At 39.6% G+C, this 103,013-nt stretch overlaps 6 protein-coding genes and 1 long non-coding RNA gene across 7 annotated transcripts; 4 read left to right on the top strand and 3 right to left on the bottom strand.

Annotated features, from left to right (window-relative positions):
* The first annotated feature begins 32,019 nt into the window (after positions 1-32,019).
* On the top strand, positions 32,020-32,471 carry LOC121989941 (calcium-dependent protein kinase 20-like). The gene is made up of 2 exons (XM_042544243.1): positions 32,020-32,157; positions 32,274-32,471. Exons 1-2 carry the CDS (start codon positions 32,026-32,028, stop codon positions 32,454-32,456), a joined length of 315 nt encoding a protein of 104 aa, XP_042400177.1. The 5' UTR covers positions 32,020-32,025; the 3' UTR covers positions 32,457-32,471.
* Positions 32,472-38,330: 5,859 nt separating this feature from the next.
* On the top strand, positions 38,331-39,438 carry LOC121989940 (probable BOI-related E3 ubiquitin-protein ligase 3). Its single transcript, XM_042544242.1, has 3 exons — positions 38,331-38,538; positions 38,625-38,760; positions 38,831-39,438. Exons 1-3 carry the CDS (start codon positions 38,477-38,479, stop codon positions 39,323-39,325), a joined length of 693 nt encoding a protein of 230 aa, XP_042400176.1. The 5' UTR covers positions 38,331-38,476; the 3' UTR covers positions 39,326-39,438.
* A 13,192-nt stretch (positions 39,439-52,630) lies between these two features.
* Positions 52,631-56,108, top strand: LOC121991999 (pentatricopeptide repeat-containing protein At4g02750-like). The gene has a single exon (XM_042546097.1). The coding sequence runs from the start codon at positions 52,783-52,785 to the stop codon at positions 55,021-55,023; it is 2,241 nt and encodes a 746-aa protein (XP_042402031.1). The 5' UTR covers positions 52,631-52,782; the 3' UTR covers positions 55,024-56,108.
* A 436-nt stretch (positions 56,109-56,544) lies between these two features.
* On the top strand, positions 56,545-57,416 carry LOC121992001. Its single transcript, XR_006114787.1, has 2 exons — positions 56,545-57,054; positions 57,202-57,416. It is a non-coding gene; the product is annotated as an uncharacterized LOC121992001 (long non-coding RNA).
* Positions 57,417-61,251: 3,835 nt separating this feature from the next.
* Positions 61,252-63,214, bottom strand: LOC121992000 (patatin-like protein 3). Its single transcript, XM_042546098.1, has 3 exons — positions 62,117-63,214; positions 61,860-61,922; positions 61,252-61,766 (listed from the first exon to the last, which is right to left on the bottom strand). The coding sequence occupies exons 1-3, from the start codon at positions 63,035-63,037 to the stop codon at positions 61,473-61,475; spliced, it is 1,278 nt and encodes a 425-aa protein (XP_042402032.1). The 5' UTR covers positions 63,038-63,214; the 3' UTR covers positions 61,252-61,472.
* Positions 63,215-64,412: 1,198 nt separating this feature from the next.
* Positions 64,413-69,914, bottom strand: LOC121990763 (single myb histone 6-like). The gene is made up of 5 exons (XM_042544837.1): positions 69,718-69,914; positions 69,054-69,138; positions 67,805-67,888; positions 65,494-65,826; positions 64,413-64,579 (listed from the first exon to the last, which is right to left on the bottom strand). Exons 1-5 carry the CDS (start codon positions 69,912-69,914, stop codon positions 64,565-64,567), a joined length of 714 nt encoding a protein of 237 aa, XP_042400771.1. The 3' UTR covers positions 64,413-64,564.
* Positions 69,915-77,069: 7,155 nt separating this feature from the next.
* On the bottom strand, positions 77,070-91,066 carry LOC121991998 (translation initiation factor eIF-2B subunit delta-like). The gene is made up of 7 exons (XM_042546096.1): positions 90,383-91,066; positions 89,319-89,456; positions 88,245-88,585; positions 78,609-79,353; positions 78,419-78,515; positions 78,278-78,332; positions 77,070-77,311 (listed from the first exon to the last, which is right to left on the bottom strand). The coding sequence occupies exons 1-7, from the start codon at positions 90,957-90,959 to the stop codon at positions 77,249-77,251; spliced, it is 2,016 nt and encodes a 671-aa protein (XP_042402030.1). The 5' UTR covers positions 90,960-91,066; the 3' UTR covers positions 77,070-77,248.
* Between the last annotated feature and the right edge of the window lie 11,947 nt (positions 91,067-103,013).

Here is a 103,013-nt window from a genome sequence, read left to right as displayed (position 1 = left end):
GAAGGTGATCGGAACAATGTCAAAGGAACGTGAGCACCGCTGGGAGGCAGGGAAAAGTGTGAGAGAGCGAAAAAGAGATTGGCAGAGAGTCCTTACAGAAAAGGAGGGTCGGAGGAGGAGGCGAATGACCAGAACGCAGAGGAGCGACTCGCCGGAGCACTAAACGCAGACGAGAGGCTTCGAAAACACGAGCAGCAGAATGCAGTGATGGAGGAGGAGGAAGGTTTTATACAGGTTGGGCTCGATCCCTCCAAGCCGTCGGATCCAGGTCGCCCAGTTCAAGGATCAGATCTCACCATCAAAATTCAAAAAAGCCTGAGGTCACATCAATCGTATGGGTTGATTGCGCGGTTAAGGCGGCGTCACCACGCGTCGTTCACTCATAGGAGCGTATTTAATAAGCCTCATTACGCTGTCGTGGCCGCGTGCTCGGCATTAATGGCGAGGATTTGCATGAATCCCGAGAAGATCCTGAGGACGTCAACATTAACCACCGTTGGGTCGGACAAACAAATCACCGGTGAGCAAAATTTTTCTAAGTTCTAGCAGGCAGGTCGCCGAGCGACTTCATGCTACCAGTATGAGTGCCTGGGCATAGAAGCCCTTACGTCCGTGGCAGAATGGCGGCGGGGCCGCCGAACCCATAGTCCAGTCAGTCGAACTTATCGCCTCCTTCGACTAGACTTGAAGGGAAGGCATGTGATCCGGTGATAAGGATGGGGGGCCCACTCGTGTAGGGGCCAACGACACGTGGAGGTCAAAGTCAAGAGGGTCAACCGTAGTACCTGGCCGATCGGGGGAGGTCGCCTGGTCGACCGGCCGGGGTAGTGCCCAGATCGGCGCGGAAATAGCTCGCCTGCGGGTCGGGTTTCCGACGTTCCTGAGTTGGCATATGATGGCTGATATGCCGAGCGTCCGGCTCGCTCGGCTGGACCGTAGAGCAGCGAAGGTCACATTCGTCCGAGTATATGGCCGAGCGGCTCACCTGCCCGGCACGGTAACAGACAAAAGGCACAGAAGGAGACAAAGGGGACAACTGAAGATATCCTTCTCGAGACACGTGCCGCCGACAGACATCATGGTCGGCGGCTGGACCAGACAGAGAATCATACGGTGGAAGTTTCCACTGTCACGTCAGAGATATGCTCGGACGGTTGCGGCATGGCGTCAGACATACTTTTCTGACACATCCATTTTGAGGTACGCTTTGGGAATCGTGCATACCTCGAGAAGCGTGCACGCGCCTCCCAGGGGTTCTATATAAGGACCCCCAAACTTCAACGGAGGTATGCGTCACTCATCTACTGTAGCCACAGTTTCGTTGCTCTGTTTCTGCTTCTCCTCGTTGCCTGACTTGAGCGTCGGAGGGTCGTCGCCGGGAACCCCTTCTCCCGGCTCGGCTTTATTGGAGGTTCACCTGAAGTCCACGTCATCACGAAGACCATACGAAGGCAACAGAGAGCGCCACCTCCCCGACCTCCGTCAACTTAGCTCTCGGACAAGATCAATGTTATTATCCATTGTTTTCAAAAGATAGAAGATTTAAATAGTAGTAGATAAAATATAATGATAAAAAAACTAGAGTTGAATAATCAACATATTATTAATGAAGTTTTTGTATATGTTAAGAAAATCAGTCCAGTCTAAATAACTAATTAGAAAGCTAAAGTTTGGGCATCAAAATAAGAGATCAAAGTGACAATAAAAGGTTCAAAAACCCAAGTGTTATATAAAAAATGTTAAGTTAACTTAAAACTATATTTTGGATCAAATCAGTTAGTCAATCTTAAGAAAATCATAAAAGAAATATGGAAGTTATCTGTCCTTAAGAAATTTTTGTAAATTCTAAATTGATTCTATCAAAGCTATAGGTCATACATAGTACATCATTTTAGTTCAAACAAGCAAATATTGCAAATCACGATAATTTCATCGGGTAATACGATACAAAGTAACATAAAAATAAGCTAGTTGAAGATATGAATTGCAATAGTTAAAAGTAGTCATCAACCAATCTTAAGTAATCAAAACTGTGATATCAGATAATACCATGTTGGATATATGTGAATGGAGAAGAGGTGGAAGAGGAAAAGTTTTTTATTGTGAATGGAACATTATTATGAATGGAGAAGAGGTGGAAGAAGAAAGAAATTTATTTTGGGTCCCAAAATCTTACTTAGTAAAAATAATGATTACGCATATTTTATGTTGGAAATATTAATTTTATTTGCAAAATTAAGTTCATATGCTTACTGTTAACATTTATTGTTGATTTTTTTTCGTTAATAATCTCTTAGCATTAAATTTTTTTCAATTATTTTTTTAAAAAATTGATTGACAAAATATAATTTAAAAATTTTCCGATATGTATTTTGAAAAATATGATTTTTTTAAGAATTAATGTTATATTTTTTATAAATAAAAAAATTAGCCTGATTTTTAGATTAATAAAATTTTTCTTTTCAAAAAGAACCATGCTGTTTAAAACATTCTCTGTATAATATTTTTATTTGAAATTCTTATCTAAATTTTTTTTAGTGATAGAACCAATGAAATTATGTTTGAAATATTTTTTAAAATTTTTATGATAAATAATAAATTTTATATAGATTATTTACCGATAAAATTATTTTTAAAACTAAAAAATCTCAAAAAGTCATTTTTGAAAAAATTAATTTTTCATTAGTGATGCATTCTGTTCTCACTACTTAGAAAAATTTGGAAGATTTGTTTGAATAAAAATCTATTTTTAAATTTTATCTTGTAAAAACTATGTTTTTGTATAAAATAATTTATTTATGCTAAAATATTTAACATTATTTTATAAAAAAATTTATACATATTCATTTACTACTATTGAACCTTAAGAAAAATTTTCAAAATTTTTTAAAGTATCAAACTTATTTCTAAATTAAATTTGATATGTGTGATTATTAAATCTTGAAAATTCAGATTTTTGGAAAAATATTTTACAATTTTATTTTACATTGCATTCTATTTCCTAAACCTTTAGAACAAGTTTTAAATTTCTTTTATGTAACTGTATTTTTTCCCCTAACTTGATTTTGATGTGATCAAAGGAGGAGAATAAGAGATGAGAGCTTAAGTCTAAGGAGAGGTTATATTTGTAATTTTATATTTTACAAAATTCTAATTTTAAATTGTCATCAAAAAGGGAGAGATTGTGAGTACCCCGAAATAGTTTTGATGTGGTTAACCGAGTTAGATTAGGTCCTGTGTGGGTTTGATGCCTTGTGTCTAAATGTGTAGGAACTTAAGAGCACAGAAAGTCTAGCGAAAGACGTAGCTAGTGAGAATGACGACACGGAAGAGAGGTGACGGGCTCAGTGCGTTCGAGGGACATGGTGTTGGTACAAACTACCTCCAAGGTTTTAACGTCTGACAAATGTGTTTAAGTGTGTTTAATGGAGCTTAGTCTTGGAAAGTCCTAGTTGTAGGCTAGATAAGGGAAATCTCGGTAGATCTTGGAAGCCGGGTGGATTCGATAGTTCTGGAGGACCTGATCCCTGGGTAGCTAAATACTGAGTCCTAGTTGTAGACTAGGGAAGAGAAATCTCGATAGATCGTGGAAGTCAGGTGGATAGGTCTGAAGGACCTGATACTTGGGTAGCCGAATATTGAGTCTTGGTGAGTGAAGTCAGGTGAAGAAAATCCTAGGAGGTGGTAACCTTAGGTTCTGGTGAGTGAAGCAGATGGAGAAAACCCTAGGGGGAGATAACCTTAGGTAACGAGAAGTCTTGAATGAGTGAACTCGAAGCAAGGTTGATCAGATGGACCAGCGGATCTTGGTGATTCTAAGTTTTAGTTTTACCATAACATTCTATATTTCTATTATTGTTGTTGACTAATGTAGTATTACAGGAATGTCATTAATAGATCAGGTGATCAGATACTGAGCAGAGAAAGTCTAAACAAGTCTGGAGGACCAATGTTTGATAGGTAAGTTGAGGTAAGAAACTGGAGGAGTGACAATGAGGTCATGTTCCTGAAAGGAACAACCTAAGGTCGCTGATCCAACTGAAGAAACCAGAAAGGTTTTCAAGTTAAAAACAAGATAGTTGAACTGTCTATTATTTTTACTCATGTATTTTATATATTACTGTGCTAATCTCTATTTTGCAGGAATATACTATTTAACACTATTTTGCAGGTTTGGCTTGATCGGTCGATCGAACAGGAAGATTGGTATCAGAGCTCGGACTGCCAAAAGGTTTAATCGCCGACTGTGCACAAGAGTTATGGTCTGATTGAGCCATGTAAGTACAATATTAACCTCAAACAAAGAAAGTGGGGGCTCCTATGTTCGGATCAAGAGGACCAGACACCAGGCAGGAAGTCCTAGTTATGGCTAGGCAAGGAAGTCCTAGTAGGTCGGGTGGACCGAGGGGCATAAAGACCTGATGGGTGAGGGGGGATTGTTGGGGTTGCAAGGTTGTAAACATAGTCCCACATTGAAAACGCATGAGAAAGATCATGAGTTTGTAAGAGAAAGATATCTCCATTAGCATGAGGCCTTTTAGGTAGAGCCCAAGAGCAAAATCATGAGGGTTTAAACCCAAAGTGGACAATATCATACCATTATAGAGATATCTAAATTCTTTTCGATCCTACATAAGTCTCCATTACCAATATGACTTGTATACCTCAAGTCGAAGGAAACTTACACTCGTGTTGTAGTAAGAACTTCACAGACATATCTATCTATATGTAGAGAACCATATGAAGTCTTACAGTGAGTCACTTCAATGAACTAGTTACCATAACCAACATCCATGTTTAACTCTCGATATCCCAATGTCTCCAGCCAGTGAGAAAACAGTTGCTTGGCCTAACCAAGGAGTATAACTCGTGCTAGTCTTACAGAGTTGATGATGTTCGAATGTATCAATTCAACGACTAGGAAAATTTTAATATATTCATAATTACACATGTAGAGATAATCACTAGTTGCGATTCAATCACAAATTCTCTCATGCTATAAATTATATTACAGACATTCAGTAAATGAGTTTAACACAGTCAAATATATAATATGCACTCAAATAGTGAATCTATACTTATCAAATAAATAGAAAAAATCGTAAGATGATTTCCTTAGGGCATCCCTCAAATTCTAATAATACAAGTATCCCCATCAAGGCGTGCTAGAATAGTTTTCCTTAGAGATAACAGAGGGGGGAGTGTGACAACGGGTATTGGGTTAGACGCGACATCTATAGTGGTCTCCATCCTGGTCAGATTAATAATTTCTACACCCCAAGTCTCTAATTCAGCATCAGTCATTCTGAGAACATTCTCGAAGGCAGCTTTCAACATAGTGGCAGTGTACGATCGAAAGCACTAGAGGGAGGGATGAATAGCACTCGTGACTTTTTCATGTTTTTGGAAAATATAGAATAAGGGCAGCGGAAATAAAAGAACAATACTAACACTGTTGGTTTTACTTAGTTCGGAGCCTGTGACGACTCCTACTCCAAGGTCCACACTCGTTGAATATTTGCTTTGGGCAATTCACTATCAATTTGTAGAATTACCAAGACAAGTACAAGTACAAATGGAATTATAAATTAAGTGCTTTAAATGAAACCTATACCAACAACTTAGAGAGTTGGAGATGCGATCTTTCAATCGTCGAAATAGCGTTACGGCTTCGTGGACATGTCTTTAGAGCTGTGTGCAAGAGCGAAAATTTGTTCTGAATGATTTTAATGACTATTTTTGAAGCTGCTGGTCAAACTTTTATAGCCAAGTTGAACCTGATCCAGATCCACTGATCTCGGGATCACTGTTTGACTAGACGTTGATCGGTCAATTGATCTAGCCGTTCGATCAACCGAATCTTCTGAATTTGCCCAGCTTTCCATCCAGATGTTGTCGCTTGGATAAGAGGCTTCTTTCGATCAACCGATCCCATCGTTTGGTCAACCGATCCATCGATGATCCTCGACTTATCTAGTTCGATCAACTTGGCCGGATCAAGTCGTTGTTGGATCGTAAGCGTTCGATAGAGGGGGGATGAATATCGATTAAAACTTTCGTCGAGTAAGCGCAGCGGAAAAGTAAAGACAAAGTAAGAAGGCAAGGCTAACACAGTTCGGTTTTATTTGGTTCGGAGTCTGTGTCGACTCCTACTCCAAGGCCCACACTCGTCGAGTGCTTTCGTTGGGCAATCACTATCAATTCGAAAGATATTACAAACAAAATACAGAAATTAATAGAATGAAAATACCGACAAACTGAAAAGAAGTAAACTGAAGACAGAGCTTTGTCGGAGTAGCCTCAAGGTGTCGCAGGAGCACAGTAGAGCAGAGAGTTCTGAGTTGTGTTTGAAGCTCCACCCCTGCCCCTTCTTTTATATGAAGCTCGGGGTGCCCCGGATCCCTTCCAGGCGCCCTGGTGAGACGTGGCAGGTCCAACCAGCGAGCTCCACGTGGCGACGCGCGATCGGGATAAAACTTGCCTCCCGGGCGCCCGGATCCCCTCTGGGCGTCCGAACCAACTTTCTCCAGAAACCAGCTTTCCTGCAAGACAAGGTTAGTCCGAGGCAAATAAATAATATATATATATATCCTGCAAACACAGAGTGTTAGCACAGTTCATAAGTTTGACATAAGAAGTATGACTTAGATTCCCTCTTTCCGAGACCGGAATCTAGTCACGATCTCGACTTAGATATCCGAAATGGATCTAAGCCGGATCGACGCCTAATGTTCCCTTCCCGGGAACGCGTGCTCACAGTCACTCCCTTCCAGTGACTTACCTTCATTTATCTGCCAGATGTCCGGTCAGCCCTTCGACCCGTCTGGACTTCTCGCCAAGCGTTCGGTCAGCCCGTCGACCCGCTTGGACTTCTCACTAGCTATCCGGTCAGCTCGTCGACCTAGCTGGACTTCTTGCCAGATATCAGGTCAGCCCGTCGACCTGTCTGGACTTCGTCTGCACACTCAGTTAGAGTGTTAGATCACAACAAACATAACTTGACCTGATTTGTCATTCATCAAAACCCAAGTTAAACCGTTAGTGCTAATCGCACCAACAATCGCTACTTATCCACCATTCGGTCGACTGAACCCAAGGTTCGACCGACCTATCCCTTGGTCAAACCTGATCAAGTCGCTGAAAACTTGATCTTTTTGCTTAGGGGTTTGGTCGACCGATCCGGACATTCAATCAACCAAACAAAGCAAAACTGTAACCTGTAAAATGTTAGTCTTCCTGCAAAATAGAGTTAGAATAATAGGAAAATAGTATATAAAAAATAACTTTGACAGTGACTTTGAGTTTTGCTAAAACTCTAGGTCGAACCGACGCCTGCTATTCTCTGTTAGGGGAACGCATCCTCACCTACTCCTCTTAGGAGAAATTACCTTTTATCAGACTGTCTAAACTTACTCGGGTCCGAGACTTTAGGACTTCATACTGAGAGTCCAATCCACGGCCTGTCCAATCTTTCACCTGGTGTTCGCGACTCCCCAGGATTTTCACCTAGAGTCCTCGACTCTAGGATTTCACCCAAAGTCCTTGACTTGCCAAGACTAGGATTTTGTTGCCTAACCGCAGCTAGGACTTTCCACTTGCCTAATCGCAACTAGGACTTTCTGTTGGTGCAATCAACCTAGGTTTTGATCGGTACGATCATAGTTTTGATGTGTGTGTCAAAGAGTTTAAGTTAGGTTCACCCTTGTATCTGATATGTGTATTTGAGTTGTGCAGGTTCGCAGGATACACATGCGACTCAGGTTGATGGCTTCGGGTCCGGTGAAGGATGAAGCATCCGAGGGGACCGTGGACAAGGCAGCGAGGACAAGGGCCGAGGGAAGCAATTTCGAGGCATACGCGAAAGATGGCATTGGGGACGAGCCGCAGGCTTGAATGCATCCGAGGGACGAGAGCCAAAGAAAGTATGCTTGAAGGTTCTGTTAAAGCTGCAAAGGAAGCGTCAAAAGAGTCGTAAGGGTGAGGGTACGAGCGCACGAGAGATTGTACTCGGAGCAAAAGCATAAGTTTTAGGGTTTACTGTAGCAGTACTGTAGCAGTCGACTGCATATTTTAGCAGTCGACTGGTGCAGTCGACTGCGCAGTCGACTGGGCGCGAACAAAATGGTTCTGTTCGTTAGGTCGGTGTGGATCAGTCGACTGCACCAGTCGACTGCTAGTTTTACCAGTCGACTGGTAAATGACCGTTGGTGCTGGAAAATAGTCGTTGGCTACCTCTAACGGTAACACCAGTCGACTGATGGTTTTGCCAGTCGACAGGTGCCGAGATGAGTTGATATGATGATCAACTCTCTCCTCTTATTTAAGGGAAGCTTTGGGGCTTGAAGGAGGTTACTGATTATTGTTGAATCACTCCTTGTCATTGCCCAAAGCTTCCAAGCCTACTCTCTTCCTCCTAAACCTAAGTTCATCTTGTAAGAGGAAGAGAACCTTGTGAGAGGTTGTACTCCACCGAGAAGGAGTAAGAGCTAGCCGGAGATTGCCGGGGACTGATCCACCGAAGGATCAAGGGCTCGTCCACCTTAAGGACACGCCGTGGAGTAGGAGCAAGCAATCTCCGAACCACATAAAAGAATCGTGTTAGCGTTTGTGTTCTTACTCATTGTTTTCTTGTTTTAGTTTCATTTCCGCTTCCGCAAATTAACCGTGTAGAGAAGAAATCAAACTTGGGGGTGACCTAGCTATCCAACCCCCTTCTAGCCGGCCACCGATCCCCTACAAGTGGTATCAGAGTGAGGACACCCTTCAACGGACTAATCGCCGAGAAGAGCATTTCATCAAAATGGTCGGCTCAAACATTCATCCACCCAAATTCGAAGGCGACTTCTCTTGGTGGAAGAAGAGAATGGAGGTATTTTTTAATACCGATTTTGACATTATGCTAATCATGAGAAGTGGTTTTGAAGAGCCCAAGGATGAACACAAAGTGACAATCGATATAACAAGATGGACCAAAAGGCAAAAAGAAGAGCATCTAGCAAATGCCAAGGCAATCCATCATCTACACAAAGTTCTTCCCCAACAAGAAATAACAAGGGTTGGAACCTACTCAAGTGCCAAGGAGTTATGGGAAAAGCTAGTGGAGCTTCATGAAGGGACATCGGAAGCAAAATTGGCAAGAAGAGACCTCTTTCGAACTCAACTCAACAATATCAAGCTTGAGAAAGGAGAAAAGGTATCAATTTTACATTCTAGAATTAAGGAAATTATTAATGGACTAACAAGTGTAGGTGAGACACTCTCAAATCGAGACATGATGATGAAAGCCCTAAATGCTTTCCCAAGAACCACAACTTGGAGCTCCATTGTAGATTCATACTACATATCAAAGGACCTAGAGAAATCCTCTCTAGATGAACTCTTCTCAAGAATGGAGCTCCACGAAACAAGAGTTGAAGGATTAGATGAAGAAGCACATAGATCAAGAGGAGTAGCCCTTGTGGCAAACAAGGGAAAGGGTAAGAAGAAGAAGTCTTCATCCCCACCATCCTCCGACTCCGAAGAATCAAGCGCCTCAATGGATAGTGATCAAGAGGCGTATATGGTGAGAAAAATGAGAAGGGCATTTAAAAGGTTTTCTACTAACAAATCTCATGCTAGGAAAAGCTCAAGAAGCAAAAGTAGAACAAGGAGGGTAATTTGCTACAATTGCCAAGGAGAGGGACACATAAGAGATGATTGCCCTCTCTTGAAGAAGAAGGAAGGGAAGAAGAGGGAGGAGAAGAAGACAAAGGAAAAGAGGAAGAAGGCTCAAAACCTAAAGGCAACATGGGATGATCCTTCATCATCATCGGAGGAAGAAGAGCACCATGTAGTCAATTTTGCTCTAATGGGAATTGATGATGTAGCCTCCACCTCATCCGAAAATGAAGAAGGAAAGAGCTCAAGTGAAGACAAAGAAGGGAGCTCAAGTGAAGGGGGAGGTCAAACATCGAATTCGGACGTCTCGGTAAGTGAGGTACATAATCTTCCTCCTCATATTTTAATTAAAATTATTTCAAGCACAAATGATGACTTGTTCAAGGCAAAAAGGAAAAACAAGTCTTTGAAACATGATATTAGCATGCTTGAAGAAAAATTAGAATCCATGTCTTCTAAGGACAATGATATGCATGCTTCTTCTTCTTCAAGTTCAAATGAATCATGCTTAGAAGAAGAAAATAGGAAGTTAAGGGAAAAGGTAGAATACCTTACCAATGCCCTTAGGAAATTTGAAATTGGCTCTAAAATCCTAAATATGATCATTGGGAGTCAAAGGGCAAGTTTTAAGAAAAATGGGATAGGATACAATGAACCAAATAATGACAAGACCTACCATTGTTTATTTGCTAGGAGGCAATCAAAAACCAAGACCATAGAACGAAAATGGATCCCCAAGGAATATTTAGTTAACCCAATTAGAAAGAATTTCTATTGGGTGCCAAAATCAATCCTCAAGGGTTAGAGGATTTTGGGTTTAGTCAACCAATGAAATCATAGTTCAAATCCTTGAAAAATGGTTGACTTGAGACCTTAAGGGGGAGCACTTAGCCTTGATAGAAATTCATGATCAAGGGGGCTAAGTAGAGGTTACCATTATATTTTATCTCACAATGACTCGTATGATTTTCCAACCATAAATGTGAGATAATGGGATGATACTAATAAGTCACTTATGCTTATGACATTTTGATGAGTTATGTGATGTATCAATTTTTAGTGATCATAGGCCAACTATGAGGAAATCAAATGTTTAATTAATGGACATCTTGCCCATAGATCATAGTTGGACATTTCAAATGTTTTAAAAAACAATTCTATGTTTTATTTACAGTGGATAGTTATTTTGAAACATATGAATTCAAAACTAGGGTTTAAGTTGATACAAACTTGAGTATTTTTCAAGGTGTTTGAGTTTTTATTAAAACATCAAAAATATGATGAATTTTCATGGAAACATATTTTTCCTTGTTAAATAACATTATAATAAATATGTGTTCAAAATTTCATGATTTTTAGAATTTTCTATGCATTTCTGAAGTTGGTTGTAAAATGCTGAAATTCGGGTTGGTTTGTGCCAGTCGACTGCGACAGATAGCAGTCGACTGGTAGCTGTTTTCCAGCACCTTCAAGATCTGGTTTTGGGTATTTTTAAGTCCATATTGATACCATAGTATGTGTACATGTTTGGTACAATTTTTGATGATGTCAAAGGGGGAGAAATGCAAAGGCTTAAGTTAAAAAACCTAACTATGTGCAAAACTTGAAAATTATGGTTGAGAGCATATGTTAAGGGGGAGCTTGGGTATTATGCTTCATGTTTACATATTGCTTCTAATTTTCATGTTGATATTTATGCCTAACTTAAACATATTGCCACACATCAAAAAGGGGGAAATTGTTGGTGCAATCAACCTAGGTTTTGATCGGTACGATCATAGTTTTGATGTGTGTGTTAAAGAGTTTAAGTTAGGTTCACCCTTGTATCTGATATGTGTATTTGAGTTGTGCAGGTTCGCAGGATACACATGCGACTCAGGTTGATGGCTTCGGGTCCGGTGAAGGATGAAGCATCCGAGGGGACCGTGGACAAGGCAGCGAGGACAAGGGCCGAGGGAAGCAATTTCGAGGCATACGCGAAAGATGGCATTGGGGACGAGCCGCAGGCTTGAATGCATCCGAGGGACGAGAGCCAAAGAAAGTATGCTTGAAGGTTCTGTTAAAGCTGCAAAGGAAGCGTCAAAAGAGTCGTAAGGGTGAGGGTACGAGTGCACGAGAGATTGTACTCGGAGCAAAAGCATAAGTTTTAGGGTTTACTGTAGCAATACTGTAGCATCACTGTAGCAGTACTGTAGCAGTCGACTGCATAGTCGACTGGGCGAAAACAGAATGGTTCTGTTCGTTCGGTCGGTGTGGATCAGTCGACTGCAAGTTTTATCAGTCGACTACACCAGTCGACTGCTAGTTTTACCAGTCGTCTGGTAAATGACCGTTGGTGCTGGAAAGTAGCCGTTGGCTACCTCTAACTGTAACACCAGTCGACTGATGGTTTTGCCAGTCGACAGGTGCCGAGATGAGTTGATATGATGATCAACTCTCTCCTCTTATTTAAGGGAAACTTTGGGGCTTGAAGGAGGTTACTGATTATTGTTGAATCACTCCTTGTCATTGCCCAAAGCTTCCAAGCCTACTCTCTTCCTCCTAAACCTAAGTTCATCTTGTAAGAGGAAGAGAACCTTGTGAGAGGTTGTACTCCACCGAGAAGGAGTAAGAGCTAGCCGGAGATTGCCGGGGACTGATCCACCGAAGGATCAAGGGGTCGTCCTGTTAGAGTGTATACTAAAAGCCTAGCTTTTGGTATAAACATTTATCTAGAAATAAGAATCACATTGGTCAAATGTCTACATTTATGATAAATGTAGTTGTTCAATTAATTTATATTGTAGATAACATGGTGTGTGGTGTCACACACAGAGGATCATGTTATCAGTACCTTATAAATTATAAACAGTAACTCACGACCATAATGGAAAGGAACAAACCATTGGAAGGTCGTAGTGTAATTAGGTATTAGTTTATCTTAACTATATAATTACACTAGTACACTTAGAGTGTATTGAGTAGGACCATTAGAGGTCGTTTCTTTTATACTGACTTTATAAAGAAACAAATACCTCAGTTATTATGGAAGTGTGTGCTCTTAATCCTAATATAATAACAAGCACATATATTTGATATTTATTTCTTTAATTTATCAATGGGTGAGATTTAGTTCGATGAATCAATAAGCCCGATAAGTTGGGAAATGATATCACTTATAGTGTGTATTGTTGATTATAGAAGGAAATTGTGTCCTAGTGATCTAGGTTGAGAATGTCCTCAAGAGGAGCTCATAAGGATTGTCATGTTAAACCCTGCAGGTGGACTTAGTCCGACATGACGATAAGGTTGAGTGGTACTATTCTTGGACTAAGATATTAATTAAAAGAGTTGTCAGTAACTCACTTAATTAGTGGACATTTGACATCTTAAACACAGGGAGACTAACACACTCATAATAAGAAGGAGCCCAAAATGTAATTTGGGATTGGTGCGGTAGTTCAATAATAGTTCTTTAGTGGAATGAATTATTATTGATGGAATTAAGTTGTGTGTTCGGGGCGAACACGGGAAGCTTAATTTCATCGGGAGACCAAAACCAATTCCTCCTCTCGGTCCCTATCGTAGCCTCTTGTATATAGAGATTTATACCCACCACATACCCACCTTCTTACCCAACCAATAGGGGCCGGCCAAGCTAAGCTTGAAGCTCGGCCAAGCCTAAAGGTTGAGCCTTAAGGTGGCCGACCAATAGCTTGGAGCCCAAGCTTAGGTGGTCGGCCACATCATATTAAAAGGGATTTTTATTAAAATTATTTCTTATGTGGATATCATGATTTTAAAAGAGAGTTTGAAATTTAAATCTTTCCTTTTATAGTTTTCTACAAAAGATTAAGAAAAGATTTGAAATCTTTCCTTATTTGTAGATTGAAAGGAGATTTTATTTTAAGAAAAACTTTCCTTTTTGACCATGATAATAATTTAAAGAGAAGTTTAAAATTAAATATTCTCTTTTATTAGTTTCTACAAAAGATTAAGAAAAGATTTGATATCTTTCCTTATTTGTAGATTGAAAAGAGATTTTAATTTTTAGAGATAACTTTCCTTTTGGAAATTATCCACATGTTTAGAAGAAGAATTTTAATTTATAAAATTTCCTTTTTATTAACCAATCATGAAGGGATAAAAATTATTGGAGAAATTTTTATAAATTTCTAGAAACAAATTAGGAAGTTTTAATTCTTGTGTGAATTAAATTTTCCTTGTTTTGGGGAATTAGAAGTGGCCGGCCATTATTATTAAAAGAAGAAAATGTTTTTTAATTAAAATAATTTTTCTTTTTTATGACAAAAGAATTAAGGAATTTTTTATTAAAATTTCCATATTTGTCAAGACTAAGGATTATAAAAGAGGGGGTAGAGGTGCCTTCACGGGTGATCAACTATATTATTCTTCTCCTCTCTTTTCCTCCTTGGTGGCCGGCCCTAGCTTCTTCCTCTTCTCTTCTTCTTATGGCCGGTGGCAACTGTTGGTGCGGGAAGCATCCGACGATCGAACCTAAGTTTTGATAATGGCAAAGGATTCAAAGTTAAGGTGCTTTGTTATCTGACAGCTTTTGCTGAGTGTTTCAGGAAAGTCATAACTGCGGTTAGGCAAGGTAAAACCCTAGGGGGTGGTAACCCTAGGTCATAGGGGGTGGTAACCCTATGCGGAAAGTCTTGGCAGGTCGATGGCTTCAGGCAAAAGTCCTAGGGGGTGGTAACCCTAGGTGGAAAGTCCTGGTGTCGCGAACGGTGAAAGTCCGAATCGGCCGGATGTTCACAGAAAGTCCGGAGCATCGAGTGCCGAGTAAAAGTCCAACGATCCGGAGGATCGTCGGCAACAGTAAAATATCCTGAGAGGAGTAGGAGGACGCCCCGTAGAGGAATAAGAGGCGTCGACCTAGGGTTTCGATTGGAAACCCGAAGTCAGACTCCCGGAGACTGCCATAATTTCATATTCATACTATTATGTTGTGTTAACTTTGTGTTGCGGTATCTTTGGATTAACATACTTGCAGGTACCAAAAACACAAAGAAGGACTCGGATGAGCGATGTCCGAGGCGCCCATGGAGCTTGAGGCGCCCGGGTGCAAGCTGAGAAAAGGCCAAGAAGATCGAGGCGCCTGAACGGAGATCAAGGCGCTTGAACCGAGGTGAAGGCGCCTGGATAGGTCAAGGCGCCTTAAACCAGATAGAGTTCGACCAGGTCCGTGCTGATCCACGCGGGTGACTCGGCTCGTTCAAGGCGCCTTGGTGAACAGTGTAGGCGCCTTGAACCCCTTTATAAGGGGTCTCGACCAGCCTTCAAGACACAACTTCCAAGCAATCCTTGTGCTGCGTGCTCAATCAACCCAGAAGTGCTGTTACGAGTCCACGACGACCAGGAGCTTCGAGATTACGATTCTGTCGTCGGTAAACTTGTTTTTAATTACTGTACTGATTGTAAATCTTGTACTCTTTTCGTACTTATAAGTGTTGCCAAAGCGATCAAGGATCGCGGGCCTCGAGTAGGAGTCGACCTAGGCTCCGAACAGTAAAACTATCTGTGTCCTTCTGTGATTGCATTCGTTACTTTCGCTGCGTATATTTACTTTGGTAGTTTTACGTTTCCGATACGATAAAATTAATGCGCGCTATTCACCCCCTCTAGCGCGATCTCGATCCAACAATTGGTATCGAGGCGGGTCGTTTTGAATTGGTGCAACCACCTTTCAAAACAAATTTTCGTAGTTTTTTTTCTGAGTCGAATTAGAATTTAGCCTTATAGCTATATTCTAATTTTGTTTCCCTCGAACTTTGCTCGAAGTAGGTGCAACACCACTCGAGTTCATTTTATTATCCTTTATTCAAGATTACTAATCCAAGACTCGGTCTTGGAATAGATTTTGTTGCTTTTGTTCTTTTAGATCTAAAATGGCCTAACAAGAAGGATATAGCACCGTCGTCCCCACTATTTTCCGGAGAAGACTTGGTATTGGAAGGGCGAATGGAGATATATCCAAGATCGATTCGATACCGGATGATCATCAAAACAGATCGAATCGCCAACTGGTACCGACAGAAGCCTACACCGTGAAAATTGGGAGCCAAGATTTATCAAAAGGTGGAAGCCGACGCAAAGCCACCGCACCATCCAATGTGGTCTTACCAAAGAAGAGCTCAACAGTCGGTCCATTCTCCTCCGCAAAAGAACTCGGGAAAAGCTCATTGAACTCCACGAAGGGACATCCGACAACAAGGTAAGTAAAAGAGATCTTTTACTTAATAAATTATATAATCTAAAAATGCAGGAAGGCGACGAGTTCTCTTCACGCAAGAATACAAGACATCCTTAACTCTCTTCACGGAATTGGCGAAGATAGAATCGGGACGTAATAAGGTATGCCCTAAACTCGTTTCCAAGGAATACATTGTGGGCATCAATGGTAGATGCCTACAAAGTTTCCAAGGATTTATCTTCTTTAAAACTAGATGAACTTTTTAGTGAATTTGAACTTCATGAGCAGACTAATGCACAGCCTACCGAGAAAGGTATTGCGTTGGTTGCAGGTACAAGCCGAACCCGGGAACCGAGACCTCGACGGAGAACCGAACCAGCATCGGAAGCTGAACCAGACTCTGATGATGAAGAAGGTGACATTACAACCGAGCTGGTAAATCTCGTGAAGAAGCTCTACAAGACGAAAGGATTCGACAAAAGAGATCTAAAGAAGGCAGTGAAATCAAAGGAAGGCCCACAAAATACAAAGATGAAGTTTGAAGTTACATGCTACGGGTGTAACCAAAAGGGCACATCAAAACCAACTGCCCTAACCTTGAGGAGATCAAAAGCAAAGAAGGAAAAGGTCCTTAAGGCAACATGGGACGAATCTTCATCGAGGACGACGACGACGAGCTCGAACAAACGAGTCTACTCGCATTAATGGCCCGGGACCCCGTATATAACCGAGAGCGAGTCCGAGGCGTAGTCCGAGCAAAGCCACGGATCCGTATCCGCTTCCGAAGGACCGAACAAGTATCTCCCGGTTGAACACTTTAGTTAGCTATTTATTGCGCAAATTAGCTAAGTCAAACCTGAAGGTTAAGTCACTTCTAAAGGAAGTAAGTGTCCTTAAAGAAGTGGCTAACACCAAACCCTTACCTGACCAGAGTCAGACTGAATTTCCAACTCAAGTTCAAAAACTTGAGGAAGAAAATTCAAGTCTAACAAATCGGGTTAAAGATTTAGAAAATACCTTAGAACGGTTTACTTTGGGCTCCAAGAATTTGGACTTGATTCTTGGGACACAAAGAGCCGTCTACAACAGAACTGGGCTGGGATACAAAAGTAAATATAGATCTTATTTATCATTAATAAACAAACAAAGTGTTAAATCAGTCCAAGCATGGGTCTCCAAGTCTAACTTGGTCAATCAAGTTAGACCTGACCAATACTGGGTTCCAAAGGATCAAATATACTACCTCGATAGACCATATCGAGGCCATGATCCAGGGGGAGCAAAACGAAAAACAATCCTAAAAATTTAAAATTCAAAATTCAAAATTCAAAATTAAATTCAAAATTCGAAATTTAAAACTAAAATTAAATTTAAAATTCAAAATTCAAAATTAAAAATTAAATTCAAAATTCGAAATTTAAAATTAAAAATGAAATTCAAAATTCGAAATTTAAAACTAAAATTAAACTCAAAATTCGAAATTTAAAATTAAAATTAAATTCAAAATTCAAAATTAAATTATCAATTCAAAACTCAAAATTAAAATCAAGTTAAGATATTCAAGAGTCGAAATTAAGTTAACACTGAAAATAAAAATGGAGGATCCAGACTCGCTGGCACCCCCAACTAAACTACCCGGCAGGGTAACTAAACCTAATCTACCCGAAATGGGTAAAACAAGAGTAGATTACCCGGCAGGGTAATTAAGGTTAGATTAAAACGGGCTAGGTTTAACTTGACCCACAGTACTGGTGAAATTTTTGGATGATAGTACGTTAGGGAAGCTTGGGCATCGCATGTCTAGGAAGATATGGCTTCGACCTGGTGCATTTGGCCAAGTGGAACTGACCGAAGCTACCCTTAAATGAATCCTGACTAGTTAGACCAAGGATTGGTATTAAGTTCAATGGGTAGGACTATTTGGAAAACCTCGAAGGCATGGTTACTTTAATGAGCTCCTTGTGACTCACCATAGCCCAGAAGTTTATCCAAAGAATGCTTACTTGTTGAACCCAAAGCCAAACCTGAATCTAACACAAGTTAAACCAAAATCCTGAATTCAACAATAAATCATCTCACATCAATCATAGGATTCCCTGATTGAAAATTTAGATCGGGTGAGATGACTAAGTTTTAAAACTCAAATCTCAAAATTAATATGAAACTCAATTTCAAAATTATTCTTAAAACACAATTTCAAAATTATTCTTAAAAACTCAATTTCAAAATTATTTTCAAGAATTATTTTAAAACTCAATTTCTCAATTTCAAAATTATTTTTAAACTCAATGTAAGAATTATTTTAAAACTCAAATTCAAAATTATTTTTAAACTCAATTTCAAAATTATTTTAAAACTCAATTTCAAAATTATTTTAAAACTCAAATTCAAAATTATTTTTAAACTCAATTTCAAAATTATTTTAAAACTCAATTTCAAAATTATTTTAAAACTTAATTTCAAAATTATTTTTAAAACTCAATTTCAAAATTATTTTTAAACTCAATTTCAAAATTATTTTAAAACTCAATTTCAAAATAATTTTTAAAACTCAATTTCAAAATTATTTTTAAAACTCAATTTCAAAATTATTTATAAAATTCATTTGAAAATTATTTAAAAAAAAAAAAAATCCTTTCAAAACTCAATTTCAAAATTATTTTAAAACTCAACTTCAAAATTATTTTAAAACTTAAATTTCAAAATTATTTTTAAACTTAAATTTCAAAATTATTTTAAAAATTCAATTTCAAAACTCCTTCAAAATTTATCTCTAACAAGTTTACTTCAATTTAACTATCGTGAAATCCATTAAAACAATTCAACCACTTTCTATGTAGGAATTGGATCAATGGATGTTGGATAGTGGCTGCTCCAGACACATGACTGGAGATAAATTGAAGTTTACTAAACTCACATACAAAAACTTAGGATCAGTTGCATTCGGTAACGAAGGTCAACTTAAGGTAATCGGAAGAGGTAATATCGAACTCAACTCCGATTTTATTATTCGAAAAGTCCTTTTAGTTGAAAATTTCAAGTTTAATTTACTAAGTATAAGTCAATTGTGTGATAGCGGATACTTAGTAACTTTTGACAAAACCAGGTGTTTAGTTAAAAACATTGAAAATCCTGAAATCTTACTTAAGGGACTTAGGATAAATAATATGTATTCAATTAATCTACCAACATCCTCAACAAAGTGTTTTCTAACACAAGAAGAGGAAACTGCTTTGTGGCACAGAAGATTGTGTCACACTCACACTAGACTCATTTCAAAAATGAGTCATAATGGTCTAGTTAAAGGTTTACCAAACCTAAAATTCATTGAAAATTCTATCTGTAATGCTTGTCAACAAGGAAAACAAACTAAGTCAACACACAAATCAACAAATCTTGAAAGAACCAGCTCCTTACTTGAGCTCCTTCACCTTGACTTATTTGATTCACATGGAGCTAAGTCACTAAGTAAGAACCAGTATTGCTTAGTAATAATTGATGACTACTCTAGATTTTCATGGGTAAAATTTCTAAAAACTAAAGATGAAACCTATGAAATATTTAGTAACTTTTGTAAATTAATAGAAAATGAAAAAGATACTAAAATTAAAAGAATAAGAAGTGATCACGGAGGAATTTGAAAATCATAAATTTACCCAATTTTGTAAAATAAATGGATATCAACATGAATTTTCATGTCCTAGAACCCCCCAACAAAATGGTCTGGTGGAACGTAAAAATAGAACTCTACAAGAAGCCGCTAGAACCATGTTAAATGAATATAATTTAAATCACCAATTCTGGGCAGAAGCAATAAATACTGCAAATCATATTCAAAACCGAATTTTGATCAACAAATTTCACAAGAAAACCCCTTATGAACTATATTATCATAAAATTCCTAACTTAAATTATTTAAAAGTATTTGGATGTAAAGTTCACATTTTAAACACTAAAGATTATTTAAGAAAATTCACACCCAAATCTAACAAAGGAATATTTTTAGGATACTCCTCAAACAGTCGAGCCTATAGAGTCTACAATCAAAACACCCTAAAAGTTGAAGAAACAACTACTATAATATTTGATGAAGAAAATAATCTACCAAATATAAATGAGAATGTTGATATTGATCCAAGAAAAATAGAAGATGATGAAATTCAACCAAATCTTAATAAACCAGAGGAACCAGCCACTGACCCACTTATCAGACCAACTAGGGTCAGTACCTCTCACCCATCTGATCAAATTTTGGGTGATCCAAATCTAGGGGTAAGAACTAGATCCTCCTACAGAATTCACAGTCAGATTGCCCTAATTTCTAAAATCGAACCAAAAACAATAGAAGAAGCACTACCTGACCCGGACTGGATCATAGCTATGCAGGAAGAGTTAGCCCAATTTGAGAGAAATCAAGTGTGGGAACTTGTATCTAAACCCTCAAATAAATCAATAATCGATACAAAATGGGTATTTAGAAACAAGCTAGATGATCAAGGCGAAATAATTAGAAATAAGGCTAGGCTTGTAGCTAAAGGATTCAGCCAAGTTGAAGGTTTGGACTATGATGAAACCTATGCCCCAGTAGCTAGACTAGAATCCATTAGAATGTTGTTAGCCTATGCAGCAAACAAAGGATTTAAACTATACCAAATGGATGTCAAGTCAGCATTCTTAAATGGATTTATTAAGGAGGAAGTATATGTAAGTCAACCCCCAGGATTTGAGGACTTAGGGTATCCTAATCATGTATTTAGGTTAAAAAAGGCCTTGTACGGACTTAAACAAGCCCCTAGGGCATGGTATGAACGATTGTCAAATCACTTAATATCCAAAGGTTTCAACCAAGGTCAAATAGATCCAACTCTATTTGTAAAACCGTAGACAAAGACATCTTCATAGCTCAAATCTATGTGGATGATATAATTTTGGGTCAAATAACTCTAAATTTTTAAAAGAATTCACTAAATTAATGGAAAATGAATTCGAAATGAGCATGGTTGGTGAACTTAATTTTTTCTTAGGCTTACAAATAAAACAAACTAAAGATGGAATATATATTTATCAAACTAAATATGCAAAGGAATTAATTAAAAAATTCTGCATGGAAAATTCAAAAATAATAAATACACCCATGGCAACCAACATTAACATAGACTCTGACCCTGAAGGCAAACTAGTAGACCCAAAGTACTATAAGAGTGCCATAGGAAGCCTGCTTTACCTAACTGCAAGCCGACCCGACATATTATTTGCAGTTGGTATGTGCGCAAGATACCAGTCTTGTGCAAAAGAGTCACATTTAACCTATGTTAAAAGAATACTTAGGTACATTAAAGGTACTCTAAATATAGGACTCTGGTACCCTAGAACTTGCACCTTTGACCTTCTTGGCTATTCTGACTCGGATTACGCCGGATGCAAGTTAGACAGAAAAAGCACAAGTGGTAGTTGTCAATTTCTAGGACAATGCCTAGTAAGTTGGTCAAGTAGAAAGCAACATTGTGTGGCTTTGTCTACCACTGAAGCTGAATATATAGCCTTAGGTGAATGCACATCTCAATTGCTTTGGATGATGCACACTCTTAAAGACTATCAACTGAACTATCATAACACAAAAATCTCAATTGATAATATAAGTTCCATAAATTTAACAAAAAACCCAATTCATCACTTAAGGACTAAACATATAGAAGTGAAGCACCATTTTGTAAGGGATCATGTAGCTAAGGGTGATATTATACTCAACTATGTTGAGTCAAAATCAAATCTAGCTGACATCTTCACAAAACCCTTACCTGAACTTGAGTTCAGCTCACTTAGAAGACAAATAGGAATGTGTTGGGTAGAATAGACAATGTTTGGTTATCATTTGCTTTTAAATTTCTAGGAAAATACTTATTTCAAAATTCCAATTTCTTAGAATTTTCAACATTTGGAACTAGCCTAAGTTTTCCCCTAGAAATCATGTTCCCCTAGATTAAAGCCAGAGCATCTCACAAACACCTAGGTCTACCTTGCTTGTGTTTGAAAAACTTAGAATGGCGTGAGATGCATAGGGTACAGCCTGGACTCAGGAATGCTTATGTTTGTGCATCAATATGAGTCTGGGCGTTAAACACATCATAAATATTAATCAAGTCAAGTCTTCCAGCTCTAGACAAATCTAACTGGACCAAATGGACTTAATTTGACTAACCATGTGAAAGCTACTGCCCTCTAGGCAATCAGCAAGTAGCTAAAGGTTAGACAGTTGGGAAAAGTGTGTTTCAATTTAAGCATGATTATACTTTACGGTTCTAATCAAATTACTTTACCTGATTATTTTAGGGCTCTGATACTTAATCAAATTAAACTTAATAATTTAATTTGACTCATGCTTGGACTGAAAACAAACTCCTACTACTCCCTCTGTCCTAAAAATAAATATTTTGTTAATTTTCTTCAAAACGAGTATTCAAAACTCATTTGCAGTTTTTTTTCAAAAACTTGACCATGTAATTGAATATTCAACTCTTTTCAAATCTAGTAAACTAATTATAACATTTTAAAGTAACCTCAAATTTTATAACTTCTAAGCAAAACTTTTTATTGAAAACATTTTATTGAAAATTCAAATACTCATATCTTCAAACTTAGTTAATTTTAAGAATATGTTTACTAGACTTAGTTAGATTTTACTCTAAACTTAGCTATTTGACAAAATACTTTCTCAATACAAATCATTTCAAAGAAGAATATATAGCTAACTATTTTCAAATTTGGCAAAATCCAAAATTCAAAAAGCTAAGTAGTTTTGCTAAGAAGAAAACTTATCTTTTTCCCTCTCTGAAAATTTTTCCTTCAGAAAAATACAAATCTACTTTCAAACTGATTTATTTTTTGATATATGGCAAAGGGGGAGAGTAGATTTAAAGTTAATGGAAAAATCAAAGAGAGTAGGTAAATTAAAGTTAAATTCAAAGTATTTGATAAAAGGAGGGCTTTTATTAAGGGGGAGTCTAATATGTCAAAGTTCAAAGTTTCCAGCTTAACCTCTATTGCATTTGAAGTTCATTTTAAGCTTGGTTAACTTAATGCAGTTATTACATATGTTGTTTTTCTTAACTTTGAATTACGTATTGCCATAATCAAAAAGGGGGAGATTGTTGGTGCGGGAAGCATCCGACGATCGAACCTAAGTTTTGATAATGGCAAAGGATTCAAAGTTAAGGTGCTTTGTTATCTGACAGCTTTTGCTGAGTGTTTCAGGAAAGTCCTAACTGCGGTTAGGCAAGGTAAAATCCTAGGGGATGGTAACCCTAGGTCATAGGGGGTGGTAACCCTATGCGGAAAGTCTTGGCAGGTCGATGGCTTCAGGCAAAAGTCCTAGGGGGTGGTAACCCTAGGTGGAAAGTCCTGGTGTCGCGAACGGTGAAAGTCTGAACTGGCCGGTGAAGCGGATGTTCAGCAGAAAGTCCGGAGCATCGAGTACCGAGAAAAGTCCAGTCGATCTGGAGCTGGCAACAGGTAAAATCTTCCGAGAGGAGTAGGTGAGGACGCGTTCCCGTAGAGGGAACAAGAGGCGTCGGGTCGACCTAGGGTTTCCGGTTGGAAACCCGGAGTCAGACTCCCGAGACTGTCATAATTTCATATTCATACTATTATGTTGTGTTAACTTTGTGTTGCAGGTATCTTTGGATTAACATACTTGCAGGTACCAAAAACACAAAGAAGGACTCGGATGAACAGCGAGGCGCCTCCATGGAGCTTGAGGCGCCTCGGTGCAAGCTGAAGCCAACAGTACTGGAGGCGCCTTGAATGGAGATCAAGGCGCTTGAACCGGAGGTTGAAGGCGCCTTGGATAGGTGAAGGCGCCTTAAACCAGATAGAGTTCGACCAGGTCCGTCTTGATCCACGCGGGTGACTCGGCTCGTTCAAGGCGCCTTGGTGAGCAAGGCGCCTTGAACCCCTTTATAAGGGGTCTCGACCAGCAGCTTCAGTACACAACTTCCAAGCAATCCTTGTGCTGCGTGCTGCTCAATCAATGACCCTGAAGTGCTGTTACGAGTCCACGACGACCAGGAGCTTCGAGATTACGATTCTGTCGTCGGTAAACTTGTTTTTAATTACTGTACTGATTGTAAATCTTGTACTCTTTTTCGTACTTATAAGTGTTGCTCAAAGCGATCAAGGATCGCGGGCCTTCGAGTAGGAGTCGACCTAGGCTCCGAACGAAGTAAAACTATCTGTGTCCTTCTGTGATTGCATTCGTTACTTCCGCTGCGTATATTTACTTTGGTAGTTTTACGTTTCCGATACGATAAAAATAGCCGCGAGCGCTATTCACCCCCCCTCTAGCGCGATCTCGATCCAACAGCAACCTCTCTTGGAGCTCTTGATGGTGGCCGGTTCTAGCTAGGAGAAGAAGGAGAGAAAGGTGGTTTTGTTTCTTGCATCCCTTGGAGCTTGGTGGTGGTGGCCGGACCTCTACTTCTCTTGGAGAATTGTGGTGGCCGAAACTTGCAAGGAAGAAGAAGGTGCTTGGTGGTTCTCATCTCGGAAGATCGTTGCCCACACAACGTCCGAGGTTAGAAGAGGAATACGGTAGAAGATCAAGAGGTCTTTCTAAAAGGTATAACTAGTAATTTTTCTTTCCGCATCATGCTAGTTATTTATGGAAATAATACCAAATACAAGAGGCTTACGATTCTAGTATTTCGAATATGTTTTTCGAAGTTGTGTTCTTTTGTTTTATTTTTCCTTGTGATTTGATTGTTCTTTTCGGTTAACCTAAAGTTATTTTAGGAAATTAAATATTAGATTTCTATAAAAGGTTTTGTCTAGTCGGTGGTGGTTGCTCCCATATCCAAGAAGGCCATGTGCCTCGCCACGTCAGTACTGGGAACCAATTATAGAAATTAATATTTAATGGAATTAATAACTTAAGGTGATTTGGGTCGAACGTGTTAAGTTCCGCAGGAGATCCAAGTCAAAACCTAAAAGAACAAATAGATTAAGTTTTGGATCAAACGTGTTAAGTTCCGCAGGCGATCCAAAATTTAATTTAAAAGAACACATGGTAACTAGGAAAAGGTTCAGACCTTTGTACAAAATTTTTGTACAGTGGAACCTCTAGGCTTTCCGAGTAGCAACCAACACGTCCACCTCAAGGACATGCCGTAGAGTAGGAGCAAGCAATCTCCGAACCACGTAAAAGAATCGTGTTAGCGTTTGTGTTCTTACTCATTGCTTTCTTGTTTTAGTTTCATTTCCGCTTGCGCAAACTAACCGTGTAGAGAAGTAATCGAACTTAGGGGTGACCTAGCTATCCAACCCCCTTCTAGCCGACCACCGATCCCCTACACTTTCCACCTGCCTAGCCTCAACTAGGACTTTCCTTTACCTAATATCACTTAGGACTTTCCTACACATTCAGTTCAACTTGTTAAACAACATGACAACTTAACTTTGAACCCCTTTGCTATTATCAAAATACAGATTCGATTGTCTAGTGCTCCCTACACCAACAGGCAGTTGCAAAATAAATAACTATTTTTAGTTAAAAAATAAGAGCCAAGGAAAAGGGTAGGATGATACCAAAAGATAGTCGAAGAGGAGTTGGAAGAGGGCTCAGCCCAAACATGTGAAGTAACCCCTCCTCGAGTAGAAAAGTGATGTTGAACTTCATATCTTGAAGCTTCTAAGAAGCATGAAAGTAGCCTTGTACCAGGTGATTATTTCTTACTAGAGGAGGGGTAGGTAAATTATGTTGCCAACGGCTTGGCCAAAACATAGGAATAGGAGGTCAGATGAAGAAAAATTGAGGTTTCCAACCATTTTGAGAAGTGGGAAGGTTCTTAAGCAGACCATGACCCACTCAAGAAGAGAAGAAAAATACTCCATCTTCATCTTCTTGAGATAAAAGAAACAATGGAAGAGATGATCACTCAAAGGTATATGGTGTAAACGAAATAAAATGATTATTCCCGTCAAGATGCGAAAGGAGTTAGGCCCTAACTAGGATAAGGGGATGCGGAAATAGTGTGATATTTAAGAGAAAATGGATTAATGGGGAAACGTAGCCCACTTATTAGATGACTACGGAAGAAGGTAACACATCCTGGTGGTGGACGATCAGGACGATCATTATCATTAGGAAGTATTAAAGTATGATTATTGCCCCCAAGGCATAGTGCAGACGATGGGTGCATGGGCGCATGTCATCTCTGGCGTAATGGCCAAGGGTTGATTCTCAGGAACTGACGACCTGGGGTTTACTCCACCATGTGCCTATGACATGTGTACCTATACGTACCTCCCTCCATATCCGTGGGGCCGACACTAGGGGACCGCTAAGATAGCGGATCTACCTTTTTATTAAAGTATAATTATTTGGAATCTCATATGTGATTCTTAGGCGATCTAAGGAGACACTACTAAAACTAGACTCTATGGATCGATATCATGAAATGGATGAAGAAAAAGACTTTGAAGCTATCACAAAGATCGACGCTAAAACAAGGAACCAAAAACAGATTGACGAACTTTCAAACAGCAGAAAAAGACGAGAACTTACTCTGGTGTGGAACACAAGGAACTTGAAGTGGAAGCAAAAATGAAGGTCGACGGATGCAAGAGCCGGGTATAATTTGCATAAAATGGATCAAGAAAGGTGTAAGGGAACACCATTAACCTTCTGATTGAGCTCAAATGATGAGAATGGAATAATCATTATGTTGGAGATAGTCGGTCATTCTTCATTGCTAGAAGTCCCATCCCATTAATTTGATATGACCTCGGAGATAAAAGATTTCTCTAAGATTGGAAGTCAAGGCTGATAAGGCATGTCTAGCGTTTAAGAGGCATGTTAATTATTAATGCGAGGATTTTATTAAAAAACAGCCACAGATTTCCTTGTCCACGTGTACAACGGATCAAGTGAAAACTTGGTCACTGTGTTGCAGTCCATTCAGTCAGACTCGCACCTCCTTCGCTTAGACTTAAAGAAGAGATTAATGATGTTGGGGTATTTTTTAGGTGCAATTAGCCAAGAGGATCAATAATCAGGCCAAAGTGGCATGCGAGGTCAACAAGGGACGAATCTTGACTCTTGACTCCACTCAACCCCCTCAAACTAAATTGAAATTATCGCAACCATGAAAAGTTAAAATAAGTAAGCGTTACTTTATTTTTGGGAGAATAATAGATAGGTCGGTCAAATCGTCCGCAAGTACATAAACGGCTTGTATCGAAGTTATGGATCCCTTTTTGGTAGAAGTAATTCTTTCTTGCAAAGAACTCATTTCTGTACTAAGAGTAGGTTGATAACCCACTGCAGAAGACATTCTCCCCAATAAGGCGAATACTTCTAATCTCGCTTGGATGAAACGAAAGATATTGTCGATGAATAGAAACATGGGTTACTAGTAATCTGCGTTACTTTCAGTATAGGCCATATCTATGTGTATATAATATCAGTTAGTATATCATTCATGTCTCTCTTACAACACGACGAAGAAAATAAAATGGTTTTTTAAAACCATTAAGAATAAAACCATCAAAAATAAAACCATTAAGAATATGTATACCATACACCTCGCTGGGATTGTAGTTCAATTGGTCAGAGCACCGCCCTGTCAAGGCGGAAGCTGCGGGTTCAAGCCCCATTAGTCCCGAACTAGGATCCGATCCGTTAAATAAATTTATCCATTTATTTAACGTGAAAAAATAAAGAGGGAGCAAGAGCTAATACCCAGTGAGATCCTTATTTCTTTTGTTTTTATTTCGTATTTATCATCAGACAAATATGGGAATATGTGGTCATTATCACGGGAAAGATGGAAAGCACAACTATTAATTTCGACATAAATGGGTCGTGAGCATGACCATGATAGCGAGAAATGTGCATACATATTCTCAAAACCCTAATTTCCAACAATTACTTTCTTCTTAACCAAAAGCTGACTTAAAGCGTCGGAATGACTTCATCAGGACTTCCCTTACCGTTATTTTAACTCATTTTCTATGATTCTTTTCCATATAATAAAAACTATATCACTAGAGTTGTCAATTTGGGTTGGACCCGTCGGGTTGGCCCATCCCGTCAAATAATTTAAGCAGGTTGGGTTGGAATTTTATCAACCCAAACTCGTCGTAGGCCGACCGCCTAGGCCCATGACCCGTGCGGGTTGGCCCGCGATGGTCTTGGGTTGGCCCGCGAGTTGAGAGGCACATGTAAATAGTTTTATGTCAATTTATTACTCGTTTATGTCCATTTATATTTAAAATATATGTTTATGGATATATTTGATTGATAAAATCTTTCCGAAGTAAAACGTTGAATATATAAAATATTTTTATTTTTTTAAAAAAAAAATTGATGGGCCTGCGGGTTGGCCCGTCAAACCCGCAACTCGCCTTTGATTGAGTTGGGTTGGAAATTTCTTAAATCGTCAAGTTAATGGGTTAGTCCATCTCACCCTGTCAAATGATTAACCCATCATAGACTAACCCATCATCATGAATTGATCCATCTGACAGCTCTATATATCACCCTCCTAGTTAGCAATTAGCACAGTATATTATCAGCAGATTAATTTATCATTAACTTTTAAAAAAATACCAATTTATGCCTTGAGGGTAAGGACATCTAATATTTTTTAAGAGGTAATTATTATGCATGCGATCTTTTATGTAAGAGTAGCAGTGAAATTTAAAATTTTTTTTTTTTTTTAATTGAGAGTGGGTAGAAAAGGAGGCACATCTCCTGGATCATTTTTTTTTTTTATCCAGGAGATGTATCATTTGTATTTACGGTCAAATCGTGATCGTGATCTAGTCACAAATGGTTACGATCTTTTCTTGGGTGTATCGTCCCCATTAGATTATAGTTTTTGTTTGAAGCGGACGGTCGGAGGTCGTCCGAGAACACCCTCGCTCGACGCCCAGTAACCTGACCACTTATCCACCACCGAAGGCCTTCGGGGCGACCTCCGGCCGTCCGTTCGGAACAAAACTATAATCTGGTGAGGACGATGAACCCAGGAAGAGATCACAATTATTTACAATCGGATTACGATCATGATCCGACCGTAAATATGAGTGGCACATCCTTGGATAAAAAAAAAATGGTCCAAGAAATCCGTACTTGTAAAAAAAGAGGAAATATTAAATGAAAAATTATACTTAGTAATATTAAGTAAAAACATAGTGTGATTTAAAAATATTAATAACAAAGAGCGTAATATATTTTTATATGTTTGATGTGATACATTATCAACTAAAATAAAATTTATTTAGAACTTTAAAAATGCTTTATCACGTTGGATCCCAGAGCCATTGTCTTCCTCATCCTCAAACTCCGTGCCATCCCATTAATTTGGCCATGTCTTCTTCTCATAGTCAAAATCTAAATATCATGTTCTAATAATTAAAATAATTTTTTTTAAAAAAACAGCAGAGAGAAATTATTATAACCAATTCAATAGATCCCCACAAAAAGTTCAATTGTTTCACTCCTTTGCCATGAGACACTGATTCCCTTAGCCCCACTTGGCTGCCACAATTACCTTTATTTATGCATCGCTACTTAAAAAGGATCAACAATCTTTAACAATTCTTAAATTTGAAAATCAATGGAGTTACTTCTTAGAATTGAATTGATGTTGGTATTTCTGCCGGAGTTATTAAAATTGTGTGATTATGTCCGAAAGTCAAAAGACGGAAAGTTGAAGATGTGGTGTTCATGTTAATCTCCTGTAGACTTTGTGCGGACCTGTAATATGGCCTACGTCATTGTCAAGCTAAGAGTTCCCCGACGTTGGCCCTCCAATGCTCAAATCAATCACCGACGATGAAGTGGAAAGCGGAGTAATAAGAAGACTACTGTAGCACAAACAGTGAATAGCGCATACATCCGTCGATGATTAAACCCCTTCCCCTTCATATAGAGCTTTGGTAGCGCATGTGCACGCTTCCCAAGTCAAACATGTTTCTCAAAGCTTTCTCTGAAAAAACGTGTCAGTAAAGTGGCTCTGACACGGTACCTTAACGGGTCGAGCATATCTCTGAAGTGACAGTGGAAGCTTCCGCCGTACGATCTTCTGAGAGTCTATGCTCGGTGTCGGTAGCACCAACTCCTAAAAGGATATTACTGGATATCAGGAGTGTACTGTTAGGCCGAACGGGTTGGCCGCTCGGCCGGAATTCCACCGCCCTAGTGCCCCGTTTGATCGATGTGTGTCTGCTCAGCCGAAGGTCCACTATGTTATTGCCGAAGTTGATACCGAGCTGAGCGGGGTAGCTGCTTGGCTCGGCTTCTGTACATTGTCTCTAAGCGTCGATTGTTTCTAATTGCCAGGACGAGCGAGGTAGCCGCTCGGCTCAACTTCTGCACATTGTCTCCCTTAAGCGTCGGTTGTTTGATTGCTCCCTGTGTCGAAGGCGACATCGGGTCAAAGCCTTCTCCCCGGTCGGGACATACTTCGCCCAGTCGATGTCATCTATGTGTTGACCGTCTTGACTTTAATCTCCACCGTGACAACGAGGTGAGGCCCTTCATCATTACTGTATCATTGAGTATTCAATTAAAATTGAATAAAATTAATCAAAATTAAATTAAATAATTTGAATTGGTTGAATTTTATTATTAAATCAAGTAATTGATACAATCAAACTGACTGAATTAATTAATTTTTTTATCATCAATTAATTGATAAAACATCATTATTATTCGACTGTATCAATTGATTCTAAATTTATGCTACTTAATTTGTGGCTTAGTAGTCGATTGATATATCATGATGAATCAACTATTGACCAGTTGATTTATCGAATTTTAAATTTTATAATAGAGACCAAATCAACTAAATTGAAATTGAAATGATAGAGATTTTTTAAAATAATAATAATAATAATAATAATAATAATAATAATTTTTTAATTAACCCAATCAAATTTCTGATAAAAAAATATATATTCAATTTTATTACGGCAATTTACCAAATCACGCACTTAAATATCTTAATTGACCAAAAGGCGTATGTTACTTTAGTTTTTACCAAAGGGCGCATTTTTTCAAGTGCACTTCCCTTTTTATCCTTCTGACAAATTAAACCTTTTTTTTGGTCGTTTTCCTTTTCTCTCTCTTCTCTTTCCTATTACCTCTTTCATCAACGAAATGTAAGATTTAGTTATTTTTTTGATAACATTTTAATACATTTAGAGAAGCTAAAATAAACAATGGATAGCATAGTTAAACTCCTTGCAACATCAGGAATCCACAGGAACTGAAATGGGTGTAATCTGAGGTCTCTAGGTCCATCAGTGGGTTTCGGTCAAAACCCACTGATGGACCTAGAGAACTCCGATTGCACCCATTTCAGTTTCTATGGATTCCTGGTATTACAAGGAGTTCAAATATGCTATCCATTGTTTATTTTGACTTTTAAAAGGTGTTAAAATAGCTGAAGAAAAAATCAGCAAAAAGGCTCCAAATCAGGCCCACGTTGGGCCTGATATGGAATCATATCAGGCCCAACGTGGAGCCTTTTTGCTGATTTTTTATTCTCCTATTTTAACACCTTATAAAAGTCAAAATAAACAATGGATAGCATATTTGAACTCTTTGTAACACCAGGAATCCATAGAAACTGAAATGGGTGCAATCGGATCTCTCTAGGTCCATTAGTGGGTTTCGGTTAAAACCCACTTATGGACCTAGAGAGCTCCGATTGCACCCATTTCAGTTTCTATGGATTCCTGGTGTTGCAAGGAGTTCAAATATGCTATCCATTGTTTATTTTGACTTTTAAAAGATGTTAAAATAGCAGAAGAAAAAATCAGTAAAAAGGCTCCACGTTAGGCCTGATATGGAATCATATCAGGCCCACGTTGGGCCTGATATGGTTCCATATCAGGCCCAACGTGGGCCTGATATGATCCATATCAGGCCCAATGTGGACCTGATATGATTTTTCCTTGAGCTTCATACAATGTAGAGAAATTAATTTGATGATAGAAAACCAAGAGTTCTGTTAGTCCTATGATTTAATTATCTTTTTCTCAAGCATATTGTGCAAATTGATTCTCTGTTCCTCTGAACATTGTTTTATCAGTACATTGCAATATCTGCTAATACCTTTGCCTTAATACTGCATCATATCTTTTGTATTCTCAACATTACCCTCATGATTCACATTACAGATCATCCTTGGCTGCAGAATGCCAATAAGGCACCCAATGTAAATCTTGGTGAAACTGTTCGAGCAAGACTCCAGCAATTTTCAATGATGAATAAATTTAAAAAGAAAGCTCTTAGGGTGAGAATATTTTCTTTCATGATTTCTTTCTGTGTGAATGCTTGACATTTGTCCAGCTGATTATTCCAAGACACACCTAGTATTATTATGTTCATTCTAAAACTGTGTTAATGCAGGTGATAGCTGAACACTTGTCTGTGGAGGAGATTGCCGACATAAAGGAAATGTTTGAGAATATGGATATCAACAAAAAAGGGCAGATAAATTTTGATGAGTTAAAGTATGGTTTGCGCAAGCTCGGACACCAAGTTGCTGATTCAGATGTCAAAGCATTATTGGAAGCAGTAAGTTATTGCTGAAGATGCAATCTTTTTTTTTAAAGTAAAAAAAATTGACTGTGGGTTATGGCAATCACACCATTTCCATTGGCATTACACAATTATGGGGTGACAAGGGAAAACAAACACAAAGAATTAGGCACAAATTCAAGCCACAACCCTACTAGATCCATCAAGAAATTCATCAAGAGTTGCTGATCAAACAAGATCCAAAGATGGACCTATCAGCAATATACTGATAAAACAATGTTCAGAGGAACAGAGAATCAATTTGCACAACATGCTTGAGAAAAAGACAATTAAATCATAGGACTAACAGAACTCTTGGTTTTCTATCATCAAATTAATTTCTATACATTGTATGAAGCTCAAGGAAAAATCATATCAGATCCACATTGGGCCTGATATGGTTCCATGTGGGCCTGATATGGAACCATATCAGGCCCAACGTGGGCCTAATATGATTTCATATCAGGCCTAACGTGGAGACTTTTTGCTGATTTTTTCTTCTGCTATTTTAACATCTTTTAAAAGTCAAAATAAACAATGGATAGCATATTTGAACTCCTTGTAACACCAGGAATCCATAGAAACTGAAATGGGTGCAATCGGAGCTCTCTAGGTCCATCAATGGGTTTTGACCGAAATCCACTGATGGACCTAGAGAGATTCGATTGCACCCATTTCAATTTCTATGGATTCTTGGTGTTACAAGGAGTTCAAATATGCTATCCATTGTTTATTTTGACTTTTATAAGGTGTTAAAATAGGAGAAGAAAAAATCAGCAAAAAGGCTCCACGTTAGGCCTGATATGGAATCATATCAGGCCCACGTTGGGCCTGATATGATTCCATATCAGGCCCACGTTGGGCCTGATATGGTTCCATATCAGGCCCAACGTGGGCCTGATTTGGAGCCTTTTTGCTGATTTTTTCTTCTGCTATTTTAACACCTTTTAAAAGTCAAAATAAACAATGGATAGCATATTTGAACTCCTTGTAACACCAGGAATCCATAGAAACTGAAATGGGTGCAATCGGAGTTCTCTAGGTCCATCAGTGGGTTTTGACCGAAACCCACTGATGGACCTAGAGACCTCAGATTACACCCATTTCAGTTCCTGTGGATTCCTGATGTTGCAAGGAGTTTAACTATGCTATCCATTGTTTATTTTAGCTTCTCTAAATGTATTAAAATGTTATCAAAAAAATAACTAAATCTTACATTTCGTTGATGAAAGAGGTAATAGGAAAGAGAAGAGAGAGAAAAGGAAAACGACAAAAAAAAGGTTTAATTTGTCAGAAGGATAAAAAGGGAAGTGCACTTGAAAAAATGCGCCCTTTGGTAAAAACTAAAGTAACATACGCCTTTTGGTCAATTAAGATATTTAAGTGCATGATTTGATAAATTGCCGATTTATTTTATTATTTTTACTGTGATTTATGATTAGTATATAGATGTAGTCTATGTGTGCGAACGCATGAGTGTTAACTTGAATATACATGAATGATTCCGTATAAGAATAAAATCAAGAGATTTGTAAGGGGGTATTTGGTTTAGGGTAATAGGAGTGGGGAATGGGAATCATTGATTTCCATTGTTAATGTTTGGATTATAGGAATAGAAATACAAATAAGGGAATGAATCCTTGAAATTGGGTAATAACTCATTCCCATGTACCTCCCCTTCAATGAGCCATTACCCTATTTTCATTAATCAAAATATTCCCTTATTCCAAAAATACCCTTGACTTAAAACTAAAATTTTCTCCATTAATATCAATATCAAAATATATTTATTTATTTTTTCTTTCATATCACTTATCTCTCCTTATTCTCTCTCATTATATTTTCTCTCTCATCATAATTTATCTCTCATCATTTTATCACACACTTTCTCTATCCTTAATCTCTCCTATCATACTCTTTTTTTTTTTTTTCTCATTACACTTTCTCTCTCATCATACTCTCTCTCCTCAATCTCTTCCATCGCACTCTCTTCCTTCTTTTTTTCCTCATCACACTTTCTCTCTCATCACACTTTCTCTCCTCAATCTCTCCCATCACACTCTCTTTTTCTCATCACACTTTCTCTCTCATCATACTTTCTCTCTCCTCAATCTCTCTTATCACACTTCCTCCTTTTTTTCTCATCATACTTTCTCTCTCATCATACTTTCTCTCTCCTCAATCTCTCTTATCACACTTACTCCTTTTTTCCTCAACACACTTTCTCTCTCATCATACTTTCTCTCTCCTCAATCTCTCTCATCATTTTTTCTCACTATATTTTCTCTCTCTTCATTCTCTCCTATCATACTTTATCTCACATCATATTTTCTCTCATCATGCTCTCTCCAATCACACTCTCTTTTTTTATTTTCTCTCATCACACTTTCTCTCTCTTCATTCTTTCTTATCACACTTTCTCTCTCATAATACTTTCTCTCTCATCATTTTCTTTCATCATATTTTTTTCTCACATTCATCTTTCTCTCACATCTAATTTTTTTTCTCTTATTTTCCTTTAAGGATAAAAAAGGAAACTTTGATTTATTCCGATAGAAGATATACAACTAACCAAACATTGCTTTTAAAAGTGATATCCATGCTCATACCCATTCTCATTCCACAATACAATGATTCTCATTCCGATTCTTATTCCTAAGAAAGAACCAAACGCCTCCTAAGATTCATGAAACCGGAGTGGAGGTAAAATAGGTCAATTTAGAATGTTATACGAGTAAATAATTTCAATCGATCACTTGAATGTTTACTTGGGACGATGAAAGTGAAGAATAGGATGTCATTGTTAGAATTAGATCATTTTCGATCTTTAGAGTAAGAGATTCTTGCAATTTTATAAAACTAGGGATCTCCTTAAGGAAGTGCAAAGATAGTTGAGTTTGCAATCACTTGTTCAATAATACTAATAAAAATAAATAAATTAAAAATTACTCACATCATCAACTAATTACTTTTAGTTTATTAGTAATCACTTGCAAGATTCATAAAGATCTAGTCGTTCCTAAACTAGCACCAACAATAGACATCCCTTGCTAAGGATGCGACCGACTTGAAACCCTCCTCTTCATGTGTGATCGCGTGAACATATGTTTCTCTTTCGAATTTGAGATTTGTGCATAAATCCACTTTAAAATTTATGCGAGAACAAAAAAACACCCATAGTTTTCGTGCCATATATCCCTACACTTTAAAATTTTCTTGATTTATCGGCAGAATATTTTTCCATCGGTATTTATTCGACATTACCGACAGAAATTAACTTCCGTCCGAAAACGCAAAAAATTTTCGAGTTTTCCGACGGAATCCTAATTTCGTCGGTAATTACCGACGGAATTCTAATTCCGTCGGAAAACTCGAAATTATTAGGGCACCCGTGCCCTTCCTTTCTCTCTCGCGCTCGTATCTTCTCTCCGACAACGACATTCCTTTCCAGCGGCTTTTTCTCTAGCACCGGCTTGCGACGTTTCCGGCCGCCAGCCACTTGCTGGCAGCTGTGCAAGCCGCCATACGTGTGCTAGCGGTTGTGTAGGTCGCCAGCTGAGTGTTGGCAGCTGTGCAGGCCACCAGAACACGACTGGCGACGTGTCCGATGGCTGTGCCGACCACCAACATGCGGATGGCGGTTGTGCCGACCGCTAGCTGTTGGCTGCCGATTGTTGGCTACCGACCGTCAGTTCCTAGTCACCACCTATTGGCATCATGATCGGCCACCACCTGTTGGATGCGGCCGCTCGCGTGGTCGTGGACCACCTGCTGGATGCGGCTACTCACGTGGCCGGGGACCACTTGTTAGATGTGATTGGCCACATGCTAGGCCACGTGATCGCAGCTGGGAGCTTGTACGATCATCAACCTTTTGCTAAATTTCATAACTAATTTTAGTTGTGATTATTTCAATTTAATTTTAGCTAATTTTTTTTTTATTATTTTGTAGTGTACTGCATTTGCTGCTCTTTTCCCGTTAGCCTACTCTTTTCGGGTATTTTTTCTTAAACAATACATTTACATATATGCTATATTAAAAAATTGATATATTGATGGTGAGTTGTAGGTTAATAGTGCATATATGTTTTACAGTGACGGTTATGCTTTATGGTAATTGTTATATTTGTGTAAATTTATACTTTGATAATAGACATCTTGATTTTAATAATGCGAGTATTAAATATGTTAAGTAATTGAGTTACATAGTACTCGACATAATAACCAATTTGGAGATGCACATGCTTGTGTAAGGGATACTTGTTTAATAGTGTTTTAAATTATATTCTCATTAGGTGACAATGTCTATGAAACTTTGGATATACAATCGATTAGAAAATGAATTTATTAAAGATGATTTTATTATTGAAGTTGAAGAGTTTGTGAACTTTACTAAGAATCATACAGAATGTATGAATGGTACAAAGTTACGATGTCCTTGTAATCATTCGAAATGTAGAAATAAACTCTTCCGTGATAAAGATATCGTGAAAGTACATATATGTAGAAATAGTTTTGTACCAAATTACTACAATTGGTGGTGCTATCACGAAAAACCTTATTTGTATGAACCAATTGGGTATTTTGGCAGTTCATCATCTGACACAACTTTTACTGCACCTGAATCATCAACTAATGATATTCCAATACAATCAATGTTGATTTGGATTATTCTAATATAGATAAAATACCAACACTTGAATTTTAACACCTTTATAAAATGTTGATTTCCGTCAGAAACCCCTATTCCAACAAATAATATTTCAACAAATGATTTTCCATCGGAATTCCATCGGTAAGTGAATATGCCAATGGATTTCCGAAGGAAAATTTCATCGGTAAATTAGAAAATTTTTGTAGTGCTATTCCTTGATAAGCTAAGGGAGTTTACTAGGAAGGGTGTTCTAAAGTGCTATTTTTCTATAAACAATCATTTTGCAATGGACCACTCCATGAATTTATCTCGCGTTTGATGGATCGAATTGAATGCTCATGGTCACTTTTGCACCCTACATGTTGTTCAGTAATCGAATTCGGCCCGGTTTAACCGGTTTAGGTTCAAAAACAGTCATGGTGACGTAGAGGATTCTTCTACCCTCTAACAAATTGTCTGTGTCATTAATGATGGCTTGGAGACTTCACACTTGTTATGTGATTTAGAGGGCCCCCTCATGGCTCTCAAAAGAGACTTGGAACCAACTTTGAAAGTGTAGGAAGTAGGGTTTCATGGGTCATGTAGGGTTTACCTGTCTAACTACTTCAATCATATTAGATTGAAAAAACTCATTAATTTTCATAAGAGATAAATGAAAAATCCAAGTGGGTGTGTGTTTGATGACTTTTTGATTCGTGGTACGACATCTACACTATCGATCGGTTTGAATCGGTCGGTCCAACCGAGCAGCGTGACACTAAAGGTGTTGGTTGGACCATGTGTTTTGTTAGGAGGATCAATTATAGATAGAAGGAAACAAAAAAGTGAAAGGTTGTGGGTTGTTGCAATTGCCTATGAAAGGGGGAAGCACAAGCACACATTGCGGTCGATGATGGAAGCCGACCGATCGCAACCCTAAAGTCATTTTCAAGTGCCTCATGATTCACATAAATGATATCTAGACAAACTATGCACGATACTTCACTATCTTAAGTTTGAATTTCGCGATCGATGTTCATAAGTGACTTTTCGATGCTTTAACGCTTTCTTTTCATGGTCTTCGAGATCTTGAGTTTGAAGTAGGGTTTACCGTTCGAGTTAAGTTAGGGTAATTGAATTTTGATTTAAATCAAAATTATATATATATATATATATATATATATATATATATATATATATATATATATATAATTAACCGACCAAATTGATTCGAAGAATTCGGATCTGTTAGCATCCCTAATTTAGAAACTTAGAACCCTATCTTTGTCACACACTCAATGACAACACACCATCTCATTTCCCTCTTTTTAATCTTCATTTTTTTTCTTTTCCCTCAATAAATCTACAAATTTGTTCTGTTTCCTTCTCCTCCCCTCTCATGGCGGTTGAATCGCACCACCATCTCCTTCCTTTCCCCTCCCAGCTCCAGTTCCTCGATGGGTACGCTGACGAGCATGTTGAATTCTTCAATTCTTCCATGAGTTTGATTATTTAGTGTTCGATGCGTGCATGGATCGGTTTTGCAGGGACGTTGTCGGCATGGAAACAGGGTTTTCTGATGCCGTTTCGGCTGCGCCGCCGGCGCAGGGAGGCTCGGCGTCGTCGAGGAAGAGGCCTCGATCTGTTCTCGGCGGCGAGGTCGACGTCCTGGTCCTGCGGCACGTGCGTTGTGTTCTGTTCGATTTTGGTTGATTTGGTTTTGTTTGTGTGATTGATGGGGGAATTGGTGCAGGCGGAGAGAGTGAGGGCGGAGCTGGCGGAGAGGAGGCGGCGGATGGTGGCGGAGGCGGAGGCGTGCGCGAGGCGGCGGATGGTGGCGAAGGAGGAGGAGATCGCGCAGGTGGAGAGGCTGAACTGCGCGCTGGAGGAGCGGATAAGAGCCCTGTGCGTGGAGAACCAGGTGTGGCGCGGCCTGGCGGAGAGCAACGAGGCTGCCGCCAGGGAGCTGCGCGACAACCTCGAGGAGGTTCTGGCGGCCGCCGCCAACGCCGGCGCGGCCGAGGGCGAAGACGAGACGGAGTCGTGCCGCTGCGGCTCGGGAAATGATGTTGAGCGGGAGAGCGGCGGCGGCGGGGCCAGATGCCGGAGGTGCGGCGAGGAGGAGGCGACGGTGATTCTGCTGCCGTGCCGGCACCTCTGCCTCTGCCCGTCGTGCGGCGCGGCGGCGAGCGCCTGCCCGGTCTGCGATTGCGGAAAGATCAGCAGTGTCCACGTAAACGGGTTTTGAAATTCAAGACCAAAAATTTTATTTTTCTTTTAAAATAAATATGTTTTTTTTTCCCTAATTGTACTGTTTATGTTTATAGTGTGGAGGTAGACTTCTAAATATATAATATATATATAGAGAGAGAATGGTGAATAAGAGTGAAACTTTAAGGTATTAAAATTTATTTGATAAAATAATCACTTAAAATTAATTTAAAATGAATTAAATTATTAAAATAATTATTTAAGTTTGATGGTTTATTTTTATAAGCTAGAGTTTGATTAAATTTTGCTTTGAGAATGAACTCTCATTATTGTTAATTTATTTTAAAAAACACGTTGAGATCAGTTAACATGATTTATTAACATTTTATCTATACTAGTGTGATCGTGCACACGCGTTGCGTGTCTAATATAATAATATATAAATTATTTGGGTCTTTAAAAATTCAAATTATTTAGATTTTCTAGTTTCACCCTTATAAATCAAGAATTAATTATTTGGGTAAGATTTTGAATTATTTGGATTTTCTGTGTCACCCTTATAAACCAAGAATTAATTATTTGGGTTAGATTAATCAGATGCAATAGTGATGCTAGAGAATCCCAGCTGATCCGGTAGTAAAAATCCGGAATCCCATAAGGAGTCAACACTGAGGGTGGGTCAAAGGATCTAGTGGTTCGCCGGAAAAGGGCAAGCCGACCGGACTCAGAAGAAAGGGAAATCTGATAGTAAAAGGCACCCTGGTAGGGACCAGGGTTCCGACGCTCAAATAAAACAGTGCGTAAGGACCGAGCGGAAGGAAGTGCCGCCTGGACGGCGCAAAGAATCAAGCTCGTCCGGACGACGTTCATCGCCCGCTCGGTGGGCCGGGCACCCCAGTCAGACAGTGGGTAAAAGACGGGGATATCTGCTGACAGCCGTCAAGTCGTATGGCTATGCCATACTTCTAGTCTGACAACGGGTGGTCCTGCCGTCACATCAAAGAACATGCTCGACTGTGGCAGCATGGTGTCAGGTAAGCTCTCTGACAAGTGCATACCATGGTATGGGCTGCTGACACGTACGCGCCTCGGGAGACGTGCATCAGTTCCTTCTCCATCCTATATAAAGAGGCTATTACTTCGCCGAAGGTACGCATAATACAAATTTGGCAGCCACTTTCTCCACCACTTACCTGACTTGAGCGTCGGAGGGTCGTCGCCGGGAACCCTTCCCGGCTAGACTTTTGTGCAGGATCGCCGGAGCTTCGTTCGACCAGCCGGAAGTTCACTCCAACGATTGGGAGCGTGCCGCGTGCCCAGTGTCCCTTGGTTCAGCGATTCGGACAGGATCAAATTGGCGCCGTCTGTGGGAACGCTCCTGCATCCGATCAGAAACAATGGACGAGGCTGGACGACAACACACGGTGACGCTTTCTAGGGAAGAACTCGACGCTCTGGTCGAGATAAGGGCCGCCAAAATTGTTGAACAAAAACAGAAAGCAGCGGCCGAACGGCCGGAGCAACAAGCAACATCTGCGTCGGGTGGCCGAGCGGAAGCACCTCCAGCCACCGTCGCATTCCACCGGGCCTTATTTCGCACCCCTGAAGCCGGACCAGCTCGGAGAGATAGAGACTCTTCTTCAGACGAAATGCCAAGGCGAGATGACAGAAAAGGGAAAGCTCACCGGGCGGATTCATCTCCCGAGCGGACCAATCGCCAATTCTCGGAGGCTATTCTACGAGACCCTCTACCCAAGCACTACGTGCCTCCGACGATAGGCGAGTACAATGGAACAACGGACCCGGATGACCATCTGGGTAAGTTTGACAACACAGCCACGCTCCATCAATACACCAATGGAGTGAAATGCCGCGTCTTTCTTACCACTCTCTCGGGATCGGCTCAACGGTGGTTCCGGAGGTTGCCGGACGGATCCATCACGAGCTTCAAGGAATTCCGAACGGCCTTCCTCCACCACTTCGCCAGTAGTCGGCGGTATCAAAAGACAAGTGTCAGCTTGTTCGCCATCAAGCAAGAGCCGAGAGAATCGCTTCGAGCTTACATTCAGCGATTCAACCAAGTGGCGATGGACATCCCAACGGCCACTTCGGAGACGATGATGAACGCCTTCACACAAGGCCTTGCGGATGGGGACTTCTTCCGGTCGCTCATCCGAAAACCGCCCCGAGATTATGATCACATGCTACATCGAGCCAACGAATATATAAATGTGGAAGAAGCGCAAGTCGCTCGGAAAAAGGAAGCTCCAGCCGAGCGGGCATCTACTCATGCCGAGCGGAAACAAGACACCGCCAAAGAACCCCTAGAGGACCGAGGGCGATGCAATCCGATCCTCATGCGGATCTCACGTCAAGAGGTGGCTGCGCCCAAGCCAAAGAAGAGGTGGACCCTATGTTCGCACCTCCATCGACGGATCGCGACAACACGAGGGATTGCCAAGCCTTCCTTTGTATCAATCCTGTTCCCGTGAAAGCCGAACGACGATCCTCCCATCGGCGGAGACATAGGACCCATGAAACGGACCGACCCGCACCGAGAGACGACATCAGCAGACACCGAGCGGCACCGATCTCCAAGGCGGGAGAATCGCGGGCGTCCAGAGAACAGTCACGACCGTCCGCTCGGGAAGAGGAAAACCGAACAATACTTCGACATCATCGCTGGCGGACCGACCGGAGGAGACTCCAATCGAGCAAGGAGATCCACGCAGTCGGTTATAGCCAAGAGCGGGCAAGTGGACCGAAAATGACTTTCGGACCCGAGGACTTGGAAGGAGTAGAAGTGCCCCACGACGACGCGCTGCTCATTAAAGCGGTAGTAGCAAATTATACCATTCACCGCATATTTGTTGACACAGGGAGCTCGGTCAACATCATATTCCAGAAGGCGTTCGATCAGCTGCAAATTGATCGAATTGAGCTGCTGCCCATGACGACCCCGCTCTACGGGTTTACTGGCAACGAAGTTCAGCCGGTCGGACAGATCCGGCTAGCCACCTCACTGGGAGAGGAGCCGCTCAGGAGGACCAGGACAATAAACTTCGTGGTGGTCGACTCTCCATCATCCTACAACGTCATTTTGGGACGACCGGCGCTCGGCGAATTCCGAGCGGTTGTCTCAACCTTCCACCAGAAGATAAAGTTCCCCGTGGAGGACAAAGTAGGAGAAGTGAGTGGAGATCAGCTAGCAGCTCGACGGTGTTATATAGAGATGATCCGAGCAGAAGCTTGCTCCGCTCGGAAGGCGCCCCGAGTCGAGGTAAATGCCATAACCGAGAAACCTCCTGCTTTAATTTATGATGAAAAGGAGGAAGTTCAGATCCATCCGACCCAACCGGAGGCCACGACTTTCATCGCCTCGGATCTGGAGGAAGAGCAGAAGGAGAAGCTGATCCAATGCCTCCAGCGAAATCATGATGTCTTTGTCTGGTCGACACATGAGTTGCCCGAATTTCGCCGAGCGCAGCATGAGTTGCATGTCCGACCGGACGCGCGGCCAGAAAAGGACTTCAGTGCAGAACAAAATGCCATCATCCGAGCGGAAGTAGAAAAACTCAAGGCCGCCACATACGCGAGGTGCAGGTCCAACGTAGTATTGGTCTCCAAGCCGGGCGGCAAGAGGGTCTGCATCGACTTTCGAGACCTAAACAAAGCATGCCCAAGGACTTTTATCCTCCCCGGATAGATCAGCCGGTGGACTCTACGAATTAATTTGCATGCTTGACGCCTACCAAGGATATCATCAAGTGTCGCTCACCGGGAGGATCAAGAAAAAGTAAGCTGCTAACGGCACATATTGCTACAAAGTGATGCCGTTCGGATTGAAGAATGCCGGGCCACCTATCAACGCTTGATGAACAAGGTGTTCAAGGAGCAAATCGGAATCTGGAAGTTTATGTGGACGACATTCTTATCAAATCCGTCCGAGCGGCCGATCTTTTCAAGGATATGGAAGAAACCTTCCGAACGCGCAAATATGGAGTCAAGCTAAATCCCCAGAAGTGTTCGAGCTAAAGGAGGGCGTTCTTGGGGTATATAGTGACCGAGCGGGAATCAAGCAAATCCCAGCAAGGTGAAAGCACCGCAAGACATGCCGCCCCAAGAAATACAAGAGAAGTGCAAAGGTTGACCGCCGGATAATTGCTTTATCCGATTCATCTCGAACCGACCGAGCCTGCCATTCTTCAAGATCCTGCGCAAGGCTACTAAGTTCCAGTGGGATGAAGAGTGTGACCAAGCATTTGAAGAGTTGAAGACATATCTAAATTCTCTGCCTGTGCTGGCCAAGCCGATCGTGGGTGAGTCACTGTATATGTATCTGTCGTCAACTGAGCATGCTGTAGGCTCAGCACTTGTGAGGGCGAGCGGCGAGGAGCAGCCGGTGTATTTTCTAAGCCACATTTTAAAAGACGCTGAATCTCGTTACACTGGGCTCGAGAAGTTGGCCTTAGCTTTGGTTCTAGCCGCTCGGCGCCTTCGACCGTATTTCTTGGCTCACACCATCATTGTCCGAACGAACAGTCCACTCGGAAGGGTGCTGTTGAATCCAGAAGCGTCCGGACGGCTTATCAAGTGGACGACAGAATTAAGTGAATTTGACATCCAATATCAGCCCCGCTCGGCGATTAAAGCCCAATCCTTGGCTGATTTTGTGACCGAAGTGCAAAGACCAGAGCCGGAGGCTATGTGGAGAATATATGTGGATGGATCCTCCACCCGGCTCGGAAGTGGGATCGGAATATTACTACTCTCACCTCAGGAGGAAAAGATGCACTTATCCATCCGGCTAGATTACAAAGCGACTAACAATGAAGCCGAGTACGAGGCCCTTATAGCCGGATTGCAGGCCGCTCGGCATGTGGGGCCGGTCGGGTGACACTTTATTCGGATTCACCGTTGGCCGCTCAGAACTCACCAGCACCTTTGAAATCAACAGCGTTCGGCTTAAGCTCTACGCCGAGGCCTTTGAAAACTCAAAGCTACTTTCCGAGAGGTGCTTATTCGGAAGATTCCCCGAACGGAGAACCAGGCGGCCGATGAGTTAGCCAAACTCGCGAGCTCAATAACACCGGTCGCCATTCAGCAACCAATTGAAAAAACGCTGCTGGTGGCGCATGTCGACCGGATGCAAGGCCTCACATTTCCAAGAGACTGGAGGACACCTATTATAGAATTTCTCAGTTCGGGCACCACACCATCCGATGAATATGCAGCCCGGCTCCTCAGAAGAAGAGCCGGTCGATTTACACTCATCGGAGATCAGCTTTACAAGAAAGCTTTCTCGCGTCCTCTGCTGAAATGTGTAAGCTCGGAGGACTCAGCTTACATCCTCCAGGAAGTACATCAAGGATCATGCGGAGGTCATCCGGGAGGACGCTCGTTAGCCAAAAAGATCCTCTTAGCCGGATACTTTTGGCCAACTTTACAAACAGATGCCGCTCGGATAGTATCTATTTGCCTTTCATGCCAGAAGTATCACAACTTCTCTCACCGACCGGCAGAGGAGATGAAGGCATCAACCATCTCATGTCCGTTCGATCAATGGGGAATGGATATTGTGGGTCCATTTCCGATGGCGACCGGGCAGAGGAAATTCTTACTAGTGGCGGTGGATTACTTCTCCAAGTGGGTGGAGGCCGAGCCGCTCGCAAAGATTACTGAACAAATGGTTAAAAAATTCATCTGGCAACACATCATTTGCCGGTTCGGCATCCCTCGCCGACTAGTGTCCGACAACGGGCGGCAATTCACAGGGAAGATGTTAGAGGATTGGTGCAAGAGCTACGGCATTGAGCAACATTTCACATCCGTGGCCTATCCTCAGAGCAACGGTCAAGCCGAAGTCGCCAACCGGGAAATTCTTCGTATTCTGCGCGCTCGGCTCGACCATTTGGGAGGGAGTTGGCCAGATGAAGTGCCGAGCGTCCTGTGGGCCATCCGAACGACGCCGAAAGAAGGAACAGGAGTTACACCGTTCCATTTGGTATATGGCGGTGAGGCTGTCATTCCGGTCGAAGTTGGAGTTGAGTCAACCCGGATCCAGAGCTACGATGATGACAACGCCGAACGAAGAAACATGGAGCTGGACTTGGTAGAAGAGGAGAGGGCGAAGGCGTCCGTTCGGCTGATGGCATACCGTCAGCGGATGAAGCAAAACTACAACCGGCGCGTCATTCCCCGATCATTCCAGGTAGGCGATCTCGTGTGGAAGAAGATCAAGCCGGTCGGTGACGTCGGCAAGCTTGAAGCTCCATGGGCAGGTCCTTTTAAAATCATCGAAAAGCTCCGCTCGGGCGCGTATTATCTAGAGGATGAAGACGGTCGGCAGTTAGATAGACCGTGGAGTGCGAACCACCTCCAGCCTTACCGGGCGGGATGAAAGGTGTATCACTGTAAATCACCATGTGTACATTTTTCAACTGATTACTGAAAATGCAGAAATGAAAAGTCAAAAGAGCGAAAATAAGGCATTATCATCAAAAAACGAAGGCCCCGTGCCGCTCGGCCGGAGGTATATGGGTCGAGCCAAGCGCTCGAAAATCGGGGGCCCCGTACCGTTCGAACGGAGGTAAATTATCTGAGCCAAAATGCTCGACGAAATAGACCATGAGCCGTTCGGTCGGGAGTACGTTCTCCGCGCTGGGTGACAGGTGCGCTAAATATAAATGTATATACTTTTTCGTCGCCTATATGCTTGCGATGCAGGAAGCAAAAAGATAAAAACACATTGAGCATTCTCCGATGAACGGTTCACCGTTCGGCCGTAAGGTTCATATCCGAGCCGGGAGCTTGAACTCGAAGACCCCAGGCCGCTCGGCCGGGCTGCGTATAGAACATAAGCATCGTTCGAACTTGAAGACCCCGAGCTATTCGGCCGGGCTGCATACTAGGGTGGCAGAAAGAAAAACCAAAACCCTGCGCTGATCAGGGTGATAGCGGGAGGTTATTGCCTGGAACGAAGGCCTGAGCCGTTCGGCCAGTTGTGTAGTCTCATTGGGACGCGTCGACGAGCCCCGTCGTTAAAAATCGAGAGCCGCGCCGACCGGCTATAAAAACCGCGCCGTCGAGCTCCGACGATAAATATCGAGAGACGAGCCGGCGTCTATAATTAATCCGAGCGAATCGAGAGCCGCGCCGACCGGCTATAAAAACCGCGCCGTCGAGCTCCGACGATAAATATCGAGAGACGAGCCGGCGTCTATAATTAATCCGAGCGGACGTGTCGACGAGCCCCGTCGTTAAAAATCGAGAGCCGCGCCGACCGGCTATAAAAACCGCGCCGTCGAGCTCCGACGATAAATATCGAGAGACGAGCCGGCGTCTATAATTAATCCGAGCGGACGCGTCGACGAGCCCCGTCGTTAAAAATCGAGAGCCGCGCCGACCGGCTATAAATACCCGCGCCGTCGATAAATGTCCGAGCGGGAAGCCAGGCGAAAATCAGAATTAAAAAAGGCGAACAAGTGAACGAGCGTCATCAATGGTGCCGAGCGGAAGAGTTTTAAGAAACACTTGAAAGTTGGGACGAGGGAAAAATTTCTCGCTAAAATAGTAAGGAACCGAAGATTGTCTAATATGCAAGCCGAAAAGGTCATTACACAGATAATCGGGGCCGAACGGCGGGAATTAAAAAGAAGCGCCGACCGGCTATAAAAACCGCGCCGTCGAGCTCCGACGATAAATATCGAGAGACGAGCCGGCGTCTATAATTAATCCGAGCGGACGCGTCGACGAGCCCCGTCGTTAAAAATCGAGAGCCGCGCCGACCGGCTATAAATACCCGCGCCGTCGAGCTCCGACGATAAAGATCGGAAGACGAGCCGACGTCTATAAATGTCCGAGCGGGAAGCCAGGCGAAAATCCAGCAAAAACCCCTTTGAGGCGAGGCGCGAAGTAATAGACGGTTAATCAGAATTAAAAAAGGCGAACAAGTGAACGAGCGCCATCAATGGTGCCGAGCGGAAGAGTTTTAAGAAACACTTAAAAGTTGGGACGAGGGAAAAATTTCTCGCTAAAATAGTAAGGAACCGAAGATTGTCTAATATGCAAGCCGAAAAGGTCATTACACAGATAATCGGGGCCGAACGGCGGGAATTCAAAAAGAAGTTAAACAGAAACGCTCCTCACACATCAAAATCAAAAAGAGCGTCGGGGATGTTGTCCATCACGCTCGCCAGGTCCTCGTCGGGGATGGTCAGCTCGGCAGGCAGATGACCTTTGGTCTTCAGATAGCCCACCGCCGCCTTAATGGCCTCCTCGAACGTGAGGGATATCTTGTCGGTAAACTTCTCTCCGAAGTCTTCTGAGCGGAGGAACGCCTTCCTCACTTCGTTCGAGCGGGCCGACTCCCCCTCTTGATATTCTTTGAGCGCGGCGTGGGCAGCGTCGCTAGCAGCTTGGAGATCCTTCAAGTCTCCATCGAATCTTTGGAGATCAGCCGAGCGGCTCTCCTTCTCGGTGGCCAGCAGAGCGTCGAGGTCCTTGATGCGTTGCTCCAGCCCCCGGATCTCCACCTTCATGTGGTCCATATCGTTGATGGCCTGTTGCTTCCGAGTGGTCACCGTCCGGATCTCCTTGTCTCGTTGTTTAATCATTGCTTCGAGCCGAACGACCTTGCTCGCCAGATCAGCAGCTCGTTTTCGTTCGGCTTCTAGCGATTTCTTGGCCTTCTCCAGAGCGGCCGTCGACTGCCTGGCATCCCCCGCCGTTTTTTGTTTCTTCAGTTCCTCCTCCATCTCGGCCAACCGATCGCTAATGGCGATCTGCTCCACCCAGTTCTGCTAGCAAACACGAGCAGGTTAAAAACTTCAAATATGAGAGAAAGGAAGGGGAGGGGCCATACCCCAGTAGCTGATTGAAGGTTGCTGTCGCCGAGCTGCCCGGGAGTCAACTTGGCTATACGACTCCGAGCATCTATCCAAGCTTGCGCGAGAGGACCCGTCAGGGTGATCATCTGCTCAGGAAACACCGGCCGATCGGCGGCAGCCATGTACGCCTCTGAAGGGAGGCGCAGAACGGTTTTAAGTAGATTCTGGCCGCTCGGCCCGCTCTGAGATGGCCCGCCAGCAGAAGAGGTGGGTAGCTCGCCTAAACGCCTGAGACGTCGTCGAGTCATCGAAGGGCCGGACGGCGGAACTTCCAAGCTGGCCCTCGGAGAATCCTGAGGGGTAGGGGTACTCTCGACGGAAACTGTTCCGGACAGCACCTGCGCATCTACACCCTGCTCAGGTTGTGGCTCATCAAGCGTAGAGGCAGGTGCGGATTCCGGTCGCCGGCGTTTCCGAGTGCGCAGCGGCACATCATCGGCCGAACGGCCCTCTACTTCAGCTTCACTCGCAGGTTCTGTATTGCCCATGGCCTCATCAGGAGGGGCGGGGGCGTCCGGGGCTTCTGGGACCGTTGGCGTCCCCTCACCTTCTTCGCCGGCCGGATCAGCCGGAGCAAGACTCCGTTCGGCGGCCTCCTTGCTCGTCACCGCCTCAATCCGAGCGGCCTTCAGTTTGAGCTTCTCGGTGGCTCTGGCCTTCCACATGACCTCAGCTGCAGAAGCAGAGAATAAATCAGTTAGAACAAAATAAAGGGGGAGATAGGGAAGCTTACTCATGCTACAAGGCAGATCGGCTGGTGTAGAAGACAAGCCGAATATATGCATTACTCCTGGGAGAAGCATCTTGTCAATGTGATAGCGCTGACCGACTAGCTGTTCGGCTGCGTGGAGATAGTCTGCGTCACCTCTAAACTTGCCGAGCTCCGGTTGCGCAGGCATAGCCGTCTGCCACTTGGTGCGGAAAGTGGGCCGCTCGGGAAAGCGTATGTAGAAAAAATGCTCCTTCCAGTGTTTGTTGGAGCTCGGCATATTATCGAAAAGGACGAAGCCTATCCTAGATTGGAAAACAAAGGTGCCCCACTCGGCTTGCTTGGGATAGTAGAAGTAGTGGAAGATTTTTGGGGTTAAGGGAATGCCGTTCAGTTTGAACAAAACTACCACTCCGCTCAGCAATCTAATAGAATTGGGAACTACTTGGCCGAGCGGGATGCGGAAATAGTTGCAAACTTCTAAGAAGAATTTGTGAGGAGGAAAACGTAGTCCGGCCAGGAATTGATCACGAAAGAAGACAACAGTGCCGGACGGAGGATCATTAGGCCGATCGGAAGGCGTGGCTAACACTATTTCGTGGTCGGTCGGTAGGTCATATGCTCGAGTAAGTCGCATGGCGTCTTCCTCGTCGAACCGACTTTCCATGTTCGAGTACCAAAGACCCGGAACACCGCCGGTTGACTGCGAGGTACTGGTCATGATCGAAAGGCCAGAATGCAGGATAGAAGAAAATGGTTCAAGCGATGGGAGAAAACCGACTGACAAGGATGATTAACAGAAAGAGGAATGCGTCTGGAGCGAGAAAAAGGATCTTACAAACGCGGGAGATGATCGGAAGTTGCCGAGCGATCGTCGGAAAATCTGAGCACGAAGTCGCCGGCGAAGGGAGGAGTGACAGGAATCTGGAAACGAAGAAGACGAAATGCGGCGGAAACGGAGTCAAGGGTCTTATATCGCCGCCCGGAAACGATCTCCACCGTCCGATCCAGGTCATCGATATCGAGGTTGTCATCGGATCGTCCGTTTCAAACGGCGGCTGTCCCATCGGAAGTGACGCAACCGCCATACTCTGACAAATGCACGGTCGCCACGTGTCAGCCGGTTACTAGCCGCATTTAATGAGCTCCTCTTACCGTGCGCAGAGCACGTGATGGGTAGTGTGGGAGAACAACGGACATCGATTCCAAGAAAATACAAGGCACGGACAAAGTATCGCCGAACGGACAGATATCGCCGCTCGGAGGAGCATCCTTATGCATGGCCGAGCGGCCTAAGGCAATGATCATTGTTCGACAGATCGGCGGTCCAGTCAGTCGGACATTGCCTCCTTCGACTAGACTCGATAGGAAGGCAAGTGATCCGGTAGTAAAAATCCGGAATCCCATAAGGAGTCAACGCTGAGGGTAGGTCAAAGGATCTAGTGGTTCGCCGGAAAAGGGCAAGCCGACCGGACTCAGAAGAAAGGGAAATCTGATAGTAAAAGGCACCCTGGTAGGGACCAGGGTTCCGACGCTCAAATAAAACAGTGCGTAAGGACCGAGCGGAAGGAAGTGCCGCCTGGACGGCGCAAAGAATCAAGCTCGTCCGGACGACGTTCATCGCCCGCTCGGCGGGCCGGACACCCCAGTCAGACGGTGGGTAAAAGACGGGGATATCTGCTGACAGCCGTCAAGTCGTATGGCTATGCCATACTTCTAGTCCGACAACGGGTGGTCCTGCCGTCACATCAAAGAACATGCTCGACTGTGGCAGCATGGTGTCAGGTAAGCTCTCTGACAAGTGCATACCATGGTATGGGCTGCTGACACGTACGCGCCTCGGGAGACGTGCATCAGTTCCTTCTCCATCCTATATAAAGAGGCTATTACTTCGCCGAAGGTACGCATAATACAAATTTGGCAGCCACTTTCTCCACCACTTACCTGACTTGAGCGTCGGAGGGTCGTCGCCGGGAACCCTTCCCGGCTAGACTTTTGTGCAGGATCGCCGGAGCTTCGTTCGACTAGCCGGAAGTTCACTCCAACGATTGGGAGCGTGCCGCGTGCCCAGTGTCCCTTGGTTCAGCGATTCGGACAGGATCACCAGCAATAAACTACTGTAACGGACTTGTCTTAGTAAAAAAAAACTAAGAAAAGTATATTTTTTAACATCATCGGCTTAAAATATTTATAGAAGCTTCTTTGATCATAGTGTTGTCAATTCTAATATATGGAACTAAAGAGAACTATATTTTTTTATATAAAACAACCAGAGAAAATTAATGATGAGAAAAATTCATAGTAATACGCTGTAGCTGAGTCTCGAACTCTAGAGCACTGATTATTTTGTTTGTGGAATTACTAATAAATCTTAGAATTATTTTTAATGTAAATAGAAAAAATGACATTAACGTAAATACATTTTAGGCTTCACCCAAATTAGTTAGTAAAGGGGGGATTTTTAATAAAATTTTAAGATATATATATATATATATATTCAACCTTATTTATTTATTTTAATAAATTATTTAAATTTATTTATTTAATTGATCTGGTGTGTATTGTAGTATTGTAATAAAAGATGATTGAACTTATCTCAGATGTCTCTCACATGTTATCCCTAAATTATATGAAAGAAGATAAATCTTGGGATCAACTTATAAACCAACCGTTAAATTATTAGGAGATGGTAAAAGTTTTTTTTTAAGAGCATGCTCTATCAAAAATTAATTTATGTTCCATTATAATAAATCTGTCACTATTTAGTCAACTAGACATCTTTTATAAAGACATCTTATATGCATTGACTGAATATAAATAAACTTTTAATTTATTGTGATAGTAAAAATTGAAATCGGTCATCCCAACAATCCCACACAGTCGGCCCAATATTTATAAATTTGTAATAAAATATCGAACTTATTGATGAATGCTTGATTCATTTATAAATATTTATATGTATAAATTATACTTTAAATTAATTTATCTAATAAATCATAGAGTCCATTCAGAAATAAATGAATAAGAGAAAAGTCCTCTATCTTTTCTAATTAATTGGAGGAAGCCTAAACACTTGATTATATATATAAAAAAAATAGAGCCTCAACAATCTACTCGCGAGTCGAAATATAATCTGATGGCCGAAATCCAATGTTGATCAAGCTTAAAGAAACGTCTTGTCTACAAGTCCATCTCGTTGTGTTCGGGTCAGACCTGAGTCCCACTCGAGCCCAGGGAAGATTCTGATTGTGTGTACTCTTTATACGAATGTTTAGATTCCAAGCAAATACCATAAATCACTTTCAGAAATAATGGGCACCATATCAAACATCTTCTAGGCCTTGCTTGTTCAGTCGTGGGGGAGGAGCCGAAAGCGATGATCCACTTTCAGCACCTGGAGGAGGCAGGGGAACGCCGTAGACCTGGGAGCCGATACCATTGCGGACATCCTTGCGGCCTTTGGCTCGACCGAGGAAGTAGCAAGCGAAGGCGAGGAGGATCGTGAAGAGGATGAAGGGGAGGGAGATGACGATGACGAAGGCCATTGTGGCTGTAGTAGCTGCCTACGAAGAGAGGAAGAGGCACTTGGAATCGACACTTGGTTTTACTGGAGCTGGAGCTAACAATTTAAATAGAGAGAAGAAATCAAGGGTTTTTAGATCACAAGAACCGTTGCTCAACGGTCGAGTCCTCAACGGTCAACTCTTTTAATTGGGCCGTAATTGGACTTCTTTGGCCCGTGACAGAAGCCTACAGACTCTTCTCAGGTCTCTGCGTCGTTGCGGCGCCGACGGCGACGGCGGCCTTTGGTGGATCCGCCTCCCGCCTCTCCGACCGTGTTTTGGGTTTAGCTCTCGTAGCGTTCTCAGTTTTTCGTCCGCCGATCGGTGATAAGGAATGATGAATTCCCAGCTCAACGTCCTTGGCTGTAGAGCAGGTTTGGTTTTCGCTCAGAATCTAAAGCTCACACAGCTCGCGAGATCTGGAAGGATCGAGGAAGCCATCGCGTTATTCCATGGCATGATTACTCGCAATACGGTGACCTATAATTCAATGATCTCGGCATACGCCAAGAACGGCTATGTCGTCGACGCAAGAATCCTGTTCGATCAAATGCCTCGCAGAAATTTGGTTTCTTGGAACACTATGGTTGCTGGCTACTTGCACAATGATTGTTTCTCTGAAGCAGCTGAGTTGTTTGAAAGAATGCCCAGGAAAGATTCCTACTCGTGGACATTGATAATTACTTGTTGCACTCGTAATGGCGAACTGGACAAGGCAAGATTTTTATTTGATCGAATGCCTGTCGAGAAGAGTTCGGCGTGCTACAATGCAATGATATCTGGATATGCTAAGGGAAGACGATACAAAGATGCCATTGAGCTGCTATATTCGATGCCGAATAAGGATTTTGTTTCCTGGAACTCTGTTCTCTCTGGCTACATACACAATGGGGATATGGTGATGGGCTTGAAGTTTTTCCATCAGATGCCGGAACGAGATGTGGTGTCTTGGAATTTGGTTGTTGAAGGTCTTGTTAAGGCTGGTGATTTGGTTACAGCATCCGAGTTCTTTAAGAGAATAACAAGTCCAAATGTAGTCTCTTGGGTGACATTGCTCAATGGATATTGCAAGAAAGGCTGCATTGTTGAGGCCCGCGAGATCTTTGACAAAATGCCCAAGAAGAATGTGGTTTCTTGGAATGCTATGATTGCGGGATATGTTCAGCATTTACAAGTCGAAGAGGCTCATCGTTTGTTCACTGAGATGCCCGAGAGGAATGCAGTATCCTGGACGACAATGATTAGTGGTTATGTTCGAATTGGGAGGCTTAATGAAGCAAGAAACTTGCTCGATATGATGCCGATTAAAAATGTCGCAGCTCAAACTGCAATGATTAATGGGTATGTGCAGAGCATGAGGATGAATGAGGCACATCAAGTTTTCAGGGAAATCAGTGTGAGAGATTCTGTTTGTTGGAATACGATGATCTCTGGTTATGTTCAATGTTCAAGAATGGATGAAGCTTTGAAGATGTTTATGAACATGCCAAAGAAGGATATCGTCTCTTGGAATACAATGATAGCTGGTTATGCTCAGGATGGTCAAATGGATAAAGCAATTGACTTGTTCCATCAAATGCCCAAGAAAAACACAGTTTCTTGGAATTCTGTGATCTCCGGGTTCAACCAAAATGGTCTTTTTATAGAGGCAATCCGGCACTTCTGGCTGATGAGAAAATTAGGATGCGATCCTGATTGGTCTACATTTGCTTCTGCCCTTAGTGGCTGCGCTAACCTAGCAGCTTTGCTGGTCGGTATGCAACTACACTCTCTTCTTCTCAAGAGTGGACATGATAATGACTTTTTTGCCGGTAATGCATTGATAACCATGTACGCGAGGTGTGGAAGGATCTCAGCAGCTCAACAAGTCTTTGATGAAATGATATCTGTGGATCTTGTTTCATGGAATTCCTTGATTGCAGGTTATGCCTCAAATGGTTCTGGAGGAACCGTAATTTCAATCTTTCAAGAAATGACCCACAAAGGAGTTGCTCCTGATGAGGTCACATTTGTCGGTGTCTTATCGGCATGTAGTCATGCAGGAATGGTCGATGAAGGATTGAAATTCTTTTACTCCATGAGTAAAGATTACTCGATTACACCGGTGGCTGAGCATTATGCTTGCATGGTTGATCTTCTTGGAAGAGCTGGGAGGTTAGCAGAAGCAGTGAAGCTGGTTATGACAATGCCAATACGGTCCAGTGCTGGTATATGGGGTGCCTTGCTTAGTGCGTGCCGTTTGCACAAGAATCCAGAACTCGCGAATTTAGCCGCGAATAAATTGTTTGAATTCGAACCTCATACAACTTCAAATTACGTTCTTTTGTCGAACATACATGCTGAGGCTGGTAGATGGAATGAAGTTGAGAGGGTGAGGGTTTTGATGAAGCAAAGAGGAGTCCACAAGCAGACTGCACACAGCTGGATTGAAATTAAGAATGAAGTCTGTGTTTTCTCTTCTGATGATTCGGGACAGCCAGTGTCGGCGGAAGTTTTCACGGTTCTTTCCGCACTTAGTTCTCAAATGAGAAACATAGGGCACAAATCTAATTATCCTTTAGTAGGTTGTGGATAGAAATTGGACTGCATAACTTTAATACACATCTCTTCAGAAGCCTTGAAAAAGTTCTATCTGATACAACTCATCTTTGGGTATCATTGGGACCTTCAGGTCGGTATGTTAACATTCTTGGCAAATTTGCAATGCGCGGAAGAGTTCTTGCTATGTCGATAAGTCCAGTGATGTCAAGCATTTGTTTGATGCCGAATCGGCTACCGATGATCCATCAACATTAACAGAAAAGTGTGCCGGCAAGCCGGTAGGAATTATATGATAAGTGCTGACATTGGCTATTTGAAATGCAGAATGGAATGACGAAAGGAGATGAGTCTTGTAGCTGAGGTGAGGGGTAGTTGTAGTTGGTTGGTTATTAGGGTCTGTTTATTTGGACGGATAAAAGCTTATATATGAACAGTGAATTTAAGAGTGAGAAAATGTAGCAGTGAATTTAAATCGTTTTATATTATTTCTACATTATTCTATTTATTAAATATAAAACAGAAAATAATTACTTATTTGTATTTTTAAGATGTATTTGTAGAATGAATTAGTTTCATTTCTGTTTAATAAGATTGGAAAAATGCAGCTCATTGCTCTTCTTTATTTTCTTCCAAGTAAACAAGAAAGACCTGTCATTTTTTTTTGGCTTTATTTCCGTCAAAATAAACACAGCAACTCGAATTCCTTCAGTTTATGGACGGAGCTACTTCTTTCTCTGTGATCTACCGCTCGGATCCAAAGCGCTAGGGTTTTGCTTCGACGGAGCCGACGAGCTGCTCGCCGTGGCCGACGACTACGAGGGCGGCTAGTGGATTGGCGGAGAGTTTACATTTACGGCGCCTTCGCTACGGAGCCAGCGATTCTGACACCGATGAAGGAGGGCGTCGCTCGCGGAAACGCCGGAAGGGCGACCTGATCTCCAAGCCTGTCCAGTTCGTCTCCACCGGCACCGTCATGCCTAGCCAGGAGATCAAACGGGATCCCCGAGAAGAAGGTGATCGATCCGCTGGCGTTCCCAACTCCGGCCAGGGATTGGGATATGGACTAGGCTTTCAGTCTAGCGGAAAGGAGACCGAAGGTGTTGTGGATGAGGACGAGGATCTCTTCCTCCCTATGGCCTTTGGGAGGAAAATTAAAAAAAGGGGCACAACGCTGGGAGAAGGAGAAAGAGTTGGAGAAGGGGGAATCGAAGTCTGCCAAGAGGCCTTCTGGGAGAAGAGATGCATCTGGCGCCGGCGGAATAGGGAGGTTTGAGGCACACACCAAGGGAATAGGCTTGAGGTTGATGAAGATGATGGAATACAAGGAAGTTTGATGGCTCCATTATTAGGGCAGAGATTGGATAGTTTTAAGCTGGGCAGTATTCTCCGAGCTTGGTATAATGCTATACTTTCACCATGAAAGGATGTTTTGGATGAAGCTAGGTGGGAACATCTGATGGTACGTTATATTGTTCCTAAGTTGAGAATTGCTCTTGGCAATAAGTTTTATACCATTAGTTGTGATCACGTTCTAATTTTAATGAGGTTATGCAGTGGTATATTGGCTGGAAGTGCCTCCTCCATGCAAAATTACTTTCCAATGAGAGGATTCGTTTCCTTCTAAGTTTGGGCTTGGATATGATGAACCAAGCTGTAGAAGGCATGGAAGTGGTTCAACCTGGTGCTAGAGAGAATGCCAGCTTTCTGAGAACGACAGAAAAGAGGCAATTTGAAGCGCAGCAGCAGGCTCCAGCTTATGACTCAGTCATGTGAATGGTGTTGGTGGAGTTCATAAAATGAGCTTCAAGGAATCCATTGAAGCTTATGCAATGGAGCAAGGCTTGCTGTTCATGCCAAAAGTTGATAGATACTACAATGGTCTTCCAGTGTATGGATTTGGCAACATAAGTATTTGCATAGATTCAGTGAAGAAACTGCTTTATGCCCAAGTCAATGAGGGCACTGAACACTGGAGTGCTGTGTCGCTCAGACGGTTAGTGGAGATGCCCAGAATGCACACGACATTGAACATTGACCTCCCGATGCTTTAGTGGCTCTTGATGAGGTAAATTCTTTCATTTATTCTTCTTGTAGCCTTTCTTTTCTAATAATTATTGGTTGTTCATCATTTCTGAAGTGGAATTTTGTTACTTGTTTATACACCTTCTGATTATTGTTTTACATGATATATATTTTTGTGGGTGACCTGTAGAATTCAGTTAGCTATAATTTTCCGCGTGCTGATGCATTTTCAACCACATGAACATACAAATTAGCAGCGGATGGGGAATTTGCGGTCTTTAAATTTCCACCATATCTGTATAATGGATGCTGAATCCATTAACAACTCCTTTTGTTGTAAAGTTTTTTGTTTGAATCTTTTCATTTCAAGGAAAATCACATACAGAATGTGCTGCCTTTCATCTCCGATTGCAGTTGTTTTTCGACAGGTGGTTATCTCTCAATGAATCTAGGAAAATCACATAATCTCTTCGCCCAATTTTGTCTTTCCTCTACTGATATCTCCTAGAGTTTAATCCCAAACATCTCATAGATCTTCACCCCCTTTTAATCCAGATTTTCGCCCTCATGCCCAGAATAGTCATTTCACACCTTGACAGTTGTACAAAGATGCAAACCTGCAATGGAATCTCTATTGATGTTTAAGACATGTACAAATATTGAGTTTACTTAAGTTGGGAAGCTTTAAACCGTTTGTATTCTAAATGCCATGCATCTTCATTTATCTATACTTCTGCATATATGAGTGGTCTTGTATGATTTGGTATGCTTAATTTGCCCCTTTTGGGGCATATGGCCTCATTATCTTGAGAATCTTCATGTAAATTTTCAACCTCAGCATTGTGATAGCATGCTAATTTTCAGAATGGGAAAAGAATTTTTTGCCTTCTTGAGCATGCAGCGAAATAGATGGCAGTGATGAAAGACTCATGAACATATTTATGTGATACTCTTCAAAAGATATTTGTATTTTGGTGTTCTTAGTGCGAGGTTCATCCTTAGGTGTTCTTTAGTGTCATGTTTTTTTGCCGTCCTCCGACCTCAGTGCTCCTTTTGCCAGCAGCAACATGGATTTTAGAGACTTGCGGTACTGGGTGCCGTCCACCTTAAGGTCCAACAAAAAAAAAACAAAATCTAGCTGGTTTTTGATATATGCACAAATAATTCAACAGATTGAGTATTTTTTACTCAACTATAATTACTTTTCAGAAAACAAAGATAAAGCCCTAAAAGGCTTCTTCTTGATCTTGTAAAAAAAAAACTCGATAATTGTTCTGTCTTATAAATTCTCAAATGTAAAATGTAAGGTTATTTGTTCATTCCAAAAACCTAAGTGCCCTTAAATTGCATTAATATTACAGTCAGACTCACACTGAGAGAGAGAGAGAGTTGAGTGGCCCACCTCATAATTGAAACTTGTCCAGAGTTGCAGGAAAGAATCATCAAAAGAAAAGTTGTCCCCAAATTCTCACTCATAAATCTTATGCTTCAATTCAAACTTAATAGTGGGAAAGCACTAGAATAGCATGCTTAATGACCTTTATTTTTCATGTGTAAAGTGAGAAAGCATGGAAGAAGCTTCAGAGTAGTGGTGGTGGGAAAATTTAATAACCTCAGAAAAACATAGAATTTGTTCAAAAAATACCTGATAATTATGCCATCACCATTGCACTGAATGAAGCTGAAGAATAATAATCTCCATCATCAAGCCATAATTTGGTCCTTGTGCCTGCACAGAGATAATAGCAGCTGCAAATCTTCATCATAAGCAAGAGAAAGATGCAGAAGAGATGATTAAGTGATAAGTTTGAGAAGAATTCTCATTCCAGACATTTTTTAGGACCACTGAAATTTTGTGCTTTTTTTTTTCAAAGTGTAAAAGGTAGTGTATTCTAGTTCCTGCAGCTAAAAAACTTCAACACCAGAATTCAAACAATCATGCCCTTTTTAGCTGCAAAAATCAGAGGCCCAATAAGCTTTAGCTCAAAGAAAAGGTTTTGCAGTCTCTTGCTGGCTTAAATATTTAAGACACTCGCAGCTTTCATTTGCATAAAGTTATCAAAGTTCAAGTATATGTTTTCTGTTTCTGTGCTACTTTATTCTCTCTCCAAGTGATGTTTGTTTTAAATGAAGTTAAAGTTTATGCACGCAACAGAGAGAAATGAAATCATTGCAAAGTTCACTGCAGGCAGAAGTTAACAGAATAGATTGTGTAAAACTAGTTCTCAAATGGAAGAAGAAACCTTGTCATAGGACAGCAAGTGTATATCCTTATTTAAGATTTTCTTCCATAATTGTAATCTAATTTAGCTTTGACTATTGGTTTCACATGCCAAGTCTATTAGATAGTCGTGCACAAGTTCAATATAATATCAACCACCCTTGTTTGACTCACTGATCAATAGTCATAACATGCACAAGCATCAAAATTCTTTTCTTTTCTTTTTTCATGTTGAAGTTGAATAGCTCTTGTTCATTAAATTAGAACCTAGATCTAGAGACATCCGCTTGAGCTATGAGAATGATACTTGCTTAAGCAACTCAATCACTGTCTTAGACTCATCCTCAGGATAAGGGAAGCAGACGGAGAAGCCTTACCTGCTCATATGCTTCCAAATAATGTGTCAGCTGCAGTCACAGTAAGTTGCCCTTATTCCAAGATGCTATCCTGGTAAAATCATTCAGCAACGAAGCTGACCCATGGAACAAAACAAAGGTACATGCAATCCCTCCAATTGCATTGGATCACACAAATATACATAAATATATCAGTCGTTTATAGGTGCAGTTATTAGCTGTGGAATCTTAAAGAATAATATTTTAGTTGTGTGATATACTGTGTTGAGATGCTATCAGGCCTATTTCAATGTAAAACTTTTAGAGTGGTCATCCATTCCTAAGCTTATCTATTGTTACCTGCTAGCTGTCTCACCAAACAAGCTAGAAACCTAGTAAGTTATTATTTGATGGACAGCCAATGTAGTTGACTGAAATCCATGGCCAGTGGATCAAAAATAGTCAGCTAGGATATTCTTTCTTTGAGAGATTAAAACTCCACTCTATTTAAAGCAGAGATATAAGGATATTTTTATTCATTTATCAACTGTGTACCACATACTTCAATTCTCTGCCCCCACACCATTAATTACTAGGGAACAAGTTTGATGATGCCACAGGCACAGCCTATGAACTTGCTTGCCCATGAAACGTTAAATAAAAAGAGTGGCTTTCCTTTGCTAGTTACTAGGTAGAGGACCCATTCATCATGTGGGAGCCAACCACACCAAGTTGTCTTCTTCAATAATCTTTCAGTACGGTCCTTGTACCATGCATTTTTCACTCTCAATTACCGATCTAGAATCACTCTTCATTACTTGTACCCTAACGAAGAAACAAGCACAAGGGCAAGAACAAGAATAGTAAGGCCTTTATGGACATTTGCCACATGTTTTTGCTTTTAGGTCATCAATGAAGAAAAAACTAGGACAGATTTCCTCCAATATTAGTTCATTGACAATGAAATGTAGAGAGAGAGAGAGAGAGATGCTACACCCCCTTATATCAGAGGCGGTGTCCATGTCTGAGGGGGTGGAGAGCCCAGATAGAAATCTAAATCTACCAAAAGTGAGTAAGAGTAGTAAATCAATCGAAATCTACCAATGGGTGCAGTTTACTGGATGTCTGTTGTTTGCTGCACGAGCTGGTTATCTACTTTTGGATTATATTTATGGGAATGCCAATGTTTGTTCATCAACCACGAGAAGGCAACATGACTAACTGAAGACACAGGAAGTGTGACAAAAACTAAACTATCTACCACGTCCTTCTCTCTAGTTGGTAGTGACGAGTGAACAGTGCTTGCTGAATTGAATGATGACGGCCATTTGCATAGCATTAGTTTTGTGTTTATTTTGCCATCACGTGGCAAAAGGCGAAATCGCTCGCCCCCAGCGCTCCCGCCGCACCCGACCCAAGGTCATCACGAGGGAGGTAAATCATAACATCCTGACCGAGCATGTGTCAGGTGGGGTGAGTTGCACAGGGATCGGGGATTTACACCCCGACTACCCCGAGTTTCGACCCCACGACCTCATGTGACAAACATTCCATCACATATCAACTCGGATGACCTATGGGGTTATTTATTTTGTCATCATGACTCATGAGGTGATAGAAGCTCATTATAATTCTCACAATTAAACTTGTGTGTGTCTTGACTAGTAATGTAACCTGTAGTATGTTAAAGAAAGACTGAGAGCCAGAGGTTGATTACTACCATCAAGTCCGAAATGAAACAAGATGTCAAATATGGTGGTGACGTTTAAGTGTAATTCAACCGGAAAGCTTGAGCTGGCCTACCTTAGAAAACCCCAAATGTGCCAGAGAAATTGCACACGAGCAGTGCTTGCTCCCTTATTCCCCTAAACCGTCTAAGTTCTAAGGTGCTTTCAACGGCGGTGATCAGGAAGCTGACGACCTTGACGTGGCCGTGACGACGGAGGAGGTGCTCGGCGTTATGACCTGCTGCTTCAGCGTAACTACAGGAACCAAGCTCTTCTTCCTCTTCTCGTCCTCCTTGATCAGCTCGCCGGCGAACCACTCCAGCTTCTCACAGTTTGTTTGCTCCGATACCTTCTTCCCTCGGAACAACAACGATTCGACGTTCCTCTGCGACAACTTCTCCTCTAAACAATGCATCAAACATTTAAGATCGCTTGTTTTTGGAACAGAATTGCTCGACCCAAACCCGATGTCCTGACATAATTATCAAAAGAAATATATATATAGATATCATAAAAGAATGGTAAACGAACAAAGACGATACTTTTATTCAGAGAGAATTATTACCTGAATCCGTACGTAATTATTCATTCGATTCTGTTCAAATGCCATTGCAATTGCTTGGTCCACCTGAAACAATTTGCAGGTATCGTGAGTAAGTATGGACGGACGGACGGACGGATTTCAGCCACGTAGGAAAAAAAGGAACAAACCGACATTATTATCAGTTTTTGCAGTCGCGAAATAGGGAATAAATGAAATGAGTTTTAAAAATTTGCTGAAAATGCCAGCTGGATATAGGGCAGGAGGTTTAGGTTTCTGACCATGTCGGCCGTGCCGTCGACTGCGATCCTCACGAGGTCGGCCGTCGGTTTCGCCGGCCGCTTGGGTGGCTTCTGAGGGGCGGAGAAGTTGGTTCCTAAGGAAAGAACTATGAGATCGTCCACCCCGACGGCGAAGGGGAACTCCTGTTTGTTGTTGAGCACGTGCGTGATGGCCGACGCGGCCGGGTTCCCCATCGCGACGCCGCCTCCGACGGCCGCGATCCGCGTGCGCCCATCGGTGGAGCGAATATCCACCGCGGAGGACGCCGGGTCCGCGCACGTGGCGGCGCAGACCTCCCGGATGCGGAAGTCGTAGCCGTCCGCCTCCATCGCGTCGGCCCTGGAGAAGAGGAAGGCGGCACCGGTGGCGAGGTCGTAGCACGGGATGAGCACCGGCTTTACGGTGTCTCTCAGCGTCGCGTCGCCGAACACCCGCCGGAGCCTCCGCCAAGGTCTCCGCTGGAGCAGCCGCTCAAGCACGCTCCCCCCTTGGCCGGATCCGAACGACGAGCGGCGACTCCAGGTCGCGAGGAGCCGTAGCGCCTCGTCGGCGGCGAAGAGAGGCCGGCCATCGGGGCCCCTGGAGAAAAGCATTGCGGCGAGGACGCCTCCTGCGCCCGATCCGGCGGCGACGTCGAAGAAATCGGCGACACGAGCGGAAGGATTGCCGGAACGGCGTTGGAGGTAGGACTCCAGGCGGGCGAGGCAGGCGGCGGAAAGTAGCGCGTCGGAGGGGCGTCCACCGCCGTCGATGGATAGAATGCAGACCCTACCTCCGGGCCCAGCTGCGAGGGGAAGGGATCCAGCTAGGGAAGCAGAGGAGAGGAGGGAAGGTTGGGAAGAGTCGTCGTAGCCGAAGAGGAACTTGCTCTCGAGGATAGAGAATATCTCGTAGCTCAGCCTGTCTACGTCCACGGCCATTGCAGACGGAGGAGCGGTGGCTGACCGCTGGCCGCCGGGGCAGTGGAGGAAGACGGCGAACACCCGCGGCTTCGAGCTCTAAATAAAGCCGTCGAGGCCGCGCAAGTTAGCACACTCTCGTGCCGCGAGGCAGCGAGCGAGGCGACGGGAGCCGAAGGATGCGAATCGTGATGGACGGCCGGACGGATGATTTACGGTCAGGATCGATCGCACGACTCATTTTTCTTTTCATTTTGACCCTCTACTTTATTTACTTGTATTTTACTCATCGTAGATCGGAATTTACTTTTTACCCTAACAATTCATAAAAAATAACAATAAAATCATCCTCTTAACGTGCAAATCATCATAACACTGTATTGATGGATCATCAATTATGAATACTTTTTCGATCTTAACGATCGATAAAAAAATTTCATGAAATTAAACTGATCAACATAAGCTGAATAGTGATACCAACTAAATAAAAAAAATAAAGTAAATCATAATTCTAATTAAAAAGTATTAAATACCTTAATAATTTATTAATATGAAATGCTCGACAATTTTTTATTGGTTATTTAAATACTCTACGAAGAATATAGAATTTTAGTTACTTCTATTTGAAATTATATCCTCTCGGAAATCGCCTTTTGTGAAAATCATTATTATTTATTAACTTGTTTGGTTAATTTTGAAATTTTCAACTTTGCACTATTCATAATTTTTTCATATATATATTAGGATTATCATTGGCTTCCTTTCTTGTATTTGTATATTTTATTATTCTTTAAATGATATTTATATTTTTTTTTTTCACATTGAGAAAGCAGTTAGTTAATTTTTTATCACGATATTTTACCTTTCACATTAATTTTGACCTTTACAATGGTACGTTTACATTTATTTACATTAAAAAAGTACGTAACTAACCTTTACCTAAACTTGATGCTTTTCAGGTCCTTTTTTCCTCTTGCCAAATTTGATGATGATCCAAATTTGTTCGTCTTTAAAAAGTAAAATTAAATTTTTACCTAAAATTATTAATATCACATCAGCACTGACAAGATTATGATTTAGTTTCTGCGAATTACCAAATTCTGGAAGCTTTGCAACTTGAATCCACATGATTTCCAGGCTCTTGGCTGAAGAGGATAGCACATGCTCTCTGTTTACAAATTTCCACAGCTGTGCTAAACAAAGAACCGAAAAACATAGGAAGTTATGGCCACCTCATAACCGAAAACAGCAAAAAGAGCAAGAGCAGTTGGAAACAAGTATTTCTATGATCTGAAGACAAGATGCTCCATGACATTTCTGTCTGTAACCCAAAGGCACCAAGTTTGTGTTTTTTTCCTGGAAGAATGATGCAGCAAGGGCAATGCAACTGCGATCATGACACGAAACAACAAGTTTTTCCACGATGAAAATGAGGATTTTCATTGTTTGATCTATACATAACCATAACATGTATCTACAAGAATGACAACTAGGAAGAGATGTATATCACCAAGTTGGTCGCACAAAACAGCTCAAGCTAGTCGCTTCTCAAACGCGAACCATCTGCACATATGTGAGAGATATGAGAATACCTCAAACAGTTGATGACAAGAAAATAGCCAATAGTGAAAAAGAACTAGCGTTAACAAAGCAGATATCACTTTCAAATAATTTTTGGAAAAAAAGACAGATGATACAGTAGATCATGCTGTTGACTACAATAAGCAATGGAAAATACTTGTATCCAGACGATACGATAACATCAATTGGTAACTGGTTAGGATACAAGAGAAAGTCTTCAAAAAATCATCATCTGACAATAAACGCCAGTCTTGAATATTTATTCATGGGAAATAAAATACTTGTATGTTTATATTCAGTGTTCAACCACGGCTACTGTTGCAACCATAATCATCAAAGGTGACGCATCCATGGACGCTTACTCAAGCTTTATATCTGTCTTTTGCAGGAAGCGTCACTTGCATATTCTACAAGATATGAAGGGGGATACATTGTACGGATCTTTTTCTTGAGAAATAATATTTAAAATAAGAAAAAGAAATTATTGAGATAATATACATATTGATTAAAGATGACTAATCGATTGCACTAAGAATAGTTGACTTTGTTAGGAAGGGGTGAGAAGTAGATAAATGCCAAAGAGAGCACTTGCCATTACAATAAAAATGATTAAATTAATTTGAATATTAATATTGTTTAGCATAGAGCTAGCTGTGACCGGCATGATTTGAAGATGATGGCGACGGCCTGGAAATTTTGACCATTTGGATTCTGAGGTAAATCACACAAAAGAAGGAATTTTCCCTCCCTCCCTCCCTCCCAGGTAAGGGTATAAGGAAATCCACATTTATCAATTGCAGGAAAAGAAGGTTTTCCTTTTGCTGGGTGGGGGCAGAGGCAGAGGCCTAAGAATAGTAGAAGTAGGATGACAGATTCATAAAACACTAAACACTTACTTGCTTATGAACATTGCGGTTCTTCAGAGTCAACATTGCTGCCTCTGCGAAGGCTTGAGCTGCTTCTGCATCGGCTTCAGCAGCTTCTGCTTCCCTTGCTGCTGCTTCAGCTTCTGCCATCGCTGCTTCTGCCTCTGCAACTGCTCGAGCAGCAACAGCAGCAGCTTCCTGAGCCGACATATTTCGCATTTCTGCTAATTCAGCATCTATTTGAGATTTCGTGAGGGGTTTGATTTTGGCTCTAGGTTCCTCTTGTTGTCCTTCAACAAGAAATTTGGAGCTTTTCTCCTTTGAATAAGCAGAAGTTGGTGTTATTCTATATTTGTGCTTCACCTAAAGGTAGGGAACAAACTGTTAATACAATGTTGTCAGGTTAGACATTGCCTATAAGACAAATTACAAAAAAAACTAATGGGGTATCTTGAATAAAAGTTATGCTGACAACATTTGTCATACATTTTCATATGATAAAATTGAAATTGAAAATTGTGAAGTGCATTTATCTTGTTAGAATCCATGGCCATCAGACATTGTAGTGCGTAGACTGAGATAGGTGGCAGCTTGAAAGATTAACGAGGCAATTACCTTACATTAGCAAAAAGAATTCAATTAATTAACATCATTGCAGTTTATATGTTATCTCTGTAACAAACATAGTAAATATTATCATATGTAGGTTCACCTGCTGAAGCACTAATAGTGCAAGGGTTTCTAAGATCTGAACGATGTCCCATCAAAATCACCATCAAATCGTGTTTGTGGGTTGGCCATGCGGTTTATTTATCCCTCCATGGAGTTCTATGTAAGGCTATACTACTATAGTAATATTTAAATCAATTAAATTATTTTGTATTATATCTAACATTACTCATCTTGTTATTACAGAATATATATAGCAGATGAATCCACATTTTAAAAAAAACACTAATAAAGATGCTAAACAAGACATCAACGACACTAGTGTAGCAGTTTAAAGCTTCCCAGAAGCTTTGATAGTGCGGTGTTAAAGACAACAACTTGATTTGTCCTTTGATATACTCTTCTTCCTTAGTTTTCCTTCGAATTGAAAATAATACAGAATTATGAAGTTTGCAAACATGGATAAATATATGAAAATTGCATAGAAAAATAGAAGATATTGTTCCAAAATCTATCCTTGAAATATATATATATATATATATATAAGAGGGAAAGAGAGAGTAAAAGAAAGAGAGAGAGAGTAAAAGTCTGATATTATTCCACAGAACCAGAAGAAAAAAAATGCAAGAGTAAATCTCCAACATCAAGATACTAGAAAAGAGAAAGTGACTAGCCCATATTCTAAGGTGTTTATGAAAGGCGCAATCAATCAAGAGAATAGATAAAAGTATTGCAAAAAAGTGAGATTAAAATTCCAACATCATCATAGGAGAAAAGAAAGTTAAGGCAAAAGAATAAATTTCAAGTCATTTTATTTGGGACATAAATGATCATAGTTTTTATAACCAACATAGATCATTGGCTAGATAAGAGCTTGTTTATATTCAATATAAAGCAATATATTAAAGTGTAATACTAGTGAATTCAGCTTGTTGATGTTTGTTAAAATGGTTCGTGAAATGTCTATGAACAAAATTATTTACAAACTTGTCTAATGCTCGATTATGATATTACTTCTTTAGTTTTTAAAATCCAAACTTATAAAGAATATAATATGTGTGCGTATTTATAAATCTCTTAATATCTATTTCTTTCTATCTTACAAAATGTAGAGTTTCAAATGATCTATAACATTTTAAAAATGAGTGATAATAGAGATTTTATTTATTGGATAAATTAGAAGCATGACAATATCCATACTTGAGCTAGACCTTGGCTCAATATTTATAAGGTTTTCAATAAAGAAGGCTTTAGCAAGCTTCATAAAATAAACAAACAAGCTTGACATCATCAAGGTTGGCTCAACTCGGCTTACTTACAACCCTCATTTTACTTCAAAAAAGAGTAATTTTAGATGGATAAAGAGATGACATGGAAGTAGGAGAGTCATTTTGGGTGACTATTGTTTGAGATGGTGTATGATTCTCTTCTTACCCATTATACAAGCCAAAAAAAATCGAGAGAAAGTAAGACCCCGCAGCTGGTCTGATTTGAAGAAAATATTGAAGACAGGCTAAAGTGAAAATCAATTGGTCATTTGCAATTTATATAGATTCAGCAGTAGAGAATCACAACTTAAAACTGCTATCTATAAGTTTGGCAATCCTCAAATAGCCTACAATCAAGTATTGATAGAAAATATTGTTGCATGACATAAATTAGCCGATACTACCTTGATCAATCTCCTAGATGCAGTCAAAGCCTTCAACTTTTCTGATAGCAACTCTTTAAAATCAGCTGGAGGACAGTACTGATCCTAGATGAGCCAGATCGAAAATAAAAATATATCAGCCATTGAAGGATGACAATATAAGATGCAAGAAGAAAACAATAACAAGTTGCCCAAAAGGTCACTAATTTGAATTTGGAGAAAAATTTATGGCTTCTATTAAAATTTTAGTTTTAAAATTTTAACAAGATTGTTTAGTTTTTAAGTTATTTTAAATCTTCAAAGTTTGTTATGATTTTTAGAGATAATTTGGGTATTTTTATACGACTTGGTCATATTATGAGTCTATAATGTAATAAGCATTCTACGATTCCTGATATTTTCCCTCTTTGTTCTCTGCGCATCAGTTAGCCTCACTAGGAGACGATTTCCTAATTGGTTCCAATCCCAAGAAGTTGTTGCAGCCAATCTAATTCCTCTAGCATTAACAATGTAAAATTCATGCTTTTGATAAGCAGGAACAGTTTTGAATAAGATGAACTAGTGGATCTTAATTTTAATGCCAGCTCATAGTAGGAATTACAGTAAATGATGAAGCTTTAAAGGAAACATTTTTAAAACATACATCTTAATTCATGCTCAGAGAACATTTTTAAAAGCTTTAAGAAAGTCTTCAATCATCTAAGAGCGTAAACTAAGCATATGTAGAGATAGGACAAAGTTCACAATCAGAAATAAAAGAAAAACATACAAAACTTTAAAGGAAATGATCAAACTAACTCCAACACTTGAGAACTGATGATAAAAATCATTATAAAGGTCACCAGAAAAGGCTAAAACTTGTAAAAGAAAATTAACATTGTTGAGTATGGTCAAAAATAATTTTTAGCCACATATTATCACAGAAGAGTCTTCATTATTCAAAATTAAAACAGAAGAGAACAAACTAAAAAGCTTATGTAGGTTAGAAGACAAGGAGAAACTACACAAGCATGCTTAACTCAAGAAAATAAGTAAATATCAAATAACCACAAAGAAATAGATCCTGACTTGGATTGTGACACGTCTAGGAAAAGTTAATATTTATTAAATATAGTTGAATGATAACTGTGACACGAATAGGGAAAAGATACATAAACCATTGAAGAAAATATAAGTATGGCATGTGAATGGACAAAAAAAACTTTAGAAGCAACAGTCTTTATCATATGGACTAGATGTATCTCCTTTTAAACGAAGGGATGAGAAAAACCTCAATATACGAAGAAATAGCTGTCTTGTTTGATCCAGTGGGCTCCTTTAAGTTGATTATAGCTTCCAGTATGAGGTTGTCTAGCCTGCATATTACGAGAAAGATCCAATTAAGTAGCTAAGAATTTTTATAAAAAAAAAACAAATGGAGGCAGATATTCACTTATACAAGTAATATAGATTGCATATCACACCTTTTTTAAAAAAATACACCTTATAGTTAAAATATGCACAAAATAAGTATTATTAGTTGAAAGTGTTAGATAAGGTAAACCAAATTTCAAACTGACATAAACTTTCCAAAGACAACACTCAATAATCCCAAGCAATGCTAAAGAATGTTAAATCAACACACTTTTCATGGATTTTTTACATTCTAAGAGCACCGTATTCCTTCCCACTGACTTATTCTGCTGGAGGACAAAATTGTTTATCAGAAATTATGCATTTTCTTTATTGTATGGTATTTGTGGATAATTATGCTTGATCCCCATTTATCTAAACTGAGTGAAAATTTACTGCTTGACTCATGTATCCATTGCAAGATAGATCCAACTTTTATCTACTTATATCTTTTGTTAGAAATGAGAACGCAAACAAATTATATATCTTGCTAGAATTTATTAGTACTGAACAAAAATTTGTAAAGCAATAACCAAAGCAACCTGGAGATGGACTTTTTCTGAGAGGAAATTTGAGGAGGCTCACTATACGCTGCAAGAGGCTCCACATCAAGAACTTCATTTTCAATATCCTTAACTACAACCATTGATGTACCATCATGCTTGGTGGTTTGTCGACTGTTTTTCAAGGCAATCCTGGCTTTTTCACGAGATCCCAATCCATGTGCAGTCACACTCATGTTTGAGGAAATAAGAAGGTTAACTCAATAAAGAAAATATTAAATCATATAATATTAAACTTACGATGAGTGGCTCTCTACCAAATCGTTAGGAGGAAATCGAGGGTAGGAGGCTTTGAGTATACGTAGGATTATAGAATCAGAATGTTTTAGATTATTTTTTTTAAAAAAAATTATTTGCAAAATTTTGTTTGCCCCCGAACTTTGATATTTTTAGAAATGGTCCCTCAAGTTTTGAAGTTGTTCTAACATTTCTTACTTTTTTAAATTTGAACTAAGATCTCCTCTTAGGTTATGACGAAATCTTAGAGTTGTTTCGGCTTGGCGTTTGCATCTCAAGTTCATTTAGCTTCATCAAATTAATGACTATAAGTGAGTAAAAATTTGATACAACCAAATTAATTGAACTGAAGTGAATCGATGGAATTTAGAAATTTGGTCCAATTAATTTGAGTTTTTTTTTTAAAAAAATAGATTTGATTTTTAGTTAATTCGGTTGAATTTTATTTTTAAAATCATAATTCAATTAAATCAAATAAAGATATAAATTTGATTATATTTTATTTTAAAATATAATTAATTAAATAAATTTTAAATTTGATTAATTTAATTTTAAAATTTCTATTGATTCAGCTAATTTGATTCAATTGATTTAAAATTTTTTAATTTATACGATTCAATTTTAATCGAATACTCAATCCTAATGGCTTTGAATGACTTGTGATAGATAATAAAAAGGTGAAGTTAGAACCATATAGTACTAAACTTGGGACAATCGATTTGGCCCCATAGAAATTTTCTACTACTCACCAAAATAAATCAGGAAACACATCTATCCAAAAGCATCACATAGTTACGCATCCCATTTGGTAAAAAAAAATCTATAAAAATACGTCATAGATAGAGATCGAACATTAGATTGTTAGATGATAACTTCACGTAGGGTAGTCCTGGAGATAATAAAAGGTAAATAGAATGTTACATGTGAAAGGCACCTATGCAGTCAAATATTGTTCATTAAATCTTAACCACTTAGTCGCAAATGATCTAGATTAGATGGAGTTACATCTGTTGATTAGATCAGGAGCCTTCATATGAATTTGTGTGAAGACTCAAGGATGGTTTTATTCGCTTGGAAGGAAAACTATTTCAAAGTTCAAAGTCTCTGAGAGCAATGTAGAAGATAATAAATACTCTTTTTTCATTTCGATTCTTCCAATCAAATAAGTGCATATACAAGAGGGTTTCTTGTCTTACAAGAAATAATATTATAGTATATTCTAGATTACCTAAAATAGAATATTCTAAATTATACAGTTTCTATAATTTGAATATACAGCTTGCACTTTCTATATTCTATACTCCCCCTCAAGTTGGTGGATGGATGTCTATCATGCCCAACTTATCAATTGAGTTGTCAAACACTTTTTGAGATACCCCTTTAGTGAGAACATTAGCTAATTGCTTTTTTGAAATTATGAATGGAAAACTAATAACTTTTTTGTCAAGATTTTCTTTAATAAAATGGCGATCAACCTCCACATGCTTTGTTTGATCATGCTGAACTGGGTTATGTGCAATTTGAATAGCAGCTGTATTATCATAATGTAGATCCATAGGCCTTCGAAGCTTAAAACCCAATTCCTTCAAGACATTACGAATCCACAACATTTCACAAACTCCATGAGCCATACCTCGAAATTCGGCTCCTGCACTTGATCTGACAACAATTTTTTATTTTTTACTATGCCAAGTTACAAGGTTCCCACCCACAAAAGTGAAGTACCCTGATGTAGAGCGACTATCAGTTTTATCATCAGCCCAATCTACATCTGTGTATCCAACAACTTCCAATGTATCATTTTTTCTAAATAATAATCCTTTACCAGGTGTCATCTTCAGATATGTCAAAATACGAAAGATTGCATCCATATGCTCTTCACTCGGACAATATATAAACTGACTAACAATACTTACAGCGTAAGCAATATCAGGTCTCGTATGAGAAAGATAAATTAACCTTCCTACAAGACATTGATACCTCCCTTTATCGGTAGGAAATTGATCAGGGAGAATAGCAAATCCATGATTCACCTCAATAGGCGTCTCCATCGATTTATAGTCCAACATCCCTGTTTCAGTGAGTAGATCAAGAACATACTTCTTTTGTGAAAGTGAAATTCCTTCAATTGACCTTGCAACTTCAATACCCAGAAAATACTTCAATTGTCCCAGATCCTTCATTTCAAATTCCTTCGACAAATTTTTCTTCAAATCATTTATTTCTTTTGAATCATCTCCTGTAACGATCATGTCATCAACATACACAATTAGAGTTGTAATCTTACCATTCTTGTGTTTGATAAACAATGTATGGTCAGAATTGTTTTGTTTGTACCCAAAGGCTCTCATGGACTTCGAAAATCTTCCAAACCAAGCTCTGGGAGACTGTTTCAGGCCATACAAGGACTTCTTCAATTTACACACCTTACCAACTTCTCTTGTCTTATTCTTCATGTCAAGGGGCATATCCATGTACACTTCTTCCTCCAAATCTCCATTGAGAAATGCATTCTTCACATCAAGCTGGTGCAAAGGCCAATCTTTATTTGCTGCAAGTGAAATTAAAATTCGAACAGTATTGATCTTCGCTACAGGTGCAAAAATCTCCTCATAATCAATTCCATGGCACTGTATATACCCCTTGGCAACCAATCTTGCCTTGTATCTATCAATTGTTCCATCTGCATGAAACTTCACATTAAACACCCAACGACATCCTACAGTCTTCTTTCCAACATGCTTGTCTACTACCTCATGTAACATTCCTATGAAGAGCCTCTCATTCTTCATCATTGTTGTTGTCCATTTTGGATCCTTCAATGCATCCTGCACATTACTAGGAATAGATACAGTAGATAATTGATTAATAACAAGTGCATGTGACTTAGAAATCTATGGTGAGATATAAAGTTAGATATAGGGTATTTAGCTTGGGCTTTGGTGTCTGGTTCATATTGCTTTTTAGGAACTCCCTTAGTAACCCTTTGTGATTTCCTAGGTTCAACACTTTCTAACCTAGAAGACTTATTAAATATTAAAGGTACCTGAGGTGGATCATTCTGAGTAAGATCTTTAGTTATTGATGTAGAAGGGGGATGTCATGAATTTCATATACATCCTGATCATTTGTTTCTGTCTTATGAGGGAATTGATTGTCCGGAACCAAGTGATCAATTGTCTGCTCATCGAACTTGTTTATTTCTCGAGATAAGTCATTCTCTACTGCTACTGGGACAGTCTCAGCTATTGCAGGAACTTCAAATTGTTCCTCCAAGTATTCCAATTCTTCAAAGACATCAATATTAGAAATATGACAAGGATTCCCTTCACTGCCACCCTCCCCTTGGAGAGAAGACTTGGAAACTCTCCCTGCGTAATATGGCTCAGATTCATGAAATGAGACATCAAGAGAGATGTGTATTTTATTAGTGAGTGGATCGTAACATCTGTACCCTTTTTGGAACTCTGCATAACCCACAAAAAATACATTTCTTCTCACAAGGATCAAGTTTGCTTCGTTGTGATTTTGGTATGTGTACATAAGCGGTGCACCCAAACACTCGAGGCTCCAAATTAGGCATAAAAGGGATGGGCAAAAGTGTATGAAGCTTCTAATGAGGATTCTTGAACTCAATTACTCGTGAGGGAGTACGGTTAATAACATATGCTGCTGATTTCACTGCTTCACCCCAATATGATCGAGGTACATTCATACCAAATAGGGAAGCACGAACAATTTCTAACAACTGCCTGTTCTTCCGTTCCGCTAAACCATTCTGTTGAGGAGTACCATAATTGGAGGTTTAATGATGAATTCCATTCGATCGGCAAAACTCAGTCATAAGGCTATTCACAAACTCTCCATCATTGTCAGATTGAAAAACTCTGATGGATTGTTGGTACTGTGTCGCCACCATCTTGTAAAACTCAGTAAATATCCCAAATACATCACTCTTACATTTAAGTAATGACACTCAGGTCATGCGGGTGCAATCATCAATAAATGTTACATAATACTGAGCTCCATAAAATGAAGGAATTTTTGCAGGTCCTCAAACATCGAAGTGAATTTTTATAAATGGAATAGGATATCTATTAATATTTGGTGAATATGAAATACGTTGGCTTTTGGCCAATTCACAAATGTCACAATAAAATTCTGGTTCATTAACAACCGAAAACAAATGGGGCTATAACTTCTTAAGATAGCTAAAGGACAGATGTCCTAAACGGCGATGCCATAACCACACCATTTCCTTTGCATTATCGACCCTTATGACCTGATTAGCTTGTCCCAAAAGATGCTTGCAGTTCTCCCCTGTCTCAGTTAGATCCAAGTAGTACAATTTCCCTCTTCTAACACCATAACCAAGAATCTTTTGAGTCAGAATGTCCTGAAACACACAAAAAGATGGATAGAATGTCACAATACATGCAAGTTTTAGAATAATTTGACAAACAGACAATAGGTTATAAGATAAAGATAGAATAACTAAGACAAATTCGAGAGTTAGGGTATCAAATAACTCAATAGAACCTTCTCCGCTAACCATAGTTAGAGTACCATCAGCAGTAGAGACAGAATTTTAAAGGGAAGCTCTAAAATTTTTCACAAGGTTCGGGTTGTTTGTCATATGATTAGATGCACCTGAATCAATTATCCATGTACTATTCGAAATAACTGTATCATTCATACCTGATTGTGCTACATTAGCAGAAGCGCCATCAAGATGTTCATTCCCAATAGTAGCAATGGCCACCTTGCTGATATTCTTTCGTGGCTTCTTGGTGAAGTCCCACCAATCAGGATAACCAATCACTTCATAGCATCTCTCCTTGCTATGACCTAATTCTCCACAAACATTACACTTCTTATTTTTGTATGAATTTGATTTACCTATAGGACGACGAGAAGGAGGACCAGAAAAAATTGGCGGAGCAACTTCTCTTCTCTGAATAGAGAGAACAGAGGATTCAGTAGATACCGGACGTCCCATAGCTTGTTTCTCAGATTGCACCTTGCGGATGTAAGCATAGCTCTCCTCCAGGGAGAATTTAGGTTCCTTGCGTAGGATCTCTCCACACACCTGATCATATTCCGAATATAGTCCACTTAGAAACATATGAACACGCAATAGAGACAACATTGAAGTCTCATGGACTACAATTGCAACATCATTATTATGAGAGACCACCCTTTGATCGATCTCCTGGAACATGGTCACCAATTCGTTGAAGTACGTGGGAATAGGTTGACCATTCTGCCTTGCTTCAAAGCACTTCTTGTTCAATTCAAAGATTCAAGTTTCGTCAGAATCATCATAAAACATTTTCTCCACAGCTTCCGAAATATCTTTTGCAATAGGAAGATGAATATATCGATTCATAAGAGAGGTCTCCATGGAATCAATAAGCCAGCTTTTTACCTTTTCATTATCTGTGGCCCAAACTTCATATCCTGGAGAATTCATCTGGGGTTTAGATTTTTCGCCAGTTAAATAACCTATCTTTCCTTGTGCTCTAATATGCATCCGCATGAGGGGAGCCCATATGGTGTAGTTGGATTCATCCAACAAAATAGTTTTTGGAAACGTAGAGTTGTCTAGTTGGGTGTAGTGATGAATGACTTGTGAGGATGATTGAGTATCATCAATTACAGATCCGTCCATTAAGGAATTCAAATTTGAAATTCAAGGATTTGGGGATCAGGAAAAAGAAAAAAAGAGGGAAAAATTCAAAACAAGTTCAAACAATTGAACCTAGGATTTGGGGCTCTGTTACCATGTAGAAGGTAATACTATTTTTTTCATTTTGATTCTTCCCATCAAATGAGTACATATACAAGAGAATTTCTTGTCTTATAAGAAATAATATTATAGTATATTCTAGATTGCCTAAAATAGAATATTCTAAATTATACAACTTTTATAATTTGAATATACAACTTGCAGTTTCTATATTCTATAAGGAACACAAACTGCCAACCTGAACTTCAGTTACGGATGGCAATAAGGTGGGGTGGGCTAGGTTTACTATCTCATCTCCGTCTTTGAATTTTATCCCGCCCATATCTCTATTTTTTCGGATTCGAAGAATCCCCGAATCCGAACTAACGGAGATCAAATCTCCATCCCCACTCTCATCCCAAAATTAATTTTATATTATTATTATTATACTATTAATTAATATTAATATTAATATTAATTTTATTATTAATTTTTTTAAAATAAATTAATATTAATATTATTATCAATATTATTTAATAATACTATTTTAAAAAATAATGTTATTATATTAATAATAATAATAATAATAATAATAATATTATTATTATTATTATTATTATTATTATTATTTTCGGGATGAATCTTTCCCCACGGTCCGAACCGTGGAAAAAATTATCATCCCTAAACACCAGTTAGAATCACACACGAGCACTCTGTGAATTGCCTCAGCCTCAGAAGATGCTGATTTCAGTATTGAGTATTTACTCGATAGCACGAAGAAAATAGTCATTTAAAGGATAAAATATCTACAGTGACAGTATGCGAAACAACCTTGAACTGGAGTTCATCGACATGTAGATGAGAGGTTTAGGGAGAGATCAAGCTCGCACCTGCCTTCCCTGATCGACGAACCAGCAGTAGCGGTAAGAAGAGCAGGAGCCCATTGAGAATTCAGGAAATCAGCAGTCTCTCCGCTTGCCAAGAACCGGCTGCCAGGACAGCCGGCATCGAAACGAGGTAAGGCAGGGCAGAGAGTAGATTTGCATGAATGGGAAAGGGAGCAGAGGAAGAGGGATGGAGGCAGAGATAATCAGGGTTCCAGCTGATGCTCCTCTCCTTGTGTGCATTATGGTGGCCGCCTAGGGCCTGCGACTTGAGGAACTTCTTGTAGCAAAAGAGGCAGGGTAAGAGCCTGAGGCAATCACTTTGGCAGCCAGTGGCAGCGAAGGGTGAGTATAGTCCCAAGGTGAGGGACAAATTAACTCTTTCCGGCAGTATATATAAAGAGAGTCAAGCATAGAAAACCCAATTAAGATAAACCTAGAAGGCAGTGAGATCCCATTCTTTGCTGGTTCGTATTTGCTAGTTTGAAACAAGCAAAGGCAAGAAATAGTTGCCATCATATTAAGTAGAAAGGAAACATGAGAAATGTTATATGAACTTACATGAGTATGTCAAGTAATTTAACTCATTAACAACAAAATGAGACTAAAAACATCATATTGCAAATTATCCCATAGTGAGGCCAGTTGGAGAAAATAACTTTTATATCCACAAGTTATCAGGGCCATATTCTCTCACGATAACTGGCACACTGGTAGGAGGGAGCTGCATAAGAAAAAAAAAAGCATTAAATAAACATTGGACACAAAAGAAGTAAGCATAAAATAAACATCTATTGAAAAATTCATCATAACATAGTCTGATGTTGTCCGTGTAATATCAAAGATAAAGGACCGTCTCTAATAGGTAGATGATAAAATATAGAAATAAGAGAAAATAGAATATGATGTTACAAACAAGTTAAAAGGCGTCTAAAAGATTATATAGTTAAAAAAAAAAAGTTGAATCAATTAGACTTAAGATGTAGTAGGTAGAGAGAGACCAAAAAATCCTTTAGTCAATGTAATAAAAAATAATTCAATTGATTTGAATATTAATAGTGATATAACGTTGCATAGCTTGATGATTATGATACAGGCCTTCACCTTATAACATGGAATTAATAGATGATATTGCCACTTTAATCTTTGCAAACAACCTATATGTCATCAGCATTATTTTGGATATCATATGTGGCAGCAATAGTTAAGACTCAAAGTCAAAATATGATGGTAAAATTGAGCTAACTGCCTAATATAAGAAAATAAACAACTTTTCGTTTAATATGAATGCTAGATCTGATTTAACTCTATAGATCCACCTCAAGATCAAATTATTAGATAGAATAATCTCATTCAACTTAAATGGATACAAAGTGAACTGAGAAGAGTGTTCCCATCCACCAACCTTGGATATGAATGCCCTTGCTTTGTTGGCAATGAGGGAGTCAAAGAATATCTTCTAGATAAAAGTGTTTGGTAACTCCATTAAGCAACTTTAAATACTAATATTTGCTTTAGCATTTAGATATGACCACTATTTGCAATTTATGATAGCATATGCCAGACACCCTTGTGTGTAGCTACTTGATGCAAGAAACAATATCAAATTGAAGAAATAAACTTAAGTGTGTTGCATACTCTAGCAATATGGAAAAACATAACCATAAAATAACATTAAAGTGCAACTCACCATTCCATAATCAGTGATAATCATTGACACATAATCAGAAGGTGTGGCATCGTAGCTGTCAATAAAAATAAATTGAGGTTTTCTTTTGCACCTATAAGGAACCTGATACTTAAATTATTGGCAAGGCAAAATATTTCCTACTTGAGATTTAGAAGCTGCAGATTGTCATTGTCAACACAACCTTCCAGGTAATTTGATGCAACATGACCAGGAACTTTCAAAATTACATCTGGATCACCTGCAAAGAAACGAAAAAAGCAGTTGCGCAGAACAATTTTGCAAGATAAGTAAATTAAAAAATCTAAGTAGCAAATCCAACTTGCAAGTATACCTAGCTCATTGAAACATATAGAATCTAGCTGCACTCTTTCATGAAATTTATATGCCTCACAACATACTAAAACAGGAACATTGAATGCCTTTGCAACCATAGCTACGCATGCTGTCCCCACTCTTGAGTAAACTGTTCCATTAGAGAGTACTGATGCAGCTCCTAGAAAAACCCGCTTGGCTTCATGCATGATGTATGAAATTGCATTTATATGCGTATATGTGCAGTTAAGTCCCTTGGCTATCAGTCTTCGGAGCAATACCTGCCCTTCAAGTTTGGGACGTGAATCAACTATCACAACACGGAAATCTTTACCAAGCTCATGGGCATATACTAATATCATTTCAACAACAGAGGATAGTCCATATGTTAGAAGAACATCCCCATCTCTGATCTTGGCAACAGCATGCCTAACTATAACCTTATCAGCAATTTCTATTTTCTCATTTATGAAACGATCAATATCAGATTGGAGACTCAATTTAGCGTCTGATTCTGACATAGCAAGTGGTAATTTAGCAATCCTATGCTTTAGAAACTTGATAGCATTTCCCATGCTAATTGAAAGAGGTCTACATTCAATCAGAAATGAGATATAACTACTAATTTTTGTGGTCAGATCTCGGCCAAAAGCTTTTTCAGGAGGTGTAGAGTAGTCATTAATTGCCTCTTTAAATGCTAGAAGCATCGCAATACAACGAGCATTGCCACCAGATATCTTTCCAGACAAGTAATGGAGTCCAACCTGAGGGACAAGTGCAAAGCCAGATCAATGAGAGAATTCTGTACATCATTGCTCAAAAGAAAATTCAGTGTGTTTGAGCAATTTTACAGGATAGATTTAAAAAAATGTTAGGGTAATTCATTAAATGGGCATAAAAATAAATCATACTGAGAAGAAAATTTACATATAAAATATCCATGGAGAAATTGCTTACAATATTTTAAAGAGACAAAATATGGTTGGGTTTGATTTAATATAAATTGCAATGTTCATTATGTCTTTCAAAACTGTATTGCATAGCATTTGAGTTATTTATTGCTTTTATAAAAAGTACAAAGAAGTGTTTCCTTTTTTGTTATATTCATTGTAAAATTGTATTTGTAAAAGATTCCCTGTTATTATAGATGTAAAAATGTTTCACTGACTATAGGATCACTTGAGATGACATAGTAATGAACTCGAAAAAGATTTTACAAAAGTTGGAATAGGAAGCAAACAGAATAATGGATACTTCGATGACAATAACAACCACCAAATCTTCCCACTAGGCGGGGTCGGCTATATGGATCTTTCTATACCATTGAGCTCTATCCCTTAGGGCTTACACTTTGATGGAATTTGTTGGATGTTATAACACTCAATTGGTGTTAAAACCAATATGAGCAGGTGTTATACGACTCACAGAACACCATGTCCCTGAACACATTCAAAAAAAAATTTATATAAAAAATAAAAACTCTCACTCTGGTGCGTGCATGCAAGCGCTAGAGAAAGAAACCCAGTGTTATAAATGGCGGCAAGCGGTGGCATGGCGGCCAATGACCGGCTATCGCCTAGGCGGTTGAATATTTTTTTTTTACTTTTTTATGCATAATATTATAAATAATCATTATTTTTTAAAATATTTACTTTTAATCAAATATATTAATTAAAAATTAAATATTTAAAAATAATATATATATATATATATATATATATTAAATTAATAGAATAATTTATTAGATTTTAATTAAGTCTATTTAAATTATCTCGGAGTTGATTAAAATTATTAAGTAATTTAATTAAACTCTAACTTACAACTTACTCGTGTATTCCATTTCAGTCAGGCGACAAGTTTGACACATCGTCGAGACCGCGCGACGAGTTCGAACACCTCACTGGCCTGAGCAACGTGTCGAGGCCTATCGTTGGGCTCGAGCGACGCTTCCAGGCCCGTCGCCAAGCTCGAGCAACGCGTCCGGGATTGCACGACACCTTTAGACGCGTCACAGGGCAGATGCCATGTCCGGCCTTGCGCAACGCATCCGAAGTCATCGTCGGGCCTAAGCCATGCATCCAGACGTGTCGCGGTAGCAAAACGGTAGCAACGGTGACTCCAAGCATGGTGGTGGCGGAAGAAGGTGAGTTATTGTCTAAAGCATCGCCTCAACCTGAGGCGGTGCGATTGATGCTCGCCTCCTGCCTAGGTGGTCGCCTCGACACAGGGCTAGCCCAACTCACATGGGTTCAAAGTACACAATGGGAGGGCCACATGGGTGCCCTCCCATATTTTTTTATTAAAAAAATTAAAAAATTTAAATTAAAAACCAACCGAACAAAATTAAATTGATGGTATTTTATTGCCAAACTATTTTTGATGAGGTTAAAATAAAAAAATTAAATGGCTAGTTAATGGTTATTTTACTAATAAAAAATAAATTTTCATCTAGAAATACTCATCACCTTACACAACTTATTTCAATCATTCAAACACCTAAATCCCTCTAAAAATCTTCTCTACTATTTTCATCATCTCAATTTTATTTTGAATATTTATTTCTATAATCCTATTTCCCTCCAAACTGGATGAAAATAACCAAGGATTTTTTTAGAAATTTAGTGAATTACCAAAAATTGCCAAAAGAAAATGCTTCTTTCCAAAATTCACAAATTCTACCAAATTATCTATATTTTCCATATCCACCAAATAATCCATATGGTCCATATCCACTAAATTATCCATCTAATCCATATCCACAAAATTATTCATCTAATACACATGCATCTTTGACGGAAAATGAACCATTTACTTCAACTTTTGTTCCAGAGGCTCAACTGTCTGGCCGTGAATCCCCAATTGAACTCGCAAATTTGGAGAAGGCAGATTCTGGCGCTACGGATGAAGTAAGATTGAAGACGAGATTTTAGCAAGATCATCTATCACTATCAGCGATGATCTAATCATCGACAATGATCTGGATGTTTTCTGGGAACGTGTTGCAAGCTACTACAATGAAAATCGTCCTCTAGGTACACCCAGTAGAATTGCAAGTGTCATACGATCGCACTGGCAAAATACCATATAAAAAAAGTATATTGCTTCAATGCAAATTACAATAGTATTTATAATGTGTATCGTACGACCACAGTGATGAGGATATATTGCGGCTTGCGTATGAAAAAAAATTGTGAGTAAAATAACAACATTGCATTTAATCTCGAACATGTATGGAGAATCACAAAAGACCATCCAATGTTTACTCCACAGTTTGTTGATTACCTTGTTAGCACGAAGAAGGCAAGGACTTCGAAGTCGGGGCCAAGTAAAACCTCATCTAACCAATATACGAGTCTCTACATTAGACCTAAACGAAGAAACTTGTCCAATCGATCAGAATGCAACAAAAAAAAAAGGAAAAGGCAAAATGAAATCAGACATTGAAGGTATGACAACAAATTTGGATAATATATTTGCAAAGTTTACTAAGCATAAAAATAGCTAAAGTTGAAATGAAACAAAAACAACTCAAAGTTGAGGAGATGAAAGCAAAAGCTGCAGATTAGAGTAAAAGCTGCCTTAGCTAAAGTTCAACTAAAGGAATATGCAATCCTTTCGAAGGACACTTCGCAAATGACAAAGGAGCAACTGATCATCCACGAACATCTATGTCAAGAGATTAGGGGGAGATGGAATATGTAATTTTCATTTATTGTAAGTTTCAATTAATGTACTTTTCAATTAATGTAATTTTCAATTATTGGATTTTTCAATTAATGCAATTTTCTATTATTATACCTTTTCAATTAATGTGCAATTTCTGGTCAATTAATAAAGTCGTTGCAAAGTAGTCATTGGAATATAGTTGTTGTAATGTAGCCGTTGGAATATAGCGATTGACAAGAAAAAAATAAATAGACACCTTGTGTTATACAATTCTTTATTCTAAGAACATACCATTTGGCAAACACATAGACTTGAATTTATTTCCTCCAAAATGTCTCAATATTCAAGTAGCGCCAGCTCTGACTCGGCAAGTGAAAACAAAGTTCAAATTGAAGTTGTTGACGAAGGTTTGATATAGGGAATAAGCTAATGTCATTGATACTTCAACAAAGCCGACAAATAATAGAAGCATATCAAAGTAATAACGAGGTGCGAAAAAGAAAAAGGTTCATCAAAAGAAATCATGAAGTCGGGCGTGTGAGGCTCTTCAATGATTATTTCTCCACAACCCCAATGTATCAAGATCAAATATTTCGAAGACGATTTCGCATGCGAAAAGATTTATTTTGTTGCATACTGAATGCACTCGAGAGTCGTTCATCATAGTTTCAACAAAGGGACGATGCTGCAAGAAGAAAAGGCTTGTCATCACTACAAAAATGCACAACTGCGATTCGCCAATTGACTTATGGAGTCCTAGCCAACCATCTTAACGAGTACCTACGCATGGGTGAATCAACCGCCATCAAGTGTCTTTTCATTCTATGGTCATGTGGTTGAACTATTTGGTGATCGATACTTGAGAAGGCTGAATGCTGATAATATTCAATATCTTCTTCAAATGCATGATGAGAGGCATGGCTTCCCTATATGTTGGCCAGCTTTGATTGCATGCATTGGGAATGGAAAAATTGTCCATTTGCTTGGAAAGGCCAGTTTACAAGAGGTCATGAATAACCAACAATCGTGCTTAAAGAGGTCACGTCTCAAGACTTGTGGATATACATGCATTCTTTGGTGTCGCAAGTTCACGTAATGATATTAATGTGTTGTACGAATCTCCCATATTCAATAACGTCTTGCAAGGAAATGCCCCGGAGATTAATTTTATGGTCAACGAGACAATATATCAAGGGGTATTATCTAACAGATGGAATATATCTGGAATGGACTACTTTCGTGAAAGTTTTTCCTTGTCCAGAAGATTCCAAAAGGAGGTTGTTTAAGGAAAGACAAGAGGCTACAAGAAAAGATGTTGAACGAGCATTTAGAGTGCTCCAAGCTTGATGGGAAATTGTTAGAGATCCAGCTCGTTATTGGTACAGACAAAAGTTAAAACATATTATGTTAGCATGCATTATTTTGCATAACAAGATTGTTGAAGATAAGGGGGTCACATGACAAATTAGTACAATGATGAAGGTGGCTAACCTGCACAACCCATCCGAGGCTCAAACCGAGGATTTCATGATTATCTCCAAACAAATTCCAAACTACATGATAGTTATGTGTATCACCAACATGCTGACTTAGTTGAACATATTTAGTCACAATACAATAACAATCCTTGAATTAGTATTTTATAGTTTCTCTTTATGTTTAATTTATATGTTGTTTTTTAATTTTTATGCATGTGTGATTTTTTTTATATGTTGTATTCCTTCGTTTCAAATTTATAATAATATTTTAATTTTAAATAAATGGCACTCATAAAATAAGAAAAAAATATTTTATGTAATAAATATATTTTAAAATATTATTATTATTTATTTTAAATAATAATCACTTAAATTGTGTAAATAAAATTGAAATTGTATTTATTTAATGTAAAATAAAAATAAGATGAATGAGTGGACAGCAGGACCCACAAATAATGAGTGTTAATGTTAAAATAAATGTGAGAGAATGAAGGTGTTAATATAATGTGTATGTGGCATATAGACCCACACTGTTTGACGAGGTGGTGGGTGTTATAACACCCACCAATGTGGATGCTCTTACTATATCATTATCTATATTTAAATAAATTTTATCTTATTTTATTGTTGCTAACCAAGTTTTTTTTGTCTTTCTCTTCATCGTTTGATGTGCATATTTGTCATAGTTTCACATCACTTAACTGAAGCATTTATTTGTCGTACATGTTCATGCCATTTTTAATACGTCTCTTGGAATTTTCCCTTGATAGATGCAACCCGACATTCTCTCTAATGCTCTTATTTCTTATCATATCCATCCTCACATCCTCATCTCTACAACTCTCATCTTCTACTTATGTGTTCGAGTCGTAGCCCAACATTCGACTCCATATAATATAACAGGTCTAACTGTAAAACTTCCCTTTAAGTTCTAAGAGTCACATAGAACATTCGACACTCTCCTCCATTTCAACAATATACTTGTATTCTATGTAAAACATCTCTCTCAAAACCCTCCATCCTTTTGCAAAAATGAACCTAAATACTTAAAGCTCTTAGTTCGAGACAACTCGTCATCTCCTATCTTAACAATTTGTCTAATTATGTCTAATATTGCTAAACTTAAATTCCATACATTTTATTTTGATTCTACTAAGCGCAAAACCTTTCGCTTCTAGTGTTTCCCACCAAGATTTGAGTTTAACATTTACTCTATCACATGTCTCATCTAATAAAACAATATCATCTGCAAACTATATGCACTATGGTACCGTGTCTTGGATTCATCCATGATCAGCGAAAAAAGATAGGGATGATCCTTGATGTAATCCTATCTTCATGAGAAATGCTTCGGTTAATCAAGTCCTCACTCGTGTCATTACATCATCATACATATCTTTAATTCGTGCGCATATGTTACGCTAATATCTCTCTTTTCTAGAATTCCCCATATAATTTTTCTTGAGATTCAATCATAAAATTTTGCTAGGTCAACGAATACCATATATAGATCATTTTTTTGTTCCCGATATTTTTCGATTAGTTGCTTGAAAGATGTATAGCTTCTATTGTCAAGCATCAATCCTGGCTTGATCGACTAACAATAGATTCTTGTGGGTGATTTTCATTTTTGATTTTTTGCCTAATCAAAAAATTAAGTGATGGTTGCTAATCAAGAATTCCTAAGAGATTCGAAGAAATAAAGGCACTTCAATTAACAAACACATAAAGCTTCAATCATACTACTAACCCTTCTCATATAAGAAAATGTCTGATAACAATGAAATAAGGTTTATAAGCAATCCCCCCCCCCCCTAATTATGTTCTACATCTGCTTCTTTATTAAACCTCCCCAAAAAAATGCACGTAATCATTAGTTCTACCAGCCACTCTTGGATGCTCAAACAACTACAAAAACTAATTTGAAAGTAGTTTGGATCTTACATGTTACACCAAGCCTAATGAAACAACAGAATAGTTAACTTGATTGCCATGAATCATGCAGCTCAAATTTTCTAAGCTTAGTTAATGGTACTGACATCTGGGAATTAAGAACCAATACAAATAATCAGCAATATCAACAGATACATTGAGGTGTTAAAGTCTCCTTGAGGCTTGAATCTCGCATCAAATCTAACTCAACCCTATATTAATTTGACATGTATGTGTGTGCTTCCTCCCCGGGAAGGAAATCAAAAGGAAAATAAAGTGACAGAAATACTTTCCCAACAGCACTTTCCCTCTGCTTCCTTAGGCAGAAAAAACTAAGTGATTAAATATCCTGATTCTTACTAGAGGTGTATCCATATATATAACTCGCTCATGAAATAAATATATATAATCAAATTAATGCAGCAACGGAACCTCAACTGTAGCCTAATCTCAAACCCTCAAAAAAATCATAAATCAAAGAACAAATATCAGTTGGGATCCTAAACTCTTTTCATAATCTCATAATGCAATCAAGTCATCTAAAAAAATTCCCTAACTTATCTCTAAAAATGATAAGAACTTTTGAAATTTAAAACAACCTTTTAAAATTTTAATATATTAACAAAGATTTTAAACTCTAAAACTTTATAACAAACCTAAATTTTAGATTTTTTGAATCACATCATTCTCCCCAACCAAGGAGATCTTGACTCCAGGTGAGTTGTTAACATTTTATTAATTCTTTTCAAGCATAAGCAACATTGCGTCAGAATGTTTGTTGAGCATCCTTTCTCAAGTGGCCCTTCTAATGAGTGAGGAATCAATATAGTTTCTCTAATGTTATTCACAAAATTAAGCATTGACTTGGCTCTCCCTTCTTTTTGATCGCCTGTTCAAATGAGTCTAAAATCACTAGCTTTGACCTAGGGATAGAAGTACTTTCCTGTGGTTCTTCTGTGACAAAGTCAACATATAAGTTAAATAAACATTTTTTCACATAGGAAGAATAAATGTAGATGTCCTTGTAGGAGTCATTATGGAATTTCTAGGACTAATAAATGCATATGTATACCTTATATTGCTATCTTTGCGTCTACAGGGTGCATCAACATAAAGGCAAGATACAAGTGGAGTGGTGTGGGAAGGAGGTGATGATGGAAGAAGTTCCTTCCAAGGTTCAAACTCTCGAGTGATGGTTCAAAATCTCGAGTGGTACTGATATTTCAGTTTTTGATTGTAACAATAGTGTTTCGATATCGTGCAAGGGTTCTAATATTTGGTGTCGATAGCAAATTAGAAGTGAAAGAAGGGATGGGATGAAAAAGAAAAAGAAAATAAGACAACTATAACAAAGTATTTTTACCATCTAGAATGGTACAATTTTGATATTATTTTGTATGGAGAAATGTACAAAAAAAAATAACAATATTATCTCAATTGACTTATGTTTTAGCATGCCAAGGGTTGTCGAGAGCTAATATCGAACAATATTCATCAACGTGATTGGCATAATAACATAGGAGACATTATCAATGTCAAGTAGTATTGAGTTTCAATAATTTATTGGAACAATATGTTCCAAATGTTTGCATGGTATGAGATTTCAAATCATGGTTTTTTCTAAGCGGCAGTAGAAGACAACTTGGACGAGGGGTTTCTCCATACAAGCGACGAGTTGAGATAAATGTTATGACTTTATCGTGGAAGGTTAATGTAAGAAGATAGAGAAGGAAATTGTCATGGGTTTTTGGCAAAAGAAGGGTATGATAGCCTAACAACAACTGACATAGGCTTCATTGCGAATAATAAACAAAGGAGAGATCTTTCTTGGCTAGATTTATTAGATTTATTCACATGGTTTGACCAATGCATTGGTGGAGAAAAGCACAAGGACAACACTCCGAGATGGATAACTAAATCACTCAAGCTTGGGATCAAGAAGAAAAATTGTGTTCAAGGAAGCAATTGGTTGTTGTGCACGAGAGGAGGGTAAAAGAACAAACTTAGAAATTTTAGCTTTGATGCCAATTCATGCAACACGAGAACATTAAAAATATAAAATTGAAACTAATTCCAAACTCAATGTCACAAAGGAAACCTATTACATTGGATCATAATCCCCTTTTTAAAAAATTCATAATGCAACCAAGTCATAAAAAAAAATGCCTATCTTTCATAACAAACTGGAAATTTAAAAAAAAACTAAAAGTTAAATAAACTTATTAAAAAATATATCACTTTAAGATTTAAAATAAATCCTACACTTATCAATAATTTTTAGACTGCATCACAAACCTAGATAAATGGAACACCCATCATATTGCAGATTTCTCACTAATAGATTAATATCCATGGTTTCAAATTTAGTAGCGTGTTTAATACTATGTAAAATTTGAGGGTAAGATCATTACCATTATATATATAAATATATAAGCCCCACTACATAATACTGTATTACCCTAATGCTCTTAACAGCATTGGCTACCCTATTAAGCAATACTATACTCCTAATGGCCTTGGCAAAGTTAGAAAGAACCTCAATTTTCTACTGATCACAAAAGTGAAAATGTGTATGGTACCTTGTAAACAGAAGGATGGACTGCATCAAGTTGAAAAAACTTTGCTTCAAGATCTGGAAGCTGAGTTCCATGTATGTATTGAGGCAGATGTCGGAACAATTCAACTCTATTTTTTGCTTCAAATTGGTTAACCATTGCTCGCCGCTTCACTTTCTCAACCTTATGTTTATCATCAAATTGCATACGTGGAGGAGGAACATCTTTCTTGCGATCTTTTTCAATGGGGCGATCGACAATCTTCTTTTCGGAAGATACAGATGGAGCTGTAACTTGAGGGGCATCCTTCTTTTGTGAAGGTTTAACTGATTTAGCTTGCTGTGTGTTAGCAGGAACTCCACCTCCTATAGAAGTTGAAAGCTAGGCATAGTTTAAGTTCAAATATGCAAATAGAAAACCAAACAAAAAGGTAATGACAAGAAGATAAATTCTATATTTGGTTACACATGGTAACCAATATCTATAGAATTTCATGGTTGAATAAGGAAAATAGAGGGGGGAAATTAACATAGTCCCTAATAAGAGAAACTACTCAAATCCACTTATTTAGGCAAACAGACAAACCTTAAGTATCAATGATTTCTCTTTTAACACAGATGATGAGGGTACAAAATATCTTGAACTGTACATTTTTTATGAGAATAAATGTAACATGTTTCAATAAAAAGGTAATGTTGACTTTCTTTTTTATCAAAAGAAATACAATGGAATAATCTATATCAGCAGGTCCAGATATAGCTGTGCATAATTTACAACTAAGAGTTCAGACTGAAATCATAGTAGATAAATACAAGAAAAGTGGTGGACTTCATGTCCCAAGCACAGACCAAAGTGAAACCATAATTGAATCAGTTTTTACACCTAGATCAAAACTGATAAGTACATGAAAACATCATGAAAGCCAAAGCAATGAACTCATTGATATTTACAAAGAGTAAAAAGGAAGCTAAGGATTATTTAAACAAAATAACATCATGAATCCATGATATGAAGTAGCCACAATGTAAGGAACAAAGTGTAAAATTCAGCTCCAGCTTTGATAACTATAAAACTCAAGAAAATGGATCAGCGCCTCACCAGCCTCCTTTGCAGCAGCTTTTGCAGCACGTTGGGCCTCCTGGAGAGCACGCCGCTCGGCTTTTGTTGTTTTCTCCTTTAGTGGCATTGGTGCCTCTGCCAAATCATTTTGTATCCCCAATGCTCCTCCTTGTTTCTCTGAAAGATGCACTAATTGTAAATAGAGATAGCAGTGAAATTCAGTTTATACCACCAATTACAAAGAACTATGCTAATCCAGGATTTGGGAGCAACCAATAAGGATACACAATGCGAATGTGTCGAATAATATAAGGACGAGACATGTAATTCTGAACATAACAACATGGAAACAAGATTATAATACGATGAGGTCAAATCAAGTAAAGTATAAACTGAACCCTCAATAGTGAAACATTAGAGATGAAATTTGATATCATATCTTTAGCACCATTATTCTTGCCTCTAGAATTACTACTTATACCATTCTACAAAAAAACGGAAGTTGACTTTCAAATGTGGACCGTGATTTTGGTAGTTATTTACAAGATATGAAAACTCAAAATGGATAGATTGATAGCAGTTCTTGAAGTCAACTTTCAAATATGGGCCGTGATTTTGGTAGTTGATCACAAGATATGATCTCAAAAAAAACATAGGGAAATGGCAGCAGCTCATGAAGTCCTAGTTGTTACTAACACTTAGAACATCTAATCCATCCTGCACCTTCACTAGGTCAGCAACCTCAATAAGAGCTAGGCAAATTGTGCCTTGAGTGAGCAAGCTGGACATTATCATCTTAGCTTTCTTCAGCTCCAAGATGATTTATATCTATCTACATACATGACTTGCACTAGATTGCTTCCCTCAGTGCATGACCAAAATGCGTTATTCAAATTGTGCTTATGCAAGAAGGCTGGATCCTAAGATGTTGTATACCTACTAACATGCAATTCCACTAGATTGCGTCGCTCAGTACTTGACCAAAATGCATTAGTCAAACTAAAGTTTAATAATGAGCAGGGCCATTCCAACAATATATAATCGGTTGGTAAAAATAATGAGCAGATGAAGTTAACAGTTGTTTAAAATAAAAATACTGGTACCTGAAATGCCAGGGAGTGTCTTCACAACCGATGCAGTCGTCAGAGGGCTCTTAGGAGTATGACCACCGCCACTCCCACCACCAGCACCGACAGACTTCGACATCATTAATTCACTGTTTCTCCCTGCTAAGGACGAAGCAAGCTTGTCCGGATCGCTCCTACCATACCACGGAGACATAGAAGCATTGTCAGAGAACTCCGAGACTCCGTCGTGGATCCTGCTGGAAGGCGACGTCATTGGGGGCGTCCCAAGAACAACTTCCGTCTCGTTGTGGTCGTGGGCACCTACCAGAATCTGAAGGTTATCTCGGCGGAGCAACGAGCCGGAATTGGGGACGGCAAGAGGGACGGTGCCGCGAGCGGGGAGGCCGTCCGAGGCTCCATGGCGGGGCGGAGGGATCATGACGGGGGAGAGAGACGTCCCGGTGGGAGGAGAGGACGCAGCGGCCGCGGAGGAGGAGGAGACAAGGGCGTCGGAGACGGAGCGTGGTGGCGGCGTTGTTGCAGCGGGGGTGACGAAGCCGACCTGGCGGACTTTGGGATCGCTGACGGTGCGGTTAGGCCTCCTTGGATCCATGGGTCCGCCAGCTACAAGAAGCGGCGGCGAAGCGACGCGGAACTTGCTAGGGTTTTCAAGGAGCTCCGGCTATGCGGTGACGGATTAAATGGCGTTGCAAGTGCTCTGTCCATTTTGTTATTTATCCACTTCGCCCCACCCAAAGTCTTCACCTCGTCAAAAGCCACTATCGTAAATACTTTCAAACTTTTACACTTTGCGCCCCAACTAATTTAACCATGTTTAAGTAAACTCATGTAAGTAATTCAAATTAAAATTACCATATTACATACTAAAATATGATATTTTAATCTATTATAAATTTTTATGAAATGTAAACTAGTATATAATTCTATCCTAAAAATTACCAAACCGGGATAATATTCCGGAATATCTAAATCACCTATTAAGTTTTAAAATTATCAAATCCTCTCTTTTATATCCATTTTGCTCCTTCGTATTTATCCTAATAGACTATTACATAGTAGAAATTGATTCAGGATATTATTCATCAGCACAGAAAATCCCGAATCGATTATACTATAACAATCGATTAAAAATTTTAATTTATATTTAAAAAATCATCACTCTTAATATAATATATTAAATTGATATTTAAAGGCATGAATATAATTAGGAGAATAAGACATACATATAAGACGTGATTTTATGTCATTTCAAACTCTCTAAGTCCATAAGTCGATTTCGGTCAAAATTAACTGATGGACTTAGAAATCTCATAATAATATAAAACTAAGTCATGTGTCATGCTCTTAAATATTAATTTGATGCACTATATTGAGAGCGGAGAACATCAATATAATTAGGAGAACTAGGCGAATACATAAAATCTGGTTCTATGTTATTCTGAGCTCTTTAAATCCATCAATCAATTTTGACCGAAACTTGTCAAAACTGATTTATAGATCTAAAGAGTTCAGGATGACATAAAATAATGTCCTATATGTTCATATATGTCATATTGAAAGCAGTAATTTTTTTAACATAAATGTGTTTAAAAAAATATAATTATTATAAAAAAATCACTACTCTCAATATAGTATATCAAATTGATGTGTTAGGAACATTGATAAGGATGTAATTGAACCGAGCCAAGCCGAACAGTAGGAGGCTCGAGCTCAAGCTTAGTTTGTTTTACCTAAGTTCGAACTCAGCTCGAGTTCAATTCGAGCTTTAATTCTTAAGCTCGAGTTCGGCTCATAATGGAATTAAATAGTTTACAAACCGTTTGAGCTCGGTTCAAAAATAGCTCGTTTAAGTTAAACAAGCTTTGTTCAAACTTGATTCGAAAATGGCCTATTTAAAAATTAAACGAGCTTAGTTTGAACTCGGTTCATTGATGCATAATATTTATAATTCATGTGTGTGTGTATATATATATTCAATATATATGAATATATGATAAATGAGCCTCTTAACGAATATCTTCCAGAGCCTCTTAACGAGCACGTTCACAAGCCCCTAAAGGAACATGTTCACGAGCTCACAAACCAAATATTGTTAAGCTCGGTTCAAAAATAGCTCGTTTAAGTTAAACAAGCTTTGTTCAAACTCGATTCGAAAATGACTTGTTTAAAAGTTAAACGAGCTTAGTTTGAACTCGGTTCATTGATGCATAATATTTATAATTCATGTGTGTGTATATATATATATGAATATATGATAAATGAGTCTTTTAACGAATATCTTCGAGAGCCTCTTAACTAGCACGTTCACAAGCCCCTAAAGGAACATTTCACGAGCTCACGAACCAAATATTGTTAAGCTCGAGCTCGGCTCGATAATGCTTTCGAACTCAAAGTTAGGCTCAAGCTCGACTCGTTAAATTAATCGAACAATCTCAAACGATTTTTTTTTTAAGATCTGAATAGCTCATGAGCGAGGTCATAAATTGGGTAAGGGTGTGCCAAACCCATGTAATAGTGTAATGCTCTCGAGAATCCCAACAGCAAGCTATTACAATGAACTCTCCCTATAAAAAAATATTTTAATATCATACTTGATCTTAGCTAAAAAATCGATATTTTCTAACATTGTCGACCCAAAGTATTTATAAAAGATTTTCTACTCACAGTGTTGTCAATTCTAAGACGTGGGACTAAAGAAAATTCTAGATTTTTAATTGATTAATAAAAAAAATTCAATAATATGTCATGGCTGAGTCTCCCACTCTAAATTCCTGATTAATGAGAAAATTTCTAATAATACATCGTAACTGAGTCTCAAACTTCATATCACTGATTGATTAATGAAAAAAATTTAATAATATATCACAACTGAGTCTTGAACTCTAGATATCTGATTGATGCGTTTGTGAAAATTAATAATAAACTTTGGAATTATTTTCAGTGTAAAAAGAAAAAAAGATATTAACGTAATTTTATTTTATATTTTACCAAAATTAATGAGTAAAAGGGACAAATTCTTACTAAAACAGTAAAATTATATTCATCGTCAATTAAACCTTATTTAGAAATAGAGCAAAAATTAAAGAACCTTTTCGTACAAAGGATATCCAATTCGACTCATTTTGATAGTGGAAGACCTTCGGTGTAGTTTTTTTTTTTTAGTAAATTTGGAGCACCGTTTATGCATATTTCATCTATACTCGGATGTAATGTTATCAAATAGGTTAATTCATGGTGGTGGGACAGGCCGACCGACTAAAAATCCAAGGCAAGTCACGTCCATGAACTCATTGAGTTTTAAATTTTAGTTTTATATTTTAAAAGAATATTTTTTCGACCCACGAATCAATCAAGCTCACAACGGCCTAATCCGTATGGGTTGCAGACCGATGAGTCAATCCACTTAAACCTATCTTAAAATAGATGGATAACAATCTATTTAAATTATTTGATGAAATATACTAATCCGATTGACCATCCAAATTGATGACGATTCTCTCAAATATTTTATCATTATCTGAGAAGGTTTTTATAATATTATTTAAATATAGATATGTTATATTAACGATCCCTAGTGTCGGTTCTACGGATATGGAGGGAGGTACTGTTGGTGCAGGAAGCATTCGACGATCGAACCTGTGTTTTGATTATATCAAAGGGTCCAAAGTTAAGTTGTTTTGTTATTTAATGTGTTTGAATAAGTTTGCAGGAAAGTCCTAAGTGTACTTAGGCAAAAATTCCTAGTTGCGGTTAGGCAGGTGAAAAACCCTAGGGGGTGGTAACCCTAGGTCCTAGGCGATGGTAACCCTAGGCGGGAAGTCTTAGCGGGTCGAGAGCTTCAGGCAAAAGTCCTAGAGTCGAGGACTCTAAGTGGAAAGTCCTGGTGTCGCGAACCAGATGAAAGACTGGCGGGTCGTGGAGCAGATGTCTAGTGGAAAGTCCTGGAGCTTCAGGCGCTGAGCAAAAGTCCAGTTGGTCTGGAGGATCAACTAGCAACAGGTAAATTCTCCTGAGTGGAGTAGGTGAAGACGTGTTCCTCGGTGAGAGAACAGTAGGCGTCGGTTCGACCTAAGAGTTCCAGTTAAAAATTCGAAATCAGAACCAGACAGTCCGGTGACTGTCAAATTATTATGTTTAACTTATTTTGTTGTGCTAAACTCTGTCTTGCAGGAGGTGTTTTATATTTTGGACTAACCCATCTTGCAGGGGGTGAAAAAGCAACAAAAGCCTCGGATGAACAGTCCTGAGGTACCCTCCATGGAGCTTGGAGGCGCCTCAGGTCATTGGTTGATGACCTCCACACAGCATGGCAGAAGGCGCCCTCATGGAGCTTGAGAGTGCCCTGGATGCTAAGAAGAGGGTGCCCTCATGGAGCTTGAGGGCACCCTGGACGCAGGTGGAGAGCGCCCTCCATGCGGTTGGAGGTGCCCTCAAGCAGATAAGCTGCGAAGTGGTCAGAGCTCATCCACGCTACGGATTCAGTACGGATGAGGGTGGCCTCCATGGTGTTTGAGGCGCCCTCAACGGGCTTTATAAGGTATCTTCGAGCAGCAGCAAGACACAACAACGAAATCACAATCTGTCTTCTCCGTGCTACTCAAAAGATAATCCAGAAAAGCTATAGTAAGACCCCGACGACCAGGAGTTTCAAACTTATTATTTTTTTGTTGTCGGTATCTACTTTATTACTGCTTTAATTGTATTTCAAATTGTAATATTCCCATGCTTATAGTGATTGCCCAAATTAAATGCTCAACGAGCGTGGGCATTGGAGTAGGAGTCGCCCCAGGTTCCAAATCAAGTAAATCTTAGAGTTCGTGTGTTTGTTTGTTTATTATTTCCGTTGCATTTTACTTTGAGTTTTCTGAAACGAAAGTGAAAGTCACGAGCGCTATTCACCCCCCCCCTCTAGAGCTTTTGATCCAACAATTGGTATCAGAGCGGGATCGCTCTGAATCGGTACAACTACCGTTCGAGCAATTTTTGCTTTCTTCGTCCGTTTTTTCAAAAAATAAAACCTTACGTCTTTCATTTTTTTCCCTCCAAAACTGTTTTTAAAAATTCATTTTCATCTTTTCACTATTGGTCGGTATTAGCGAAATATCGCATTTTCAAAAATTTGTAATAATATATATATTTTTTATTATTTTATTATTTTCTTTTTTAAAAAAAATTATAAATTGCTATATTTTCTTCTCGTACTATTAATTCAAGACCAAGTCTTGGGATATTTGATTTTTTTTTTTTTTTTGTGCGAGAGTTTTCTCCTAAATAGCCCATCAAAAAGGCTACAGCACAGATTGCCCGCCGCTCTTCTCCAGAGAAGATTTCGGATACTGTAAAGATCATATGGAGCACCAACTGAAAACCCAAGTGGAGATATGGACCATAGTTCAGATCAGATTTATACCCACCACCAAAGGAGGTGTGCACATCGACTATGGCAGGTGGGATGCACAAACAAGAAGAAAATTTGAGACAAATACAAAAGCAACATGGACTCTACAAGTGGAGGAGCAAGTGTCATCCCTACACATGAAGGTATAAATATTTCAAATAAAAATAAACAACATATCATATGTTTTGAATGTAGGGAACATGGGCACTACAAGAGCAAGTGCCCTAAATTGGCCAAGAAGAAGGGTCAAGTAGCACCAAAGGGCAAGGAGAAGCCCAAAGAGACCGCTCCCGGAACAAAGAAGAGCAAGGAGCACATTGTGTGCTTCTCTTGTAATAAAAGGGACACTATCGGAGTCAATGTCCCAAGGGGAAGAAAGCGGTCAAGGCTCAGGGAGGAAGCAAAACTCAAGGGGGAGCCTCCAAGGTAAAACGCAAGGTATCATTTGTTGAACCTACCCCTTTAAATAATGGTAAAAAACATGCTACTTTTAATTTATATCATTTTAATGCTATTTACCATAAAAATAGGGAGCATGATAGCATTAAAGAAAAACATATGGCTCTCCATACTAAGACTATCACACCTAGGGTTAGGAAGGTAGGTAAAAGTTTAGGCATTAATGCTAAGGACCATAATTATAAGCCTAAAAATAAAAATGCTCAAGGATTCAAGGAAAAATCAAAATCTAGAGATTTATGGGAAGAAAATCAAGTCTTGAGGTCAATGCTTGATAAAATGGAAAAGATCCTAAAAAGGATGGAAAGTATCCTAAAAGGGCAAAAAGAGCAAAACCTAAGTTTAGCACAACAAGGGTCATCCAAGGGTCATAGAGGTTTGAGATACAAACCTAAAACTAAAAAGGAGGTGTCTTCTTACTATATGGTTCCATATAATTATGGAACCAACCCTAGGTCGAATGGTCAAGTCAAAAATACAAGGGAAGTTATCCCTAGAAGTATTTTTGCAACAACAAACATGACTAAAACTTCTAAGAAGTCCAAGAAAGTCACTAAGAAGGTCACAAGGGAGGAAATCCCTAGAGTTGATCTAGAAAAAGTGACCAAGGCTTCTAAGAAGCCTAACAAGGTCACTAGGAAGGTATCTAGGGGAGTTATCCCTAGTGAATACCTAGAGCATCCAAGGAGCTCCAATAGGTTTTGGGTGCCTATGAGCATTTTCTCTACCCCTTAGATGGGATAAAGGGTGTCAACTCCGATTAGAAGGGCAGTTAACCCAACCTTGATGAAGTTGACACTCTAAGAGCATTTTCAAGGTTATTGTTAACCTTTGAAAATGATAAGGATTATTGGTTTACTCTTGGGAAGAGTAAGATGTGTCAAAATGTGAGAAGTTTGATTTTAATTTAAATTGGCACAATGTATGAAAGCAAAGGAAATGTCAAGTTGGGTTTTGGCATTTTTTTGGGAAGTAATGGCCAATCTAGGTTTTAAATTTAAGTTAGCTAAGGTTTAAGGATACTTAGATAGATAGTTTAAGTACTTTATTTATGCTAATTTACCATGCTTTGTTTGCCCATCATATGTCATAACATCATATTTTGCATTCATGTTTTATCATGAAAAATATAAAAATATCATGCCATGTCATACATGCATCATGTAATTATAGGAAATTTTCGTTTGAAAATTATTTATTTTTGATGTATGCCATAATACATCATGCATTATTTTAATTCCTTGCAAACTAAGGACAAATGACATTCATTAACAAGTAATATCCTTGGTGGATGTTCCTAATCTCAAAATGCCTAGATAGATATGCATGATCCCTAGATTAGTCCAAAACCAAAGTTTACATCTCACTAAGAACTATAAGGTGACTTGTATGTGGTTTCGTACACATTAAATACAAGTGAGATGTTAGGATGATAAACAAAACTCAAGATGTTGATCTAGTGCATTCTTTTGAGTTTTAAGTTCATCAAAGCACATAGCTATGTGTTTTCCAATCATTGGGAAAGCTAATGTACAAGTCATGTGCATTGAGGCCAAAGAACATGATTGGATATTGGTTTTGAAAATGATTTTAAAATGCTTTTGGAAAACCTTGGTGAAGACTATCTTTTGATAGTAATCATCATTTGATCCGGCAGTAAGAATGGGAGTCCCCATTTAGTAGAGTCAACGCCACGTGGAGGTCGAAAGGTAAAAGGCCAACCAGAAGCTTGGCTGAGCGGATAATGATGGTGACGACCGGCTGAAGCTTCCGAGCGGAAGCAATACACCCCGACGGGAAGTTGGGGTTCCGACGCTCATGATGAACAGTATAGTAGTGCCGAGCGGATGGCCCGCTCGCCCGAAGGAATAAAGTATCAACACTGCGAACAGTCCAGAGCACATGACCAGGAATACCCCGAACGGACGTATACTTTAGTCCGGTCGGACGTGATGGGACTGCCGAGCGGCATGCCGCTCGGTGCGGAAACAGAAGGGCTAGAATGACAAGACAGAAGATTATGCTGTCTCATCAGAAGATTATGCTATCTCATCAGAATATTATGCGGTCACATCAGAGACGTGCGCGGACTGTAGCAGTAAGGGGTCAGGCAAGCTCCTCTGACAAGCCCATACTGGGTATGGGCTGAGGACACGTGTGTGTCTCGGTGTATGTGCATCAGCCTCCTCAGAGCTCTATATAAGAGCCCGCAGACTTCGCCGGAGGTATGAAAACTCTGATCTTCGGAGCTATTTCATCGTCTTCTTCTTGCCTGACTTGAGCGTCGGAGGGTCGTCGCCGGGGACCCCTCCCCGGCCCGACTTCTGTGCAGGTTCGCCGGAGGTCTGTGCAGCTGGTCGGAGATAGAGGAGAGTGCCACGTGCCCAGCGTCCTTCGATTCAGCGACTCGGACAGGATCATCATTGAAAAGTTAGACACAAACTAGAAGAAAACACTAAAGTTTTTACAAGTTTTCAAGTTTGTGTCAATCTTGAAAAATAGAAAGTATTTTCATATAAAACTATTTTTTCTTGATAATATATATCCTAAATAATGTATACATAAATTTTCATGATTTTTGAAAATTTGTAGAATTTTCTAGGAGTTTCTGAAGTTGACTGAAATGGAATTTCAGCAACTTCAGACCTTCAATCGATCACCCGATCGATTGAGAGTGAGCTTCTCGCGAACAGAAGCTCACTGGATCGATCCACCGATCGATCCACACTAGCTGAATCGATTAGTGGATCAATTCAAGCAGTTTCAATCGATTAGGACCCAACTCCAATCTATTGGGAATGCTGGGAAAGCTTGATTTCAACATTTTGAACCACCTTTAGTCTAGGCAATCATTCCTTACCCCTCAAAACATATTTGTATACATTTAGGGAGAGTTTTCATGATGAAAACAAGGACGGATTGTCTAAGGGAGACTAAGAAGAGGCTTAGGTTGAGGTTTGGTTTCAATATTGAATTTTTGAACCTCAAAACTTCTAAATTTGGGTACACCTTAGAAGGTGGTTAACCTTCTTTAGCGAATATGCTCAAGGTTGGGCATTTAAATGTAATAGAGAATGGATATCTTCATTATTCAAGTGGTGTATGCTCACGGATGAGCATTTGATGACAATGAAGGGTATGAGACCTTCATTTGAATCGTGTGTGAATATATCAAGTGGTATATGCTCAAGGATGAGCGTTCAGAATAATGAAGGGTATGAGACCTTTGTTATTATGTTGTGAACAAAGAATGAAGTTGTAAACAACGTTGGGTAACTCTTCAAGGGGAGAGTTTTTGATGTGTGCCAATAGAGGGGAATGTGTGGTTAAGTTAGACCTTCATTACCTGAAGAGGGAGTTTGCCCTCTGGAATGAAGGAAACCATCATTCATATATTGGCAAAAAGGGAGTTGAGGCTATGGGATTAGCCTAACTTAAAGGTATTGTCAAACATCAAAAAGGGGGAGATTGTTGGTGCAATATTCCCTAGGGTCAAGGTTGACCATGTTGACTAAGCTTGAGTTGGCTCAAGCTCGAGTCTTGATGTTTGGATTTCGATGTTTGACAATACATGTAGACAACACATGGAGATTACAGGTGCGATGGTTCATGTGGAGAGATTGTGAATGAGAGTCAAGTAGGTCAAAAGATTGACTGATACTTGACTAGAAAGTCCTGGTAAGTGAAGCCAAACAGTTGTGGAAAATCCTGGTGAGTGAAGCCAGGTGAAAGTCCTAGTGAGTGAAGCTAGGCAGATGGAAAGTCCTAGTGAGTGAAGCTAGGCAGTTGTGGAAAATCCTGGTGAGTGAAGCCAGGTGAAAGTCCTAGTGAGTGAAACTAGGCGGAAGGAAAGTCCTAGTGAGTGAAGCTAGGCAGATGAGAAGTCCTAGTGAGTGAAGCTAGGCAGAAGGAAAGTCCTGGTGAGTGAAGCCAGGCAGACGTGAAGTCCTAGTGAGTGAAGCTAGACAGAAGGGAAGTCCTGATGAGTGAAGCCAGGCAAGGAAAATCCAGATGGATCAAGGTTGATCGGACATCTGGTGTTGGGAAGTCCAAGTAGGTCAAAGGGATTGACCGGATACTTGGCACGAGGAAATCCAAATGGGGCAAGGTTGACCAGACATCTGGTGGAAGTCCAAGTGGGTCAAAGGGATTGACCAGACACTTGGTAAGGGAGTCCTAGCAGGTCAAGGATGACCAGATGCTAGGCATGATGTACCAACAATTCATGGTTGACCGAACGTTGGTTTAGGGGACTTTGGACTTGATTTTGGGCAAAAACAAGGAGCTGGATCGATCAGCCGATCGATTGGCTAATGCCCAATCGATCGGTTGATCGATTGGTGAGTCTCCACGACAAAGGCTTCCCCAATCGATCAGCCGATCGATTGGGGAGAATTGTCGATCGCACAGAATGCCTCCCAATCGATCGGCTGATCGATTGGGAGCTGCGATTTTGGCTGATCGATTGGGGAGAATTGTCGATCGCATAGAATGCCTCCCAATCGATCGGCTAGGGATGGCAATTTTCCCCACGGGTTTGGGGCCCCGCGGGGAAAACCCGAAATGAGGATGGGGATCCCCGATTTTTCGGGGATGGGGCGGGTTTGGGGCGGGTATGGGAATACTATCCCCATCCCCGAACCCGCCCCGAATACTTGTGATGATGGGAGATGCAATGATGTAATTTTGCCAATTCTTGTCAACATACTTTCTTCAAACTTGTGTGTTCATGAAAAAGAACTATAGTTATACAATATCCCTCTTGAAGGAGGCCACAGTGAAGGTCAGATGGAGTATATATTGTTAACTACGACAAAATTACTTTGGACCTCTAACACACAAGTTTCGACTAATGACATGGGGCGGGGATGGGGAATCCCCGAACCCGTGGGTTCGGGTTCGGGGAATCCCCGAACACGAAAAAATAAGAACGGGGCGGGGATGGGAATGGCAAACCCGCCCCCGCCCCGCCCCATTGCCATCCCTACGATCGGCCGATCGATTGGGAGCTGCGATTTTGGCTGATCGATTGGGGAGAATTGTCGATTGTATAGAATGCCTCCCAATCGATCGATCGATTGATTGGGAGCCTCCAATCGATTGGGAGCTGTGATTTTGCGCAATAAGCCCTGGATTGATCAGCCGATCAATCCAGGCAATTCCCAGGAGCACAGAGGCGCTCTGGATCGATCGGCCGATCGATCCAAAGCCTCCCCAATTGATTGAGAGCAATCCAATCGATTGGGATTCGACCGTTGGCGTCATATTTAGCTGTTGGCGAGCGTTTCTGTCGACAGAACTCTCGGCTTTCTTCTCCAGCGACAACAGTGACCATAGAGCTTCTCCACAGTCACTCTCATGCCAGATCTTGAAGATTCTTGGAGGCATTTCCAAGTCAAGAGGCAAATCTACAGCAAGAAGAAGAAGCTAGGGTTAGGGTTTCTTGTGTAAACCGTGTAAGCTTTCCCTTGTATTTGCTTCTCTTTGTTTCTTGTTGTATTGAAAGTATTGTAGGGCTTCTTCGCCTTTGGTAGTTACCGAAAAGGAGCGTTTACATAGTGGAGGGTGCGTGAGTGTGTGGATCCTTGGACTAGTCACCTCTTCTTGAGGTGGATACCGAGTAAATCCCTAGTGTTAGCATTGCGTGTTTGTTTCTTTGTATTTTCCGCTGCATTTCATCACAAGAAGCAAGCAACGACGAGCACAAGATCGTGCCGAGCTATTCACCTCCCCCCCTCTAGCTACATTTCGGTCCCAGCATAATGATTAGATAAGCACCTATGTGTAATTTACACTTGACTAGTTAACCTTAAGGATTTCAAAAAGAAAATTAAATATCCAATTTCTTTGAAAGACTTTGTCTAGAAGTGGTGGATGATCTCATACCCAAGAAGGCCTAGTGCCTTGCCACAGTCTGGAAGCCAATCATTAAAATATATTTAATTGACTAATTGAAAAACCTTAGTCGAACTCAAATGTAAAATAATCCCTAGATGATAACCTAAATTAAAGATTAATTTAACCATCTCACAAAACTATTAAGGTTCTTTGAGTGATAACCTAGAAAAGGGTGACATGGACATATGTTTATAATAGTTAACTAAATCCACATTAATTAATTCAACTTAATTAATTTTGAAAAATTAATTTTAAAAGATTAATTATTTCAAATTCTAATTATTTTCAAAATTCTAATTAATTCCAAAACGTTTCAAAATGTTAATTATTTTTAAATCATAATTAAATTATAATTATTTTTAGATTATGATTAATTTCAAAATCATTATTTTCAAAATTATAATTTCAAAATCATAATGAATTTTGAAAACATAATTATTTGATTATTGACTTTCAATTAATAAATTTTCAAAATCTTAATTATTTCTTAATGATAATTAATTTTTAAATCATATTTAATTTTTCAAAATCTTAATGATAGTTAATATGTAAGATTATAATTTCAAACATTAATATATTTTTAAAATCTCTAAAAATTTAAATATTTACTCATATTTTAAATTCAAACTCATTGAAAATTCAAACTTATATTTTAAATCTAAATTTTAATAAAGTTAACTTCGTCTCACACACACTCATAAGCTGAACATGCTTGATAACCTAGAATGTGTGACATGAAAAATTAGGAAAATAAATAATAATTTTTTTGTTTTTATACACATGCTTTGACTCTAGAACCCTCAAATATTCTTAGCATTAATTAAGGGGGAGTGCAAAGAAATTTAAAGACTTTAATTTTTATTGTTTTTAAAGTTAAAAAGTTCAAAATAT

Source organism: Zingiber officinale, chromosome 6B, assembly GCF_018446385.1.
Source record: "Zingiber officinale cultivar Zhangliang chromosome 6B, Zo_v1.1, whole genome shotgun sequence".
Classification (NCBI taxonomy): domain Eukaryota; kingdom Viridiplantae; phylum Streptophyta; class Magnoliopsida; order Zingiberales; family Zingiberaceae; genus Zingiber; species Zingiber officinale.
Note: the sequence above shows the minus strand (reverse complement) of the source record. Positions and strands in the feature narration are given on the sequence as shown.

Coding starts and splice junctions, on each gene's coding strand:
- LOC121989941 (XM_042544243.1), top strand. CDS start 32,026: ATGATTCACATTACAGATCATCCTTGGCTGCAGAATGCCAATAAGGCA. Junction 32,158..32,273: donor TTAAAAAGAAAGCTCTTAGG/GTGAGAATATTT, acceptor GTGTTAATGCAG/GTGATAGCTGAACACTTGTC.
- LOC121989940 (XM_042544242.1), top strand. CDS start 38,477: ATGGCGGTTGAATCGCACCACCATCTCCTTCCTTTCCCCTCCCAGCTC. Junction 38,539..38,624: donor CAGCTCCAGTTCCTCGATGG/GTACGCTGACGA, acceptor TCGGTTTTGCAG/GGACGTTGTCGGCATGGAAA. Junction 38,761..38,830: donor ACGTCCTGGTCCTGCGGCAC/GTGCGTTGTGTT, acceptor GAATTGGTGCAG/GCGGAGAGAGTGAGGGCGGA.
- LOC121991999 (XM_042546097.1), top strand. CDS start 52,783: ATGATGAATTCCCAGCTCAACGTCCTTGGCTGTAGAGCAGGTTTGGTT.
- LOC121992000 (XM_042546098.1), bottom strand. CDS start 63,037: ATGGCCGTGGACGTAGACAGGCTGAGCTACGAGATATTCTCTATCCTC. Junction 61,923..62,116: donor TCGACGGCACGGCCGACATG/GTCAGAAACCTA, acceptor AAATTGTTTCAG/GTGGACCAAGCAATTGCAAT. Junction 61,767..61,859: donor ATAATTACGTACGGATTCAG/GTAATAATTCTC, acceptor TAATTATGTCAG/GACATCGGGTTTGGGTCGAG.
- LOC121990763 (XM_042544837.1), bottom strand. CDS start 69,914: ATGAGTGTGACTGCACATGGATTGGGATCTCGTGAAAAAGCCAGGATT. Junction 69,139..69,717: donor CAGAAAAAGTCCATCTCCAG/GTTGCTTTGGTT, acceptor CGTAATATGCAG/GCTAGACAACCTCATACTGG. Junction 65,827..67,804: donor CATCTAGGAGATTGATCAAG/GTAGTATCGGCT, acceptor CCCTACCTTTAG/GTGAAGCACAAATATAGAAT.
- LOC121991998 (XM_042546096.1), bottom strand. CDS start 90,959: ATGGATCCAAGGAGGCCTAACCGCACCGTCAGCGATCCCAAAGTCCGC. Junction 78,516..78,608: donor TATATGTTTCAATGAGCTAG/GTATACTTGCAA, acceptor GTTTCTTTGCAG/GTGATCCAGATGTAATTTTG. Junction 77,312..78,277: donor TTATCACTGATTATGGAATG/GTGAGTTGCACT, acceptor TTTCTTATGCAG/CTCCCTCCTACCAGTGTGCC.